General features: G+C 49.7%; 1 protein-coding gene across 2 annotated transcripts; it reads left to right on the top strand.

The window, feature by feature from the left end:
- The first annotated feature begins 59,952 nt into the window (after positions 1–59,952).
- ca12 (carbonic anhydrase XII) lies at positions 59,953–134,750 on the top strand. Of its 2 annotated transcripts, none has more exons than XM_070865220.1 (11): positions 59,953–60,199; positions 64,124–64,144; positions 84,869–85,048; positions 86,179–86,321; positions 96,246–96,341; positions 96,430–96,493; positions 100,715–100,872; positions 107,413–107,536; positions 117,771–117,800; positions 121,234–121,315; positions 131,154–134,750. In XM_070865220.1, exons 1-11 carry the CDS (start codon positions 60,112–60,114, stop codon positions 131,230–131,232), a joined length of 1,065 nt encoding a protein of 354 aa, XP_070721321.1. In that variant the 5' UTR covers positions 59,953–60,111; the 3' UTR covers positions 131,233–134,750. The 2 variants fall into 2 exon arrangements, with proteins under 2 accessions (XP_070721321.1, XP_070721319.1); XM_070865218.1 differs by having other exon boundaries at positions 117,768–117,800.
- Positions 134,751–144,179: the final 9,429 nt, after the last annotated feature.

Below are 144,179 nucleotides of genomic sequence, written 5' to 3'. Positions count from 1 at the left end.
AGATAGAGAGTGAGAGACATACACAGACAGACAGAGAGATAGAGACACTGACAGAGACACACTGGGGGGGGAGGGGGGGGGGCATCCCAGCACACTGTTGGAGGGCTCCCGGTGCTGCAGTCAGTCGGTAAGTAGAACATTTTTTATTTATTGATTTTTAAATTTTTTTTATTTTTTATTAATTTTTTTTGATTGATTTAATGGTTGATTTATTGATGTATTTATCATTTATTATTGATGATGGCTCTTTATTTGTAAAACTGCAGTGTTTGATGTTTGTAAACTTCCCTTTAACCCCCCCCCTATTCCCTATGCCTGATTTGTAACCTACGCCTGATTTTCTAAGTGTAGGCAAGGTTTTTCTGAGCGTACAAAAATCTACACTTACTCCATTCTAAGTTAGTTTGGAGTAAGTTTTCACTGCCTAAACTTTCAAAACGGCATAAGTGGCCGGACACGCCCCCTTTTGAAAAAAAAAATCTGTTCCAAACTGAAACTGTTCTAACTGACTAGAACTGGAGCAAACTAAATGCCGAGAATTGCAATTTCTAAGATACTCCATTCTAAACCAGTTGCTCCAAAAAAACAGGAGCAACTCAGGCCAAAACTTAGCCCCCTGTAGTGGTTGTAGCAGGGTGCTGAGACCCAGTAAGAAGTTACCAAAGTAGTTCAAGAGTCCCAGAAACGACCGCAGCTCCGTCACGTTCTGTGGCCTCGGTGCGTTCTCGATTGCCTCCGTCTTCGCGTTGGTGGGCCTGATGCTGTCCGCCGCAATCCTCCTTCCCAAGAACTCCACTTCAGGTGCCAGGAAAACGCACTTCGAGCATTTTAACCTGAGCCCCACACAGTTGAGTCGACTAAGAACCTCCTCCAGGTTCTGCAGTTACTCGACTGTGTTCTGACATGTGACCAAGATGACGTCCTGGAAGACCACTGTGTGCAGGACCGACTTCAGTAAATTTTCCATGTTTCTCTGGAATATCGCCGCTGCTGATCGGATTCCAAACGGGCATCTGTTATAAACAAAAAGGCCCTTGTGCGTGTTGATGCAGGTGAGAGCCTTTGATGATTCCTCCAGTTCCTGCGTCATGTAGGCTGAAGTCAGATCCAGCTTCGTGAACGTCATTCCTCCCGCCAGCGTTGCAAAGAGGTCGTTGACCTTTGGTAGTGGGTATTGGTTCTGCAGGGAGAAACAATTGATAGTTACTTTGTAATCGCCACAGATTCTGATGGTGCCATCTACCTTGAGAACCGGGACAATAGGATTGGCCCACTCGCTGAACTCGATTGGTGAAATGATGCCCTCTCGTTGCAGCCGGTCTAGATCAATCTCTACCCTTTCTCTCATCATGAACGGTACTGCTCTCGCCTTGTGATGAATGGATCGCGCCCCCGGAATTAGGTGGATCTGCACTTTTGCTCCTTGGAATTTCCCGATGCCTGGTTCGAACAGTGAAGGAAATTTGTTTAAGACCTGGGCACACGAAGTGTCGCCAGCGGGCGATAGCGCTCGGACATCGTCCCAGTTCCAGCGTATCTTCCCCAGCCAGCTCCTGCCGAGCAGTGGGGGACCATCGCCCGGTACCACCCAGAGTGGTAGCTTGTGCACCGCTCCATCGTAGGAGACCTTCATGGTAGCACTGCCGATTACAGGAATCAGTTCTTTCGTGTAAGTTCTTAGTTTCGTGTGAAGTGGAGTTAAGACTGGCCTTGATGCCTTGTTGCACCACAATCTTTCGAAAGTCTTTTTGCCCATGATGGACTGACTCGCGCCCGTGTCCAGTTCCATTGACACTGGGAGTCCAGTTAGTTCAACATTCAGCATTATTGGGGGACAATTCATGCACCCCCGTACCTCTGCCTCCTCTATGTGAGGCTCTGGTTCGTCGTGATCCTCCGTGGATCTGTTCTCCTCTGCAACATGGTGGTTTGCAGGTTTAACAGGCTTAGCAGCTCGTCTGCACACTCATTGGAGGTGTCACATTGTTCCACGGCCCTTACAAATGTACTCTTTGAATCGGCATGAATGGAAACGATGATCACAATCTGTCGAGGAAATTTTAGCTTAAATTAACTCAGCGGAGACTTTCAGAGTCGTGCTTCGAGAGAAAGTTTATTTTTAACGAGATATCTCGGAGAGCCCGCTTAGTCCACACTAAGGCAGAACTCTGACTTTTACAGGAAAACCCGCGCTATATTTATACAGTAAAAAGAGGAGTTTTATCTTCAAATTCCACACATTAACATTAATCATATTACTCCGAGAATACAAAGGTCATCCCGGAAGGCACACATTATCTGTTCTTGCATAGTTTCTCCCTGTCTGTGTCGATAATCAGTTTTAGGAGACTCATGCAAGGAACAGATAATCAGTTTTTGTTTTCTTAAGACAAAGAAGTTTGGGTGTTTTCTCTAGCTCCATTATTTCTACAATATCAGCAAGAAGTGATTTTAACCCTTCCCTTTACCATACTACATAGATCGTTTTCTTCCACACTCCCACAGCATCAGCAAGGTGTTAATGGCCTTGCATTCATCACCCTTGATGGTGGACTCTGAGACATCTGCAGACGTGTAGCTGCAGGTATGTGTGACCTGCCCTATACGTTACGATTCGAAAACAACATCACTTTGTTCACAGTACTTGTAGCAGCCTTTTGTGCTGAGAGATTTGCTTCGTATTGTCACTGGTGGCAATGAACGCCTGGGCTATCGCTATGGTCTTACTCAAGGTTGGGGTCTCTACAGTCAAAAGTTTGCAAAGTATGGTTTTGTGGCCAATGCCAAGTACGAAAAAGTCTCTGATTATGTGCTCCAAATGTCCTTCAAATTCTCAATGTCCTGCAAGGCATCTTAGCTTGGCGACATAACTCGCCACTTCCTGACCTTCAGACCTTTTGTAGATGTAGAACCGGTACCTCGCCATCAGAACGCTTTCCTTCGGGTTCAAATGCTCTCAGACCAGTGTGCACAAATCATTGTATGATTTCTCCATGGGTTTCGCTGGAGTGAGCAGATTCTTCATCAGGCCATATGTTGGTGCCCCACAGACGGTGAGGAGGATCGCTCTATGTTTGGCAGCGCTCTCTTCTACATCTAGCTCATTGGCCACGAAGTATTGGTCGAGTCGCTGCACAAACGTTTCCCAATCATCTCCCTCCGAAAATTTCTCCAGGATGCCCACTGTTTTCTGCATCTTTGGGTTCTCTATCTGTATCTCGTCGCCAGTTGTTATGTATGGAGAAAGAGTCAGACAGAACACTGTGAGCTCAAAGTAACGTGTGACCTTAGTCTTTTATTGCAGGTCTCCAAAGTGCCTCTCCAACCTGTGAAGCCTCCTTAAATACCTGTGCTCCCAAGGGATTATGGGATCCCTTGGGACTCCAGGGGATGAGCCCTCTGGTGGCTGTACAGAGTAAATACAAGTCCACATATATAACAACCCCCGCGCTGCCTAATTCTGCAAATCTTCAGGTCCAATAAATGTAATTAATTATAGCTATCACCTGGTGATTGGTCGAACATTTTACAGGTAACCTGATCAAAGATATTTTGGGAATTATTCTAACAATGTTTTAACATTCTGAAACAAACTCCAAACCCAACGTAGATTTTAATCATTTAAAACAACAGTAAATTTATTTGATTAGGCAAAGGATAACTGCAATTTCTGGAAACCCAAACCCACGACCTCTACCGCCAGAAAGACAAGGGCGGCAGGCGTATGGGAACACCACCACCTCCACGTTCCCCTCCAAGTTACACAGCATCCTGACTTGGAAATATATCGGCTGTTCCTTCATCGTCGCTGAGTCAAAATCCTGGAACTCCCTCTCTAACAGCATTGTGGGAGCACCTTCACCACACGGACTGCAGCGGTTCAAGAAGGCGGCTCACCACCACCTTCTCAAAAGCAATTAGGGATGGGCAATCAATGCCGGCCTTGGCAGTGACGCCCACATCCCAGGAACAATTTTTTTAAAAATCTGAACTAAAATGAGAAAATGCTCACCAGGCCAATCATCAGCCGTGGAGAGAGCACATTAATACTTCATGGTTCCATCTGAACTAAAAGCTGAACAAAGAATCTAAAAGAATCGGATCGAAGGGGAGGTGAAGCACAGATGATGGTTGAATGACGACCAACCAATTGAGAAGGAAAGCAGGAGATGGTTAAATGACTGGGGTGACAGTGGAATCGAGCATTTAAGAGAAGCCGGAGATGTGAGAGAGACACACAGAGCTGATGAACAGGATGCGCTCTTTCAGTGACTGCTCCTGACGGCAGGACAGGGCAATGGACCTTCTGCCCAAAGCTCCTCGGACATGTCAGCAACTATTCCCTTGAGGCCACATCCCTTCAGAGCAGGTGTGCAATGGGCCGTTTGGAGACTTGCCGCTGTGGTTTGTGCACACATTGTAGCTGTGCAAAAGTTGGAGCCCCAGGACAGGAGGCCACCATTTGGCTGATGATGCTAGTGTCTGTGCTCCGAGCTGGGAGCGCCTATGTTAACCGCATCCCCAACACCCTTTCATGCTCTTCACGGATTTACCTCATTCTCCATTCGTTGCCTCCATTGACTTGTCATCAAGTTGGGTCGCCAACTCTGATTGGATGGATTCCTGAAGGTTTCATCACATGACCTCCAATCATCCTGCCCGGTTAAACAGCCTTTCTTCCCATCTTCAATATCTTTATGACCAATAAATGAAAGTTTTCAAAGAAAAACACATTTTTTTCATGTCTTGTAGGGATACAGATGTTACAGTGATTTGTGGGCCTGCCAAACAAAGTCACCCTACTTTACTCTCTATGTTCATCAATCAAAGTTACCATTGATGTTACATTGCACACAGCATTGAAACAGTTTACGCAATACAGCAATACCTGAAACCTTTAAACCAAGCATTTCTGCATCAAGACAGAAGAGTGAACAGCTCCCTCGCGGCTTTTGACGTTGCTTCTTCTTGGTCTTGGGAGTCATACCTCTTGGCGAAGCTTCTTAATGTTCCTGCGGCTGCAGTGCCAGACCTGCCACCAGGTCTGGTTTAATGTTGTGTCTGTTGGTTGAGGCGTAAGCAAAGGTTCGAGGAAGATCCACTCTGTCCAATTCCTCACTCTTGCTAGGCATTAATGATGGACAGTTGGCGGTTTAAAAGAAAAAAAAGATTTGCATTTATATAGTGCCTTTTGCGACCACCAGATGTCCCACAGTGCTTCACAGCCACTGAAGTATTTTTGGAGTGTAGTCACTGTTGTAATGTTGGAAACGCAGCGGCCAATTTGCGCACAGCAAGCTCCCACAAACAACACTCTGATAATGTCCAGATGACATTGATTGAGGGATAAATATTGGTCAGAGCACTGGGGATAACTCCCCTGCTCTTCTTTGAAAAATTGCCATGGGATCTTTTACATCCACCTGAGAGAGCAAACAGGGCTTCAGTGTAATGTATCGTCTGTTATGTATGTAACTATGTAATACTTGCCACCAGATGGCCAGTATAAAAGGTCGGCTGCCATGTTGTTTAGGCACTATGGAGTTGTGATAAAGACTAAGGTCACACTAAGTTTAGCTCACAGTACTCAGCCTCATGGAGTTCTTCTATACATAATAATTGGCGACGAGTAACAGAATACGAATCTTCACGCAACCATGGCTGCTGTTGGAATATTAGAGAGATTCGTAGAGGGTGATGATTGGGAAGCCTTCGCCGAGCGTCTCGACCAGTACTTCATGGTCAACGAGCTGGAAGGAGGCACTAACGTGGCCACGCGCAGGGCGATTCTCCTCACCATGGCCAGATACCGTTTTTACACGCACCATCGCTCCGGGGGCCAGGACGTGGCAGATTATGTCACCGACCTGAGATGCCTCGCGGGACCTTACAATTTTGGAGCTGCGTTGGGGCAAATGCTGCGGGACTTTTTCGTGCTGGGCATCAGCCACGAGGTCATTCTTCGAAAGCTGCTGGCTGCTGAAACCCTAGACCTGAGCAGGGCCATCGCGATCACCCAGGCATGCATGGCCATGGACAATAACACCAAACAGATATCTTCTCAACATCGAAGCTCACCAGCAAGTACTGTGTATAAAATGACGTCACTAGCAGGCCGAACTGCATGTGGCAGGCCCTATACGTCTGCGACTGCAAGACCTGTGATGACTCAGAGTCCGCCATCGGGGGTGAATGTGAATCCATTAGCACCATGTTGGCACTGTGGGGGTAATCATCGGGCCCATCAATGTCGATTCAAGCACTATGTGTGCAAAGGCTGCACAACAATGGGGCACCTCCAGCGAATGTGCAAACGTGCTGCGACACACCACGTGGCAGAGGATGATCGATCCGACGTGGATCACGCAGCACAGGCAACTCAACCCGAGGAAGAAGTGTGGGGAGGGGGGGAAGTCATTCACCAAGTTGGTCCTAACCTCTGGCCACATGACACAGGAGCTGGCTGAATCTTCGAAAAGACTGATGTGCATCAACACACACAAAGGGTTGTTTATATATCACGGGTGCCCTTTCGGGATTCACTCGGCTGCAGCTATTTCTCATAGAAACATGGAGAGTTTGCTGAAATCTGTTGTGTTTCAAGACGACATCCTGATCACTGGTCGTGACACGATCGAACATCTACACAACCTGGAAAAGGTTCTAAGTCGCCTAGACAGAATGGGATTCAGGCTGAATCATCATCTTAATTGCTTTTTTCCCTGATCCTTCTCACTACCGCTTCCGGCAATTAACCTGGAATTACCTCATATAATACATCTTTCACATATAGAATACCAGCTTTTATAAAAGCATGATTAAATAACACCTCTCCTTCAATGTTAATCCACCTGTTCAAAAATAAGGGCTGTTCTAAAAACTCCTCAGCACCTTTGGGCATAAACTGCACACTTTTTAAAAATTGGGCCAAGTGTCTACAACCCCCTTATAAAACTAGGGAGAGGTTTAATCGATTTCAAAAACATATTGTTGTATTCCATATAAAATACCCCCTATCCTCCTACCCCACTTCATTAAAAAAAATGCTGGAAACAATTCTTCCAAAAAATTGTATTTGACTTCTGAAGAAATCTCTTCACCCATTTAATTCTAAAGCATTTTTTCTTCAAATCAATATCTGGGAAATTGAGTCCTCCTTGATTTCACTGTCCAATGATGGTATTGTAAGCAACCAAGGCTGGTTTCCCTTCCCATAAAAACTTTATTATGTATGTAAACCTGTAAATACCATGTCTACCCACCAGAAGGTTTATCCCCTGGAGTCCCAAGGGATCCCACAATCCCTTGGGAGCACCTGTATATAAGGAGGCCTCACAGGCTGGAGAGGCACTCTGAGATCTGTAATAAAGGACTACGGTCACACTTACTTTGAGCTTGCAGTATCTAGTCTGACTCTTTATTCAAGACATAACAACTGGCGATGCGATACAGACGAACCCCACCGCAACAATGCAGAGAATAGTGGGCATCCTGAAGAAATTTTTGGAGGGAGATGATTGGGAAAGCTTTGTAGAGCGACTCGACCAATACTTCGTGGCCAACGAGCTGGAAGGAGAAGCGAATGCTACCAAACAAAGGGCGATTCTCCTCACCATTTGCGGGGCACCAACATATGGCCTCATGAAAAACCTGCTCGCTCCAGCAAAACCCATAGAAAAATAGTACGATAAGCTGTGCACATTGGTTCTGGAGCATCTAAACCCGAAGGAAAGTGTTCTGATGGCGAGGTATCGGTTCTACACGTACAAGAGGTCTGAAGGTCAGGAAGTGGTGAGCTACGTCGCCGAGCTAAGGCGCCTTGCAGGACATTGCGAATTTGAAGGACACTTGGAACACATGCTCAGGGACTTCTTTGTACTTGGCATTGGCCATGAAGTAATACTTCGCAAACTTTTGACTGTAAAGACCCCAACCTTGAGTAAAGCCATAGTGATAGCCCAGGCGTTTATCTCCTAGAGTGACAATACCAAACAAATTTCTCAGCACACTAGTGCTGCTGCAAGTACTGTGAACAAAGTAACGTTGTTTTCGAATCGAAATGTACATGGCAGGACTAACACGCCTGCAGTTGCACATCCGCAGATGACTCAGAGTCCACCATCAAGGGTGGTGAATACAAGGCCATTAACACCTTGTTGGCGCTGTGGGGGTGATCATCTTTTCCATTCATGCCGCTTCAAAGAATATGTTTACAAGGGCTGTGGAACAATGGGACACCTCCTTCATATGTGCAGGCGAGCTGCAAACCCTGCTAATCCTGCAAACCACCATGTTGCAGAGAAGGATAGATACACGGTGGATCACGACGAATTAGGGCCTCAGAGCGAGGAGGCAGAGGTATATGGGGTGAAAACATTTACCACAAAGTGTCCCCCGATAATGCTGAAGGTTGAATTAAATGGACTCCCGGTGTCCATGGAGCTGGACAGGGGTGCAAGCCAGTCCATAATGAGCAAAAAGACTTTCGATAAGTTGTAGTGCAACAAGACTTCAAGGCCGGTCCTAACTCCCATTCGTACCAAACTTAGAACATACACAAAGGAACTGATTCCTGTAATTAGCAGTGCTACCATGAAGGTCTCCTACAATGGAGCGGTGCACGAGTTACCACTCTGGGTGGTACCGGGCGATGACCCCATGCTGTTCGGCAGGAGCTGGCTGGGAAAGATACGCTGGAACTGGGACGATGTCTGAGCACTCTCGTCCGTCAACGACACCTCATGTCCCCAGGTCCTAAACAAGTTCCCCTCGCTGTTCGAACCAGGCATCGGGAAGTTCCAAGGAGCAAAAGTGCAGATCCATTTGATTCCGGGAGCACGGCCCATCCATCACAAGGTGAGAGTGGTTCCTTAAATAATGAGAGGGTGGAGATTGAGCTGGACAGGCTGCAACGAGAGGGCATCATCTCGCCAATCGAATTCAATGAGTAGGCCAGTCCGATTATTCCAGTCCTCAAGGGAGATGACACCGTAAGAATCTGTGGTGATTACAAAGTAACTATTAATCGTTTCTCCCTGCAGGATCAATACCCGCTACCAAAGGCAGACGACCTATTTGCGACGCTGGCGGGAGGGAAAAAGTTCACGAAGTTAGACTTGACTTCGGCCTACATGACGCAGGAGCTGGATGAATCATTGAAAGGTCTCACCTGCATCTATACGCACAAAGGTCTCTTCATTTACAACAGATGCCCGTTTGGGATTCAATCGGCCGTGGCGATATATTTTAGAGGAACATGGAAAGCTTGTTGAAGTCGGTCCCGCGCACCGTGGTCTTCCAGGACGACATCTTAGTTACAGGTCGGGACACCGTCGAGCATTTGCAGAACCTGGAGGAGGTTCTTAGTCGGCTTAATCGTGTAGGGCTCAGGCTAAAACACTCGAAGTGCATTTTCCTGGCGCCTGAAGTGGAGTTCCTGGGGAGAAGAATCGCGGCGGACGGCATCAGGCCCACCGATTCGAAGACGGAGGCAATCAAGAATGCACCGAGACCACAGAATGTGACAGAGCTGCGGTCGTTTCTAGGACTCCTGAACTATTTTGGTAACTTCTTACCGGGTCTTAGCACATTGTTAGAATCCCTGCACTCTTTACTGTGTAAAGGAGATGAATGGTTATGGGGTAAAAGCCAAGAAAATGCCTTTGAGAAAGCTAGGAAGCTGTTATGTTCAAACAAATTGCTTGTGTTGTACGATCCATGTAAGCGTTTGGTACTAGCATGTGATGCGTCGTCGTATGGGGTCCGGTGTGTATTGCAACAAGCTAATGAATTTGGGAAATTGCAATCAGTTGTTTATGCGTCCAGAAGTCTGAGAGGGCCTACAGTATGATCGAAAAAGAAGCGTTAGCGTGTGTTTACAGGGTAAAGAAAATGCATCAATATCTGTTCGGGCTCAAATTTGAATTGGAAACCGACCATAAGCCACTTATATCCCTCTTTTCTGAAAGCAAGGGGAAAAATACGAATGCATCGGTTCGCATCCAGAGAGGGACGCTCACGTTGTCCACATACAACTACGCCATCGACCACAGGCCAGGCACAAAAATCTGCCGATGCTCTCAGTAGGCTGCCATTGCCCACCACAGGGATGGAGATGGCACAGCCTGCAGACTTAGTTATGGTAATGGAAGCATTCGAGAGTGAGCAATTACCTGTTACCGCCCGACAGATTAGAACCTGGATGAGCCAGGACCCCTTACTGTCCTTAGTAAAAAACTGTGTGCTCCACGGGAGTTGGTCTAGTGTCCCATTAGAGATGCAGGAAGAAATAAAGCCGTACCAGCGGCACAGAGATAAAATGTCTATACAGGCAGACTGCCTCCTGTGGGGTAATCAGGTAGTGGTGCCAAAAAAGGGAAGGGATAACTTCATTAGTGATCTTCACAGCACCCACCCAGGCATCGTAATGATCCCACATATGGTGGCCCGGTATCGATGCAGACTTAGAGTCCTGCGTGCACGAATATAATACATGTTCTCAGTTAAGCAATGCACCCAGGGAGGCGCCACTAAGTTTATGGTCCTGGCCCTCCAAACCGTGGTCCAGGGTCCATTCTTGGGAAAAATATTCTTAGTGGTTGTAGAGGCTTACTCCAAGTGGATTGAGTGTGTGATAATGTCGGCAAGCACGTCCGCTGCCACCATTGAAAGCCTACGGGCCATGTTTGCCACGCACGGCCTGCCTGATGTCCTTGTGAGTGACAATGGACCGTGCTTTACCAGTGCCGAGTTCAAGGAGTTCATGACCCGCAATGGGATCAAACATGTCACATCTGCCCCGTTTAAACCAGCGTCCAACGGTCAGGCAGAACGAGCAGTTCAAAGAATCAAGCAGAGCTTGAAAAGGGTAACTGAAGGCTCACTGCAGACTCGCCTATCCCGAGTCCTGCTTAGTTACCGCACAAGACCCCACTCGCTCACTGGGGTCCCTCCTGCTGAACTGCTCATGAAAAAGGCACTTAAGACAAGGCTCTTGTTAGTCCACCCTGATCTACATGAACAGGTAGAGAGCAGGCGGATTCAACAGAATACATATCATGATCGCGCAAATGTGTCACTCGAAATTGAGATAAATGATCCTGTATTTGTGTTGAACTATGGACAAGGTCCAAAGTGGCTTCCTGGCACTGTTTTGACCAAAGAGGGGAGCAGGATGTTTGTGGTCAAACTCTCAAATGGACTCACCTGCAGGAAACACTTGGACCAAACCAAACTCAGGTTTACGGACTATCCAGAACAACCCACAATAGACTCTACCTTTTTTGACTCTCCAACACACACACAAGTGGCAACCGACCCAGCGGTTGACCACGAAGCAGAACCCATCATCTGCAGCAGCTCAGCAAGACTCACCACCCCCAGCAAGGCCAGTTGCGCAGCAGCCCAGTGAGGGCCCAACAAACGACTCACCAAAACCAGCATGAGAGGATCAACCAGGGAAAGGAAGGCCTCAGATCGACTCACATTATAAATACTTACATTATTGACTTTGGAGGGGGGGGGGGGGGGAGTGTTGTTATGTATGTAAACCTGTAAATACCATGTCTAACCACCAGAGGGCTTATCCCCTGGAGTCCCAAGGGATCCCACAATCCCTTGGGAGCACCTGTATATAAGGAAGCCTCAGAGGCTGGAGAGGCACTCTGAGATCTGTAATAAAGGACTACGGTCACACCTTACTTTGAGCTTGCAGTATCTAGCCTGACTCTTTATTCAAGACATAACAAACTTTACACAAGCTTCTCGGGTGGACTTTTCTGCCCACTCAGGAATATCCTCCACCGTCAATAAGTACCATAGTTTAGAAAGCAGGAGAGCTGACAACACTGTCGCTCTTCCTTGTACTTTCAACCACCTTCTTTCCCATCTTCCCAAAATCTTTTTAATTTTCATAACCTTCGGTTCCCAATTTAGTCGATCCACTTTATCCCTATCCTTCTTGCACCCCATATGCACCCCCAAAACTTCTAAAACCTCCACCACCTTAAAAGGGCTTTCCTTCAACCATTCCTTCTTATTCTTTCCCACAACCAGGCATTGGGACGTACTATAATTCACTCTGGCTCCTGAAGCTCTACAATACTCCTCCACTACTCCCATAGCTTTCTTCACTGACTCCCTGTCTCACAATGTTAAGGTCGTGTCATCTGCATATTGGTGTATCACCGACAGCTGCCCGGCACTGGGAACCGCAATCCCGACCACGCCTTGTTCCTTTCGCATCATGTAACCTAAATGGTTCTGCTACCAATGTGTACAACAGGGGACAGGGGACAACCCTGTCTCACTGACCTCTGTACTGGAAAATACTTTGATAAAAAACCATTACATTTAACACAGATTAAAAAATTCCATCCGCTCAATAACATTTTTCACAAAACCAAATGCTTCCAAAACCATCAATAAAAACTCATGAGAGATTACCAAAGGCTGTCCCTTGATCCATCTTGAGCACATAAGCTTCCCTCCCACTCTCTTCCATGAGCTCTATCGCATCTCGGATTGAGACCAGAGTCAGCGATTTCCCGGCCTATGACTCAATAGACTGAGAGGGCGAAACTATCTGCTGCATCACCTCCTTCATACGATTTGTCATAACCCTCGCCAAGATCTTATAATCCACATTTAATAATGTGACGGGCCTCCAATTCCTCAGATCCCTTCTATCCTCTTTATTTTTAAAAGCTAAGCTTAAACTACGTCTCCTCATAGATGGGGCCAGGCTTCCCTCAGTTTTAATCTCCTTAGAAACCTCTAAGACCAATGGACTTAAAATCTCTAAAAATTCTTTATAAAATTCTGCACTTAGTCCATCGGACCCTGGGCTTTCCCCTCTACCCCTCATTCCACTTATTGCTACTTTTATTTCTACTAATTCCACTTCTTTGTCACACATGCTTCTCTCATCCTCCTTTAATAAAAGTACTAACTTTCTCCATCGCCAATTTGGAAATGTCTTCTTTTGTATATAACTCTTAATAAAAGCTACTAGCCGCCTCCATAATCCCCCCACATTCATTAATGATCCTTTCCCCAATCTTCAACTCTCCAATTAATGATAACCTTTGTCGCAACTTATCTTACTCTGGTGCATCTTTCTCCCTCCAATGCATCTTAAGCCTTTGCATGGAGAATGGCCCCCTTGCATTTTTCAGTTTGCAATAATTCCCACTCTTACTTTTAAACCTGCCGCTTAGTCTCGGCTCCCTTAGCCCCTCCATCAATTACTTTACAGATATCTGTAAACCTTCTGTTTATATTCTCTTCTTGACGCCGGTTAGCTATTCTCTTTCTTTCCCATAACGTACCGAAAAAACTTTTACCACATGTTTCAAATTGTCCCACCAAACTCTTTTTTCTTTCAAGAATAAAGGTTCCTTCCGAGCAGTCTTTATTATGCTTAGAATCCCTTCTTCAAAAGCAATTTCTTCCAGGTACTGATTGTTTAAAATCCACACCTCTTATCTCTGCTGTTTCTAATTTTAAGAACCAAAGCCAAGTGGTCACTAAAAAATACTTTTTGATAATAAATCTCCATCACCTCAGAACTTAACCCTTCCCGCATTAACACAAATCTATTCAGCTCTGTTTTAAAACATCACGCACACAACCTCTTCTGGAGAACTCCCTTTTTATGGGGTTCTGATCCCTCCATAGGTCTCTCAAATTTAAATTTGCCATTATTTTTACAATCATCTCTCTGGAGTTATCTCTGGTGGTGCAGGCTCGAAGGGCTGAATGGCCTACTCCTGCACCTATTTTCTCTGTTTCTATGTTTCTATTCTGTAAGGTCGTCCGGACTGAAAGGTCCATCCGAGATAAAAAATACATTAAAATCCTCCACTATACAAGGGCTTTCCACCTCTGCCACGCCTGTGAATAACCACCGAAAAAACTCACCACGCTTGCAATGGTCATTCGGCACATAGATATTAAAGAGATCACAATTCAATTCATCCATTTGTACCTTTAGCTGTAAAAATCTCCCCTCAGTGTCCTTGTCCACCAATGCAACGTTCTCTTTTATGGACAAACTCACTAAAACAGCCACCCCTCTACGGTTATTATTTGCGCAACTTGCAAACACTTCTCCCTTCCAAACCTTCCGAACTCTTTCTAAGATACCCTCATCTCAAAAGATTTTTTGCAGACACAACAGGTCTGTGCCTTTAACACACTGCAACAACTGCTGCAATTTCTTCTCCCCCATCAGTCCGTTCACATTAACTGAGACCAATGTAATCATTGCTCCTAATAAAGGAGGTGTGCCTGATAATCCCCCCGTCATTAAATCTCTGGTCCTTCCCTCCTCTCATGCTCCTTCCCAACTTCCTGGGCAACTCTTGCTTCCTCCTGCAGCCTCTGGCTCTTTTTCACCTCCTGTTTGAACTTTCCCTGCGGTTTCAGCCTCTTCCTTACATTAGGTTTAGGTCGAGGAGCTGCCCCTTCTCCCTCCTTCTGTCCTTCACTAACCTTTTCCTTTCCACGTGATACCCCCCACTCCCTAGTTCCATGCCTCCATCCCTCTCCTCACTCTTGATCTCTTCTGTAATCTCCCATCTGATCCCCATCAGATACAGAATCTCCCTTAGAGAGTCCTCCTGCTATCACGGTTTCTCCAACAGTGCCACTCCCTTCGGCCTCACCTCCACCGCTGACCCTTGCTCCCTGTTTCTTCTCTCTCTGGGACAATGGCGTGTCTCCACCCATCTTGTTACCTTTTGGCGTCTTTGTCTCCCTGCTCCCGTCCTGCTGCCCTTTAAGGCTCCTGCCTCTTGCACCCTCTCCTGGTCTTGCCCCCTCCTGATCCCCAAGATATACAACTCCCAATCTCTCTTTGGAGTACTTACATTTACCCCGCGCCCTGCACCCGCCTCTGCTCCCCCCACGGACACCTGAAGGTGAGCCATATTATGGATCGACTCTGTCCCTGACCCGGGATGCCCTCCGCTGACTTTGCCCTTTTCCACCATACTTGGTGTGTTTTCCACCATCTCCATCCTGTTCTCTGCTCTGCAATTTCCTGCCTCTTGTTGCGCTCTTTCCTCATTCCGTTCGGCGACTGTGTTCTCCGCCTGCTCCGCTCTTCTGGCCACTCCACCCACACCTCCTGCTCCTTCTCCCATCTCCTCGTCACTCAAGGAGCTTCCTTCTACCTCACACTCACAGCGGGTGGGGCCTTTGCAACAAACCCCACAGCTCTCTGCCTTGCAGTTCCGAGCGATGTGTCCAGACTTGCCACAGTTATAACAGGACAGGTCTGGACAGCTTCTTACTAAATGGTCGTGTCCAAGACAGTAATAGCAAACCTTCACCTGGTTATCATGCAGAACCCGGAAGTACTGCACTCCTTCCATTCTCTCCAATTTCATGCTGTAGGGTAATGACTTCACCCCCTCTGGGAACCGCACCTTTACATAACGGGTTCCATCGGCTACCCGCGTCCCAGGATAGTATCTCCTCTTTATTACTGAGCAAAGTTTAATGTCCCACGACTCCAACTTTTTTATCAGCACATCGTCCTCAACATAAACCGGCAGGAATACAGCAAAGACACATCTAAGTACTTCTCAGCAACCTTCAGGCTCAGTAAAAGTCTTTCCACCTCCTCTTGGCCACTGACCGTTACTTTGAACCCAACATTCGGCTTTGGTCGGCAGGCAAAGCAACTTCCCTCACCACAGTTCTCATGTACCGCCCGGATAATATCCCAAGCTCGCATCTCCTTATCCTGGCACTGAACCACCACCATGTTTTCTTTCCCAAACCTCCTGGGGTCCCGGCCCAAATCTTTGGGTCTTTTATTCTCCCTTCTCTCCCCTGATTAAATTCACACTGGGAGCGTTGTCCTCTCAGGGGCCCAGTACTCCAGGCCCCTCAGCAGCATCAGGCTGATGTTTATGGGCCAAAACAGCCCTAAAATGTGGGGAAAAAAACAAACACCCACCACCAACCTGTTACAAACTCACTCCAACTCCGGCAGTAATTTCACTGTAATTTGCATCATTGCCATCACACAGTTACCCTGCTTTATCTATTTTACTTTTTCCAGTCTGATTACGGTTATCACAAAATTCTCCACATGGGTCATTCGTTTTTTCGCCCTCAAAAGGTCCTTCTTCACAATGGCCTTCTGCCCACACCCTCAGGCTGGGTGCTGCTCTATCATTTTCTTCCATTTTATTACATCTGTACCACGTCCGGCCTCTTTCACCATTGGTTATTATCCGACCAGGCTGGGTCCCTCTTTATTTTATTCGGGCCCTTTCCCTCCTGGATGGTCCCCTAGTTTCCCAGCAAGCTCACAAGTTTACTGTAACTACCTACGTGAATATAGTATAAAGGAAATGAACAAATGTGCACTATACAATATGCTAAGCCAGCCTTAATATCCCATCAAGCTCTCTGCCTCTTCCTTCTCCAAGTTCCCACAGCTCTGACCAGTTATAGAAGCAAAATACCACGGATGTTGGAAATGAGAAATAAAGTCAGAAAATGCTGGAAATACTCAGCGGGTCAGGCAGCATCTGTGGAGAGAGAAACAGAGATAACGTTTCAGGTCGCTGAGCTCTAACTTTTTCCAGTTCTGATGTGAGGTCATGAACCTGAAGCGTTGGGGGAGAAATTAGAATCATTTGCACCTGCCATTTGCCGAGCTTTTCCCCCGGGCGCGGCACTGCTAGCGACTCCCGTTAAATTCCGCGGGGGTTTAGCGGCGGCGGTAATCGGTAGCGCCCCGCTCCACTAGCGAGGACGATACCATCACCGTGTGCAGCGCCCCAATTTCGCCTCGGAGCAGAAATTCATAATTGCCCCCAGGAGCTGTGTGGAGCGAGGCCAGCGACAGGTCCAGGGGACGCGGACCGGGCGGGCGACCGCTCGCGAGGCGCGAGTTAAAGGGGAGACAGAGTACGTGTAATTTAAAATCGGCCCGTTGCCTTCTTAAGTGCGGGGTCATGCCACAATGTGGCAGCCCGGCACCCTGTTCCCTGGTGGTCCAGGTTGTGCCCCCCAGAATCTGCAGCTTGGCCTGTCCCTGTAATGAAGGGGAGCGCCCATTCTATGCCCCCAGTGCTTCTACCCCCTTAGCGCCCCACAGAGGAAGCGTTTCTTTGTGCTCCACTTCCCCTTGAGGGCAGTAACCCCAATTTTGCGCGAGGAGCGGAACTTCCGCGCCTGCCGCAGGAACTCACGCCGCGCAGATTTTACCGCCCCCCCAAACGGGCCACGGTGCGATTTCCCAGCCGTTACTTCCATCTCTCTCTCCACGGATTGTGCCTGACATGCTGAGTTTTTCCAGCATTCTCTGTTATTACATAAGAACATAAGAAATAGGAGCAGGAGTAGGCCATAAGGCCCCTCGAGCCTGCTCCGCCATTTAATAAGATCATGGCTGATCCAATCATGGACTCAGCTCCATTTCCCCGCCCGTTCCCCATAACCCCTTATCCGCTTATCGGTTAAGAAACTCTATTTCTGTCTTAAATTTATTCAATGTCCCAGCTTCCACAGCTCTCTGCGGCAGCGAATTCCACAGATCCACAACCCTCTGAGAGAAAAAATGTCTCCTCATCTCAGTTTTAAATGGGTGACCCCTTATTCTAAGATCGTGCCCTCTAGTTCTAGTCTCCCCCATCAGTGGAAACATTCTCTCTACATCCACCTTGTCAAGCCCCCTCATAATCTTATACGTTTCGATAAGATCACCTCTCATTCTTCTGAATTCCAATGAGTAGAGGCCCAACCTACTCAACCTTTCCTCATAAGTCATCTCCGGAATCATCCAAGTGAACCTTCTCTGAACTGTCTCCAAAGCAAGTGTATCCTTTCGTAAATATGGAAACCAAAACTGTACGCAGTATTCCAGGTGTGGCCTCACCAATACCCTGTATAGCTGTAGCAAGACTTCCCTGCTTTTATACTCCATCCCCTTTGCAATAAAGGCCAAGATTCCATTGGCCTTCCTGATCAATTGCTGTACCTGCATACTATCCTTTTGTGTATCATGCAGAAGTACCCCCAGGTCCCGCTGTACTGCAGCACTTTGCAATCTTTCTCCATTTAAATAATAACTTGCTCTTTGATTTTTTTCTGCCAAAGTGCATGACCTCACACTTTCCAACATTATACTCCATCTGCCAAATTTTTTCCCACTCACTTAGCCTGTCTATGTCCTTTTACAGATTTTGTGTGTCGTCCTCACACATTGCTTTTCCTCCCATCTTTGTATCGTCAGCAAACCTGACTATGTTACACTCAGTCCCTTCTTCCAAGTTGTTAATATAGATTGTAAATAGTTGGGGCCCCAACACTCATCCCTGCGGCACCCCACTTGTTAATGATTGCCAACCAGAGAATGAACCATTTATCCTGACTCTCTGTTAGTTAGCCAATCCTCTATCCATTATCCCCAACCCCGTGAACTTTTATCTTGTGCAGTAACCTTTTATGTGGCACCTTGTCAAATGCCTTCTGGAAGTCCAAATACACCACATTCACTGGTTCCCCTTTATCCACCCTGTTCATTACATCCTCAAAGAATTCCAGTAAATTTGTCAAACAAATTTTTATTAGTTCTTATCAGTTGCTTTTGCAGCGATTTCTGCACAGGCTGTCTTTTCAATATATATTCACAGTGTCCCAGTGATTCAAACGTACCGTATTCGAGGGCACGATGTTAACCCTGTTCAACTAGTCAGTCTCCAGGATTTCTCTCCTGGGGTTCTCCCGGGACAATAGTCTTTGATGCTGGAGATCGAGGCCAGTCCTGGAGGGTGGGAAGTTAACCTGAGTCAAAAGGCACTTGTAGCAATATATTTGGAGTTCGCACAAACCTTTTGTTATGTATTAATGCTTGGGGGTCACCAGACACAAGAGGGTGCCGCGGTCGGAGGTCATCGGGCTGTACGCATGTGGCATGTGTGCTTGGTCACCTGTATATCAGCTGGGTGTCTTTGTCAAGCTGGCACTCTTGGGCTGGAATAAAGATGGATCAGGTTGCACCTGATTGAGTTTACAGTAACCAGACTCGAGTCATTACAATTGGTAACGAGGTAATTTAAGAACTTTCGTTTGTTCAACGGGCACGGTTGGAATCCTGGAGAGATTCGTGGAGGGTGAGGATTGGGTGGATTTTGTCGACCGCCTGGATCAGTATTTTGTGACCAACAGCATGGAGGCAGAGGCCTACGCAGTTAAGCACAGGGCAGTTCTCCTCACCGTTTGTGGTCCGAAAATTTACGGCCTCGTGAAGAATCTTCTCTCGCCTGACCGTCTGGCAGAAAAAGAGTAGGTGAATTGTGTACGTTGGTGGGTAATCATCTGAAGCCACAAGAGGGGATCAACATATCACGCAACCGCTTCTACACGCATGTTCATGCTGAGGGCCAGGTTGAGTCAGGATTTGTCGCCAACCTGCGACGCCTGGCTGAGCCGTGTAAGTTCGGGAACATGCTGGAAGACATGCTGCGTGATGTCTTCGTGATAGGCATCAGCCATGATGTGATCCTCAGGAAGCTGTTGGCTGTAGAGATGCTGGATTTGAAAAAGGCCATCGCGACTGCCCAGGCATGCATGACGACGGATGATAATTTGAGGCAGATATCATCGATGAGTCGGAGTTCCATGGCAAGTACTGTAAACAAGATGGCGTCATCTTTGGGCAGAGCTGCTTACGCAAAACCTGTTGCTGCTCAGAGCCCGCCAAATGGTTCGAACAAGATTTCATCCTGTTGGCGTTGTGGGGGCAATCATTGGCCTCATCAGTGTTGGTTTAGACAATACTCATGCAATGGATGTTCGAAAGTGGGGCATCTTCACAGGATGTGTCCACAACGGAGCAAGCGTGGTGCGGCTCACCACGTGGTTGATGAGGACCAGTTCAGTGATGGCCCAGATACACAACCCGAGGAGGAAGTGAATGGACTGTATTCGTTCCTGAGCAAGAGCCAGCCGATAGTCGTTAATGTGAAGCTGAATGGTGTGCCTGTATCAATGGAGCTGGACACGGGTGCGAGCCAGTCGAAAATGAACCAAAGGACATTCGACAAGCTGTGGGACACTAAGGCCGCGAAACCGAAGCTGAGTCCAGTCAATGCCAGGTTGCGTACTTACACTAAGGGACTCATACCGGTGCTCAGCAGTGCAGCAATCGAGGTATCATATGAGGGTGTGGTTCACGAGCTACCATTATGGATCAACCCAGGTAATGGTCCAACGCTGTTCAGCAGGAATTGGCTCCCAGGATGAGGGAGAAGGTTGAAATTGAGCTTGACAGACTCCAGCGTGAAGAGATCATATCACCGGTCGAATTTAATGAGTGGGCCAGTCCCATTGTTCCTGTGTTGAAGAGTCATGGCACTGTCAGGATTTGTGGAGACTACAAGGTTACGGTTAACCTATTTTCGAAACAGGATCAGTATCCGTTACCGAGGACTGATGACCTGATCGCCATGCTAGCTGGTGGAAAGTCGTTCACGAAACTGGATCTGACGTCGGCCTATATGACACAGGAGTTTGTCGACACTTCGAAGAAACTCACCTGCATCAACACCCATAAAGGACTGTTCATCGACAATAGCTGTCCTTTTGGGGATTCGTTCGGCTGCAGCCATATTTCAGAGGAATATGGAGAGTTTACTGAAGTCTGTTCCTAGAATTGTCGTGTTTCAAGATGATATTCTGGTCACAGGTCGCGACACTGCTGAACATCTGAACAATCTTGAAGAAGTCTTACAGCGTCTGGACAAAGTGGGACTCAGGCTGAAATGCTCGAAGTGTGTATTTATGGCACCTGAAGTCGAATTCCTCGGGAGGAAGATTGCTGCTGATGGCATCAGGCCCACTGATTCGAAAACCGAGGGCATCAAAAATGCACCCAGGCCTCAGAATGTGATAGAGCTGCATTTGTTCCTTGGGCTACTCAACCACTTTGGTAATTTCTTACCCAGAGTGAGGACTTTACTAGAGCCACTGCATGTGTTACTAAGAAAAGGCGACAACTGGGTCTGGGGTGCGTCTCAAAATAGAGCCTTTGAGAAAGCCAAGAATCTGCTATGTTCACAAGTTGCTTGTTCATTATGATCCATGTAAGCATCTTGTATTGGCCTGTAATACTTCATCATATGGGGTTGGCTGCGTACTCCAAAAAGCAAATGAATCGGACAAGCTACAACCTGTCGCGTATGCTTTGAGAAGTCTGTCTAAAGCGGAAAGAGCTTACAGTATGGTAGAGAAAGAAGCCTTGGCCTGTGTGTATGGCGTAAAAAATGCACCAGTACCTGTTTGGTCTTCGTTTTGGGCTAGAAACGGATCACAAGCCACTCATTTCATTGTTTGCTGAAAACAAAGGTATTAATACCAATGCATCGTCCCGTATTCAAAGCTGGGTGCTGACATTGTCTGCCTATGCTTATGTCATCCATCATAGACCTGATACTGAGAATTGTGCCGATGCACTGAGTCGTCTGCCCTTGCCCACAACTGAGATGAAGACGCCTCAACCTGCAGATCTATTAGTAATGGATACTTTTGAGAGTGAAGGAGCCCCTGTCACTGCTCAACAAGGACCAGCCATGACACTATTTTATCAGTTGTGAAACGGTGTGTACTCAGTGGTGATTGGTCTGCCATACCTATGGAGATGCGTGAGGAGACCAAATCTTACAACCATCACTAGGATGAGCTGTCCATTCAGTCAGACTGTTTACTGTGGGGTAATCGTGTAATCGTGCCTAAGAAAGGTAGAGAAAAATTTGTACGTGAACTTCATAGCACTCATCCTGGTATTGTCATGATGAAGTCCATTGCTAGGTCTCATGTATGGTGGCCTGGAATTGACTCTGATCTGGAATCATGCGTGCATCAGTGTAATACTTGCATGCAGCCAAGTAAAGTACCAGCGGAATCTCCGCTGAGTCTTTGGTCATGGCCATCCAAACCATGGTCGAGGATCTACATTGATTTTTGCAGGCCCGTTCCTAGGAAAGATGTTTTTTGTCATAGTGGACGCATATTCTGTGGATAGAGTGTGTTATTATGTCATCTAGCATGTCTACAGCTACCATTGAGGGTCTTCGTATCATGTTTGCTACTCATGGTTTGCCTGACATTGTTGTGAGCGACAACGGACCTTGCTTCACAAGTCTTGAGTTCCAGGAGTTCATGAAACTCAATGGCATCAGACATGTGAGATCAGATCCATTCAAGCCTGCTTCTAATGGTCAAGCAGAGCATGCCATTCCAACAATCAAGCAAAGTTTGAAACGTGTAACTCAGGGCTCACTGCAGAGACGGTTGTCATGTATATTGCTCAGTTACAGGTCAATACCTCATACGCTTACTGGGGTTCCTCCTGCTGAACTACTGATGAAGAGAAATCTCAAGACCAAGCTTTCTCTTGTTCATCCTGTTTTGAATGATCGTGTTAAAAACAGACGTCAAAGTCAGCAATGGTGTCATGATCGTGTTGCCGTGTCACGTGACATCTCGGTCAACGATCCGGTTTATGTACTGAACTATGGTCAAGGTCCAAAGTGGATCACCGGCACTGTTACAGCCAAGGAGGTTAACAGAGTGTTTATTGTCGTGCTCAAGAATGGGCAAACATGCAGGAAACATGTTGATCAGATAAAACTGCGGTACACGGATGAACTGGAACCGAGTGAGAAAGATGCAGTCAGTGACCAACCAACCATTGTTCACTCATCAGAAGACTCTGCTGACATTACTGACTCTGAACCTTCAGTCTCTGATGTGGTCATGACCACTCCCATCAGATCGGCTACTCAGCCCTCAGTCACAACGGACTTAGAACGCTCGCCCAGAGCCAAAGTTGAACTGAGACGATCAACTCGTGAGAGGAAAGCCCCAGACCGTCTTAATTTATAAAAAGACTGTTGTTAAGATTTTAAAAGGGGAATGTTATGTATTAATGCTTGAGGGTCACCAGACACCAGAGGGCGCGCGGTCGGAGGTCATCGGGCTGTACGCATGTGGCATGTGTATATAAGCTGTGTGTCTTTGTCAAGCTGGCACTCTTGGGCTGGAATAAAGATGGATCAGGTTGCACCTGAGTGAGTTTACAGTAACCAGACTCTTGAGTCATTACACCTTTGCATGAAAATTCCCTCCAGCCATCCTTTTATGCATTTAGGCATAATCCTAAACTTCAGGCCCCTTGTTACAAAATCACCGAGCAGTGAAAATAACCTTTCATCATTCTCTCTCTCGAACCGGTCCAGGCCTTGGAAGATTGCTGATAAGGTGCTTTCATACCGAGCCAGGCCTAGGCTTGATTTAGCGCTAGACTTCCCACTTGGAGCGCGAAAGCGGATGTTCTTTCAGTGTAAGAGGTGTCGCGGTTGTGTGGGGCGGACTGGTTGGGCTGGCTGCTCTTTGCCTTTCTGCCATTGTTCATAGGTTTATATGTAACCTTCAGGGCTGCTGACCGAGGGCCGTGCGGCTCTTTGTCGGCCGGCGCGGACACGATGGGCCGAAATGGCCTCCTTCTGCGCTGTAACTTCTATGTTTCTATGGGCTAGAGTTGCCTCATTTTTTGCATGCTTAACGGCCACTTAACGCCCATTTTACCGCTGAAATGACGTATAACGCCCAGATATCGCCCATTTTGGCACAAAATGGAAACTGACGGGCATCTTTAGGAAACTTATCGGCGAGCGTTACTTTCACCATGTGCTTAACACCGGGAAAAAATATTACCACTCGCCCACTTTTATTGGGCGGAGTCATCAGAGTGGGCGAAATCAACGCCCATAATATCGGCCAGCGTTAGTTTCCGCACGGAATTAACGCCGAGATTCAATAATACCGCCCGCCCATTTATTTTTGTCGTAAAGACCACATTTGGCGAAACTAACGCCCAGGAGATCGCCCAGCGACACTTTCACCATCTCGCACACATCTCGCCCACAATATCGCTCACCCAAAAAACCGCCCGGAAAAAGTGGAACTGTTCCGAATTAACGCCAGCGGTGTGGCTGTCATTTTTAAAATCACAGTTCGCTGCATTCAAAAGGCTGCTTCAACTTCAGGGGAGTTTGCATTGACTCTGGAGTTTTTCTCAGGTGAAGTGACCATCTCAACAGACATATTTTCAGACTCTGGACTATTGGGGATTTACTCTAGCTGTATTTTAGTGAGGAAATTATTGCTTCTGATCAATCGCTATTATACTTTCATTGCAATGGAGCCAGCCATTTCTCAGCCTGCATCGATTAATACACAGATGCTGCAGAGTGCAGATGGCTCGATGTGTGATGCACATCATTATGTCCCCAATTTAAGACGTGCAAGAATGAGGAGGAGGGCCAGACCATACACACCCCGCACTTACAGGGAACAAGGTTTTACCTTGACGTGTCTGACCACACCTGCCTTTGGAGACTGCGCTTCCACAAGGTGGTGATCAATGAAATATGTGAGCTCATCAGGCCACATATGCAGCCTGCCATCAGGACATCAGTGTCGGTCGAGGTCAAGGTCACCGCGGCACTATCTTTCTACACGTCCGGTTCCTTTCGGGCCTCCGCGGTCGAGATTTCCCCTCTGTCTCACCATGCCACCCATCGCTGCATTAGACAGGTCACGGAGGCCCTGTACGTGAGAAGGATGGACTTTATCAGCTTCCCCATGACCGTGGAGGCTCAGACTGACAGGGCTGGAACATTCTACCGCATTGCTAAGTTCCTCAGGGTGCAGGGAGCAATACAGTGCACTCACATCACCATGCGGCCACCTTCTCAGGACCCAGAGCTTTTTCATAACAGAAAAGGATTTCACTCCCTGAAGGTGCAACTAGTTGTCGACTACAACCAAATCATAATGGCAGTGAATGCCAAATGTCTGGGCAGCTTCGATGAGGCTCACATCCTGCGTGACAGCGCTATCTCTGACATCTTTAAGAGTCAGCCACAAGGACAACGCTGGATGCTTGGTGATAACCGATATGGCCTAGCCACCTGGCTGATGACCCCCCTGCGTGACACCCACACCGAGGCTGAGAAGCGATACAACCAGAGCCACTGAGACACACACAATGTGGTCCAGAAAATAATAACTGTGCTTAATCAGTACTTCAGATTTCTGGACCGCTCAGGAGGGGAGCTATAATACAACCCTGAGCAATTAGCTAAATTCGTGGTCGTGTGCTCCATGCTGCACAACCTGGCTATCATGAGGGGCCTTGAATTGCCAGAAGGGACTGATGGTCCACCTCAGGAGAGAGAGGAAGAGGACGACGAGGGACTGGATGCTGACCTAGGGCCAGGCAATCAGGCTGGCTATGCAACCATGCCCACGCCCCCCTCCAGACCACAGGAAAGGGCCGGTGGTGGCTACATAGCTGCAAGACTCTTACGTGAGGAGCTGATATCTGAACGATTTGCCTGAAAGAACATTGCTGTGAATGACAACGCTGACACACTGCTGTGTGTGTGCAGCTCAGACATCAATGGTGCCCAGCACCTTGGTGCCAGTTAAAGTTTACGTTGATTGAAGTTAAGTTTTATTTAACCCTTTCATGTTAAGGAATCACCAATGTGTAACGGTCCAGCTATCTGAGACAATGCGCAACAAGGTTATGTTCAATAAAAATAATGTTATACCAACATTGGTCTGAAATCATAAGTATCACAGCCAATAACACCCAACCCCCGCCCACACCCCACGTTTTCCACCATTGACATTAATCACATGGTCAACATGTCCAGCAACACAGAATACAAAGGCAAAGCAGGAGCATGGTCCCCTCCCCCCAAACATTGCAACAAATTGCATACACCCAGATGGAGATATAACACAGCCATCACCTGCGGACATGCATCTCACTTTCCTTCCCCCCTCCCCTTCTCCCCACCTCTACCCCTTCCCCTCCTCGCTCCATGGCGCCTGGCCGAGGAGCTCCTCAGGTGGTGCCTCATTGGGGGGATAAAGGCACGGGTACGGGAGCGGGTGGGTACCGAGGGGGCAACATTCTCCGATTCACGTTGCAGGATCTTGGTCCTTGCTCTCATCTGTCGTTCACAGTGGTGGTGGATTGCCACGCTCTGGGACTACTGGGAAGCCTGTTCCAGCGTTCCTGGCTATCGCATCCAGGGCCTCCGCCATTTGCAGAATGTACTCAGTCATGGTGGCCAGCTGTCGGGATATGCCCCCCAATGCTTCGATGAGTTGGTCACCAATGTCTACAGTCCTCCTGGACAACTGTACCATCTCTCCATTCTCATGTAGCGCTCGTGGACCAGACCTGCCGTGTCAACGAGGCCTCCGCGGGGTCGGCGCCGTCCTGGGGATAAATGGGGTGCCCTGTGGCGAGATGCTTGGGCCCGGTACCTCCAGAGTGGAGGTGGGAATGACCGGAGGACCTAGATGGCCTTGGGGTGGAATGGCTTCTGGAGCGTGGCGATGCAGGTTCCTTGAAATCGGCGCTTTCATCCCTGGAGAACAGACCCAGCGGATTGACGGGCGAGAATCGGAGCTCCTCAGCACCAGATACAGGATTGTCCAGAGAGTCCGGCCCCGCACCCCCACCTTCTGGCCTCGTGGTCTTGCCTGGGGCCACGCTGCTGGCTGAGCTGCAAAACACAAATGAGATTATTAGAGGAGAAGGGGGTGCTAGGGTCACAAGGTGAGTCCAGCGCTACACACAGCATATGCACGACAAAAGCACCACCGCTCTCAAAATCATCGCAGACATCACATTTCATGACCATCAACACATTTGCATTGCAATGATTTTCATTAGGCCATCATTATTTCTATGACAATTTTAGAAATCATCTATCATATATGATTGGTTGGATATGAGTTGGTGTGGTATCTATTGACTTTACATCATGCAATGGCGTAAGCTTTACTCACGTGGCATCACTTCAGGGTCTGCAGATGCGTCCATGGCTGTCCGAGAGTGCTTCCCCACAAATGCGAGCACCCGCTCCTCCATCTCAGTGATGTCGTTGGGGACTGGTGGCCCCCCACCCGTTCACCTCTGCACAGACCTCATCGTCGATAGCTTCTTCTGTAAAAGGTGACAGGACGACATGGCATGAGATCATTGCGTGATACCATTGCTAGGTACTGTTACAGAGACTGATACCACACATAACCGACAGATGTAATCATGATTATTATGATTATTCTTTACCTAAAGACGTACACCATGATCGCAGCCTTTGAGTAAAACATTCCCAGTAAAAGTGAAAGACCTCACATCTGCTGATAGTCACTCATGACTGTTACAAATTAAATTCTATAAATATATAAGTACATGTAAATCAATGTAATACGTACTCTTGCGGATCCCACAAGGTCGTTCCATCATTTGCGGCATTGGTTGCTTTCACGCACCTCATTGGTCGCTGACGAGACCACCTCTGCTATCTCGGTCCATATCTTCTGGTAGGCATTTGGAGTGGGCTTCCCGCGCCCTCCCTGTGTCACATCACTCCAGCGTAACTCGACCTCCTGCAGGAGGGAGGCATTTGCCTCGTCTGCGAACCTCCTAGCTCTTTTGCGCCCTCCAATGTGCTCCTCTCTCAGCTCACTGCTCTCGCCAGTGTCAGTCTCCACAGCGTGCTGTGATGCCTCCTCCTCTCCCTCCATTATAGGCCAAATTCGGGCAAATATGTGGCTGGTAACAGCTAATTTTTGTTTCCCTATTTGCTGTAAAGTTCTAAGCTCTCCCTGCTTCCTCCCAAAGCAGCCACACCACACCCACACACGCCTTCAGTCCCTCTCAGCTCCCTCTCTCTCTGTCTCCTCTTATGCGCATGTTATGATGACCCTTGACCTCCAGAATGGCGGGAAGCGAGCATTGCCGTACCGTTGCTAAAGACGGCGACATTTTAATGCAGAAGGTCAGTGAGACATAACACTGCCGCCCATTTCATATCGCTCACAGTAACGCCCAATTTCAAAAATGGAGACTAGGTGCTTTAAGAATGGGCGAAAAGCCAACGATCTGAAAACCCATTTTTACCGCCCACGCCGGAAATAATGCCCAATTTTGGGCGATAAGCACAAAAGTGTAAAATCTAGCCCCAGGTTTCTATGTTCTCGACAGAATAAAATCGTTTCCGCCCGGCGATACTTCTGCGCTCCCTGAAAATTTATCACCCAAATGGAGTGCTATGCAATTTCTAGCCCTGAGTTTCTCCCACCCTGGTCATTTCCCTGGGTCCGGCCCCCATTTCCACTCCCTGAAGGCCAAGGGGCACTGCCTTGAACGTGTATGGTCCACAGCTGGTTTAGCCAATCATTGCCAGATCTGGCAGGACCACATCAAGCACTATTGGGCCCTGCTCTCCACTCCCAAAATTGCTCACTATTCCATTCTGAAATGCAAAGATAACTCCCGGCTTCTTTTCTCCATTACCAACCATCTTCTTAAACCCCTCTCCCTTGCCTCCTCCGTCCTAATCTCCAACAACACATGCAAGCAGCTCAAGGACTTCTCTAACACTAAGATTGAGACCATCCATTCAGCTGCCTCTGAAGGTTCTCTTTGTTCCCCTAGCCCTCTGGGCCAAACTTACGCTGGTTTCCCCCTGCCTGAACCCTAAACTCACAACTTTCTTTAGTTCTTCTCTGAGCTCATCCTGTCCATGAGATTCACCTTCTGCTCTCCTCTCAACCCCATTCCCACCAAACTGCTGACCACCCAACTTCCCTTCCTGGCGCCCCATGTTAGCTGATATTGTTCATGGCTCCTCTCCTCAGGTGCTGATCCCTTCCCCTTCAAATCTGCCGTCATCAACCTCTCCTCAAAACCTACCCCATCGACTCCTCTCTACTTACAAACTTCCGCCCCATCTCCAACCGTCCTTTCATCTCCAAAGTCCGTGAATGTGTTGTCACCTCCCAAATCTGGGCCCATCTTTCCCATGGCTCCAATCAGGTCTCCGCCCCTGGGACAGCACTGAAAGCATCCTTATCAAAGTCACAAATGAAATCCTTTGACTGTTGCAAACTATCCCTCCTCGTTCTTCTCCGCCTGTCCACATGGCTGACCACACCACTATCATATACCGAATCACCAGTGTTATATACCAAATTACCAGTGTTTTATATCGAATCACCAGTGTTATATACAGAATCACCAGTGTTATATACAGTATCACCAGTGTTATATATCGTCTCACCAGTGTTTTATACCGAATCACCAGTGTTATATACAGTATCACCAATGTTATATACCGTCTCACCAGTGTTTTATATCGAATCACCAGTGTTATATACAGTATCACCAGTGTTATATACCGTCTCACCAGTGTTTTATACAGAATCACCAGTGTTATATACAGAATCACCAGTGTTATATACAGTAACACCAGTGTTATATACCGTCTCACTAGTGTTTTATACAGAATCACCAGTGTTATATACAGAATCACCAGTGTTATATACAACACACCAGTGTTATATACAGAATCACCAGTGTTATATACAGAATCACCAGTGTTATATACAACACACCAGTGTTATATACAGAATCACCAGTGTTATATACAGAATCACCAGTGTTATATACAGTATCACCAGTGTTATATACAGAATCACCAGTGTTATATACAGTATCACCAGTGTTATATACAGAATCACCAGTGTTATATACAACACACCAGTGTTATACACAGAATCACCAGTGTTATATACCGAATCAGCGCTGTTATATACAGTATCACCAGTGTTCTATACAGTAACACCAGTGTTATATACAACACACCAGAGGATATCAATCTACTGGTCAGGTGGGCAGAGCAGTGGCAAATGGAATTTAATTCAGAGAAGTGTGAGGTGATGCACTTTGGGAGGGCTAATAAGGAAAGGGTATACACATTAAGCGGTAGGCCACTTAATAATGTAGATGAACGAAGGGACCTTCGTCCACAGAACTCTTTTGGGGGAAACGAAAACATTAAATCGTGGCCCCCCGATCTGGGGGACGCACCAAACATTTACAAGGACCTTTTTTTTTGTTTTTTTGTATTTTTTTTTGTTTGTTTGTCTTTTTTAAAGTTTTTTTTTGGGCACTAAACTCATAGATATATTTTTTTCTACAATTGCCCCCTACAAAAGGGGAGGGGGACACTAAAAACACCGGCAATTAAAACAAATTAAACTTTAAAACATAAAATCAAATTAAAATTTGGTTGCCGGGCGTGATGATGCACTCCAGTCCCTCCGGTGCCCACCTCTCGCGGAAGGCCGCGAGCGTACCGGTGGACACCGCGTGCTCCATCTCCAAGGACACCCTGGCATGGATGTACGTGCGGAAGAGAGGCAGGCAGTCAGGTTGAACGACCCCCTCGACCGCCCGCTGCCTGGACCGGCTGATGGCACCCTTGGCCGTGCACAGGAGCAGTCCTACGAGGAGGCCCTTGGACCTACCCGCTCCCCTCCGCACAGAGTGCCCAAAGATCAGGAGTGTGGGACTGAAGTGCAGCCAGAATTTCAGGAGCAGCCCCTTTAAATAATAAAACAGGGGCTGCAACCTCGTGCATTCAATAAAAACATGGAACACGGACTCTTCCAGACCGCAGAAATTGCAGGCGGCCTGGGAGCCCGTGAACCGGCTTAAAAATTTATTGCACGGCACTGCTCCATGCACCACCCTCCAGGCCAAGTCCCCGATAAATACTGGGAGGACTCCCGCGTGGAGTGCCCTCCATCGTGGACCCCCGCCTCCTCCGGACGGCAAGATGGTACGCCATGGCGTGTCCGGACGGCAGGCGAGGATGGCAAAGTTGAGAGTGTGCAGGAGCAGCCCGTACAGGAAACCCCTCCGCGCGGAACTGAAAGGCACGGAGGGGATTTCCTCGAAGCGGCTCAAGTTGTAATGCGCCGGCTCCCGAGGGAGGTTCCGGGGTTTGGCGCCGATGAGGAATTGCGTCTGGATGGGGGTCAGTTCGGATGGGATCTCCCCACGTGCTTGAGCCTCCTCGATGCACCTAATGGAGTCAGGGCCCAGAGCTGTTTTTAGCGACTCGATGGCATCGGCCGCGCGGCGGACGTTGGCGGAATTTAGGCGCCGCGCCAGCATGTCTGGCGCCATCCAGCCCGCTCCTCCGCCATCGAGCAGGTCCCTGACCCTGGTCACCTCACCAGCCACAGCCCTCTCCTCCGACCGCCACCAAAACCTCGGTCGTGGAGGTACGGATTCCCGAGCAGCGGCTCCTACAGGATAGCCGCCACTCCAGCCGGTGGAGAGCTGCGTTTGGTGGAGACTTTGTTCCAGACCCTGGTGAGTTCCTTGTAAAAGACAGGCAGCTCCTGGAAGGCGGTCCTGACGCCTCCCAAGCTCACAAACAGGAGCTGTGTGTCATAGTTGAGGCCGTGCTGCTGGCGGAAGAAATACGTCGCCAGAGCACGCCACCTGGGAGGGGGCTCGACGTAAAGGTATCTCTGCAGGGTCTGAAGACGGAAAGTCGCGAGCTGGGTGCTGACGCACACCAACGACTGACCGCCCTCCCCAAGCGGGAGACTCAAGACCGCGGCAGAGACCCAGTGCTTCCTGTTGTTCCAGAAGAAGTCCACCATCTTCTTCTGTATCTTGGTGACAAACGCAGGGGGAGGGGTCAAAGTGACCAGCCGGTACCACAACATGGCGGCCACCAGATGGTTTATGAATAGCGCTCGACCCCTGTAGGACAGCACTCGGAGCAGTCCTGTCCAGCGCCCTAGGCGAGCGGTGACCTTGGCCTCCAGCTCTTGCCAATTCGCCGGCCAGGTTTCCCCGTCAGGGCTAAGGTAGACTCCCAGATAGAGGAGATGGGTCGTGCTCCAGGCAAAAGGCCTGAGCTCCTCTGGCAGGGAGTCCACCGGCCACTGACCCACCAGGAGTCCGGAACATTTCTCCCAATTGATCCTGGCAAAGGATGTGGCCGAGTAAATCTCCTGGCACTCACGCATCCTCCACAGGTCAGCGGGATCCTCTACCGCGAGGAGCACGTCATCGGCGTAAGCTGAGAGGACGACCTCCACGCCCGGCCCTTGCAGAGCCAGTCCCGTCAACCTCGTCCACAGGAGGCGCAGGAAAGGCTCCACGCAGATGGCATATAACTGGCCGGACATGGAGCATCCCTGGCGCACCCCTCTTCCAAAGCGAAGGGGCGCCGTCAAGGACCCGTTAACCTTTATCAGACACTCCGCGGCGGCGTACAAAAGTCGGATCCGGGTGACGAAATGCGTCCCGAACCCGAAAGCGCGCAGAGTCCCGAACAGATAGTCATGATCCACCCTGTCGAACGCCTTCTCTTGGTCGAGAGATAGGAAGGCGACCGACAGACCAGCCTCCTGGGAATGATGGATAAGATCCAGGACCAGATGGATGTTATCGTGGATTGTCCGGCCCGGGACCGTGTAGGACTGGTCGGGGTGGATCATGTGGTCCAGCACGGCGCCAAGGCGAGCAGACATCGCCCTGGTGAAGATTTTGTAGTCCGTGCTGAGGAGGGAGACCGGGCGACAGTTCTTAAGGAGGCGGAGATCGCCCTTCTTAGGCAGCAGCACGATGACTGCCCTGCGCCAAGAGAGGGGCATCTCCACGGTCGCCAGACCTTCCCCCAGGACCCGCGCGTAGTCGCCCACCAGGAAGTCCCAGAATGCCCTGTGGAACTCCACGGTCAGCCCGTCCAGCCCCGGGGCTTTTCCCCTCGAGAGCCGGGCGAGGGCGCCGGTCAGCTCCGCCAGGCTTAGCGGAGCTTCCAGATTTTCGGCGCCCTCCGGGCTGACCTTCGGCAGGTCCTCCCACAAAACTCTACGCGCTTCCTCGCTGGACGGCTCCGGAGAGAACAGAGCCCCGTAATATTCACGGGCCCTGTTCTTGACGCCCTCTGGCTCCGAGACGAGAGAGCCGTCGTCGGCCAGCAGCGTCAAGAGCTGCTTACGGACACTCTGTCTTTTTTCCAGCGAGTAGAAGAAGGGGGAGCCGCGGTCCAGATCCCGCAGGAACCGGATCCGTGACCTCACGAACGCGCCTCGGGCCCCGACGAGCTGCAGGTCCTTCAGCGCGGCCTTCTTCGCTTCGTACACCGTCCGCAGGGCCGGGTCCTGGACGACTTGACCGAGATGGGCTTCCAGGTCGAGCACCTCTTTTTCTAGGCGCCCGACCCTGGCCGCCCGCCTCTTGGTCGACCCCCTCGCGTACTCTTGACAGAAGACGCGGACGTGAGCCTTGCCCACGTCCCACCATAGCCTCAAGGAGGGGAAGCCCCCCCGCTTCCTTCTCCAGTCGGACCAGAATCGACGGAACGAGTCCTGGAACCGCACGTCCTCCAGCAGCCGGTTGTTAAAGTGCCAGTACGCGGACCCCGTCCTCGCGCGGAGCGAAGCGAGCTCCGCCCACACCAGGTGGTGGTCCGAACACGGCACCGGCCGCATGGAGGCCGCCGGGACGCAGGAAACGTATGCCCGAGACACGTAAAGGCGGTTGACTCTGGACCATCCTACTCCAGGCCTCACCCAAGTAAAGGCGCTGGAGTCGGGGTGGAGATTTCGCCAGACGTCCACCAAGTCGAAGGACCCGACCAGGTCCCTCAACTTCTCCATCGCCGTCATGCTCTGCGGGGCACCGGAGCGGTCCCTCGCCTCGAGGGTGCAGTTAAAATCCCCCCCGAGGACAATGCAGTCGCCGACGTCGACGGAGCCAAGAAGAGCGGACACCTCTTCAAAGAAGCGCGTTTGCTGCGGGCCGGGCTGAGGGGCGTACACGTTCACGAGATGGAGCGGCACGTCCCCCAGGCAAACCGTGACGTGCAGCAAGCGGCCTGGCACGGGCTCCTCGACCCCCAAGATCTCCGGCTGAAAATGCGGGGCCAACAAGATAGCCACCCCACAAGAAGTGGTAGTGAGGTGGCTCATGCGGACCTCTCCTTGCCATTCCGAGCCACGTGGCTTTGTCTCCCGGAACGGTGTGGGTTTCTTGCAGGAAGCACACCGCATATTTCCCCTCCCGCAGGAGCGGAAAATTGTTAAATCTACGGCGTGCCTCTCTGCCGCCGTTGATGTTGAGGCTGGCTATGGTTATCTTCATGACAAAAGCATAGTGCAACCTCTACCTAACCTATTGTGGGGGGTGAGTGGAGTCGTTTGTTGACCTCCACTCCTTCAGCAGCCCAGCGAGGAACCCTTTGAGCCGGCGCAGCTCAAGGCCTTGCGCCTTTGATAAGGGCCCGCCCGTGGCTATGGTTTTAGCGGCGGCGCGGACGGACGTGACGAGCAGCCCCGGCTCGGACCATCTTTCCAGGGCCAGATGGGCTCTGTTGCGGTGACCCTGGCTCTGGACCAAAAAGTCGCGGAGTGCCTTTGCAGGAATGAGGGGGGACTCAGCGGCGGGCACGAGGAGATCCACCGCCTCACTGGCGATGGACTCGAGATCTTCTCCCTCGTCCCCCACCGACTCCCCGTCCCCCTCCGGGAGGTCGCCGCCAGCAGCCGGCCCGTCGACCGCACGAGGTTTGGCAAACGGCCCGGCCATTCCATCCGGCCCTGGCTCTGCCCCGATCCCACCCCCAGGATCGTCGGCAGAGGAGTCCCCACTGGGCTCTTTTAAAAGTGGTGCTGGGTCAGGAAGCGACAGCGGAAGGGGTTCCCCCTTCGCCCAAGGAACCGGGGAACACGGAGAGACCTGGTCAAAGTAATGTTCCAGGTCCCCCAAGTACCTCAGTACCAAAATAGGGGGCGAGGGTTGGTGTTCTTCTCCCTCCCCGCCGCCACCCCCCGGCCCAGCGGGTACAGATTCATTACAATTGTTAATACTGTGTATTTCTGCCGAGTCGAGCAAGTCCCGGGGGAAGTTGGGTATTGGCTGGGCAGGCTCAGGTTCGGCCTTTTCGGCCCCGCCCGCCTCAGTCCCCGGGACGTTCGACCCGGCGGCTACGCATTCTTCCGCTGGCCCCACGCCCCCCACGACAGGCAGATCTTCCACGCCATCCCCGGGACGCAGAGGCTGGGCAGCCTCGACTGTCTCACCCTCCCCGGGGACAGATTCCTCCCGTCTACGGCGCAGTTTGGGGGCGCTGGTGGGGGACGCGGGACACGCGGCGGGCACCGACTCCTCCGCGGAGGGATGTTGTTCCCCCTCCGCCTCATTGGAGCGGCGCCTCCTTTTGTTCCTGGGGGGGCGCGGAGGCAGGGAGACCTCCATGTCTGCCGAGGCCTCCCGCTCCAACCCCCCTTTTTCTTATCTTGCCCGCCCCCGAGCCCCTCTGCAGTATTGGTCAAGGGCTCGGGCACGGGCTCGGGGCACCCCGCGCTCGCCGGTGACGGGGTTGGGCTGAGCGCGGTGGTCAAACATTCTGGCGCACTGAGGGGACCCGCCTCGAGATGGTTTGCCTTCCTCCGCGCCTTCCTTCCAATCAGACGTTCTCCCTCCCCCCCGCCGGAGGCCGTGAAAACAAAGGCCCCCGACGATGCCCGCGCACCTACGGCTCCCGGCACGCGGATGCTACTAGGGGGAAGGGTGGCGGCGGCATGGCACCGCACGCCGTCCGACGTCCAGAAGACGCGGTAGGCAGTCCCCTCGTGCACCACATTAAAATCTCCCTCCGTCGTCTCCTCCCGCGCCAGCCGGACAAAGAGCTGGCGGCGGAAGGAGAACACGTGGCGCAGGCTGTTCTCCCTGAGGCCAAGCGGTATGGGGTTGATCCCCGACCTTACCTCCCCCAGTTGTTGTAGGTGAGGGAGGAGGATCTCAGCGGGAACAAAGGGCGGGACGTTTGAAATGATGACCCTCTGCACGGTGGCCTCGAGAGGGTCCACCGGCAGGAACGTCCCGCCCACCGTGAGCCCCTTTTCAAGGGCCAGGGACACCGCCCGCTCCGACCCCAGGAACAACACGGCCTTCCCAGACATCTTGGAGGCTGCGACAATGGCCGAGGGGCCGACTACCACAGCCATTCCCCGCACGCACTCCTCGATGCTCATTGTGGGGTGAGTGTAGCTCTTGACCCCGTTTTTCTTAGTAATGAGTCTGAATGGTGGCAGGGCAGCGGGAGGCACAGGAGGCACCGTGGATGTGGACGCCGCCTGCGCATATGTCTTAGCTGGCCCTGCCACCGGCGTGGATGGAGTCGCCATCACGGGGTCCCTTTAAGGGCTACACCCACCCCAGAGTCACAGGCCTTAATGGTCTTTAATTGGCCTCATTTGAATTTATGAGCAGAGGAGCTCTCAATGAGGCACACTTCTCCCCTAGTTGACAATTGGAGAGGGGCCTTGCTCCCTCTGCTCAGTTGTCTTAATTGTTTTTCCAATTAAGGAGGAAAGGAGTTCTCAGAGAGAGAGGGGAGAGACAGAGTGAGTGACAGAGTGAGAGTGCGGAGGGTGGGAAAGAGGGAAGCTGTGAGGGCAGTTCTCCCCTCACAGCGATGGGTGGGTGTTTTTCTGGGGCGCACTCCCTAGATGATGGAAAACAAAGCAAGGCACAGTCTTTTGGGATGGTCTTCGGGTGGGAGGAGAAGATGTCTTCACCTGGGACAGCTGGAGCCACCCAGGCACACACTCCCAACGATGTTTAATAGGGTGATTAGTAAATCTTCAGCCAGGTAGCTCCAGCTATCCCAGGCTAGGCAATGGGGGAGGGGTGCTTCAGTGGTGTGTGGGGCCTAGGTGTAAGCAAGACCCCCCACACACTTCCACACACACACACCCCCCGCGATGTTCCGGGCCTCGAAGAAAATCTTCTTTTCTCCCCCCACCGATACAACAATGTCTTTCGGGGAATGCACCAACACCCACCTGTAGAATGTTGTAGAATCTCCCTCCTTCCACACAGGTTGTTGCTCTTTTCCCCCTCTCTCCAACTCTTTGTAGAAGTAAATAAAGTTGTTGAATTTTTCAGCTCTCCACCTCTCCCTCTGGATGTTGAGTTGTAGTAAGCCAGCCCCCTCCTCCTCTTCCTGGGCTGTTCTCGGGGCTCACTCCAGGCCTTCCAGACAGGAGCTTCAGCAGGGAGTTCCTTCTCTCTCAGCACCACAGCTCCAACTGAATAGGCCACGCCTCCAAACCTCCACCATTGGTCCACAGAACTCTTTTTGTGAAAAAATTAAAACATTAAATCATAAAATGGTGTCCCCCCGATCTGGGGGGTGCACCAAACATTTCCAAGGCCCCATTTTTTTGTGCTTTTTTTTGTTTTTTTTTTGTGGATTTTTTTTGTTTTTTAAAGTTTTTTTTGGGGCACTAAAATCTTATTTTTTCTCCAAGTGCCCCCTATAAAAGGGGAGGGGGACACTAAAAACACTGACAATTAAAACAAATTAAACTTTAAAACATAAAATCAAATTAAAATTTGGTTGCCGGGCGTGACGATGCACTCCAGTCCCTCCGGTGCCCACCTCTCGCGGAAGGCCGCGAGCGTACCGGTGGACACCGCGTGCTCCATCTCCAAGGACACCCTGGCGCGGATGTACGCACGGAAGAGAGGCAGGCAGTCAGGTTGAACGATCCCCTCGACCGCCCGCTGCCTGGACCGGCTGATGGCACCCTTGGCCGTGCCCAGGAGCAGTCCTACGAGGAGGCACTCGGACCTACCCGCTCCCCTCCGCACAGGGTGTCCAAAGATCAGGAGTGTGGGACTGAAGTGCAGCCAGAATTTCAGGAGCAGCCCCTTTAAATAATAAAACAGGGGCTGCAACCTCGTGCATTCAATAAAAACATGGAACACGGACTCTTCCAGACCGCAGAAATTGCAGGCGGCCTGGGAGCCCATGAACCGGCTTAAAACAAATATGATATGATTGGGATTACGGAGACGTGGCTCCAGGATGATCAGGGGTGGGAACTCAACATCCAGGGGTATTCAACATTCAGGAAGGATAGAATAAAAGGAAAAGGAGGTGGGGTAGCATTGCTGGTTAAAGAGGAGATTAATGCAATAGTTAGGAAAGACATTAGCTTGGATGATGTGGAATCTATATGGGTAGAGCTGCAGAACACTAAAGGGCAAAAATCGTTAGTGGGAGTTGTGTACAGACCTCCAAACAGTAGTAGTGATGTTGGGGAGCGCATCAAACAGGAAATTAGGAGTGCATGCAATAAAGGTGCAGCAGTTATAATGGGTGACTTTAATATGCACATAGATTGGGCTAGCCAAACTGGAAGCAATATGGTGGAGGAGGATTTCCTGGAGTGCATAAGGGATGGTTTTCTAGTACAATATGTCGAGGAACCAACTAAGGGGGAGGCCATCTTAGACTGGGTGTTGTGCAATGAGAGAGGATTAATTAGCAATCTCATTGTGCGAGGCCCCTTGGGGAAGAGTGACCATAATATGGTGGAATTCTGCATTAGGATGGAGAATGAAACAGTTAATTCAGAGACCATGGTCCAGAACGTAAATAAGGGTAACTTTGAAGGTATGAGGCATGAATTGGCTAGGATAAATTGGCTAATGATTCTTAAGGGGTTGACTGTGGATGGGCAATGGCAGACATTTAGAGACCGCATGGATGAATTACAACAATTGTACATTCCTGTCTGGCGTAAAAATAAAAAAGGGAAGGTGGCTCAACCGTGGCTATCTAGGGAAATCAGGGATAGTATTAAAGCCAAGGAAGTGGCATACAAATTGGCCAGAAATAGCAGCGACCGTGGGGACTGGGAGAAATTTAGAACTCAGCAGAGGAGGACAAAGGGTTTGATTAGGGCAGGGAAAATGGAGTACGAGAAGAAGCTTGCAGGGAACATTAAGGCGGATTGCAAAAGTTTCTATCGGTATGTAAAGAGAAAAAGGTTAGAAAAGACAAACGTAGGTCCCCTGCAGTCAGAATCAGGGGAAGTCATAACGGGGAACAAAGAAATGGCAGACCAATTGAACAAGTACTTTGGTTCAGTATTCACTAAGGAGGACACAAACAACCTTCCGGATATAAAAGGGGTCAGAGGGTCTAGTAAGGAGGAGGAACTGAGGGAAATCTTTATTAGTCGGGAAATTGTGTTGGGGAAATTGATGGGATTGAAGGCCGATAAATCCCCAGCGCCTGATGGACTGCATCCCAGAGTACTTAAGGAGGTGGCCTTGGAAATAGCGGATGCATTGACAGTCATTTTCCAACATTCCATTGACTCTGGATCAGTTCCTATCGAGTGGAGGGTAGCCAATGTAACCCCATTTTTTAAAAAAGGAGGGAGAGAGAAAGCAGGGATTTATACATCGGTCAGCCTGACCTCAGTGGTGGGTAAAATGATGGAATCAATTATTAAGGATGTCATAGAAGCACACTTGGAAAATGGTGACATGATAGGTCCAAGTCAGCATGGATTTGTGAAAGGGAGATCATGCTTGACAAATCTTCTGGAATTTTTTGAGGATGTTTCCAATAAAGTGGACAAAGGAGTACCAGTTGATGTGGTATATTTGGACTTTCAGAAGGCTTTCGACAAGGTCCCACACAGGAGATTAATGTGCAAAGTTAAAGCACATGGGATTGGGGGTAGTGTGCTGACGTGGATTGAGAACTGGTTGTCAGACAGGGAGCAAAGAGTAGGAGTAAATGGGGACTTTTCAGAATGGCAGGCAGTGACTAGTGGGGTACCGCAGGGTTCTGTGCTGGGGCCCCAGCTGTTTACATTGTACATTAATGATTTAGACGAGGGGATTAAATGTAGTATCTCCAAATTTGCGGATGACACTAAATTGGGTGGCAGTGTGAGCTGTGAGGAGGATGCTATGAGGCTGCAGAGTGACTTGGATAGGTTAGGTGAGTGGGCAAATGCGTGGCAGATGAAGTATAATGTGGATAAATGTGAGGTTATCCACTTTGATGGTAAAAACAGAGAGACAGACTATTATCTGAATGGTGACAGATTAGGAAAAGGGAAGGTGCAACGAGACCTGGGTGTCATGGTACATCAGTCATTGAAGGTTGGCATGCAGGTACAGCAGGCGGTTAAGAAAGCAAATGGCATGTTGGCCTTCATAGCGAGGGGATTTGTGTACAGGGGCAGGGAGGTGTTGCTACAGTTGTACAGGGCCTTGGTGAGGCCACACCTGGAGTATTGTGTACAGTTTTGGTCTCCTAACTTGAGGAAGGACATTCTTGCTATTGAGGGAGTGCAGCGAAGATTCACCAGACTGTTTCCCGGGATGATGGGACTGACCTATCAAGAAAGACTGGATCAACTGGGCTTGTATTCACTGGAGTTCAGAAGAGTGAGAGGGGACCTCATAGAAACGTTCAAAATTCTGACGGGTTTGGACAGGTTGGATGCAGGAAGAATGTTCCCAATGTTGGGGAAGTCCAGAACCAGGGGTCACAGTCTAAGGATAAGGGGTAAGCCATTTAGGACCGAGATAAGGAGAAACTTCTTCACCCAGAGAGTGGTGAACCTGTGGAATTCTCTACCACAGAAAGTAGTTGAGGCCAATTCACTAAATATATTCAAAAGGGAGTTAGATGAAGTCCTTACTACTCGGGGGATCAAGGGGTATGGCATGAAAGCAGGAAGGGGGTACTGAAGTTTCATGTTCAGCCATGAACTCATTGAATGGCGGTGCAGGCTAGAAGGGCCATTTTATGTTTCTATGTTTTTTAAAAATTTATTACACGGGACTGCTCCGTGCACCACCCTCCAGACCAAGTCCCCAATAAATACTGGGAGGACTCCCGCGTAGAGTGTCCTCCATCGGGGACCCCCGCCTCCTCCGGACGGCAAGATGGTACGCCATGGCGTGTTCGGACGGCAGGCGAGGATGGCAAAGTTGAGAGTGTGCAGGAGCAGCCCGTACAGGAAACCCCTCCGCGCGGAACTGAAAGGCACGGAGGGGATTTCCTCGAGGCGGCTCAAGTTGTGAGGCGCCGGCTCCCGAGGGAGGTTCCGGGGTTTGGCGCCGATGAGGAATTCCGTCCTCCTCGATGCACCTAACGGAGTCAGGGCCCAGAGCTGTTTTTAGCGATTCGATGGCATCGGCCGCGCGGCGGACGTTGGTGGAATTTAGGCGCCGCACCAGCGTGTCTGGCGCCATCCAGCCCGCTCCTCCGCCATCGAGCAGGTCCCTGACCCTGGTCACCTCACCAGCCACAGCCCTCTCGTCCGACCGCCACCTAAAACCTCGGTCGTGGAGGTACGGATTCCCGAGCAGCGGCTCCTGCAGGACAGCCGCCACTCCAGCCGGTGGAGAGCTGCGCTTGGTGGAGACTTTGTTCCAGACCCTGGTGAGTTCCTTGTAAAAGACAGGCAGCTCCTGGAAGGCGGTCCTGACGCCTCCCAAGCTCACAAACAGGAGCTGCGTGTCGTAGTTGAGGCCGTGCTGCTGGCGGAAGAAATACGTCGCCAGAGCACGCCACCTGGGAGGGGGCTCGATGTAAAGGTATCTCTGCAGGGTCTGAAGACGGAAAGTCGCGAGCTGGGCGCTGACGCACACCAACGACTGACCGTCCTCCCCAAGCGGGAGACTCAAGACCGCGGCAGAGACCCAGTGCTTCCTGTTGTTCCAGAAGAAGTCCACCTGCTTCTTCTGTATCTTGGTGACAAACGCAGGGGGAGGGGTCAAAGTGACCAGCCGGTACCACAACATGGCGGCCACCAGCTGGTTTATGACTAGCGCTCGACCTCTGTAGGACAGCACTCGGAGCAGTCCTGTCCAGCGCCCTAGGCGAGTGGCGACCTTGGCCTCCAGCTCTTGCCAGTTTGCCGGCCAGGCTTCCTCGTCGGGGCTAAGGTAGACTCCCAGATAGAGGAGATGGGTCGTGCTCCAGGCAAAAGGCCTGAGCTCCTCCGGCAGGGAGTCCACCCGCCACTGACCCACCAGGAGTCCGGAACATTTCTCCCAGTTGATCCTGGCAGAGGATGTGGCCGAGTAAATCTCCTGGCACTCACGCATCCTCCGCAGGTTAGCGGGATCCTCTACCGCGAGGAGCACGTCATCGGCGTAAGCCGAGAGGACGACCTCCACGCCCGGCCCTTGCAGAGCCAGTCCCGTCAACCTCGTCCGCAGAAGGCGCAGGATAGGCTCCATGCAGATGGCATATAACTGGCCGGACATGGGGCATCCCTGGCGCACCCCTCTCCCAAAGCGAAGGGGCGCCATAAAGGACCCGTTAACCTTTATCAGTCACTCCGCGGCGGCGTACAAAAGTCGGATCCGGGCGACGAAATGCGTCCCGAACCCGAAAGCGCGCAGAGTTCCGAATAGATAGTCGTGATCCACCCTGTCGAACGCCTTCTCTTGGTCGAGAGATAGGAAGGCGACCGACAGACCAGCCTCCTGGGAATGATGGATAAGGTCCCGGACCAGATGGATGTTATCGTGGACTGTCCGGCCCGGAACCGTGTAGGACTGGTCGGGGTGGATCATGTGGTCCAGCACGGCGCCAAGGCAAGCAGACATCGCCCTGGCGAAGATTTTGTAGTCCGTGCTGAGGAGGGAGACCGGGCGCCAGTTCTTAAGGAGGCGGAGATCGCCCTTTTTAGGCAGCAGGACGATGCCTGCTCTGTGCCAAGAGAGGGGCATCTCCCCGGTCGCCAGACTTTCCCCCAGGACCCGCGCGTAGTCGCCCCCTAGGACGTACCAGAACGCCCTGTGGAACTCCACGGTCAGCCCGTCCAGCCCCGGGGCTTTTCCCCGCGAGAGCCGGGCGAGGGCGCCGGTCAGCTCCGCCAGGCTTAGCGGAGCTTTCAGATTTTCGGCGCCCTCCGGGCTGACCTTCGGCAGGTCCTCCCGCAAAACTCTGCGCGCTTCCTCGCTGGACGGCTCTGGAGAGAACAGAGCCCCGTAATATTCACGGGCCCTGTTGTTGACGCCCTCCGGATCCGAGACGAGAGAGCCGTCGTCGGCCAGCAGCGTCAAGAGCTGCTTACGGACACTCTGTCTTTTTTCCAGCGAGTAGAAGAAGGGGGAGCCGCGGTCCAGATCCCGCAGGAACCGGATCTGCGACCTCACGAACGCGCCTCGGGACCCGGCGAACTGCAGGTCCTTCAGCGCAGCCTTCTTCGCTTCATACACCATCCGCAGGGCCGGGTCCTGGACGACTTGATCGAGACGGGACTCCAGTTCGAGCACCTCTTTTTCTAGGCGCCCGACTCTGGCCGCCCGCCTCTTGGTCGACCCCCTCGCGTACTCTTGACAGAAGACGCGGACGTGAGCCTTGCCCACGTCTCACCATAGCCTCAAGGAGGGGAAGCCCCCCTGCTTCCTTCTCCAGTCGGCCCAGAGTCGACGGAACGAGTCCTGGAACCGCACGTCCTCCAGCAGCTGGTTGTTAAAATGCCAGTACGCGGACCCCGTCCTCGCGCGGAGCGAAGCGAGCTCCGCCCACACCAGGTGGTATTCCGAACACGGCACCGGTTGCATGGAGGCTGCCGGGACGCAGGAAACGTACGCCCGAGACACGTAAAGGCGGTCAACTCTGGACCATCCTACTCCAGGCCTCACCCAAGTAAAGGCGCTGGAGTCGGGATGGAGATTTCGCCAGACGTCCACCAAGTCGAAGGACCCGACCAGGTCCCTCAACTTCTCCATCGCCGTCATGCTCTGCGGGGCACCGGAGCGGTCCCTCGCCTCGAGGGTGCAGTCGCCAACGTCGACGGAGCCAAGAAGAACGGACACTTCTTCGAAGAAGCGCGTTTGCTGCGGTCCGGGCTGAGGGGCGTACACGTTCACGAGATGGAGCAGCACGTCCCCCAGGTGAACCGTTACGTGCAGCAAGCGGCCTGGCACGGGCTCCTCGACACCCAAGATCTCCGGCTGAAAATGCGGGCCCAGCAAGATGGCCACCCCACAAGAAGTGGTAGTGAGGTGGCTCATGCGGACCTCTCCTTGCCATTCCAGGAGCCACATGGCATCGTCTCCCGGAACGGTGTGGGTTTCTTGCAGGAAGCACACCGCATATTTCCCCTCCCGCAGGAGCGAAAAATTGTTAAATCTACGGTGTGCCTCTCTGCCGCCGTTGATGTTGAGGCTGGCTATGGTTATCTTCATGACAAAAGCATAGTGCAACCTCTACCTTAACCTATTGTGGGGGGGTGAGTGGAGTCTTTTGTTGACCTCCACTCCCTCAGCAACCCAGCGAGGAACCCTTTGAGCCGGTGCAGCTCAAGGCCTTGCGCCTTTGATAAGGGCCCACCCGCGGCCATGGTTTTAGCGGCGGCGCGGATGGACGCGATGATCAGCCCCGGCTCGGACCATCTTTCCAGGGCCAGGTGGGCTCTGTTGCGGTGACCCTGGCTCTGGACCAAAAAGTCCCGGAGTTCCTTTGCAGGAATGAGGGGGGACTCAGCGGCGGGCACGAGGAGATCCACCGCCTCACTGGCGATGGACTCGAGATCTTCTCCCGCGTCCTCCACCGAGTCCCCGTCCTCCCCCGGGAGGTCACCGCTAGCAGCCGGCCCGTCGACCGCACGAGGTACGGCAAATGGCCCGGCCGCTCCATCCGGCCCTGGCTCTGCCCCGATCCCACCCCCAGGATCGTCGACAGAGGAGTCCCCACTGGGCTCTTTTAAAAGTGGTGCTGGGTCAGGAAGCGACAGCGGAAGTGGTTCCCCCTCCGCCCCAGGAACCGGGGAACACGGAGAGACTTGGTCAAAGTAATGTTCCAGGTCCTCCAAGTACCAAAGTAGGGGGCGAGGGTTGTTGTTCTTCCCCCTCCCCGCCGCCACCCCCCGGCCCAGCGTGTACAGAATCGTTAAAATCATTCATTGCCGTTTCTTCCGGGCCGAGCGACACCCGGGGGAAGTTGGTTAATAGCTGGGCGGGCTCAGGTTCGGCCTTTTCGGCCCCGCCCACCTCAGTCCCCGGGACGCTCGACCCGGCGGCAATGCATTCCTCCGCTGGCCCCACGCCCCCCACGACAGGCAGATCTTTTACGCCATCCCCGGGAGGCAGAGGCTGGGCAGCCTCGACTGTCTCACCCTCCCCGGGGACAGACTCTTCGCGCCTACGGTGCAGTTTGGGGGTGCTGGTGGGGGACGCGGGACACACGGCGGGCACCGACTCCTCCGCGGAGGGATATTGTTCCCCCTCCGCCTCATTGGAGCGGCGCCTCCTTTTGTTCCTGGGGGGGCGCGGAGGCAGGGAGACCTCCATGTCTGCCGAGGCCTCCCGCTCCACACCCCCTTTTTCTTTCTTGCCCGCGCTCGAGCCCCTCTGTGATACTGGTCAAGGGCTCGGGCACGGGCTCAGGGCACCCGCGCTCGCCGATGTCAGGGTTGGGCTGAGCGCGGTGTTCAAGCTGTCTGGCGCACTGAGGGGACCCGCCTCGAGATGTTTCGCCTTCCTCCGCGCCTTCCTTCCGATCGGACGCTCTCCCTCCCGCCCGCCGGAGGCCGTGAAAACAAAGGCCCCCGACGATGCCCGCGCAGCCACAGCTCCCGGCACGCGGACGCTACTAGGGGGAGGAGTGGCGGCGGCGCCAGCCTTGGCCGCCTTCGGTGGTTTGGCGGCCTTGGAGGCGGGGCAGTTCTTACGAATGTGCCCCACCTCCCTGCACCGCACGCCGTCCGACGTCCAGAAGACGCGGTAGGCAGTCCCCTCGTGCACCACATTAAAATTGCCCTCCGTCGTCTCCTCCCGCGCCAGCCGGACAAAGAGCTGGCGGCGGAAGGAGAACACGTGGCGCAGGCTGCTCTCCCTGAGGCCGAGCGGTATGGGGTTGATCCCCGACCTTACCTCCCCCAGTTGGTGTAGGTGAGGGAGGAGGAGCTCAGCGGGAACAAAGGGCGGGACGTTAGAAAGGATGATCCTCTGCGCGGTGGCCTCGAGAGGGTCCACCGGCAGGAACATCCCGCCCACCGTGAGCCCCTTTTCAAGGGCCAGGGACACCGCCCGCTCCGACCCCAGGAAGAACACAGCCTTCCCAGACATCTTGGAGGCTGCGACAATGGCCGAGGGGCCGACTACCCCAGCCATCGCCCGCACGCACTCCTCGATGGTCATTGTGGGGTGAGTGTAGCTCTTGACCCCGTGTTTTTTAGTTATCAGTCTGAATGGTGGCAGGGCAGCAGGAGGCGCAGGAGGCGCCGTGGATGTGGACGCCGCCTGCGCTTATGTCCTAGCTGGCCCTGCCACCGGCGTGGATGGGGTCGCCATCACGGGGTCCCTTTAAGGGCTACACCCACCCCAAAGTCACAGGCCTTAATGGTCTTTAATTGGCCTCGTTGGTGTTTTGAGCAGAGGGAGCTCTAAAAGAAGCACACCTCTCCCCTAGTTAACGAATGGGGAGGGCTCTTGCTCCCTCTGCTCAGTTGTCTTCATTGTTTTTACAATTAGGAGGAAAGGGCTCTCAGAGAGAGAGGGGAGAGACAGAGAGAGAAAGAAAGAGTGGGGGGGGGTGGGAAAGAGGGAAGCTGCGAGGGCAGGTCTCCCCTCACAGCGATGGGTGGGTGTTTCTTGGCTGCACTCCCCAGATGGCAAAAAACAGTCTTTGTAGAATGGTCTTCGGGTGGGGGGAGAAGATGTCTTCACCTGGGGTAGCTGGAGCCACCCAGGCACACACTCCCAATGATGTTTAATAGGGTGATTAGTACTACTTCAGCCAGGTAGCTCCAGCTATCCCAGGCTAGGCAATGGGGGAGGGGTGCTTCAGTGGTGTGTGGGGCCTAGCTGTAAGCAAGACCCCAAAACACACTTCCACACACACACACCCGCCGCGATGTTCCGGCCCTCGAAAGGTCTTCTTTCCTCCCCCCACCGATACAACAAAGTCTTTTGGGGAATGCACCAAAACACACCCACCTGTCGAAGATTGTAGAAATGACTCTCCCTCCTTCCACACTGGATGGTGTTTTCTCAGGATGTTTTTCCCCCTCTCTCCAACTCTCTATAGTTGTAATAAGTGATAAATTTTCTGCTCTCCTCTCTCCCTCTGGACGTTGAATGTGTAGTAAGCCAGCCCCTTCCTCCTCTTCCTGGGCTGGTCTCAGGGCTCACTCCAGGCCTTCCAGACAGGAGCTTCAGCAGGGAGTTCCTTCTCTCTCAGCAGCACAGCTCCAACTGAATAGGCCACGCCTCCAAAGCTGCACCATTGGTCCACAGAACTCTTTTTTGGGAGAAAATTAAAACATGAAATCATTAAATCGTGTCCCCCCGATCTGGGGGGCGCACCAACATTTCCAAAGCCCTTCTTTCGTGTTTTTTTTTGTTTTTTTGTTAGTTTTTTTTTGGGCACTAAAATCATATATTTTTTCTCCAAGTGCCCCCTATAAAAGGGGAGGGGGACACTAAAAACACCAGCAATTAAAACAAATTAAACTTTAAAACATAAAATCAAATTAAAATTTGGTTGCCGGGCGTGATGATGCACTCCAGTCCCTCCGGTGCCCACCTCTCGCGGAAGGCCGCGAGCGTACCGGTGGACACCGCGTGCTCCAACTCCAAGGACACCCTGGCGTGGATGTACGCGCGGAAGAGAGGCAGGCAGTCAGGTTGAACGACCCCCTCGATCGCCCGCTGCCTGGACCGGCTGATGGCACCCTTGGCCGTGCCCAGGAGCAGTCCTACGAGGAGGCCCTCGGACCTACCTGCTCCCCTCCGCAAAGGATGCCCAAAGATCAGGAGTGTGGGACTGAAGTGCAGCCAGAATTTCAGGAGCAGCCCCTTTAAATAATAAAACAGGGGCTGCAACCTCGTGCATTCAATAAAAACATGGAACACGGACTCTTCCAGACCGTAGAAATTGCAGGCGGCCTGGGAGCCCGTGAACTGGCTTAAAAATTTATTGCACGGCACTGCTCCGTGCAACACCCTCCAGGCCAAGTCCCCGATAAATACTGGGAGGACTCCCGCATAGAGTGCCCTCCATCGGGGACCCCCGCCTCCTCCGGACGGCAAGATGGTGCGCCATGGCGTGTCCGGACGGCAGGCGAGGTTGGCAAAGTTGAGAGTGTGCAGGAGCAGCCTGTACAGGAAACCCCTCCGCGCGGAACTGAAAGGCACGGAGGGGATTTCCTCGAGGCGGCTCAAGTTGTGAGGCGCCGGCTCCCGAGGTAGGTTCCGTGGTTTGGCGCCGATGAGGAATTCCGTCCGGACGGGGGTCAGTTCGGACGGGATCTCCCCACGTGCTTGAGCCTCCTCGATGCACCTAACGGAGTCAGGGCCCAGAGCTGTTTTTAGCGATCGATGGCATCGGCCCCGCGGCAGGCGTTGGCGGAATTTAGGCGCCGCGCCAGCGTGTCTGGCGCCATCCAGTCCGCTCCTCCGCCATCGAGCAGGTCCCTGACCCTGGTCACCTCACCAGCCACAGCCCTCTCGTCCGACCGCCACAAAAAACCTCGGTCGTGGAGGTACGGATTCCCGAGCAATGGCTCCTGTAGGACAGCCGCCACTCCAGCCGGTGGGGAGCTGCGCTTGGTGGAGACTTTGTTCCAGACCCTGGTGAGTTCCTTGTAAAAGACAGGCAGCTCCTGGAAGGCGGTCCTGATGACCCCCAAGCTCACAAACAGGAACTGCGGGTCGTAGTTGAGGCCATGCTGCTGACGGAAGAAATACGTCGTCAGAGCACGCCACCTAGGAGGGGGCTCGACGTAAAGGTATCTCTGCAGGGTCTGAAGACGGAAAGTCGCGAGCTGGGTGCCGACGCACACCAACGACTGACCGCCCTCCCCAAGCGGGAGACTCAAGACCGCGGCAGAGACCCAGTGCTTCCTGTTGTTCCAGAAGAAGTCCACCAGCTTCTTCTGTATCTTGGTGACAAACGCAGGGGGAGGGGTCAAAGTGACCAGCCGGTACCACAACATGGCGGCCACCAGCTGGTTTATGACTAGCGCTCGACCCCTGTAGGACAGCACTCGGAGCAGTCCTGTCCAGCGCCCTAGGCGAGCGGCGACCTTAGCTTCCAGCTCTTGCCAGTTCGCCAGCCAGGCTTCCTCGTCCGGGCTAAGGTAGACTCCCAGATAGAGGAGATGGGTCGTGCTCCAGGCAAAAGGCCTGAGCTCCTCCGGCAGGGAGTCCACCCGCCACTGACCCACCAGGAGTCCGGAACATTTCTCCCAGTTGATCCTGGCAGAGGATGCGGCCGAGTAAATCTCCTGGCACTCACGCATCCTCCGCAGATCAGCGGGATCCTCTACCGCGAGGAGCACGTCATCGGCGTAAGCCGAGAGGACGACCTCCACGCCCGGCCCTTGCAGAGCCAGTTTGGTCAACCTCGTCCACAGGAGGCGCAGGAAAGGCTCCACGCAGATGGCATATAACTGGCCGGACATGGGGCATCCCTGGCGCACCCCTCTCCTAAAGCGAAGGGGCGCCGTAAAGGACCCGTTAACCTTTATCAGACACTCTGCGGTGGCGTACAAAAGTCGGATCCGGGCGACGAAATGCGTCCCGAACCCGAAAGCGCGCAGAATCCCGAACAGGTAGTCGTGATCCACCCTGTCGAACGCCTTCTCTTGGTCAAGAGATAGGAAGGCGACCGACAGACCAGCCTCCTGGGAATGATGGATGAGGTCCCAGACCAGATGGATATTATCATGGATTGTCCGGCCCGGGACCGTGTAGGACTGGTCGGGGTGGATCATGTGGTCCAGCATGGCGCCAAGGCAAGCAGACATCGCCCTGGCGAAGATATTGTAGTCCGTGCTGAGGAGGGAGACCGGGCGCCAGTTCTTAAGGAGGTGGAGATCGCCCTTCTTAGGCAGCAGGATGATGACTGCCCTGCGCCAAGAGAGGGGCATCTCCCCGGTCACCAGACTTTCCCCCAGGACCCGCGCGTAATCGCCCCCCAGGACGTCCCAGAACGCCCTGTGGAACTCCACGGTCAGCCCGTCCAGCCCCGGGGCTTTTCCCCTCGAGAGCCGGGCGAGGGCGCCGGCCAGCTCCACCAGGCTTAGCGGAGCTTCCAGATTTTCGGCGCCCTCCGGGCTGACCTTCAGCAGGTCCTCCCACAAAACTCTACGCGCTTCCTCGCTGGACGGCTCCGGAGAGAACAGAGCCCCGTAATATTCACGGGCCCTGTTGTTAAAGCCCTCCGGATCCGAGACGAGAGAGCCGTCGTCGGCCAGCAGCGTCAAGAGCTGCTTACGGACACTCTGTCTTTTTTCCAGCGAGTAGAAGAAGGGGGAGCCGCGGTCCAGATCCCGCAGGAACCGGATCCGCGACCTCACGAACGCGCCTCGGGCCCCGACGAGCTGCAGGTCCTTCAGCGCAGCCTTCTTCTCTTCATACACCATCCGCAGGGCCGGGTCCTCGACGACTTGACCGAGACGGGACTCCAGGTCGAGCACCTCTTTTTCTAGGCGCCCGACCCTGGCCGCCCGCATCTTGGTCGACCCCCTCGCGTACTCTTGACAGAAAACGCGGATGTGAGCCTTGCCCACGTCCCACCATAGCCTCAAGGAGGGGAAGCCCCCCTGCTTCCTTCTCCAGTCGGACCAGAATCGACGGAACGAGTCCTGGAACCGCACGTCCTCCAGCAGCTGGTTGTTAAAATGCCAGTACGCGGACCCCGTCCTCGCGCGGAGCGAAGCGAGCTCCGCCCACATCAGGTGGTGGTCCGAACACGGCACCGGCCGCATGGAGGCCGCCGGGACGCAGGAAACGTACGCCCGAGACACGTAAAGGCGGTCGACTCTGGACCATCCTACTCCAGGCCTCACCCAAGTAAAGGCGCTGGAGTCGGGATGGAGATTTCGCCAGACGTCCACCAAGTCGAAGGACCCGACCAGGTCCCTCAACTTCTCCATCGCCGTCATGCTCTGCGGGGCACCGGAGCGGTCCCTCGCCTCGAGGGTGCAGTTAAAATCCCCCCCGAGGACAATGCAGTCGCCGACGTCGACGGAGCCAAGAAGAGCGGACACCTCTTCAAAGAAGCGCGTTTGCTGCGGGCCGGGCTGAGGGGCGTACACGTTCACGAGATGGAGCGGCACGTCCCCCAGGTGAACCGTGACGTGCAGCAAGCGGCCTGGCACGGGCTCCTCGACCCCCAAGATCTCCGGCTGAAAATGCGGGCCCAGCAAGATGGCCACCCCACAAGAAGTGGTAGTGAGGTGGCTCATGCGGACCACTCCTTGCCATTCCAGGAGCCACGTGGCTTCGTCTCCCGGAACGGTGTGGGTTTCTTGCAGGAAGCACACCGCATATTTCCCCTCCCGCAGGAGCGAAAAATTGTTAAATCTACGTCGTGCCTCTCTGCCGCCGTTGATGTTGAGGCTGGCTATGGTTATCTTCATGGCAAAAGCATAGTGCAACCTCTACCTAACCTATTGTGGGGGGGTGAGTGGAGTCGTTTGTTGACCTCCACTCCCTCCGCAGCCCGGCGATGAACCTTTTGAGCCGGCGCAGCTCAAGGCCTTGCGCCTTTGATAAGGGCCCGTCCGCGGCCATGGTTTTAGAGGCGGCGTGGACAGACGCGTCGAGCAGCCCCGGCTCGGACCATCTTTCCCGGGCCAGATGGGCTCAGTTGCGGCGACCCTGTCTCTGGACCAAAAAGTCCCGGAGTTCCTTTGCAGGAATGAGGGGGGACTCAGCGGTGGGCACGAGGAGATCCACCGCCTCACTGGCGATGGACTCGAGATCTTCTCCCTCGTCCCCCACCGAGTCCCAGCAGGAGGCGCAGGAGGCACCGTGGATGTGGACGCCGCCTGCGCATATGTCCTAGCTGGCCCTGACACCGGCGTGGATGGGGTCGCCATCACGGGGTCCCTTTAAGGGCTTCACCCACCCCAAAGTCACAGGCCTTAATGGTCTTTAATTGGCCTCATTGGTGTTTTGAGCAGAGGGAGCTCTAAAAGGGGCACACCTCTCCACTGTTTAACGAACGGGGAGGGGCCTTGCTCCCTCTGCTCAGTTGTCTTAATTGTTTTACAATTGGGAGGAAAGGGCTCTCAGAGAGAGAGGGGAGAGACAGAGAGAGAGAGAGAGAAAGAGAAGGGTGGGGGTGGGAAAGAGGGAAGCTGCGAGGGCAGGTCTCCCCTCACAGCGATGGGTGGGTGTTTCTTGGGGTGCACTCCCCAGATGGCAAAAAACACAGTCTTTGTAGAATGGTCTTCGGGTGGGGGGAGAAGATGTCTTCACCTGGGGTAGCTGGAACCACCCAGGCACACACTCCCAACAATGTTTAATAGGGTGATTAGTACGACTTCAGCCAGGTAGCTCCAGCTATCCTAGGCTAGGCAATGGGGGAGGGGTGCTTCAGTGGTGTGTGGGGCCTAGCTGTAAGCAAGACTCCCACACACACTTCCACACACACACACCCCCTACGATGTTCCGGCCCTCGAGCAAGTCTTCTTTCCTCCCCCCCACCGATACAACAAAGTCTTTTGGGGAATGCACCAAAACACACCCACCTGTCGAAGATTGTAGAAACGACTCTCCCTCCTTCCACACTGGATGGTGTTTCCTCAGGATGTTCTTTTTCCCCTCTCTCCAACTCTCTGTAGTAGCAATAAATGATAAATTTTCTGCTCTCCTCCTCTCCCTCTGGACGTTGAATGTGTAGTAAGCCAGCCCTCTCCTCCTCTTCCTGGGCTGGTCTCCAGGCCTTCCAGGCAGGAGCAAAGCAGGGAGTTCCTTCTCTCTCAGCAGCACAGCTCCAACTGAATAGGCCACGCCTCCAAAGCTCCACCATTGGTCCACAGATTCCCTGAAAGTTAGCAGGCCAGGTGGATAAGGCCGTTAAGAAGGCATGCGGAATGCTTGCCTTTATTGGCCAAGGCATAGAGTATAAGAGCAGGGAGGTTATGCTTGAATTGTATAATACTTTGGTTAGGCCACAGCTGGAGTACTGCGTGCAGTTCTGGTCACCGTATTATAGGAAGGACGTGATTGCACTAGAGAGGATGCAGAGGAGATTTACTAAGATGCTGCCTGGAATGGAGAATCTTAGTTATGAGGACAGATTGGATAGGCTGGGGTTGTTCTCATTGGAACAGAGGAGGTTGAGAGGAGACCTCATTGAGGAGTACAACATATTGAGGGGCCCGGACATAGTGGATAATAAGGGTCTATTTCCATTGGTGGAGGGGGCTATTTCGAGGGGGCATAGTTTTAAGGTGGTTGGTGGAAGGTTTAGAGGGGATTTGAGGGGGGGCTTCTTTACACAGAGGTTTGTGGGGATCTGGAACTCGCTGCCTGGAAGAGTGGTGGATGCAGAAACCCTCACCACTTTTAAGAGATGGTTGGATGGGCACTTAAAGTGCCGTAACCTGCAGGGTTACAGACCTAGAGCTGGTAATTGGGATTAGACTGGATAACCTTTTGTTGGAAGGTGCCGATATAATGGTAAGTACTGCAGGGAATCAAATACGGCCAGGGTGATCTCCTGGACTAGTTTTGATCGCCTGGATCGGAGAGGAATTTTTCCAGATTTTTTCTCCCTAAATTGGCCTGGGTTTTTATCTGGTTTTTGCCTCTCCCAGGAGATCACATGGCTCCGGTTGGGGTGGAGTGTAGATGTTTTTAGTGTAAAGGGTGTTGCAGTGGTGTGGGGCGGACTGGTTGGGCTGGGTGCTCTTTGCCTTTCCGTCATTGTTTATGGGTTTGTATGTAATCTTTAGGACTGCTAACGAAGGGCTGTACGGCTCTTTGTCGGCCGGCGCAGACATGATGGGCCGAAATGGCCTCCTTCTGCGCTGTAAATTTCTATATTTCTATGTTTCTGTGACTCTATATACGGAATCACCTGTGTTATATACATAATCACCAACGTTATATACAGAATCACCGGTGTTATATACAGAATCACCAGTGTTATATACAACACACCAGTGGTTATATACAGAATCACCAGTGTTATATACAGAATCACCAGTGTTATATACAACACACCAGTGTTATATACAGTATCACCAGTATTATATACAGAATCACCAGTATTATATGCAGAATCACCAGTGTTATATACAGAATCACCGGTGTTATATACAGAATCACCAGTGTTATATACAACACACCAGTGTTATATGCAGAATCACCAGTATTATATGCAGAATCACCAGTGTTATATACAGGATCACCAGTGTTATATACAGGATCACATGTTATATACAGTAAAGTGTTATATACAACACACCAGTGTTATATGCAGAATCACCAGTATTATATGCAGAATCACCAGTGTTATATACAGGATCACCAGTGTTATATACAGGATCACATGTTATATACAGTATCACCTGCATTAAATACAGAATCACCAGCATTGTATACAGTATCACCAGTGTTATATACAGTTTCACCAGTGTTATATACAACAAACAACTTTAACATAGTAAAAATGTCCCAAGGCACTTCACTGGAGTGTTATAAGACAAATGTCGGGGCCTCCACGGTGCCCATGGCCACTGCTCACCGCTCCTTTTATGGCCCCAGCCTGCTGCTGATGGTCTCTCGCAGGTCGGGGCCATGTGGGGAGCAGCGAGCGGCGGCCATGGACAGCGTGGTGGCGTACCACGGCAAGGTACAGCGGGAGCTGGTGCAGGAAAGCGACGGCAGCTAAGAGTGATGTCCTCAAGGTCCAGGTCGGTGATTGGATCGTGGGCAGGTACAGCAGGAGTGGTAAGGCTGGGTCAAAGGAGCGGCGAGAGATTGTGGAGAGACATGATCGAGGCCCAGGAGAGACGTGAGTTCAGGGCCAGGGGCCCAGGGGCAGTACGGACCAGCCCACACTGCGATATGTGTGCGCATTAGGTCCGTGCAGCAGAGCTGGTCTCCAGTCATCTTGGTTAATCTTTGCCACTGGACCAAGACCTCGCTCTGTCAAGCCCGTGTGGTGGCTGGTGTGCAACGGCCACCCCACGTTAAAAAAATCCACGCACAGGCATCTTCCACCCTTCAGGATGAAACACCTGTGAACTTGTCCTCTTTTTGGCGTGGAAGCAAGTCATCCTCGTTTCGAGGGACCACCTATGATGATGATGATATACAGTATCACCAGTGTTATATACAGTATCACCAGTGTTATATACAGTATCACCAGCGTTATATACAGTATCACCAGTGTTATATACAGAATGACTAGAGTTATGTCCTGTTTATTTAACACTAAACACAAGTCTGTTTTAGAGCACAGGTTGAATCCCTCTTATCCGGGACTCCCTTATCCAGCACCACCCCTGGTCCGGCACCATTCCCGGCAGGGAGTCGGGTCTGTGTGTGAGAGCGGCGGAAGCAGCTGAAGCATTGAATGTGGGATGGTGATCCAGAGAATCAGTGTCGGCCTCCCCCTCCCTCACCTATCCCCCACATCCGCAGCCCCCGAGAGAGAGAGACAGCCCAACACTCACACAGACAACTGCAGCCATCGAGCGGCATGGCGCCTGCCATTTTGCAGCATTCCAGCGTCGGCAGACCCGACCCAACCAGGTCTCTTAGTGAGGGGTCGGGGAGCAGCGGGAGGTGAGGGGACGGCGGGAGGTGAGGGGTCGGGGAGCAGCAGGAGGTGAGGGGTCGGCGGGTGGTGAGGGGTCGGGGAACAGCGGGAGGTGAGGGGTCGGCGGGAGGTGAGGGGTCGGGGAGCAGCAGGAGGTGAGGGGTCGGCGGGTGGTGAGGGGTCGGGGAACAGCGGGAGGTGAGGGGTCGGCAGGAGGGGAGGGGTCGGGGAGCAGCGAGAGGTAAGGGGTCAACCCGAGGTCACAGCATGGGTGTTGTTGGTGCCCCAGGTCAACAGCTCCACATAAAGCATTTGCTTAGGGAGTCTCGTATATGGCATGTGTACTATGTGGCCTGCCCAGCAAACTGATCGAGTGTGATCAGTGCTTCAATACTGTGGATGTTAGCCTGGTCGAGGACACTGATGTTGGTGCACCTGTCCTCCCAGAGGATTTGCAGGATCTTGCGGAGACATCGTTGGTGATATATCTCCAGCGACTTGAGGTGCCTTCTATACATCATCCATGCCTCAGATCCATACAGGAAGGTGGGTATTACTATAGCCCGGTAGACCATGGAGTTTGGTGGTAGATTTGAGGGCTTGGTCTTCAAACTCTCTTTTCCTCAGACGACCGAAGGCTGCACTGGCGCACTGGAGGCGATGCTGAATCTCCGCATCAATGTCTGCCTTTGTTGATAAGAGGCTCCCGAGATATGGGAAATGGTCCACATTGTCGAGGGCCGTGCCGTGGATCTTGATGATTGGAGGGCAGTGCTGTGCGGCGGTTACAGGCTGGTGGAAGACCTTTGTCTTACGGATGTTAAGCGTAAGGCCCATGCTTTCATATGCCTCAGTGAATACATTGACTATATCCTGGAGTTCAGCCTCAGAATGTGCACAGACGCAGGCGTCGTCCGCATACTGCAGCTCAACAACAGAGGTTGGGGTGATCTTGGACCTGGCCTAGAAGCGGCGTAAGTTGCATTGTTAAACCTTTAATTCCTGAAGGACGCAATGTCCCATTTCATATTCAGAATCACCAGTGTTATATACAGTATCGCTAGTGTTATATACAGAATCACCAGTATTATATACAGTTATATACAGTATCACCAGTGTTATATACAGAATCACCAGTATTATATACAGAATCACCAGTGTTATATACAGAATCACCAGTATTATATACAGAATCACCAGTATTATATACAGTTATATACAGTATCGCTAGTGTTATATACAGAATCACCAGTATTATATACAGTTATATACAGTATCACCAGTGTTATATACAGAATCACCAGTATTATATACAGAATCACCAGTGTTATATACAGAATCACCAGTATTATATACAGAATCACCAGTATTATATACAGTTATATACAGTATCGCTAGTGTTATATACAGAATCACCAGTATTATATACAGTTATATACAGAATCACCAGTGTTATATACAGTTTCACCAGTATTATATAAAGAATCACCAGTATTATATACAGAATCACCAGTGTTATATACAGTTTCACCAGTGTTATTTACAGAATCAGCACTGTAATATACAGCATCATCAGTTGTATAGCTGGGAATTGAATGGTTAGAATTTTCGATTAAAATGTAACAGTTTTCATTCCTTATCTTCACTGTGAGTGAGAGCAAAGACATTCCTCTGGGTCTGCAAACATCATAACTGTTCGGGTGAAATAGAGTTAACTTATAGTAGCATCTGAACAGAAACAGCTCACCTTGATGTAATTGCAGCTGAGTAATGCTTCTTTAAGTGAAAAGACATGTGTGCCGGACCCTTTTCCTTATATCTGTCTGCTCGGAAAACCCTCCATTTCCTGTCTGTCTCATCTCTCTGTCACACTTCAGAAAACAGGATATAGTCACAAAGGAACTCTGCTGGAACACAGAATACCCGAACTGGGGGGGAGTCTGGGGGTACGCATCGCAGGACAGAGCTCAGGGGGGATTATCGGGTGGGCTCTGACACCAGCCAACGCTCCTCTTCACCGGAATTTTCGCCACATCCAGTGCGTCACGCCCAAGCACCCTCTGGACGAACTCATTCAGTGTTTACTTAACAGCAGTTAGACTTTGTAAGCTTTAAGGGATACAAATTTACACTTTAGCAAAGGAAGAATATAGTGACCTGGTATAAAGGTCCTGTCCTTAAAAGATAGTATATCCACTGTGAGAAAATCCACTGAACACTTGCTATTGATATAAAGTTTCGGGGCCCAATTTTAACCCAATCCATCCGGGGGGAATGAGACGAGCTTGTATGGACGCAGGTTTTATTGCCTATTGATGTCAACGAAGACTAAAATTGGATGTGTGTAGAACGGGTGTTCAAATAGGTTGTAATCGGTGTTTAGATTTGTACACTTTTTAATTTGTGTATCTTAAAAATGCAATTAGAAATGAACAAAAGAGCGAGATTGACATTGAATGAGTGGGTGTGTGGGTCTGTGAGTGACTGAACTTCCTTCACGGGTCTGGCAGGCTGTTTACCGGGGACCTCGCTGTATGAAGATACTCGCTACTCTCACTCCTTGGGGCATCTGCCACTTTCACTGAATTCACCAGAAGCCTGACGGGAGGGATAATGCACACTGGGCGAAGCGAAGCTGCCCTGACACACCATGGCTTTCTGTCCTTCACTTTGCCCGTTTCCAGGGACTCTATTACTACCTGCCTTCTCCCCACTGTCTCAGCAAGCCACACATTCCCTGAGTCTCCGGCACTGCTTCCATTCTCCATTCTCTCTCCTGTCACTATCTCTTCAACCATTTCATCGGCTTCGGTTTTCCTGTTAGCCCTTTACAGGTCATTTTATTTCTTCTCCTTTGTGTGTGTATGTGTGTGTGTCTGTATTCTGTGTGTGTGTATTCTGTGTGTGTGTGTGCGTGTGTCTGTATTCTTTGTGTGTATCTGTCTGTGTGTCTGTTTCTGTGTGTGTCTGTATTCTGTGTGTGTATGTATTCTGTGTGTGTGTGTTTGTGTGTCTGTATTCTGTGTGTGTATGCTGTGTGTGTGTGTCTGAATTCTGTGTGTATGCTGTGTGTGTGTGTGACTGTGTGTATGTATGTCTGTGTGTGTGTCTGTATTCTGCGTATGTGTGTGTGTATTCTGTGTGTATGCTGTGTGTGTGTGTGACTGTGTGTATGTGTGTCTGTGTGTGTGTCTGTATTCTGTGTATGTATGTGTCTATTCTGTGTCTGTGTGTGTGTATTCTGTGTGTGTGTGTATATTCTGTGTGTCTACCTCCCCTCCCCCTTTGTCTGTGATTTCTCCCAGTTCTGACTAGCTCTTGAACCATTAACTGTTCTCTCCACAACTTTGGGCACTGGGTAAAACGAGCGAGATTGAATTATTCGCCCAGTGTACAGCACACGCCACCCCTTTCCATCAATGTCGATGGAATGTGAATAACACGCGGTAATTGGATTTGACTCAAAAGTTAACATGACCCCGCTGAGTATTGTAGTTTCTGTGCCCGAGTCTGGAGCTTTCTTACACTGGCGGTTCAGCTGCTTCATCCTGGAAAGTTTGCTGACAGCAGCGGGAGAATCAGTGGCAGTGGGAGTGAAGGCGGCAGTAACACATGGTGGGGTGGGTGGAGGGCAGAGAGAGAGATAGAAAGGGACTGGGAGGGGGGGGGGGGAGAGATAGAAAGGGACTGGGAGGGGGGGGGAGAGAGATAGAAAGGGACTGGAGGGGGGGGGGGAGAGTTAGAAAGGGACTGGGAGGGAGAGAGAGATAGAAAGGGACTGGAGGGTGGGGGGGAGAGATAGAAAGGGACTGGGGGGGGGAGAGATAGAAAGGGACTGGGGGGGAGAGAGAGATAGAAAGGGACTGGGAGGGGGGGGGGAGAGAGATAGAAAGGGACTGGAGGGGGGGGGGGGGAGAGTTAGAAAGGGACTGGGAGGGAGAGAGAGATAGAAAGGGACTGGAGGGTGGGGGGGAGAGATAGAAAGGGACTGGGGGGGGGGGAGAGATAGAAAGGGACTGGGGGGGAGAGAGAGATAGAAAGGGACTGGAGGGGAGAGATAGAAAGGGACTGGGGGGGGGGGGAGAGAGATAGAAAGGGAGTGGAGAGGGAGAGAGTTAGAAAGGGACTGGGGGAGAGGGAGAGAGAGAGATAGAAAGGGACTGGAGGGGGGGGGGTGGGGAGAGGGAGAGAGATAGAAAGGATAGAAAGGGAGTGGAGGGGGAGAGAGATAGAAAGGGACTGGGGGCGGGGGGAGAGAGATGGAAAGGGACTGGGGGGGGAGATAGAAAGGGACTGGGGGGGGAAGAGAGATAGAAAGGGAGTGGAGGGGGAGAGAGTTAGAAAGGGACTGGGGGAGGGGGAGAGAGAGAGAGATAGAAAGGGACTGGAGGGGGGGGGAGATAGAAAGTGACTGGGGGGGTGGGGAGAGGGAGAGAGATAGAAAGGAAAGAAAGGGAGTGGAGGGGGAGAGAGATGGAAAGGGACTGGGGGGAGGGGGGCAGAGAGAGAAATGGATGGAAAGGGACTGGGGGGGCAAGGGGCGGGAGAGGTGCCCTGACCCCAGCATGTCCTGGCCCCTGGGGTAACCCAAGCTCCCAGTCCCCACCACAGACAGAGAGCTGGCGGGCACCAGCGGGGCGGAGCTGCTCTCAAACTTTGCTGAATGAATGAGCAGCTTGTGGGGACCGCTGAACCGGTCGGACGGGGGTTCCGGCAGCTGCGCCCAGCACCGCCCAGTGACGCCGGCTATAAGGAGCCCGGAGCCAGGCAGAGCCGCACTCTCCCGGGCCGGACCGGACCACACACACACCCGGAGCGGAGCCGAACCTTCAGCATGTCACCGGCACGGAGCCGGAGCTCGCCTCTCCCCCTCCTCCTCCTGCTGCTGGGGCTCGGGGGCCGCGTCCTAGCCGGCTCTGGAGGTCAGTGAGGGGGGTCTCCGGGCAGGGTGGGGGGATTGTCCCCGGGGTAGAATGGCTGGGGGTTCACTTACTCAGCTTCATGGTGGGTCATTCACTCCGATTGGGGGCTGCAGTCGCCACAGATTGGGGTGCTGGTGTTGGGGGGGGGGGGGTCAGTTTTAAGATTGGGGGGTCTCCACGCTGACAGAACAGAGCAGGTTTGTGAGACGGAGCACAGCCCCTGGGGCTCCCCATGGGGTCAGGCATTGGGCAGGAGCTGGCCGCTTTCGTCAATAATTTGAGACAAGATCCATCAGGCTCAGGTCTGAGTTAGAGAGCGGGAATCTCCGGCTCCGGGCTTATAAATACAGGGGTTTTCACCGAGCTTGTGGATTCATTATCTAAATGGGCAAAAGGGGTATGGGGCAATGGCCCTATGTGTATTACCCCGGGGTATTTGGACAATGGCTCAGTGTATTACCCCGGGGTATTGGGGAAATGTCCCTGTGTGTATTACCCCGGGGTATTGGGGCAATGGCTCAGTGTATTACCCCGGGGTATTGGGGAAATGTCCCTGTGTGTATTACCCCGGGGTATTTGGACAATGGCTCAGTGTATTACCCCGGGGTATTGGGGAAATGTCCCTGTGTGTATTACCCCGGGGTATTTGGACAATGGCTCAGTGTATTACCCCGGGGTATTGGGGAAATGTCCCTGTGTGTATTACCCCGGGGTATTGGGGCAATGGCTCAGTGTATAGGAAGAGTCCCGTTAATATTGAGGAACTGGAGGTTCTGGGGATGTGTGGCGGTACTGAAGTGGCGATGCACGGTTTGTTGTGAACGGCAGCACGGGCCTCTGATTGTGTTGAGACACTGGCAGTTGCTGTGGGAGGGTTTAAGCTTTAATGGACTCGGATTCCTCTCAGAAGAATTCTGTCCTGGGGCAGAACGATCGGGCCACATCTTGCTGCAGCGGGGAATCTCCTGGTGTGCCCCCTTAGTTAGACTTGTTCTGCACCCGTCCAAACTTGTTGCACCGTAACTTGCTGGAAGTGCGAGCTGCATACGGGCCAACTGGGACCTTCGTGAATGGCATTGTAGCTCCTTAACCAATGAGATTCAAGCATTGGGAAATACCCAGAGGAAGGACAGAGAAGGAAATAGGGTGAATTGGAGTCAAATCACAGAAAGATGCAGCATAGAAAGAGGCCATTCGGCCTATCGAGCCTGTGCTGGCTCTTTGAAAAAGAGCTCTCCAATTAGTCCCACTCCCCTGCTCTTGCCCCGTAGCTCTTTTAAGTATTAATCCAATTCTCTTTTGAAAGTTATTATTGAATCTTCTTCCTCCACCCATTCAAGCAGTGCGTTCCCCACATCCATAACTCGCTGCGTAAAGATAAATTGTTTCCTCATGTCACCTCTGGTTCTTTTGCCAATCAACTTCAATCAGTATCCCCTGGTTACCGACCCTTCTGCCACTGGGAACATGTAATCCTTGTTTATCAAAACCCTTCTTGATTTTCAACAGCTCTATCAAATCTCCTCTTAACCTTCTCTGCTCTGAGGGAACCAACACCAGTTTCTCCAGTCTCACCACATAACTGAAGCCTTTCATGCCTGGTACCATTCTGGTTAATCTCCTCTGCACCCGGTGCTGCCCACAATTGTACACAATACTCCAGATCAGGCCTAACCAGTGTTTTATAAAGGGTTAGCAGAACTTCCTTGCTTTTGAACTCTGTGCCTCTATTTATAAAGCCATGCATCCCATATGCCCTTTTAACAGCCTTTTCAACTTGTCCCGCCACTTTCAAAGACTTGAGTACGTATACCCCCAGGACTCTCTGTTCCTGCTTCAAAGGACTCAATCAAGTTAGTAAAATCTGTGCTGCATTTCATTTATTAACCCATATTTTTCCAAGTGCCAATTAATTTTCTTCCAGACTAATGTCTCTCAAAGTTTCCCCACCACCAAGGTTAAGCTGACTAGTCGGGTTTTGAACAGGAGTGTAACATTTGCAATCCTCCAGTCCTCTGGCACCAGTCCCATATCTAAGAAGGATTGGATCTGGTACAGAAAGAGAGGGAAGGCAAGATTGGATTAAGAGAGAGAGAGAGAACAAAGCAACATAAGAAATAGGAGCAGGAGTTGGCCATTTGGCCCCTTGAGCCTGCTCCGCCATTCAATAAGATCTTGGCTGATCTGATCATGGACTCAGCTCCACTTCCCTGCCCGCTCCCCATAATCCTTTACATCCTTAATGCTCAAAAATCTATCTATCTCCACTTTAAATATATTCAATGACCCAGCCGCCACAGCTCTCTGGAGCAGAGAATTCCACAGATTTACAACTCTCAGAGAAGAAATTTCTCCTCATCTCAGTTTTAAATGGGCAACCCTTATTCTGAGACTGTGTCCCCTAGTTTTTAGTTTCCCCTATGAGTGGAAATATCCTCTCTGCATCCACCTTGTCAAGCCCCCTATAAGTTTCAATAAGATCATCTCTCATTCTTCTGAACTCCAATGTGTATAGGCCCAACCTACTCAACCTATCTTCATAAGTCAACCCTCTCATCTCTGGAATCAACCTAGTATATCTTCTCTGAACAGCCTCCAATGCATGTATATCCTTCCTTAAATACGGAGACCAAAATTGTACGCAGTACTCTAGCTGTAGCCTCACCAATACCCTCTACAGTTGTAGCAGGACTTCTCTGCTTTTATATTCTATCCCCCTTGCAATAAAGGCCAATATTCCATTTGCCTTCCAGATCACTTGTTGTACTTGCATACTAACTTTTTGCTTTCAATTTTTTCTGCCAAATTGGATAACCTCACATTTTTCCACATTATACTTCATCTGTCAAATATTTTCCCACTCACTTCGCCTGTCTATATCCCTTTGTAGATTTTTTGTGTCCTCCTCACAATTTGCTTTCCCACCCATCTTTATAGCATTTGCAAACTTGGCTACATTACACTCGGTCCCTTCATCCAAGTCATTAATGTAGATTGTAAATAGTTGAGGACCCAGCACCGATCCCTGTGGCACCCCACTAGTTACTGTTTGCCAACAGGAAAATGACCCATTTTTCCCGACTCTCTGTTTTCTGTTAGTTAGCCAATCCTCTATCCATGCTAATATATTACCCCCACTCTGTGACTTTTATCTTGTGCAGTAACCTTTTATGTGGCACCTTATTGAATGCCTTCTGGAAGTTCAAATACACCACATCCACTGGTTCCCCTTTATCCACCCTGTTCGTTACATCCTCAAAGAATTCTTGCAAATTTGTCAAACATGATTTCCCTTTCATAAAACCATGCTGACTCTGCTTGATTGAATCATGCTTTTCCAAATGTCCTGCTACTGCTTCCTTAATAATGGACTCCAGCATTTTCCCAATGACAGATGTTAGGCTAACTGGTCTATGGTTTGCTGCTTTCTGTCTGCCTTTAAATGAGAGAGGGAAAAAAGGTCAGAAAGGGAAAGTAAGAAAAAACAGGTAATTTTAAATTTCCAACAATAATTTGCTACCTGCAGGAATGAGATTGACCACTTTAAATTGTTCCCCCTCTGGGCCAGAGAGGATGATTGACATTGCATTAACAATTAACAATTATCATATTGTTCAAAAGGCACTTATGCTGTTAATTACCAGACTTAACTTTTTACATCGAGTTTAATGTGCAAATCTAGCAAGTTCTTAAAAATAACGAGATGCCGTTTGTGCGAAGCAGCATCAATCGCCCATTTATGGGACATTTGTAACTCAGGCGTATCTCTCAATCCCCTGAATCCATTAGCCGATTTTCACACTAATAACGTTGTTAACACATCGGTATTTTTTGATTGTTTGCGTGTATGCGAACCTCATCCTGAATGTGAATATTCAACGTTTCACGATTTGATTTCATTCATGTTTTCATTTTTTTTTACAGCATCCGATTGGAGTTACACTGGTGAGTGCTGCTTGTTTTCTCCAATTAAAGACTGTGTTTCACATCACATTGTCCAGTGGCGCACACGCACCGAACATGGGCTGCTGCTGTACCATACAGTAACAGGCAGGCTGCAGTTAAATGCGAGTGTTGCTTGTATCAAGTGTCTAGCCATCACTTTCACACTCTAATGGTCAAGGGATCAAATAGTCTCGGGTTTGCATTGACACTAATTCTGTGCAGTGTGTATCAGCCAGACTGTGGGGTGAGTTGGAGTAAAACTACCCCACCCTCCACCTCACTTCGGATCTAATCCAGATTGCATTTATATGGCAAAAGCTGAACATTTTCAAAACCAATAAAGTGAACTTGGAGGGCCTTTAAAGAAAGAAAAAGAAAGACATGGATTTATATAGCGTCTTTCACGACCACCAGACGTCTCAAAGTGCTTTACAGTCAATGGAGTACGTTTGGCGTATAGTCACTGTTGTAATGTGGGAAAAGCAGCAGCCAACTTGCGCACAGCAAGCTCCCATAAACAACAATGTAATAATGGCCAGATAATCTGTTTTGGTGATGTTGGTTGAGGGATAAATATTGGCCAAGACAACGGGGATAACTCCACTGCTCTTTGAAATAGTGCCATGGGATCTTTTACGTACGTCCACATGAGAGGGCAGTCGGGGCCTCGGTTTAACGTCTCATCCGAAAGACGGTAGCAACAAAGCCGCAGATTTAACAAATAGAATAAAATCACCAAGTATGCAATTGGCCTGTGGCTGTGTTGATTTCAGAACTGTGCTGCCATGGGATCAAAGTTCAGAAGTCAAATTGCTGGCATTTTATTGCATCCAAAATAAAGATCAGCAACTTTGCCTCATTATTCGTATAAATGCTAGATTTGCATATGATTCATGGTTCAGTTTTAGTCATATTTATTTTACCAGCAGATCTCCTATGGCGTTTCTCGGGGTAGTCAGAAATGCTCTGTTTTATAAGAACCATGTAAGGCACAATGTGCTATGTACTCATGTCTTGATAGGGTAGATCGAAATAAACTATTTCCTCTGGTGGGGGGAGCCCAGAATAAGGGGGGCACAATCTTAAAATGAGAGCCAGGCCGTTCAGAGGTGATGTCAGGAAGCACTTCTTCACACAAAGGATAGTAGGAATCTGGAACTCTCTCCCCCAAAAAGATATTGAGGCTGGGGGTCAATTGAAAATTTAAAAACCGAGATTGAGAGATTTTTTTATTAGGAAAGGGTATTAAAGGTTGCGGAACCAAGGCGAGTCGATGGAGGTAAAATACAGATCAGTCACGATCTCATTGAATGAAGTACTTTTGGAGTGGGAAACGTGGCAGGCAATTTGTGCACAGCAAACTCCCACACACAGCACTGTGATAATGACCAGATAATCTGTTTTAGTGATGATGATTGAGAGATAAATAATTGGCCCCAGGATACCGGGGATAACTCCCCTGCTCCTCTTCAAAATAATGCCATGAGTTATTTTACGTCTACTTAAGAGAGCAGACGTCAGTTTAAGTCTCATCCAAAAGACGGCACTTCTGACAGTGCAGCACTCCCGTCTGCCGTCTCCCATGGCACTATTTTGTAGTGTCAGTCCCTGGAGTGGGACTTTACATGGCGTCAGTGTGCGGTGGAACTGGCTCGTGGCTACGTTACAATATGGGATGTCCATCCTCATTCTCTATTAAAGAGGCCTTCATTAGTTTTTCAAATGGAATCACATTATAAAACCATATTTGCCTTTAACACAGATAATTATCTGTTGCTTTCAAAACTCTCAGTGAGCAGGTTAGTGTGTTTTCAGTGTGGATGATATTTAAAGGTTTATTTCCATTTTCTGGTTGGCATTTGCCCAAAAGTAATGCTTCAGTTGGCCCGATGGGGTATAATGTGCGGGAAACATGGGGCTGGACTCGGGCCATGCAACCATAGCAACACTGGGCACATGGCGATGCAGTCAGTGTTAACATAGAAACATAGAAAATAAGTGCAGGAGTAGGCCATTCGGCCCTTCGAGCCTGCACCACCATTCAATAAGATCATGGCTGATCATTCCCTCAGTACCTCTTTCCTGCTTTCTCTCCATACCCCTTGATCCCTTTAGCCATATGTAACTCGCTCTTGAATATATCCAATGAACTGGCATCAACAACTCTCTGTGGTAGGGAATTCCACAGGTTAACAATGCTCTGAGTGAAGCAGTTTCTCCTCATCTCAGTGCTAAATGGCCCACCCGTTATCCTAAGACTGTGTCTCCTGGTTCTGGACTTCCCCATCATCGGGAACATTCTTCCCGCATCTAACCTGTCCAGTCCCGTTAGAATCTTGTAAGTTTCTATGAGATCCCCTCTCATCCTTCTAAACTCCAGTGTATAAAGGCCCAATTGATCCAGTCTCTCCTCATATGTCAGTCCCGCTATTCTGGGAATCAGTCTGGTGAAACTTCGCTGCACTCCCTCAATAGCAAGAACGTCCTTCCTCAGATTAAGAGACCAAAACGGAACACAATATTCCAGGTGAGGCCTCACCAAGGCCCTGTACAACTGCAGTAAAACCTCCCTGCTCCTATACTCACATCCCCTAGCTATGAAGGCCCACATACCATTTGCCTTCTTCACCGCCTGCTGTACCTGTATGCCAACTTTCAATGACTGATGAACCATGACACCCAGGTCTCGTTGCACCTCCCCCTTTCCTAATCGGCCTCCATTGAGATAATAATCTGCCTTCGTGTTTTTGCCCCCAAAGTGGATAAGCTCACATTTATCCACATTATACTGCATCTGCCATGCATTTGCCCACTCACCTAACCTGTCCAAGTCACCCTGCAGCCTCTTAGCATCCTCCTCACAGCTCACACAGCCACCCAGCTTAGTGTCATCTGCAAACTTGGAGATATTACACCCAATTCCTTCATCTAAATCATTGATGTATATTGTAAAGAGCTGGGGTCCCAGCACTGAGCCCTGCGGCACTCCACTAGTCACTGCCTGCCATTCTGAAAAGGACCCGTTTATCCCAACTCTCTGCTTCCTGCCTGCCAACCAGTTCTCGATCCACGTCAATACATTACCCCCAATACCATGTGCTTTGATTTTGCACACCAATCTCTTGTGTGGGACCTTGTCAAAAGCCTTTTGAAAGTCCAAATACACCACATCCACTGGTTCACCCTTGTCTCCCTTAATCATCAACAACAGCCCAATTCCCCAGGCAGCCTGCAAACAACTCCGTGCAGGGTCCCGCTCGCTGCCTGTGATCCTGTCGCCCATCCCCCTCACCCTCCAGCTCCCACCCCTGAGGTCCCATCGTCCCCACCCTCCAGCTCCCACCCCCGGGGTCCCACTCGCTCCCTGTGGTCCCGTTGCCTTCCCCCACCTCGCCCTCCAGCTCCCACCCCCGGGGTTCCACGGTGGTCCCATCGCCCCCCCCCACCCTCCAGCTCCCACCCCCAGGGTCCCACTGTGGTCCTGTCACCACCCCCTCCTCCTCCCCCTGCCTCCAGTTCCCACCCCCGGGGTCCCACTGTGGTCCCATCACTCCGCCCCCCCTCGCCCTCCAGCTCCCACCCCCGGGGTCCCACTGTGATCCTGTCGCCCCCCCCGCCCTCCAGCTCCCACCCCCGCCCTCCAGCTCCCACCCCCGGGATCCTACTCCCCCTGCGCTCCCCGCTCTCCCCCTGTCCTCCCCGCTCTCCCGTTGCCCTCCAGCTCCCACCCCCGGGATCCTACTCCCCCTGTCCTCCCCACTCCTCCCGCTCTCCCCCTGCCCACCCCTCCCCCGGGATCCTACTCCCCTTGCCCTCCCCCTGCCCTCCACGCCCTCCCCCTGCCCTCCCCGCTCTCCCCCTGCCCTCCCCACTCTCCCTCCGGCCAGTGCCTTCACATGGAAGGCAATTCCCAATGGCACAGTCGGCTTAACACGAGAGGCATAATTCCAGCAATTTACTTGGCGTTTCTGCCTTCAGATAATTACAGACATGTTCTGCTTCTCTCACTTCCCGGACAACTTGCTTTTGTTCTTTCCTCCTGGGAAATGAAGATAATTAGTAGCATCTGAAACTCCGTGAGGAGAAGATGGGTTTTGACATCTACAAATCTCTGTCGTGGTTCAAGTGATTTAAATCTTACTCGTGTGTGATAATGAATACAGGTGGCTGAGAAGGTCGGTTTGCACTTGTGCCAAACAGGAACAACAGAACGTTCTATTCAGGAGCTGACTATAAACTGGCCCCGCCCACGAACTTTGCATACTTTGTTACTTTGCATAAATTATTGGGCCAAAAACTGCCGTCAAAGTAACGGTGAGGCTAACGGCGCTGCCGTTATTTGTGGGTAAATGCCACAGCAACGTCCGGTGAGGGTCAGATCCTCTGGTTAAACGCGGATATCCAAAAGTTGCTGTCCGAGTTGCTCCGCTCGCGGAAACGGCATCTCGCTGCCTGGCTCCGCATTGGCCATCGTTGAATGGTGGGTTGTTGCTGTATTTGCACGGTAGATATGAACTAAACTCACCACAGGAAGTTAAGTCAAGTCTAAATGCCCTTTTAATGACTTGATGATAAGTGTTAATTACTGCATAACCTCTCCGATGCTGAGAATGAACTATTACACGTGTGGAGTCTCATTCCTTCAGGTTTTAATTCTTGGGAGTTTTTATAGAAAGAAAGACTTAGGCCTTTCACGACTGCATTTTACAACTACAAGTACTTTTTGAATCGTAGTCACTGTTGTAATGTGGGAAATGCGGCAGCCAGTTTGCGCACAGCAAGCTCCCACAAACAGCAATGTGATAATGACGAGATAATCTGTTTTAGTGATGTTGATTGAGGGATAAATATTGGCCAGGACACCGGGGATAACTCCCCTGCTCTTCTTCGAAATAGTGCCATGGGATCGTTTACATCCACCTGAGAGAGAGCAGACGGAATCTCGGTTTAACGTCTAAATGTTAAAAGGATTCATTGGTTAATTGCAGAAAAACTATTTCCTCTGGAGAGGGAATTAACAATAAGGGGGCATCATCTCAACATTTGAGCTGGGCTGTTCAGGAAGCATTTTTCACATACAGGGTAGCAGACATCTGGAACTCTCTGTCCCAAAAGGCTGTGGAAGCTGGGGGTCGATTGGAGCTTTGAAGACTGAGATCGATAGATTTGTGTTGGATAAGGGGATCGAGGGACATGGAGCAAATGGAAATGGAGTTCAGGTGCAAATTAGCCCTGGTCTAAGTGAATGGTGGAGCGAGCTTGAAGGGCCCCCTTTTGTGTTTGTATTGTATCAATTACTTTTCTTTTAATTGTGAAATGTTGCTGTGAACTCACTTCTGTCCTATATATGTTTATTAAAGAGAGGCTCCATTTCCTCCATTCCATACAACGCTGTGCTCTGCATACCCCTATGTGGATTGTTAGCAGATGTGCGGACTCCAGAAACAATTCACTATGTCACAGTTAAGATAACTGACTGTCTGAGAGGCTTGTGCGGAGCCCTGACCAACATTCAGGTCAAACTATCTCTCATTGGCAGCAAGGTCAGTTCCAAAACGCTGAGGAGGTTAAATAATGCTCATGATGCTCACAACAATACTTGATCAAAACACATTGAAGGCTTTGTGTAAAACGCTGGTGCTATAAACACTGGTTCCTGCAGGGATTGGCAAGGAGCGAGTCATGCTCCACCCATCGCAAGAATTTGTCGTGAGTTGGCACAACTGTATAAGGCAATATAATTTCCGTATCTCTGTGAAATCCAATTTAGAATTAGCATAATGGTAATGCAATCCAGCCCAACTCTTGGCTTCTTTTGTAGAGGATGTAATGCAAATAAATATTGCCTAATGTTGCAGATGAAATACTCTAGTAAATCGAAACAGATACGAGCAATGGCGGACAGGAACTAACCCACTGCTCCATCCCGCCTGTCCCACACAATGGTGATGCTTTGTGTTTAAAATGATCAACGGACCAACGCACTCCTGGCTGACCTCCCATCTTCCACCCTCCATAAACCTGAGCTCCTCCAAAACTCTGCTGCCCATCTCCTAACTCGCACCATGTACCATTCACCCATTACAAACTGGCTCCCAGTTAGTCAACGCCTCAATTGTAAAATTCTCACCCTTGTTTACACATCCCTCCATGGCCTCGCCCCTTCCTATCATTGTAACTTCCTCCAGCCCTACAACCCACCCAAGATCTCTGTGCTCCCCCAATTCTGCTCTCTTGAGCATCCCTGATATTAATCGCTCCACCATTGGTGGCTGTGCCTTCAGCGACCTGGGTCCCAAGCTCTGGAATTCCCTCCATAAACCTCTCTGCCTCTCTATCTCACTCTCCTAGCTCCTTTAAACCTACTACCTTGTTCAATCTATCCTAATATCTCATGTGGCTCGGTTTCAAGTTTTTGTCTGATCGCTTCTGTGAAGCACTTGGGGACATTTTAGTACATTAAAGGTGCTGTATAAATGAAAGTTGACAGGGTGGCTACAGAGCAACAAATTCATCTTCTGGGGAATCAAGAACGAGGACATAGTCTTAAAATCAGAGCCAGGCCATTTAGGAGTGAAATGAAGAAACACTTTTTCTCACCGAAATCAGGAATTTTCTCCTCAGAAACGGCTGTGGTTGCAGGGGGTGAATCGGAGCTGAGATTGATTGATATATGTTGGGTACGGGTATCAAGGGATACGGAGTTAAATGGAGGTGTGGTACAGATCAGACATGATCTAATTGAATGGTGGAGCAGGCTCGAGGGTCTGAAAGGCCGACTCCTGTTCCTAACGCAGTGTGTACTCACTCCACCTCACCTGGAGCCATGTGATCCGCTGGGAAAAGTAAAAGATCAAGTTTAAAAACCCGGGCCAATTAGGGGGGGAAATCTGGAGAACTCCCCTGCTCTTCTTTGAAAAAAGTGCCATGGGATCTCTTGTGTCCAGCTGAAATGGTAGACGGGGCCTCGGTTTAATGTCTCATCCGAAAGACGGCCCCTCCGATAGTCAGCGCTCCCTCAGCCAATATTTATCCCTCAACTAACACCACCAAAGACAGATTATCTGGTCATTATCCCGTTGCTGTTGGTAGGAGCTTGCTGTGCCTAAATTGGCTCCTGCGTTTGCTACATTAGAACAGTGATGATACTTCAAAAGTGCACCGTTAGCTGTGAAGCGCTTCAGAATGTCCTAAGGCCGTGAAAGGCGCTATAGAAATGCAAGTTCTTCCACTGAGTTTATGGAGCCTCTCATCCTTGGTCCACTGAATGACGAACATCTCCACATGCGCCATTATCCATCTAGAACTCACAGAAACATAGAAACATAGAAAATAGGTGCAGGAGTAGGCCATTCGGCCCTTCGAGCCTGCACCACCATTCAATAAGATCATGGCTGATCATTCACCTCAGTACCCCTTTCCTGCTTTCTCTCCATACCCCTTGATCCCTTTAGCTGTAAGGGCCATATCTAACTCCCTCTTGAATATATCCAATGAACTGGCCTCAACAACTCTCTGCGGTAGGGAATTCCACAGGTTCACAATTCTCTGGGTGAAGAAGTTTCTCCTCATCTCGGTCCTAAATGGCTTACCCCTTATCCCTAGACTGTGTCCCCTGGTTCTGGACTTCCCCAACATCGGGAACATTCTTCCTGCATCTAACCTATCCAGTCCCATCAAAATCTTATACGTTTCTATGAGATCCCCTCTCATCCTTCTAAACTCCAGTGAATACAGGCCCAGTCGATCCAGTCTCTCCTCATATGTCAGTCCTGCCATCCCGGGAATCAGTCTGGTAAGCCTTCGCTGCACTCGCTCAATAGCAAGAACATCCTTCCTCAGATTAGGAGGAGCTGAACACAATATTCCAGAGGCAAATAATCAGAATATAGTCACAAATCATTGCTAGGAAAGGTGACAGTGAGCAGCATTGGCCCGGAACTGGCCCGGTAGGATTTACAAGACGGAGAGGTTTCCAAAAAGGATCCATCAATCCATTATTCTTTCACGCCAATATTAATTTATCGACATGTGACAAATCTATTGAGGGATCAGTCAGGCCAAACAATGGCTCCCCATAATGGAGCCTGTGCTCACTGTGCAATGCTGACCTCCCACTGCTGACAAATTTACAGCGCTTAATCATAACGTTACAACAAGGAAAGAAAGTTTTGACTTGATGTGACTTTCGATTAGCAAAGCTGCTGATGTGATTTTTTTTCGTCCGTCGACATTTTAAAGTCGGAATATTGTCAGATTGCCCACAGCTCAGCTTCCAAGTCTCGCCCGGTGAAAACTCGTACAGCGGGGGAGGGGGCAACTCATGGGGTGGGGGTGGGGGAGACTCGTACAGTGGGGGTGGGGGAGACTCGTACAGCGGGGGGGTGGGGGAGACTCGTACAGCGGGGGGGTGGGGGAGACTCGTACAGCGGGGGGGTGGGGGAGACTCGTACAGCGGGGGGGTGGGGGAGACCATACAGTGGGGGTGGGGGAGACCGTACAGTGGGGGTGGGGGAGACTCGTACAGTGGGGGTGGGAGAGACTCGTGCAGCGGGGGGGTGGGGGAGACCATACAGTGGGGGTGGGGGAGACCGTACAGTGGGGGTGGGAGAGACTCGTGCAGCGGGGGGGTGGGGGAGACCATACAGCGGGGGTGGGGGAGACCGTACAGCGGGGGGGTGGGGGAGACTCGTACAGTGGGGGTGGGGGAGACCGTACAGTGGGGGTGGGGGAGACTCGTACAGCGGGGGTGGGGGAGACTCGTACAGCGGGGGGGGTGGGGGGAGACCGTACAGCGGGGGGGGGGTGGGGGGAGACCGTACAGTGGGGGTGGGGGAGACCGTACAGTGGGGGTGGGGGAGACCATACAGTGGGGGTGGGGGAGACTCGTACAGCGGGGGGGGTGGGGGGAGACCATACAGCGGGGGGGGTGGGGGGAGACCGTACAGTGGGGGTGGGGGTGGGGGAGACCGTACAGTGGGGGTGGGGGAGACCATACAGTGGGGGTGGGGGAGACTCGTACAGCGGGAGTCTCGTACAGCGGGGGAGGGGGAGACCACACACGGTGGGGAGGGGGAGACTGCATACGGTGGGAGCGTGCAGTTGGGGAATTGATCCTTCTCGCCTTCCTCTGCAGTAACTCTGATCAGGAAGACTGACAATGAAGTTCTGGTGAAGGCATCTTGGACAAGAAATAACTTGCATTTCTATAGCGCCTTTGGATGTCCCGAAGCGCTGTCCAGCCAATGATGTACTTTTGTCGCAGGAAATTTGTGCACAGCAAGCTCCCACAGCAGCAATGTGATAATGACCAGATAATTGTATTCTACTGCTGTTGGTTTGGATATAAATATTGTCCAGGACACTGGGGAGAACTCCCCTGCCCTTCTTCAAAATAGTGTCATGGGATCTTTTACGTCCACCTGAGAGAGCAGGCAGGGCCTCGGTTTAAGGTCACATCTGAAAGACGGCCCCTCTGACAGTGCAGCACTCCCTCAGCATTGCCCTGGGAGTGTCAGCCTAGATTTATGAGATAAAGTTCCTGGAATGGGACTTGAACCCACAACCTCCTGACTCAGAGGTGAGAGTGCTACCCACTAAGCCATGACTGCCAAACGGGAAGGAATCAACATTCCAGTGTTAATCTGACTGGATAAGGCCTCGAGGATGAAACCATTTCCCGAGGAGGTGGTTTCCGTGGCAACAGCCACAGGCCTGGGAGCAATCTTGGGTCCTTTCTGATGAGTACTTGTGGTTGCTTTGCCGTAGTTCACTGACAAGTTTTTACATGTAACCCCCACCATTCAATAATTGTTCGAGCATGTTGCAGTTCACTGGAACCAATGCCATGTGTGGAAAACGAAAGGCTTATTGTGTGGTTTTTTAAAACTTCATTCCCGGGATGTGGGTGTCGCTGGCAAGGCCGGCATTTATTGCCCATCCCTAGTTGCCCCTTGAGAAGGTGGTGGTGAGCCGCCTTCTTGAACCGCTGCAGTCCGTGTGGTGAAGGTGCTCCCACAGTGCTGTTAGGGAGGGAGTTCCAGGATTTTGACCCAGCGACGATGAAGGAATGGCGATATATTTCCAAGTCAGGATGGTGTGTAACTTGGAGGGGAACGTGGAGGTGGTGGTGTTCCCATGTGCCTGCTGCCCTTGTCCTTCTAGATGGTAGAGGTCGCGGGTTTGGGAGGTGCTGCCGAAGAAGCCTTGGCGAGTTGCTGCAGTGCATCTTTTGATGGTACACACTGCAGCCACGGTGTGCCGGTGGTGGAGGGAGTGAATGTTGAAGGTGGTGGATGGGGTGTCAATCAAGCAGGCTGCTTTGTCCTGGATGGTGTCGAGCTTCTTGAATGTTGTTGGAGCTGCACTCATCCAGGCAAGTGGAGCGTATTCCATCACACTCCTGACTTGTGCCTTGTAGATGGTGGAAAGGCTTTGGGGAGTCAGGAGGTGAGACACTCGCCGAGAATACCCAGCCTCTGACCTGCTCTTCTTGCCACAGTATTTATGTGGCTGGTCCAGTTAAGTTCCTGGCCAATGGTGACCCTCAGGATGTTGATGGTGGGGGATTTGGCGATGGTAATGCCATTGAATATCAAGGGTCGGTGGTTAGTCTCTCGCTTGTTGGAGATGGTCAGTGCCTGGCACTTAAGTGGCGCGAATGTAACTTGCCACTTATCAGCCCAAGCCTGAATGTTGTTCAGGTCTTGTTGCATCCGGGCACGGACTGCTTCATTTTCTGAGGAGTTGTGAATGTATAGTGCTCAGTTCCAATCATCAGCAAACATCCCCACTTCTGACCTTATGATGGAGGGAAGGTCATTGATGAAGCAGCTGAAGATGGTTGGGCCGAGGACACTGCCCTGAGGAACTCCTGCAGTGATGACCTGGGGCTGATATGATTGACTTCCAACAACCAAAACCATCTTCCTTTGTGCTAGGTATGACTCCAGCCAGTGGAGAGTTTTCCCCCTGATTCTCATTGTCTTCAGTTTTACTAGGGCTGCTTGATACCACACTTGGTCAAATGCAGCCTTGATGTGAAAGGCAGTCACTCTCACCTCACCTGGAATTCAGCTCTTTTGTCCATGTTTGGACCAAGGCTGTAATGAGGTCTGGAGCTGAGTGGTCCTGGCAGAACCCAAACTGAGCATCGGTGAGCAGGTTATTGGTGAGTAAGTGCTGCTTGATAGCACTGTCGACAACACCTTCCATCACTTTGCTGATGATTGAGAGTAGACTGATGGGGTGGTAATTGGCCGGATTGGATTTGTCCTGCTTTTTGTGGACAGGACATACCTGGGCAGTTTTCCACATTGTCAGGTAGATGCCAGTGTTGTAGCTGTACTGGAACAGCTTGGCTAGAGGCACAGCTAGTTCTGGAGCACTAGTCTTCAACATGACAGCTGGGATGTTGTTGGGGCCCTTGGCCTTTGCTATATCTAGTGCATATCACATGGAGTGAATCGAATTGGCTTCTGTGATGATGGGGACCTCGAGGGGGGGCTGATATGGATCATCCACTGGCTGAAGATAGTTGCAAACGCTACAGCCTTGTCTTTTGCACTCACGTGCTGGGCTCCACCATCATTGAGGATGGGGATATTCATGGAGCCCATTAGCTGTTTAATTATCCATCACCATTCCCGACTGGATGTGGCAGGACTGCAGAGCTTTTATCTGATCCATTGATTGTGGGATCGCTTAGCCCTGTCTATAGCATGCTGCTTCTACTGTTTAGCATGCTCCCACTGGCCCCGCTCAGCCCCTGCATGCTCCCCACCCCCTCCCCGTGTCCTGCTCCTCCCTCTCCTGCTCTCCCCGCCCTGCTCCGCTCTATACCATCTCTCCCCTCCCGCTCCGCTCTCCCTCTCCCCCCCCACCCGTGCACTGTTTCACATCCCGCTCCGCTCCTTACCATGGCCCCCTGCACCGCTTCACCCCATTCCCTGCCAGCCTGCACCACTCCATGGTTCCCGAGCTGCTGCCACCGTGGTTCATGTATTCGCTGCATTGCTGTGGTGCAGATGTGGAAAACAAGTCTTGCCGAATAGCCATCATTCACGGATTGAGTAACGCAGCGTGTAATTATGAGTTAATGACATGAAGCAACTTCCAGTGTGTCTGGCTGTCCTGGGGGAACGGGTCCGTGTTTGGAGGAGGATGTTTTCTTTGCTAAGTCGGGTGTTGTGCGTGTGGGCACGTCTGATGCTCAACAAAATCAAACCCAGTGATGAAAGGAGCTAAAGGTGTTTTCACTCGCTAAATGCCGCGAATCGATAGCGAACGTCTACACGGTGCCCAGGTGTAGTCACTGGACAATTCACTGTAAAGGAAAGCATTTTGTCCTTGTACAGGACCTTGGCTCAGCCTCACTTAGACCAGGTTTGGTCTCCTCACACGGTGGGGAATATTGCGGCTTTGGAAAGGATGCAGAGCATGGCCACGGGATTAAGCTGCAGCTTAAAACATCTCCGTTCCCCAGACTGGCCTAGCGAGCTGGGCCTGAGTACTTTAGAGCAGTGTAGGGATGATTTGATTGAGGTTTATCAAATAATGAAGTGACTAGCTTGTATTTACGTGGACCAATCATTTGAACTGAGTAAGTTAGGGAGGATCAGAGGTCATGAAAACAAGTTACGCAAGGGCAAAACTTCTCTCGGAGGGTTGTAAATCTGTGGAATTCATTGCCTTGGAGAGCTGTGCAAGCTGGGACATTGAATAAATTTAAGACAGAGATAGACAGTTTCTTAAATGATAAGGGGTTATGGGGAGCGGGCGGGGAAGTGGACCTGAGTCCATGATCAGATCAGCCATGATCTCATTGAATGGCGGAGCAGGCTCGAGGGGCCGTATTTCCTATTTCTTATGTTCTTCGAACATTGTGCATGGACCTGAGAAATAAGCTGCCAACTCATGCACTGATTCTCTAAATTCCCTCAAGCGAGAGCTGGGGCGTAAAATCACCCCAAACAAGAGGTGGCTATCCTGTCCTGGAATAGTTTCGATCAGCGAAGGAAGTCAGAGAGGAATGTTCCTGATTTTGTCCCTAATTGGCCTGGACTCTGATCTGTTTTTTCGCCTCTCTCTCCGAGCCACTGGCGATACTATTGCGTGTCCACTGCAGCATCTGGTCAGTCACACACCCGTAGCCCACCTCAGCCCACCCAAAGCCCAGAACGGCAAAGCTCCCGATGGCACAGCCAGACCCATGGGGCATCAATGTGGCTGGTTAATTGTACACACCAGTGCCATTGCCAATCCATGGAATCAATCACAGGACTCTTCACAATACCAGCACCATCATCATCATAGGCAGTCCCCCGGAGTCGAGGAAGACTTGCTTCCACGCTAAAAGTGAGTTCTCAGGTGACTGAAGATTCCAATGTGGGACCTAGAGTCTCTGTCACAGATGGGGCAAACGGTGGTTGAAGGAATGGGTGGGTGGGGTGCCTGGATTGTCGTGTGCTCCTTCTGCTGTCGACGCTTGGCTTCAGCATGCTCTAGGCGACGAGATTCGAGGTGCTCAGCGCCCTCCCGGATGCTTTTCCTCCACTTTGAGCAGTCTTGGGTCAGGGATTCCCAGGTGTCGGTGGGGATGTTATATTTTTTCAAGGAGGCTTTGAGGGTGTCCTTGAAGCATTTCCTCTTCCCACCTGGGACTGGTTTTCCATGTCGGAGCTCTGAGTAGAGTGCTTGTTTTGGGAGTCTCGTGTCAGGCATGCGGATGATGTGGCATGCCTGACACGAGAATACTGACGCTGGTGCGCCTATTCTGCCAATGGATCTTGCGGAGGCAGCATTGGTGGTACTTCTCCAGTGTTTTGAGGTGCCCTGCTGTACATGGTCCATGTCTGTTAGCCATATGGGAGGGTGGGTATCACCACTGCTCTGTAGACCAGGAGCTTGGTGCCAGGTTTGAGGTCCTGGTCTTCAAACACTCTCTTCCTCAGGCGACCGAAGGCTGCACTGGCACATCGAAGACGGTGTTGGACGTTGTCATCGATGTCGGCCCTTGTTAGTAGGCTCCCAAGTTATTGAAAATGGCTCACGTTGTCCAAGACCTCGTCGTGGATTTTGATAACCGGGGGGCCTTCGATCAAAAATCTTTTTACGAAAGTAGCTGGTGGTCCCAGAGGAACGTAGACTTGCGCTCCGAGGCCTCCATGTGCAGCCCAGCATAGGGGCCCACGTATTCCAGGAGCGTATGTGCAGCCTGGGTGGGCTGGGCCAACCAATGAAAATGGAGTATCCCCATTCACCGTGATGGTGAGTTCCGCTTGTATGGAGATCTCAATTTCTGTGAACGGGGATCCCCCCAAAAACACAAACATTTAAAATAAATAACCAAAACACTTCATATTTTAAAATTAATTGACATTGAAATTGAATGAAATGTTTTAGATAAAAATGTATTTTAAAAAATCTTTTTAATGTTTTAATAGGGGTAAAAATAAACTTACCTTAAACAGAGTTTTTAATATAAAAATTATTGATAAAATGTTATTTTTCTATCTTTTTAAAATTCTTACGCTGGTAAAAGCAAGCTATACCAGGCGTAAGAGTTTGAAGGACATTCGCTGTGCAGGAGTTGGGCAAATAGCCCAAATCTCCACCCGCAAAGGCCCTTCTCCCAGGGATGCGTGCGATCTGACAAAAGATATTTTGCAAATAGCGGTTATCGGCGTATGCGCCAAGAACCGGCACTTGTGGGGCCTCTTTGGGCACGTGCACACACCATACCCACCCGGAGTTTTTGCGGCCCATTAACTCTGTTTCTTGCTCCACAGATGCTGCCTGAGCGGCTAAGTGTTTCCAGGGTTTTCTGGTTTTATTTCAATGGGCCGGTGGTTGTGATGGCGATCACTTGACAGGGTTGTTGGGGTTAGTGAAGAGCTGGTGTTGATCCTGTGACTGTTGCCGGTATTGATGAAGCTTCACTGGGTTTCTGGCCTGGCGTGTCTGAACCTATTGTCGTAAAGCCCTTTCCAAGAGCAGGAGATGTTGGGTTTTTGCTGACACTCGATTTTCAGTTCGAACATCCACTTGGAAAATAACCAGTGAATGCAGCTTATTGTGTGATATGAACTCTGAACTTTGAACCACCATGCTCTCTTCCTATGACATCTACTCCAGACTACAGCCCAGAGACTCCTTTGTATATAAGATTTAGAAAACTGAAAGGTATTCTAAGTCACAAAGAACGTTTCTTTAAATTCAACATTTTAAAAATAGGAATTTTGTTGTTCGGTTCTGTAATGTGTGCACCTGTGAGGATGCTCACAGATTTGTCGAGCTGTTGAGTTGGGAGTGGCTTAGCCAGTCACGTGATGTTCACAAGACTCAATAAAACCCCAGCCAGTTGGGTTTGGGGGATCCACGATGGGGCAGGTGGTTGTGAGCCCGGTAATGCATCGTGTGATCGTTAAACCTTTGCTAATAAACTAACTAGTTCTTAATAGCAATGTGTTGCTATGAATTATTAAGCAAAGAACCCATGAAACAAATACATTACAGGTTTTAGTTACTAAGTTAGTTAAGTTTAATTAGTTAAGTCTCCTTAACCACTTGCAAAGCTCTGCTCTTGTCTGGAGTCCGCTTGTAATCTTTGCTTGTGTTCCCTTGAGTTTAGGAGATTGAGGTGTGATCTGATCGAGCAGTTTAAAATGTTCAAGGGATTCGATAGGGTAGATAGAGAAACTATTTCCTTCAGAGAGGGAATCCAGAACAAGGGGCTTAAAAGTAGAGCTAGGCTGTTGTGGAGTGAAATCAGGAAGCACTTCTTCACACAAAGGGTGCTGGAAATCTGTGGATGATGGGGGTGGGGGGGTCAATTGAAGCTTTCAAGATTGAGATGGTCAGATTTTTTGGGGTAACAGGATCAAGGGATAGGGAGCAAAGGTGGGTAAATGGGAATGAGGTGCAGATCAACCACGATCTGGTTTAATGGTATATCAGGCTCGAGCGGCTCTATGGCCTCCTCCTGTTCCTGTGCAACAGGCTCGAGGCGCTGAATGGCCTCCTCCTGTTCCTGTGCAACAGGCTGGAGGGGCTGAATGGCCTCCTCCTGTTCCTGTGTAACAGGCTCGAGGGGCTGAATGGCCTCCTCCTGTTCCTGTGTAACAGGCTCGAGGGGCTGAATGGCCTCCTCCTGTTCCTGTGTAACAGGCTCGAGGGGCTGAATGGCCTCCTCTTGTTCCTGTGTAACAGGCTCGAGGGGCTGAATGGCCTCTTCCTGTTCCTGTGTAACAGGCTCGAGGGGCTGAATGGCTCCTCCTGTTCCTGTGTAACAGGCTCGAGGGGCTGATTGGCCTCCTCCTGTTCCTGTGTAACAGGCTCGATGGGCTGAATGGCCTCCTGTTCCTGTGTAACAGGCTCGAGGGGCTGAATGGCCTCCTCCTGTTCCTGTGTAACAGGCTCGAGGGGCTGAATGGCCTCCTCCTGTTCCTGTGTAACAGGCTCGAGGGGCTGAATGGCTCCTCCTGTTCCTGTGTAACAGGCTCGAGGGGCTGAATGGCCTCCTCCTATTCCTGTGTAACAGGCTCGAGGGGCTGAATGGGCCTCCTATTCCTGTGTAACAGGCTCGAGGGGCTGAATGGCCTCCTCCTGTTCCTGTGTAACAGGCTCGAGGGGCTGAATGGCCTCCTCTGTTCCTGTGTAACAGGCTCGAGGGGCTGAATGGCCTCCTCCTGTTCCTGTGTAACAGGCTCGAGGGGCTGAATGGCCTCCTCTTGTTCCTGTGTAACAGGCTCGAGGGGCTGAATGGCCTCTTCCTGTTCCTGTGTAACAGGCTCGAGGGGCTGAATGGCTCCTCCTGTTCCTGTGTAACAGGCTCGAGGGGCTGATTGGCTCCTCCTGTTCCTGTGTAACAGGCTCGAGGGGCTGATTGGCCTCCTCCTGTTCCTGTGTAACAGGCTCGAGGGGCTGAATGGCTCCTCCTGTTCCTGTGTAACAGGCTCAAGGGGCTGAATGGCCTCCTCCTGTTCCTGTGTAACAGGCTCGAGGGGCTGAATGGCCTCCTCCTATTCCTGTGTAACAGGCTCGAGGGGCTGAATGGGCCTCCTATTCCTGTGTAACAGGCTCGAGGGGCTGAATGGCCTCCTCCTGTTCCTGTGTAACAGGCTCGAGGGGCTGATTGGCCTCCTCCTGTTCCTGTGTAACAGGCTCGAGGGGCTGAATGGCCTCCTCCTATTCCTGTGTAACAGGCTCGAGGGGCTGAATGGGCCTCCTATTCCTGTGTAACAGGCTCGAGGGGCTGAATGGCCTCCTCCTGTTCCTGTGTAACAGGCTCGAGGGGCTGAATGGCCTCCTCCTGTTCCTGTGTAACAGGCTCGAGGGGCTGAATGGGCCTCCTGTTCCTGTGTAACAGGCTCGAGGGGCAGAATGGCCTCCTCCTGTTTCTAATGTTATTATGTTGAAGACTTGGGTGATGCAGAAGCTGTTTATTGGGTGCTCTGGTCATTTGAGGGTCAGAAAACCAGTCATCGCACTCGATCCACTGATTCCAAATAACCGATCACACCAAAGATGTGATCCTAAAGATGACTGGGACGGGAAGCCTGGTCTGCGCTCCGCGGGGCGGTATGGGAGACGTAACTCACCACTGCGAGCCAGTATGGGACGAATGCGCGTGGTGATGTCAGTGCGTCCTTCCCCCTTTTCAAGGGGAGAGCTGCTGCGAACTCTGCAGCTGCTTTCCTGGCACCCACAGGGCCATCCGGAGGCGGGGGGGGATGGGGGCACAGTGGCGGTTTTGGCCTGGGCTGTGGTCCGGTACCCAAGAGGGGGTGCTGTGCTGCATGTTGGTGGCCTGGCCGAACCCGCAGAAGGCACTCCCCTTTAAGAGCGGCCAGGGCGCCCCAGACACCACAGCTCTGAGATCCACGAAGCTGTCACTGGCATCGCCATGCGCCAATCTCCCTTCCCGCGGGCGATAAGGTATTGGCGAGCACAGCGATGACATCATTGGCGTGCACGCCCCCGCCAAGGGCGAAAAGTAAGGGACGCAGCACAAATCTGTTTTCGCCCGCGGCATCCCAGGGCCAATTCCGGGCGGGCCGCCACCCGGAGGCACTAACGAGCCTTGCGGTAAGGGGCAATTTCAGCCCCCAAGTCTTTACCAACAATTTAATTATTAACTCTCAGATATTCCCCAACCCTGCACCGATATGTCGTGCCTCTACTCCCGTGCCGCAGAAACTGCCCATGTACTAATCACAAGCTCTGAGCATCCCAGGAGAAGGTTGGAACTAATTGGCAGAGCAAGTCGTTAAATCGAAAAACTTTAATGGGGTTTCAGACAAGGAAATGGGCAATTTCTTGGCAGCTGAACGGACTCAATTATTTGAACATTAGAGAAAGGAGGAGTGGCTGGGTGCGATTCTCATTGTGACTCAGCATGTTCTCTGTTTTATAATGATTGAGGCACTGTACCGTGCATGTATAACACAAATGATTTCCTGTAACATTGCTCACAGACTAAAATAAGAGAGAACCTGATTTTAACCCTGTCTGCCCTTTGGGAATGGGGGCGGCGGCGATCACTGCGTCAGCGCTGCGTTACGCTCGCCGCCATTTTAACGACCGAGTTCTCGGCATCAAGGCTTCTCCCCGTGCACCCAGACCCCGGTAATATTCAAATCATCATCATAGGCAATCCCTCAGAATCGAGGAAGACTTGCTTCCATTCTTAACATGAGTCCTTAGGTGGCTGTAGAGTCCAATACGAGATTCACAGTCTCTGTCACAGGTGGGACAGACGGTGGTGGAAGGAAAGGGAGGGTGGGATAGGTTTGTCGCACACTCTTTCCGCTGCCTGCGCTTGCTTTCTGTCATGTATCCTACATGGTTACTGCTTGTACTATCACAAGGTGTGCCACCAGAGGGCACAGCAGTGGGAGACTTGTAGGTTACCTGTACAGGTGTGCCTGGCCTAATATAAAAGGCAGGCCACCAGGTGTGATCCTCACTCTGGAGTTTACTATAAAGGACTAAGGTCACTACAGTTCAAGTACAACACACTGCCTCATGGAGTCATTTTTAAAGCATCTAAGGACACAACACTTTCTGCATACTCTCGGCGATGAGATCGAGGTGCTCAGCACCCTCCCGGATGCACTTCCTTCACTTAGGGCAGTCTTGGGCCAGGAACTCCCAGGTGTCAGTGGGGATGTTGCACTTTATCAGGGAGGCTTTCAGGGTGTCCTTGTAACGTTTCCGCTGCCCACCTTTGTCTCATTTGCCGTGAAGGAGTTCCAAGTAGAGCGCTTGCTTTGGGAGTCTCATGTCTGGCATGCGAACGATATGGCCCACCCAACGGAGCTGATCGAGTGTGGTCAGTGCTTCGACGCTGGGGATGTTGGCCTGATCGAGGACGCTGATGTTGGTGCTCCCAGGGGATTTTCAGGATCTTGCGGAGACATCGTTGGTGGTATTTCTCCAGTGACTTGAAGTGTCTGCTGGGTCCATGTCTCTGAGCCACACAAAATACCTGCTGGTGGACTGTGCTAACTCCTGCCCACACTTTACATCAGTCCGGCCCCACTGTCATTGCATGTATTTGGCAACAGCAATTTCGCAAAAGGAACAAATGAAGTTAGGTTCTTGACTCTGTTTATTTATTGCATTGGGAGGATTTTCTCAGGTGTAAAAAAATAACTATTCTTTCAAGATGCCAGCCATGATTCAGTGGGTAGCACACTCGCCTCGGGAGTCAGAAGGTGTGATACACAATCCAGGCTGACACTGTTGGTGGTACCATCTTTCGGATGAGATGTTAACTGAGATGTCTGTTAAACTGAGATATTAAAATGAGATGTTTGCCCTCTCCGATAAAAGATCCCACAGCACCATTTTGAAGAAGAGCAGGGGAGCTCTCCCTGGGGTCCTGACCAACATTTATCCTTCAATCAAAACCCCAAATGATTATCTTGTCATTTCTCATTGCTGTTTGTGGGATCTTGCTGTGTGCAAATTGGCTGCACCTTTCCCCACGTTACAATAGTGACTGCAATTCAATTGGTTGTGAACAACAACAGCTTGTATTTACATAGCACCTTTAAAGTAGTAAAACATCTAAGGAGCGAAATCCGACAGAATGTGACACCGATCCACATAAGGAGATTTCAGGACAGGTGACCCAAATTTTAGTCAAAGTTGCTAGTCTAGTTCCAGAACCACGACTCTACTGCACCCAAACTAAGTCAGACATACGGAGGAATCCATTCCCTCTACACAGAAGGGAAAGGGCATTCAGTTGGATTTAGCCCATCATTTACCAAATTTGATTTTTCACTGCCTTGAGCACAGAAAACGATCGTTCTCCGCTACAATTAGTTATCATCAGGGACAGGTACATCCGAAGAGTAATCGAAACATTAGGAAATGTTCCACATAATCCATTGTCACTGATCAGTCTGTGCATGTGAAGTTCCCTGCTTTCCTCTTTTATTGTCTATTATATTCAGCCTATTTGGGAGGCCTTATTTTTTTTCCCTACATTTATTTGGTGAGCCTATGTTCTTTGGTGGGCCTGGGGCTGCCGCCCCAAGGTTAATCCGCCCCACGGTTAATCTGCCCCGCATGCTAACCTCGTAACCACTCCTTGGTACCACAGAATGTGATAAACGCCCTCAAAATCCTAGATCTTAATTCTGCTTAAATGTGCGATCTTGCAGGATGTCAACCAAGCAAGAACAATATAAAGGGATGGTATTTAATTTCCAGGTGCCAATGGAGAGGATCACTGGTCTTCAAGGTACCCATACTGTGGCAATCTGCAGCAGTCTCCCATCGACTTCCACACTGGCATTTTCCACTACAACCCAGCCTTGGAGCCCATCCAGTTGCTAGGCTACAACCTATCGGCCACCGAGACACTGACCTTAACCAATGATGGACACGCAGGTAAGAGCCAATAGCGACGCTTGTTCCCGTGAGCCAATCAGAACCCAGAACTAGAATCTTCAGCAAAATCTACCAATGAAACGAACTGGAAACTGAACCAATCAAATATAACTTTTTCCCTCCGACATTTTTCCCTCAGTCAGCTGACTACACTTGGTTTAAAAAATATATAATTTGTCGCATAACTTAACATAACCTTGATGGGTCGCCCGTTATAAAAGTTGCCTGATTTTCATTGCTGTTCATGCTGGGCAGGTACCCCCCTCGTATCGAGGATGACCCACTTCCACACCACAACACCAGTTTTGCACACATCAGCAAGGTGATAATCTACCCCCAATATCTCGGGGCTACTAGTCTAGTTCCACATCCACGACCACGACCTGTTGTACACAATCTAAGTCAGACATATGGAGGAGTCCATTCTCTTCAGATGATCCTGGTTATAGGGAAACCCAGGTCATCGTGCCCGCTCTCCAACCCCAATGAAATCGGGCATAGGAACAGGAGGAGGCCATTCAGCCCCTCGAGCCTGCTCCGCCATTCAATGAGACTGTGGCTGATCTGCGACCTAACTCCATATACCTGTCTTTGGCTTACACCTTTGGTTAACAGAAATCTATCAATCTCCGATTTAAAATTAACAATTGATCGAGCATCAATTGTCGTTTGCGGAAGAGAGTTCCAAACTTCCACCACCCTTTGTGTTTCCTAATTTCGCTCCTGAACGGCCTGGCTCTAACTTTTAGACTCTGCTTCCTAGTCCTAGAAACCCCAACCAGCGAAAATTGTTTCTATCTGTTCCCCTTAATATTGTGAAAACTTCAAACAGATCACCCCTTAACTTTCTAAGTTCTAGAGAAGACAACCCTAGACATGATTCAAACCTGCTGTCTTCTGCTATAAGGAGTTGGTATCTGACAATGGAACAGTGTTAACATGGAGAAGACGGTTTTCGATCTCGATCAAGGTGTTCTGATCTTTGTTACTGTTCCCCCTGTAAACAAGGTTCTCACCAGCGAGGGTAAATGATTCCCCGGTGATCGATAGGAGCGTTTTATAATGAGACGTCTTTTGAAATCTCCAGGCCGTCACTCCAGGTCTCAGTGATGGTTTGCTGTTTGTTGCAGTGAAAATGACCCTGCCCCCGACCATGCACATCAGCAGCATGCCTCACCGCTACACCGCCGTGCAGCTGCACCTGCACTGGGGCAACGAAAGCGAGGCACTGGGCTCTGAACACACAGTCGGCGGGCAACATTATCCATCTGAGGTAAGGTCGCCCAATCCGGCCTGGGCCTCATCTGCTCTTTTAAAAGCCTTCTAACTGGAACAAAAAACAAGCGCCTGAATTTATATAGTGCCTTTCATTTCCTCAGGATGTTCCCAAAGCGCTTCACAGCCGATTAAAAATCTTTGAAGTGTAGTCACTGCTGTAATAGAGTAGATGAAGCAGCTAGTTTGCGCACAGCAAGCTCCCACAAACAGCAATGCAATAATGACCAGATAATCTGTTCTAATGATGTTGATTGAGGGATAAAAGGAGCGGTGTGGAGGCCCCGGGGAGCAGTGTGGAGGCCACTCCAGGGAGCAGTGCGAGCTGGTGCAGGAGGGCAAAGGAGGCGAAGTGATGTCATCAAGGCCCAGGTCGGTGATTGGAGCGTGGGCAGATAGAACAGGAACAGCGAGAGACTGTGGAGGGATGTGATCGGGGCCCAGGGGCAGCACGGGCCAGCCCACACTGCGATATGTGTGCACCCTAGGTCTGTGCAGCGGAGCAGGTCTCCAGTCATCTTGGTTAACCCTTGCCGCTGGACCTAGACCTAGCTCTGTCAAGCCCGTGTGGTGGCTGGTGTGCAACGGCCATTCCACGTTAAAAAAATCCACACACAGGCATCTTCCACCCTTCAGGATATAGTTGGGGATCTGGAATATTAGGTCCTTCATTGAAACACCTGTGAACTCATCCCTTTTTGGCGTGGAAACAAGTCAGCCTCTTTCGAAGGACCGACTATGACTGACTGGAAAGCAGGATAAATATTGGCCAGGACACCGGGGATAACTCCCCTGCTCTTCTTTGAAATAGTGCCACGGGATCATTTACGTCCACCTGAGAGAGCAGACGGGGCCTCGGTTTAATGTCTCATCTGAAAGACCTCCAACAGTGCAGCACTCCCTCAGCACTGCACTGGAGTGTCAGCCTAGATTTTTGTGCTCAAGCCCCTGGAGTGGGACTTGAACCCACAACCGTCTGACTCAGAGGCGAGGGTGCTGCCCACTGAGCCACGACTGCCATCCCAAGAGGCTGATTCTGGGATGCTGCTCTCTCAACAGGGAGCCGGCACGGGACGTGGAAAGGGCATGGGGTGTCTGTGCTATCCTGTGTCGGGGGTTGTGGCACCAGCCCTTTGTATGTAGACTTTGGGAAGAATACATGTACTGCTCCCCTCTCAACCACACCCTCTCATCTCTGTCTCACATTGAAACTATTTAAGAGCACAGAAAACATGTGCACGACCACATCCTCCTGTGTCAACCATGAATGCAGTGATGCTGGATCATGTGCTCACTTGGTCAGCATTGCAAAGGCAAGCATGGGACTGCACGGTTCCAACACTTCTGCTAAACTGCGGGGTCGCACAGCGGTCTGGGGATCCCACGCAGGCCACTCGCCGGCCTTTACATGGAACAAACTGCACAGGCGCCAATATTTGAGTGGGCCGCACAGCCCATTAAAGGGGCCACACATCGAAACTAGAAACGACAGGGCGTGTCGGCCCCATTAGTGCAACTCACATCGTTAATCACACAGTGATTCCATTAACCACGTGGGAGAGGTGCCTCATCCAGGTGTGCAGGTACACCGGTCCGACAGGACTCCCTGCAGCCACATCCCGATCCTGATCCCACACTCGTTGCACCCCATTCCCGACTGATCCCACTCTCCTTGCACCCCATTCCCGACTGATCCTGATCCCATGCTCCCTGCACCCCATTCCCGACTGATCCTGATCCCACTCTCCCTGCACCCCATTCCCACCTGATCCTGATCACACACTCCCTGCACCCCATTCCCTATTATTCCTGATCCCACTCTCCCTGCACCTTATTCCCACCTGATCCTGATCCTACACTCTCTGCACCCCATTCCCACCTGATCCTGATCCCACATTCCATGCACCCCATTCCCACCTGATCCTGCACTCCATTCCCGATTGATGGTATTCAAGGCTTATCCGGCAAGCTGTATAATCGGGGGTAACACTGTGCGGTAACCTCTGCATTCCCAACAGGCAGCTGGGAGACAGGACCGAGCCCGGCTGTCCCTGGACAATGAGAGCTGGGAGACAGGACGGAGCACAGCTGTTCCTGGACAATGAGAGCTGGGAGACAGAACCAAGCACGGCTGTCCTGGGACAATGAATCAGGGTGGGATTAAACAAACACTGAGCTTTGGAAGTTGCTGTTTGTTACATTGGGTGCTGATTGTTTCTGACAGGTCAGCCATTGCCAGAAGCAGTTTCTTGTTAAATGAATGGAAGCGGATTAGATCTGACTCGTACCGGTTTAAGTAATGAGCTGGCTCACCCAGCCAGAAAGAAACCTCATCCATCAGCAGAATGCTCTCCACTCCCTAGCCCGAAATACCTTTGAGGGCTTCTGGGCTCTTGGTGTGGGTCTGCAGCTCTGGGATGATATGATGGAATTTTATATTGAGTTTGAAAGTGATTTAATTAAATCTGAAACTAGGGTCTTAAATCTAAACAAAGCACACTATGTAGGTATGAGGGGAGAGTTGGCTAAGATAGATTGAGAAACTACATTAAAAGGTATGATGGTAGACAAGCAATGGCTAGCATTTAAAGAATTAATACATAATTTACAACAAACGTTTATTCCTTTAATGCACAAAAACCACACAGGAATGGTGGTCCAACCATGGCTAACGAGAAGTTAAAGATAGTATTAGATCAAAGGAAAAGGTTTATAATGTTGCCAAAAAGAGCACTAAGCCTGAGGATTAGGAGGAATTTAGAATTCCGCAAAGAAGGACCAAGAAATCAATAAAGAAAGGGAAAATAGAATCTGAGAGTAAACTAGCGAGAGACATAAAAACAGACTGTAAAAGCTTTAATAGGTATGTAAAAGAAAGATTAGTAAAAGTAAATGTGGGTCCCTTACAGGCTGGGAGAGGAGGAATTATAATGGGGAATAAGGAAATGGCAGAGAAATTAAACAAATATGTTGTGTCTGTCTTCACGGAAGAAGACGCAAAAAACCTCACGGAAATAGTGGAAACCAAGGGTCTAGCGAGAATGAGGAACTGAAAGTAATTAGTATTAGTAAAAAAAATGGTACTGGAGAAATTAATGGGACTGAAAGCCAATAAATCAACTGGACCTGATGGCTTACATCCTAGGGTTTTGAAAGAGGTGCCTATCGAGATTGTGGATGCATTGGTTGTCATCTAGAATCTATGACATTTTGGAAGAACAGTTCCCGCAGATTGGAAGGGAGCTAATGTAACCCCGCTATTTAAAAAAGGAGGGAAAGAGAAAATGGGGAACTACAGACCAGTTAGCCTGATATCAGTAGTCGGTAAAAAGCTAGAATGTATTATTAAGGACGTGGTAACGGGGCACTTAGAAAATAATAATAAAAGAGAAATCATGTTTGACAAATCTGTTAGAGTTTTTTGAGGTTGTAAATAGCAGGATAAGGGGGAACCAGTGGATGTAGGGTATTTGGATTCTCAGAAGACATTGATTAAGGTGCCATACAAGAGGTTATTAAACAGAATTAGGGCTCATGGGATTGGGATAATATACTAGCATGGATTAAGGATTGGTTAATGGGTAGAAAACAGAGAGTAGGCCTATATTCTCTATCGTTTAGAAGAATGAGAGGTGATCTCATTGAAACATACACAATTCTTACAGGGCTTGTCAGAGTAGATGCAGGAGGATGTTTCCCCTGGCTGGAGAGTCGAGAACCAGGGGTCACAGTCTCAGGATAAGGGGTCGGCCATTTAGGACCGAGATGAGGAGGAATTTCTTCACTCAGAGGGTTGTGAACCTCTGGAACTCTCTACCCCAGAGGGCTGTGGAGGCTCAGTCTTTGAGTATATTCAAGACAGAGATCGATAGATTTTTGGATATTAAGAGAATCGAGGGATATGGGGATCGGGCGGGAAAGTGTTGAGGTAGACTATCGGCTATGATCTCATTGAATGGTGGAGTAGGCTCGAGGGGCCGAATGGCCTACTCCTGCTCCTAATTCTTATGTTCTTAGGCCCTGCACCCAGTGCACCCCCAGCCCTGCGCACCCTTTGACCTGTGCCTGAAACTATTGACCTTATCCCTGTGACCTTTTTGAACTATGAACGCGGTAATTTTGGTTTTACTCTTAATTCTTTAACACAGTAAGGACCAGACTCTCGGGTGCTCACAGTTACACATGCACTGTCAAAAATTCTCACCGTCAGACATGTGCTCTCTCCCCCTCTCTCTCCATTCCCTCTTCCCTTTCTCTCCCTCTCCCTCTCCTTTTTCTCTCCCTCTCCCTCTCCCCTCTCTCTCTATCCCCTCTCTATCCCCAGAGGTGAGTGGGTCCCTGACAAGAAGCTATCAGCCACTGGAAGCGAAGCGAGGGTTGAAAGGCTGGGTGCAGGAAGCAGAGAGTATCGTGTGCACAGACACAGAGAGGTCGAGCAATGTGTGACTGAAGTCTGTGATGGAGGGAGTGAGGTTTGAGGTGGGCATGGAGTATAATGAAAGCAGCTTCCTCCTGGGATGGTTGGGTAATCACTGCCCAAACTGTTCACAGGACAGTGCTGTACTCTGAGTCTCGGGGCCCTCCAGCTCTGTGCTGTCAAATTGTCCTCTTCCGCAATAGAGAGCTACACCACTAATCACCGAGTGATCTTGTAATTTTCAATTTGCTTTATTGGTGCTTTGAAATCCAAGTCTGCATGAAGAGGTTTAAAGCGACACCGGACACTCAGACAGCCAGCTCGGCTCAATGCGTGACATCTGCAGCCTGCCTGTGTTTGGCCACTTCAACCCATCAGCTCACTGAGGCAATGTCAGACACTGATTGCTCAGGGAGCATCTCTAAATTGCACACACAAACTGAGCAGCAGGAACAGCTAGTTCCTTTGGAACAGACTCTAAATCAGGGCTAAATTGGAGCGTCTGTTGCCCTAAGCTCATGTTCCGCTCCGACTGTCTTAGTGATGCTATCTTGATTTATGTAAAACTGAATCTTTGGAATATAAGTAGAGGGCATTTGTATATTAATGCTGTGTGATTGGTTTAGAAAAATGTAGCTCACACCAACTTTCTCATTAAGCTGTGTGGCCACACAGAAGTCTGGAGGTCCCGTGCAGGCTGCTCACCGGATCTTCAATGCATGAAACCACTCGGGTGCAAAAATCTGAATGGCCCGCACAGCCAGTTAAAGGGACTCCGTACCCCCCAAAAAATGAGAGTGAACATTGACCAGCACGGCCTAATATTTAGTCCCGCCGGAATGTATCTGATACATAGCACGCAATTATTCTTTTCCCGGTGTTACTCCCTCAGCACTCTGCTCCCGAACGGTTTGACTCCCTGCTGGAACACACTGCCACCGCAGGCAGGGTCTTGCCCAAGTGGCCGTTATTTCAGACGTGAGCTTTTGGCAGTTTGGCAGTATATTCCACCAGGAGGTAGCGCCTGATATCCACAAGCATGCACTTCCAGCAGGGAAGCAACAAGGAGTGAAAAACATGGCTGACATTCCCCTCCCTAATCCAGCGGAGCTGAGTGAGGACAATTGCAATTGCCCCTACCGCCACAAGAGCCATCAAGAAGCAGCGCCCACTTTAGAAGATCGTTCCTCTCCTTTGTCTTTATTAAGCTGCTTGGATCATCTGCACCCAAAGCATCAGAGGCCTGGTTCCAGGCTCCCACCTCCGCTCCCCCCGCCCCCCCTCCAGTACCAGTTTAGGACTCGATGCTGGTTGGGTGACAAAGAGCCCAAAGATATTCTTTCCCCCTCCTTTCACCAGCTTAACGAATCTGAGCTACTAGAAGGTTGGAGATACTGAGTTTCTTTACTCTGGAGAAGAGACGTCTCGAGGGAGATATTGCCCCGGATTTTGCAATCAGCAGCAAAGGGGAGACACTCACCGCTGACCTCGAAAGCTTCCCTGAGTTTTAGTGGGCTCTGCGTCATTGATTTCCCCTTTTCCAACATGACATTGCATCTGGCGCCATCTATAGTAGATCTATGGCATCCAGCAACAGTGATGCAGACTAGTCCAGCAGACTGAGCAGCCAATCACATTGAGGAAGTGTCACAGACAGCAAACAAGGAAGCAAAAAGCAGGTTTTATCATTCACTTTTTAATAATTTTACAGAAAGCGAAACAAAAGTTGGGGCATAGACATGGGAGTAAGGTAGAATCTTAAATATCATAAACAAACTTAAATGTATTTTTTTATTATTTTAAACATCTTCAGACTTTTTATCATGGAATGGAGGAAATAAGACTCCACAATCTAAGATTAATTTTTCAGGGCCAGAGAGGTAGTTCAGCAGTAATTATGACTTAGTCCATTCTTAAATACTCAGTTACACCTCATACAATAAGGTTTAACTTCATCAAGGGTTTTTACAGCGAGAATAATGTGTAAATAGTTGAAGTCAACGTCAAATCACTGATTCTGTGTTGATTCCATCTGCGAAGCCTGCAACAGCACCCCCTGTGCACTGACAGCAGCTACTCGATTTCCGTGTGTAACTGCACTTGTGTGGACGCCAGAAGTTGCTGTCGGTTTTAATGATGGCATTTCGCCGTCATTGCAACTGTAAATTCTTGCCCATTGTTCAACTATGGACCCTGAGCTGAGCTCCAACCCCATATCCTCTCCATCACAAAGGCCGGCTGCTTGTAGTATCGCATCCTAGCCGCAGAATCATGCAGCACAGAAGGAGGCCATTCGGCCCATCGTGCCTGTGCCGGCTCTTTGAAAGATCTATCCAATTAGTCCCACTCAGTGCTCTTTCCCCGTAGCCCGACAATTTGTTTCCTTTTCGAGTATTTATCCAATTCCCTAGTGAAAGTTACAATTGAATCTCCCTCCACCTCAGGCAGTGCATTCCAGATCATCGCAACTAGCTGCGTAAAAAACCTCTCCTCATCTCTCCTCTGGTTCTGTTGCAAATGATCTTAAATCTGTGTCCTATAGTTACTGACCCACCTGCCAGTGGAAACAGTGTCTCTGTATCTATTCTATCAAAACCTCTCATACGTGTGAGCAAATACTGCCCGTTTCACCTGCCTCAGCCCATCTGCTGCTGAAACCCTCCTCCGTGATGTTGTTACCTCCACACTCGACTATTCCTATGCCCTCCTGGTCGGCCTCCCATCCACCACCCGAAATAATTCTCATTCTTGTGTTCAGATCCCTCCATAGCCTCGCCCCTCACTATCTCTCCAACCTTCTCCAGCCCTACAACCCTCCCAGATCTGAGTTCCACCAACTCTGGCCTTCAGTACATCCCCACTACCTTCAATCCACCCTTGGTGGTCGTGCCTTCGGCTGAATAAGCCCCAAGCTCTGGAATTCCCTCTCCAAAGTTCTCCGCTTCTCTAGCTCTCTCCTCCTTTAAGACGCTCCTTAAAACCTACATCTTTGAACAAGCTTTTGGTCATCTGACGTAATATTTCCTTATGTGGCTCAGTGTCAATTTATATCTGATGATGCTTCTGTGAAGCACCTTGAGACGTTTTCCTATGTTAAGGGCACTCCATAAATGCAAATTGTTTAGGTTATTATTGAAGATTGTGAAGGGATTGACAGTAACATACAGTAGGTTACACAGTCTGCAGTATTTTACAATCAGCATAACCCATTGTGTTATATTCTGTTAGGCTGTGCTCCTTATAGATTCACACTCAACAGGAGCCCAGGGCGAAGAATTAGGCATGAGCGCTGTACAAAATTGACTATAATCTGAAGTGTGTTACATAGAGATTAACTCAGAGCTCAGGGTTATTTTATAACACACAGCAGAGCGTTGATTATCTTGCGTGTAATGTGTCAGCCGTGGCTCAGTGGGTAGTGCTCTCACCTCTGAGTCAGAAGGTTGTAGGTTCAAGTCCCACTCCAGAGATTTGAGCACAAAAATCCTGGCTGACACTCCAGTGCAGTGCAGATGAGACATTAAACTAAGGCCCCATCTGCTCTCTAAAAGATCCCATGGCACTATTTCAAAGAAGAGCAGAGGCAACATCCCCAATGCCCTGGTCAATATTTATCCCTCAATCAACATCACTAAAAAAACAAATGATCTGGTCATTATCCCACCAGATAATGTGCACAAATTGGCTGCCGCGTTTCCTACATTACAACAGTGACTACACTCCAAAAAGTACTCCTGACTGTGAAGCACTTTGGAACATCCCGAGTTTGTGATAGGCACGATATAAACGCAAGTTTTTCTTGTACTGCACTGCAGAGTGTTGGCTATCTCGCACGGAATGAACTGCAGAGTGAAAGGTGTAGGAGGAAGTGCAGCAACACAGATCGAGAAGTTGTTTGATGGGCAGTGAAGAGTTTGGGAAGATTGGTATTGAACAGATCTGGAGAACAGTTAGGCAACATTGTGCCCCAGGGGTCAGTGCTGGGTCTACTTCTGTTCTCGGTGTACTCACATCATTTGGATTTGAGCACCATCTCAAAAATCTCAAAGGTGACGCAAACAGTGAGGAGGACTGTGAAAGACTTCAGGCTGGTTAAGGGGATGGGCAGACAGGGTGAAGATGCAACTTAATGTGGATGAATGCGAGGTGATTCTTTTTGGGAGGAAGAATGAGGAGTGTATACACAATGGGAAGATACTAAAGGATGTGGGTGAACCGAGACACCTAGGGGTTCAAATACAGCTACAACGTCTCAAATCCGGCTGTTCGAAAATCGGAATTGTCTGAAAACCGGACATTTTTGAGAAAATCCCATTTGATATTCAGTAAAATAAAATCCGGAATTACTGTACAAAAACTGGCAGGCGGACTAATTATCAGCTTTGCTGCTATGTTTTAAATGGCGTGCGATTGGTCTAAGTCTTACTGAATGACCCACGACCCGGCCCGACTCGACACCATTAGTACTTTGTCTGTCTCGGTAGCATACGTGCGTTCTTCGGGCGCTCTGGTGTTTTCTTGTCCGAAATCCGGAAAAATCCAAAAACCGGCACGGTCTCGGTCCCGAGTTTGCCAGATTTGAGACCTGTATATAATTCCCTGGAAATGTGTGTGCAGGTAGATAAAGTACTAAAAAAAAAGCCAGTACCATTTTGGGTTTTATAAATAGGGGTATAGAGAACAAGAGTTAAGAAGTAATGATAAATTTATACAAAAGGTTAAGTCACAGAATACTGTGTGCAATCACAGGCCATTGTAGAAAGTACAATGTGGTTCACCAGGATGACGCCAGCGATGGGAAATTATAGTTATAACCAGAGACCTGAGAAACTGGGACAATTTCCACTGAAGCAGAGCAGGCCAAGAGGAGAATGAATTGAGTTTTTTTAAACTAGGCAGGGCTTTGAAAGGATGAAAAGGCTCTTCCCATCTGGCTGGGGACTGAGTGATGATGAGCCATCAATTTAAAATTGTCACTGAGAGTGAGGAGCAGGGTTAGTTGAAATTCTCTATGCAGAGAAGGAATGTCTGTACCATTTTATATAGCACTTTACTTTGGAAAAGCTGTCTAAAATCTTACTTGTTGGATGCTATTGTAAGGAAATACATTTTTCAGCAAAGGATGTATTGAAGTGTTATGGAACCCAATGAATGTATACAAATGAGATTATCAATGTAATGTGTGCACCCGTGAGTGTGCTCACAGATTTGTAGAGCTGTTGCATTGTGAGTGGCTTAGCCAGTCACGTGATGTTCACAAGACTCAATAAAACCCCAGCCAGTTGGGTCTGAGTCATCCACGATGAGGTATGTAGCTGTGAGCCTAGTGGATGAACTGGTAATGTGTAGTGTGATTGTTAAACCTTTGTTAATAAACCAACTAGTTCTTTAATAGCAATGTGTTGCTATGAATTCTTAAGCAACGAACCCATGAAGCAAATACATTACAGTGAGCACGGTAACAGAGTGGTCCAGTGACCTTTCACCTTTACTTTGTCCATTTAGTTACACATTGTTCACTATAACTCTGAGAAGTACAAAGATATTTCCACAGCACAAGACAAGGTCGATGGGCTGGCAGTGCTGGGAATTCTCATCGAGGTATTGATTTTAAACTCTTCAGTATCCATTCATATATTATGCCCAAATGATGGCTACTCCTAAAGCTAACAGTTGTTCTTTGTTTCAGACTGGGTCATTCAATGCTGCTTATGAGCAGATATTCGGTCATTTGAAAGAAATTCAATATAAAGGTAAGGAGAACTGCGATTTGATAAATTGGAATCCCATAAAATGATACTTTGCTTACTTTTCAGTAACATACTCTTGTATAGAGTTTTTAACTCAGCAGCCCAAGGCACGTCACAAACTCAAAAGAAAAGAAAGACTTGCATTTATATAGCACCTTTCACGACCATTGGACATCTCAAAGCACTTTACAGCCAATGAAGTACTTTTGGAGTGTAGTCACTTTTGTAATGTGGGAAACGCGGCAGCCAACTTGCGCACAGCAAGCTCCCACACACAGCAATGTGATAATGACCAGATAATCTGTTTTTGTTATGTTGATTGAGGATAAATATTGCCCCAGGACACCGGGGATAACTCCCCTGCTCTTCTTCGAAATAGTGCCATGGGATCTTTTACATCCACCTGAGAGAGCAAACAGGGCCTCGGTTTTAATGGCACCTCTGACAGTGCAGCTCTCCCTCAGCACTGTACTGGAGTGTCAGCTTAGAGTTATGTGCTCAAGTCCCTGGAGTGGGGCTTGAACCCACGACCTTCTGACTGAGAAGCGAGTGTGCTGCCCACTGAGCCACAACTCACACCTGGCAGGAGCTTGGGAGGAAGGTATTGGGAGGTGGCAGAAGGTATGGATGAGCCAAAATATCCTCCAATTAAACTTTGGGAAGACCAAAGCAATTGCCTTCAGCTCCTGTCACAAACTCCTTCCCCTAGCCACTGACTCCGCCTCCCTCCCTGCCACTGTCTCAGGTTAAACTGCACTGTTCGAAACCTCAGCATGCTATTTGACCCTGAGCTTAAATTCTGACTCTATAATCCTTTCCATCACCAAGACTGTCCACTTCCAGCTCCATAATGTTGTCTCTGTCTCCACCCTTGCCTCAGCCCATCTGCTGCTGAAACCCTCATCCATGCTTTTTCACCCCATCTCAATCTCAGTATCTTCCTCCACCCCTACACCCCTCCCTATCTCTGTAATCTCCTCCAGCCCTACAACCCTCCCAATCTCTGTAACCCTTCCAGCCCTACACCCCTCCCTATCTCTGTAACCTCCTCCAGCCCTACACCCCTCCCTATCTCTGTAACCTCCTCCACCCCTACATCCCTCCCTATCTCTGTAACCTCCTCCAGCCCCACAACCCTCCCTATCTCTGTAACCTCCTCTAGCCCTACACCCCTCCCTATCTCTGTAACCTGCTCCAGCCCTACAACCCTCCAGTACTCTTGCCATCCTCCAAATCTGGCCACTTGTCCATCCCCCCCGCCCCCCCCCCCCCCCCCATTCGCTTCACCCCACCATCACTGGCCATGCCTTCAGCTGCCTAGGCCCTAAGCTCTGGAATTCCCTTCCTAAACCTCAACAACTCGCCGCCTCTCTTCCTATACTACCCTCTTTAAAACTTGTTGACCGGCCCTAATGTCTCCCCTATATCTATGCAAGTTATTGTTGAGAGGGAGTAATTAATAATGTTGGCAAGTGGAGATCTAAGGAAAGGTTGTTGAAAGATTGAAAAGGAGTCAGGAGCAAGGCAGTAGAGCAGGTGGGGAATGTGTTGGACCTTGGGTCATCGGGCGAGAGAAGAGCAGGCCGTTTGCATTACTGATCCGGGAAAAGCAGCAGTGGATACAACGATGGCTCAGGGCTGGAGCTAGAATCCCTGGCCTGTCCGGGCTAGAGCTAGAATCCCTGGCCTGTCCGGGCTAGAGCTGGAATCCCTGGCCTGTCTGGGCTAGAGCTGGAATCCCTGGCCTGTCCGGGCTGGAGCTGGAATCCCTGGCCTGTCCGGGCTAGAGCTAGAATCCCTGGCCTGTCCGGGCTGGAGCTGGAATCCCTGGCCTGTCCGGGCTAGAACTGGAATCCCTGACCTGTCCGGGCTAGAGCTGGAATCCCTGGCCTGTCCGGGCTAGAGCTGGAATCACTGGCCTGTCCGGGCTAGAGCTGGAATCCCTGGCCTGTCCGGGCTAGAGCTGGAATCCCTGGCCTGTCCGGGCTGGAGCTGGAATCCCTGGCCTGTCCGGGCTAGAGCTAGAATCCCTGGCCTGTCCGGGCTAGAGCTAGAATCCCTGGCCTGTCCGGGCTGGAGCTTGAATCCTTGGCCTGTCCGGGCTAGAGCTAGAATCCCTGGCCTGTCCGGGCTAGAGCTAGAATCCCTGGCCTGTCCGGGCTAGAGCTGGAATCCCTGGCCTGTCCGGGCTAGAGCTGGAATCCCTGGCCTGTCCGGGCTAGAGCTAGAATCCCTGGCCTGTCCGGGCTAGAGATGAAATCCCTGGCCTGTCCGGGCTAGAGCTAAAATCCCTGGCCTGTCTGGGCTAGAGCTAGAATCCCTGGCCTGTCCGGGCTAGAGCTTGAATCCTTGGCCTGTCCGGGCTAGAGCTGGAATCCCTGGCCTGTCCGGGCTAGAGCTAAAATCCCTGGCCTGTCTGGGCTAGAGCTAGAATCCCTGGCCTGTCCGGCTAGAGCTTGAATCCTTGGCCTGTCCGGGCTAGAGCTGCAATCCCTGGCCTGTCCGGGCTAGAGCTGGAATCCCTGGCCTGTCCGGGCTAGAGCTGGAATCCCTGGCCTGTCCGGGCTAGAGCTTGAATCCTTGGCCTGTCCGGGCTAGAGCTGGAATCCCTGGCCTGTCCGGGCTAGAGCTTGAATCCTTAGCCTGTCCGGGCTAGAGCTGGAATCCCTGGCCTGTCTGGGCTAGAGCTGGAATCCTTGGCCTGTCCGGGCTAGAGCTGGAATCCCTGGCCTGTTCGAGCTGGAGCTGGAATCCCTGGCCTGTCCGGGCTAGAGCTGGAATCCCTGGCCTGTCCGGGCTAGAGCTGGAATCCCTGGCCTGTCCGGGCTGGAGCTTGAATCCTTGGCCTGTCCGGGCTAGAGCTGGAATCCCTGGCCTGTCCGGGCTCGAGCTAGAATCCTTGGCCTGTCCGGACTAGAGTGATGCCAAGAGACAAGATCAAGGGATGGTGAAAATGGGATCGGAAAAATGGAAGCTATGGAATCAGAGACAGGAGGACAGGGGAGCTCGTGCTGCAGCCAGTGTTGCACAAGCTGTGCTCTGAGCTACAAATACTGAGCCTAAGGCAGAGCTCAGCAAGACTGCAGGTAAGTTACGATGAATGAAACAATTGTAGACAGTCTGGAACATGAGCAGAACAACAATAAAATTACTATTGTAAAAATATAAGATAAATTTAGAGAGGACTATAACTCATCTCAAAGCACTTCACATTCAGTGACTACAGAACAATCTGGTTTTGCAGGTAAACACATTTTTCACACAGCAAAATCCCACAAACAGTTTAATGTTAATTGTTTTTGTGATACTGGTTGAGGGAGGAATGTTGGCCAGGACACCTCCTGCTCTTGGAATAGTGCCGTGGGTTCTTTCACACCAGCACCATCCAAAGGACACAGTCACGGCAACACCGAGCTCCCTCGGTACTGCACTGAAGTGACAACCTCGACTGTCTATCCAAATGGCCTGGGGCATTCAATACTCCAAGTGAGAGTGCTGCAAGTTGAGCCAAGCTAACAAACCGCAGCCAAACCTGGATTACAGGTGTGCCGAGGGAGTGCTGCACTGTCGGAGCTTACATCTTTTGGATGTCATGTTCAATAGTGCAGCATTATTTCAAAGAAGAGCAGGGGAGTTATCCCCGGTGACCTGGCCAATATTTATCCCTCGATCAACATCACTTTAAAAAAAAAACAGGTTATCTGGTCATTATCACATGGCTGTTTGTGGGAGCTTGCTGTGTGCAAATTGGCTGCCACGTTTCCCACATTACAACAGTGACTGCACTTCAAATGAAGTTCGTTGGCTGTAAAGTTGTCTATTTTCCTGTTTATTTCAGCACTTCAGTGTAGATGTGAGCTTCCTGCTCCATCATCAATTCATTCACCCCCGGTTTCCACCCAGCCTTTTCTCCAACCACTATCTGTCCCACCTGTGACAGAGACTTTAATTCCCATATTGGACTGTTCAGTCACCTGAGAACTCACTTTTAGAGTGGAAGCAAGTCTTCCTCGATTTCAAGGAACTGCCTACGATGATGATGGTTTCTGGGACATTGGCAGTTCTGGGTTTCTGACCCACAGGCTCCACGAGCAAGGCTTCGCACTGGCAGTGGGGCCATCCAAAGCTACTCCCCCAAAACTGGTCCCCTGGCTTGTTGTAGTAGTTCCACGCTCAGTTTGCTTGCCAACTGTTCCTGAGAGAGGTCTTCATTGTGTTTTACAGGTGTAGAGATCCACCTCCCTGGTTTCAATATTAATGATTTGCTCCCTCACCGACTGGATGAATACTTCCGCTACAATGGCTCCTTGACCACTCCTCCTTGCTACTCAAGTGTGCTATGGACCGTTTTCAGGTCACCTGTGCAAATTTCCAATGAACAGGTAGGTGCAAGAATGTTCCACAAGGCAATGGTTCATGATTCGGATTTATTTCCACTTTTCTCTCGTAACCCGAATGCACAAGTTGATTTCCGCAGGTCTCCTCTCGCTCCCCTTGACCTTAGTGGGGCCTTACACACAGAGTAATCGGGAGTAACAGCCTGAGCGGGGCCTTACATACAGAGTAATCGGGAGTAACAGCCTGAGTGGGGCCTTACACACAGAGTAATCGGGAGTAGCAGACTGAGAGGGCCTTAGAGTAATCAGGAGTAGCAGACTGAGCAAGGTCTTACACACAGAGTAATCGGGAGTAACAGCCTGAGAGGGGCCTTACACACACAGTAATCGGGAGTAACAGCCTGAGAGGGGCCTTACATACAGAGTAATTGGGAGTAACAGCCTGAGCGGGGCCTTACACACACAGTAATCGGGAGTAACAGCCTGAGAGGGGCCTTACACACAGAGTAATCGGGAGTAACAGCCTGAGCGGGGCACTACACACAGAATAATCGGGAGTAACAGACTGAGTGGGTCTTAGAGTAATCGGGAGTAGTAGACTGAGCAGGGCCTTACACACACAGTAATCGGGAGTAACAGCTTGAGAGAGGCCCTACACATGGAGTAATCGGGAGTAACAGACTGAGCGGGTCTTAGAGTAATCGGGAGTAGCAGACTGAGCAGGGCCTTACACACACATGGAGTAATCGGGAGTAACAACCTGACCGGGGCCTTACACACAGAGTAATCGGGAGTAACAGACTGAGTGGGCCTTAGAGTAATCGGGATTAGCAGACTGAGCGGGGCCTTACACACACAGTAATGGGGAGTAACATCCTGAGTGTGGCCCTATACACAGTGTAATCGGGAGTAACAGCCTGACCGGGGCCTTACACATGGAGTAATTGGGAGTAACAGCCTGAGCGGGGCCTTACACACACAGTAATCGGGAGTAACAGCCTGAGAGGGGCCTTACACACAGAGTAATCGGGAGTAACAGCCTGAGCGGGGCACTACACACAGAATAATCGGGAGTAACAGACTGAGTGGGTCTTAGAGTAATCGGGAGTAGTAGACTGAGCAGGGCCTTACACAGTAATCGGGAGTAACAGCTTGAGAGAGGCCCTACACACGGAGTAATCGGGAGTAACAGACTGAGCGGGTCTTAGAGTAATCGGGAGTAGCAGACTGAGCAGGGCCTTACACACACACGGAGTAATCGGGAGTAACAACCTGACCGGGGCCTTACACACAGAGTAATCGGGAGTAACAGACTGAGTGGGCCTTAGAGTAATCGGGATTAGCAGACTGAGCGGGGCCTTACACACACAGTAATGGGGAGTAACATCCTGAGTGTGGCCCTATACACAGTGTAATCGGGAGTAACAGCCTGACCGGGGCCTTACACATGGAGTAATCGGGAGTAACAGCCTGAGCGGGGCCTTACACACACAGTAATCGGGAGTAACAGCCTGAGAGGGGCCTTACACACAGAGTAATCGGGAGTAACAGCCTGAGCGGGGCACTACACACAGAATAATCGGGAGTAACAGACTGAGTGGGTCTTAGAGTAATCGGGAGTAGTAGACTGAGCAGGGCCTTACACACACAGTAATCGGGAGTAACAGCTTGAGAGAGGCCCTACACATGGAGTAATCGGGAGTAACAGACTGAGCGGGTCTTAGAGTAATCGGGAGTAGCAGACTGAGCAGGGCCTTACACACACACGGAGTAATCGGGAGTAACAACCTGACCGGGGCCTTACACACAGAGTAATTGGGAGTAACAGACTGAGTGGGCCTTAGAGTAATCGGGATTAGCAGACTGAGCGGGGCCTTACACACACAGTAATGGGGAGTAACATCCTGAGTGTGGCCCTATACACAGTGTAATCGGGAGTAACAGCCTGAGCGGGGCCTTACACATGGAGTAATCGGGAGTAACAGCCTGAGCGGGGCCTTACACACACAGTAATCAGGAGTAACAGCCTGAGCGGGGCCTTACACACACAGTAATCGGGAGTAACAGACTGAGCGGGGCCTTACACACACAGTAATGGGGAGTAACATCCTGAGTGTGGCCCTATACACAGTGTAATCGGGAGTAACAGCCTGACCGGGGCCTTACACACAGAGTAATCGGGAGTAACAGACTGAGCGGGGCCTTACACACACAGTAATCGGGAGTAACAGCCTGAACGGGGCCTTACACATGGAGTAATCGGGAGTAACAGCCTGAGCGGGGCCCTATACACAGAGTAATTGGGAGTAACAGACTGACCGGGGCCTTACACACAGAGTAATCGGGAGTAACAGGTGGCAGAGTGAACAATGAGGACAACAAGCCGAGTTGAAGATTGGATGACTGTACTGTCGGCAAAATTCTCCGACCCGTACAGTAGCATAGTGGTTATGTTACTGGACCAGTAATCCAGGATTATTGATTTGGGGACATGAGTTCAAATCCCACCTCAGCTGCTGGGGAATTTAAATTCAGATAATTAAATAAATCTGGAATTTATAGCTAGTATCGGTAATGGTGACCATGAAACTACTGGAATGTCATAAAAACCCATCTGGTTCACTAATGTCCTTTAGGGAGGGAAATCTGCTGCCCTTACCCGGTCTGGCCTATATGTGACTCCAGCCCACAGCAATGTGGTTGACTCTTAACTGCCCTCTGAAATGGCCCAACGAGACACTCAGTTGTATAAGGTGGCTCACCACCACCTCAAGTGCAGTTAGGGATGGACAATAAATACAGGCCTTGCTAGCGAAGCCTACATCTCATGAACAGCTCAACTCTTCTATCGATTTGATTAACACTCTGGCTCACATTTGGTTTTGGTGACTTGTTAATCCATCTGATCAGCTGGGCAAATTGCTTGATATTCAGCTGTAGTTCATTCAAAGGTTGTGTGTAACCAACACTATTAAACATAGACAATGCCCTTCATATTCACAGGATTACATCGGATATATGGCACAGAAACAGGCCATTTGGCCCAACCAGTCCAGGCCGGCGTTTATGCTCCACTCGAGCCTCCTCCTGCCTTTCCCCACCTAAATCTATCAGCATAACCCTCTATTCCCTTCTCCCCCATATGCTTATCTAGCCTCCCCTTAAATGCATCGATACTATTTGCTTCAACCCCTCCCTGTGGCAGCGAGTTCCACATTCTCACCACTCTCTGGGTAAAGAAGTTTCTTCTGAATTCCCCATGGATTTCTGGTGACTATCTTTTATTGATGGCCTCTAGTTATGCTCTTCCCCACAAGTGGAAACATTCTCTTTGTATCCACTCTATCAAAACTTTTCATGATTTTGAAGACTTTTATTAGCTCACCCCTCAGCCTTCTTTCAAGAGAAAAGAGACCCAACCTGTTCATCCTTTCTCGCTATGTAAACATCACAGTTCTGATATCATCCTTCTATATCCTTTTTATAATAAGGCGACCAGAACTGTACACAGTGCTCCGCAAGATCTTGCAAATCCCCTGGGAGGACAGACGCACCAACGTTAGCGTCCTCGACCAGGCCAACATCCCCAGCATTGAAGCACTGACCACACTTGATCAGCTTCGTTAGGCTGGCCACATTGTTCGCATGCCTGACACAAGACTCCCAAAGCAAGCGCTCTACTCGGAACTCCTTAACGGCAAATGAGCCAAAGGTGGGCAGAGGAAACATTACAAGAACACCCTCAAAGCCTCCTTGATGAAGTGCAACATCCCCACTGACACCTGGGAGTCCCTGGCCAAAGACCGCCCTAAGTGGAGGAAGTGCATCCGGGAGGGCGCTGAGCACCTCGAGTCTCATTGCCGAGAGCATGCAGAAAGCAAGCGCAGGCAGCGGAAGGAGTGTGCGGCAAACCAGTCCCATCCTCCCTTACCCTCAATGACTATCTGTCCCACCTGTGACAGGGACTGTGGTTCTAGTATTGGACTGTTCAGCCACCTAAGAACTCATTTTTAGAGTGGAGCAAGTCTTTCTCGATTCCGAGGGACTGCCTATGATGCTGACACATTGCTCCAAGTGCAGTCTAACTGAGGTTCGATACAGGTTGAGCATAGCTTCTCTACTTTTCAATTCTATCCCCCTTGTCAAGATCTCATTTGTCAAGTGACGCAAGTCTATCGAAACCATCAGTGATCCTCGGTATTAGTGCAGTGGACTGAATCACATTCGATGTTCCCAGTCACAGTCTCTGTACTAGGCAACTGAGACAGAATTCCACACTCCTGCCCTCCCAGCACGGAGCCGCCCTTATAGTGAGTGCTGAGTAGGGAAATGGGGCAGCCACGCTGTGATTTTATCTTCTCCCCCATTTAACACAGTAGGCCCAATTTCAAGCCTGGGTCTGCACTGGAAGGGTGGGATCAGAACTACCCGATAATCAAAGCCAAGGGAAGCTTGTTAATCTCCAGCCATTGGGACTCCAGAATCACTGCATTAGCACAAGGATGGTGTATCGGTTACACTTCTCCCTCCTCCCAGGATTACTGTACAGAGACAGACACACAAGCCTCAAATCCTTCAGTGCAAGGGAATTGGATAAATTCATGAAGGGGAAAAAATGGCCGGGGAGGGGGAGAGAGCGGAGGAGTGGGACTGACTGGATTGCTTTGGCGGGGGGTGGGGGGCAGACACAATGGGCCCAAGCGCCCAGTGTGCAATGCTGTTCAGTGATTCTATGAAAAGAACGATTGTCGAAATATTCTCTGTGAGGTTGTTGGAAGATTCTCATTTGTTGCAAAGGTCACCGGGCTGAAGAGGAGACTGAGAGCCTAGTGTTACATCATCCCTTCAACAAGCCCACAAGTACAATCGCTCCTTCCACTCAAAGGTTGGAGGGCTATGTCTCACTGTACAGCGATCCTGCGGGGTCTGCCTGTTATGACCAGGGAGGGTTTCTGCCGAAGATACACCGGCCGAGCGGCAGAACCTTCTTTTGTTGGTCCAGCTCTTGGGGATGGCAAATTCATCCCTTCTCACCATGGCAACCACATGTCATTGGGCCTGAAGTGTCCGATTGAATAATCTAGACACAATGAGGGACTGTTTACAGATCAAGGTGCAAACAAAAGGCTTGGCCCCAGCCCCTCCCGCCCCCACCCCTCACAACACCACCTCCAGCCCCTCCCACTACCTCACCCCCTTCCACCCCACCCCTCCCTACCCCACTCCCCCAGCCCTCCCTCCCACACCTTCTCCCTTTCCTACTCCCTCATCCTCTTCCCCCACCCACTCCCCCCCTCCCTTCCCCAGACCAGACCCTCGGGGGGGAGGGGTGGAGACCAGGCCCCCAGGCCGCCCTCTGGTTAATATCCACATCGTAGAGTCTGGCGGTGAGACTGCCCTCTCGGGATTTGCCGCCTCGCCCTCTCCAACCAGATGTCCTTTTGGGCACCGAATAAAAGCAGAATGAAAGACTCTCCTCTTTCACAGCCTCAGGACATCCCAAAGCGTTTTACAGCCAATTACGTACTGTTTTGGAGTGTAGTCACTGTTGTAATGTGGGAAACGCAGCAGCCAATTTGCGCACAGCAAGCTCCCACACACAGCAATGTGATAGTGACCAGATAATCTGTTTTTGGTGGTGTTGATTGAGCAGGATACTGGGGATAACTTCCCTGCTCCTGTTCAAATAGTGCCATGGGATCTTTTACATCCACCTGAGAGAGCAGATAGTTCAACGAATCATCCGAAAGACAGCACCTCCGACAATGCAGCACTCCCTCAGCACTGCACTGGAGTGTCAGCCTAGATTTGTGCTTGAGTCCCTGGAGTGGGACTTGAGCCCACAACCTTCTGCCTCCGAGGGGAGGGTGCTGCCCACTGAGCTAATCTAGAGAACCAGCAACAGTTTAAAAAAAAAACGGACAACCAAAAATTGTCCCTGATAACAGGGTAGGGATCCTGATACAAGGGCGGATACATTACCATGTGGTGCAAATGATCGGGAATATGTCACACGGTACATTCCTCATTATTTGCACCATGGCGACGCCAGCATGTGACGCAAAATGGAGGTCGAAGGTCAATTGTTCCTGGGAGCCTGAGAGGCCTGCGATATACAGGCTCTGGAGCCTTCGGTCGCTATGGTGATGATATGCCCGGCCCCTGCCAACGAGAAACAGTACTTCTCCTGCTGGGCCCTCTGTGTGCTTGGTCCCCTGCCCCCTCGGACCCTGCCGCCTGAGAGCGCTGGGTGCGAGCGTGGAGGCCGACACCCCCAGCAGCCATCGCTCCCTCAGGCACTGTGCCACCCCTCCTCCTCCCACTCCATCCCCCCCTCCACCCAGCACCAGAGATCCAGGAAAATGAGCCGGGTCATTAGTCTGGGAAGGAAGTTAAGCGGCGAGTCTTGGGAATGATTTAAGTGGAGCAGAAGATAGGACATCAGTCCTCTTGAACATCATCCTCCAGTCTTACTGCTCCCAACAGGCAAGGCTCCCTCCCGCATGCGTCCCACCAGAAGCTTACGGTCAAGGACGGTTTTGGCACAGTGTGTCTGTAACTGGAGCTGTTTTTCTCTGTCGCCAGCTGTTGGAGTTGGAAAAGGACTTGTACTTCTCGCAGGCGGACGAAAATCGCAGGGAGATGGTGAACAATTACAGGCACGTGCAGCAGCTCGGGGAGAGAGAAGTGTTCATCTCGTTCCGTGAAGGTGAGCATTGTTGGACAAACTCTGCACCTCAGGCAACCAATCGAAGGCACTATCAACACATGATCGGGCCAGTGTCGCTGCTGTGTGTGGGAGCTTGCTGTGCACAAATTGTCTGCTGTGTCTCTCTCATTGCAACAGTGACATAAAATGAAGTACGCCATTAGCTGTAAAGTCAGTGTGGTGACTATTGAGTTATTTGAGGAGGTGAATGACGCAATGTGTTTTCCCAAGGGAACATGGTGAGTAATGTCGAAGGGAGGTGGGGAGGAAGGTTGTGGAGGAGCTGGAATCCAATAGGTGACAGATACAAAAGACAGGCACAAGCAGGACTGAGCCAGGGGTCACAGGTCAGATACCCTGATGCAAAGCACTGATATAACGGTGTCACTTTCTTGATTTTTTTCTTAGGTTTAAGATACTTTTTCAAGTGTATTCACTGCTGTAATGTAGGATATGGGTTATAAATAGAGCTGGAGCGCGGGGCTCTGGAACATTGTGGGCGATGGTATGCGAATGAGGGTACGGGGCCCAAAAGAGGTGAGGGCCCAGGGGCAGCATGGGCCAGCCCACACTGCGATGTGTGCGCACTAGGCCCATGCAGCTGAGCAAGTCTCCAGTCGTCCTGGTTAACCCTTGCCACTGGACCAAGACCTAGCTCTGTCAAGCCCGTGTGGTGGCTGGTGTGCAACGGCCACCACACGTTAAAAAAATCCACACACAGGCATCTTCCACCCTTCAATTGGAGTTCAGGACCTGGAACATCGGGTCCTTCATTGAAACATCTGTGAACTCTTGTGGAAGCAAGTCATCCTCGTTTGTGGGAGCGTCAATGATGATAATGATGTAGGATATGCGGCAGTTAATTTGCGCACAGCAAGCTCCTACAAACAGCACTGTGATAATGATCCAGATAATCTTTTTTTAGTAATGTTGGTTGAGGGATAAATATTAACCCCCAGAACACTGGGGAGAACTCAGCTGCTCTTCTTCCAAATAGTCCCGTGGGATCCTATGCGTCCACCCAAGACGGGGCCTCAGTTTAAAGTTTCATCCGAAAGGCAGCACCTCCGACAGTGCGGTGCTCCCTCAGTACTGCCCCTCCGACAGTGCGGCGCTCCCTCAGTACTGCCCCTCCGACAGTGTGGCGCTCCCTCGGTACTGCCCCTCCAACAGTGCAGCGCACTCTCAGTACTGTCCCTCCGACAGTGCGGCGCTCCCTCAGTACTGTCCCTCCGACAGTGCGGCACTCCCTCAGTACTGCCCCTCCGACAGTGCAGCGCACTCTCAGTACTGTCCCTCCGACAGTGCAGCGCACTCTCAGTACTGTCCCTCCGACAGTGCGGCGCTCCCTCAGTACTGTCCCTCCGACAGTGCAGCACCCCCTCAGTACTGCCTTTCCGACAGTGCGGCACTCCCTCAGTACTGCCCCTCCGACAGTGCGGCGCTCCCTCAGTACTACCCCTCCGACAGTGCAGCGCTCCCTCAGTTCTGCACTGGAGTGTCAGCCAAGATTTTGTGGGGCAGGGAGTTGTGTGTTATGAAACTGAATTCATTAAATGTGATAATTTGAGCTTTGCACAAGAAGAGCGACCGTGGAAGCTGCTGGATTATAACAAGCCAACTGGGTGATTAACCTTCCTGAGGGAGGTGAAACCTGTGGGTCTGACCTGCTTTTGGCTCTTGTCCCACAGTGCATGTTGAACCCCTTGAATCTCTCGGCACAATGAGGAAAGGAAGTACCTGTTACCTTCTCAGTATCACCCACACCCACTAAAACTATTCCAGCCCACAGTTTAGGATTATCACTGAATGCAGTCATACAGGAAATTCTGGGGCAAGGGGGAAATCCAAGGTTACATGGCATGCAAATGAGACAACAGAGCATGACTGTGGTTAGTGAGGGAGCCTGTCATTGGAGTTTTTCAAAGATCACTTCCCTTTCTTGTTTCTCTATTCAAAGGGAGATGGTGCCAGTTTCTAAGTATAAGTTTTACAAACTTGTTGTTTGACCTAAAAAACCCATTGCATCACTCGCACACTGAGCTTCACCAACCTCTCCCTCCCAAGTGGCATGGAACTCCATTTAACACCGAGTCCTGTCGGCCTGTTTGTCTGATTCCTCACAGGCCCATTGCAATACCTTGCTCAACGTGCAGTTAAATTCCAGCCGTAGCCCCCACTCCGAGATCCCCACACCGAGACCACGAAGAAAGAAAGCGCTTGCATTTATAGTCCGTCTTTTCACCACCTCGGGACGTCCCAGAGCGCTTTGTAGCCAATCTGCACACAGCAAGATCCCACGAACAGCAGCGGGATGATCAGCTGATCCTATGTTGGCCCCAGGAGAACTTCTTCAAAATTGTGCAGTGGGATCTTTTACGTCCATCTGAGAGAGCAGACAGGGCCTCGGTTTAACATCTCATCTGAAAGACAGCGTACGACAGTGCAGGGCTCCCTCAGTACTGCCACTCTGACAGTGCGGTGCTCCCTCAGTACTGCCCCTCCGACAGTATGGTGCTCCCTCAGTACTGACCCTCCGACAGTGCAGCACTCATAGAAACATAGAAAATAGGTGCAGGAGTAGGCCATTCGGCCCTTCGAGTCTACACCGCCATTCAATGAGTTAATGGCTGAACATGCAACCTCAGTACCCCATTCCTGCTTTCTCGCCTTACTCCTTGATCCCCCTAGTAGTAAGGACTATATCTAACTCCTTTTTAAATATATTTAGTGAATTGACCTCAACAACTTTCTGTGGTAGAGAATTCCACAGGTTCACCACTCTCTGGGTGAAGAAGTTTCTCCTCATCTCAGTCCTAAATGGCTTACCCCTTATCCTTAGACTGTGACCCCTGGTTCTGGACTTCCCCAACATTGGGAACATTCTTCCTGCATCTAACCTGTCTAAACCCGTCAGAATTTTAAACGTTTCTATGAGATCCCCTCTCATCCTTCTGAACTCCAGTGAATACAAGCCCAGTTGACCAAAGTGGATAACCTCACATTTATCCACATTATACGTCATCTGCCATGCATTTGCCCACTCACCTAACCTATCCAAGTCACTCTGCAGCCTCATAGCATCCTCCTCGCAGCTCACACTGCCACCCAACTTAGTGTCATCCGCAAATTTGGAGATACTACATTTAATCCCCTCGTCCAAATCATTAATGTACAATGTAAACAGCTGGGGCCCCAGCACAGAACCTTGCGATACCCCACTAGTCACTGCCTGCCATTCTGAAAAATCCCCATTTACTCCTACTCTTTGCTTCCTGTCTGTCAACCAGTTCTCAATCCATGTCAGCACACTACCCCCAATCCCATGTGCTTTAACTTTGCACATTAATCTCTTGTGTGGGACCTTGTCGAAAGCCTTCTGAAAGTCCAAATATACCACATCAACTGGTTCTCCTTTGTCCACTCTACTGGAAACATCCTCAAAAAATTCCAGAAGATTTGTCAAGCATGATTTCCCTTTCACAAATCCATGCTGACTTGGATCTATCATGTCACCTCTTTCCAAATGCGCTGCTATGACATCCTTAATAATTGATTCCATCATTTTACCCACTACTGATGTCAGGCTGACCGATCTATAATTCCCTGTTTTCTCTCTCCCTTCTTTTTTTAAAAAGTGGGGTTACATTGGCTACCCTCCACTCGATAGGAACTGATCCAGAGTCTATGGAATGTTGGAAAATGACTGTCAATGCATCCGCTATTTCCAAGGCCACCTCCTTAAGTACTCTGGGATACAGTCCATCAGGCACTGGAGATTTATCGGCCTTCAATCCCATCAATTTCCCCAACACAATTTCCCGACTAATAAGGATTTCCCTCGGTTCCTCCTTCTTACTAGACCCTCTGACCCCTTTTATATCCGGAAGGTTGTTTGTGTCCTCCTTAGTGAATACTGAACCAAAGTACTTGTTCAATTGGTCTGCCATTTCTTTGTTCCCCGTTATGACTTCCCCTGATTCTGACTGCAGGGGACCTACGTTTGTCTTTACTAACCTTTTTCTCTTTGCATATCTATAGAAACTTTTGCAGTCCGTCTTAATGTTCCCTGCAAGCTTCCTCTCGTACTCTATTTTCCCTGCCCTAATCAAACCCTTTGTCCTCCTCTGCTGAGTTCTAAATTTCTCCCAGTCCCAGGTTCACTGCTATTTCTGGCCAATTTGTATGCCACTTCCTTGGCTTTAATACTATCCCTGATTTCCCTTGATAGCCACGGTTGAGCCACCTTCCCTTTTTTATTTTTACGCCAGACAGGGATGTATAATTGTCGTAGTTCATCCATGCGGTCTCTAAATGTCTGCCACTGCCCATCCACTGTTAACCCCTTAAGTATCATTCGCCAATCTAGCCTAGCCAATTCACGCCTCATACCTTCAAAGTTACCTTTCTTTAAGTTCTGGACCATGGTCTCTGAATTAACTGTTTCATTCTCCATCCTAATATAGAATTCCACCATATTATGGTCACTCTTCCCCAAGGGGCATCGCACAACGAGATTACTAATTAATCCTCTCTCATTACACAACACCCAGTCTAAGATGATCTCCCCCCTAGTTGGTTCCTCGACATATTGGTCGAGAAAACCATCCCTTATGCACTCCAGGAAATCCTCCTCCACCGTATTGCTTCTAGTTTGGTTAGCCCAATCTATATGCATATTAAAGTCACCCATGATAACTGCTGCACCTTTATTGCATGCACCCCTAATTTCCTGTTTGATGCCCTCCCCAACATCACTACTACTGTTTGAAGGTCTGTACACAACTCCCACTAACGTTTTTTGCCCTTTGGTGTTCTGCAGCTCTACCCATATAGATTCCACATCATCCAAGCTAATGTCCTTCCTAACTAGGATGCATTAATCTCCTCTTTAACCAGCAATGCTACCCCACCTCCTTTTCCTTTTATTCTATCCTTCCTGAATGTTGAATACCCATGGATGTTGAGTACCCAGCCCTAATCATCCTGGAGCCACGTCTCCGTAATCCCAATCACATTATATCCGTTAACATCTATTTGCACAGTTAATTCATCCACCTTATTATGGATACTCCTTGCATTAAGACACAAAGCCTTCAGGCTTGTTTTTTTAACACCCTTTGTCCTTTTAGAATTATGATGTAGTGTCGCCCTTTTTGTTTCTTGCCTTTGTTTACTCAGCCTTCCACTATTGCTTTTTACCTTTCTACCATCTGTTTCTGAAGCCATATTACTTCACCCTATCTCGCTGCATAGGTTCCCATCCCCCTACCATATGAGTTTAAACACTCCCGAACTGCATTAGCAAATGTTACCCCTAGGACATCAGTTCCAGTCCTGCCCAAGTGCAGACCGTCCCTTTTGTACAGGTCCCACTTCCCCCAGAACTGGTTCCAATGTCCCAGGAATTTCAATCCCTCCCTCATGCATCACTGCTCAAGCCATGTATTTATTCTAACTATCCTGCTCCCTTTACTCTGATTAGCATGTGGTACTGGTAGCAATCCAGAGATTACTACCTTTGAGGTCCTACTTTTTAATTTAACTCCGAGCTCCCTAAATTCAGCTTGTAGGACCTCTTCCCGCTTCTTACCTGTATCGTTGGTACCTACATGTACCACGACAACTGGCTATTCACCCTCCCTCGCCAGAATGCTCTGCAGCCGCTCTGAGACATCCTTGACCCTTGCACCAGGGAGGCAACATACCATCCTAGAGTCTCGGTTACGGCCGCAGAAATTCCTATCTATTCCCCTTACAATAGATTCCCCTATCACTATAGCTCTCCCACTCTTTTTCCCACCCTTCTGTGCAGCAGAGCCAGCCACAGTGCCATGAACTTGACTGCTGCTGCCCTCCCCTGATGAGTCATCCTCCTCAACAGTACCCAAAGCGGTGTATCTGTTTTGCAGGGGGATGACCACAGGGGACCCCTGCACTACCTTCCTTGCACTGCTCTTCCTGCTGGTCTTCCATTCCCTAGCTGGCTATGGACCCTTCACATGCGGTAAGACCAACTCTCTACACATGCTACTCACGTCATTCTCAGTACTACCTCTCCGACAGTGCAGCGCTCCCTCAGTACTGCCCCTCCGACAGTGCAGCACTCCCTCAGTACTGCACTGGAGTCACTCAGCCTAGATTTTTTGTGCCCAAGTCCCTGGAGTGGGCCTTGAACCCACAACCTTCTGACTCAGAGGCGAGTGCGCTGCTCACTCAGCCAGGGCTGACACTTTATTTTCACACTTTGCTGACGTTGAGTGTTCAGTTGATATTGGGCCGTTGTGCCTGATTTGTGTGCAGGCTGCGATCTTGCATTGTGCAGGGCCAAGTTTCATGGCCTTCAACTGGCAGGAATGGGGCTACAGCACTCCGGGAATTTACTGGCCCATTCCCATTCCCAATCTGCCTGCCGCCATTTCCAACAGATCGCGGAAATGGATGACCTGAGGGGCCTCCTCTTTCAGATGGCAGTCTGATGTGATCGGGGTTGTACGCCTTTGCTAGGATCCCGATGCAGGTTGCAAACCCAGAAATGTGGGTGGGAAGGCCTTGAAGCTATTCACACATGATGTTGAGAATTAAATCTCTCAGAATATGGTCCATCCATATGAGAATCCCAGCCTGAGATCTAATTAGCCATAATCGGGTTGTCCGCATGCCAGACACGAGGCTCCCAAAGCAAGCGCTCTACTTGGAACTCCTTCACGGCAAACGAGCCAAAGGTGGGCAGCGGAAACGTTACAAGGACACCCTGAAAGCCTCCCTGATAAAGTGCATCATCCCCAATGACACCTGGGAGTCCCTGGCCAAAGACCGCCCTCAGTGGAGGAAGTGCATCCAGGAGGGCACTGAGCACCTCGAGTTTCATCACCGAGAGCATGCAGAAATCAAGCGCTGGCAGCGGAAGGAGCGTACGGCAAACCAGTCCCACCCACCCCTTCCCTCAACGGCTATCTGTCCCACCTGTGACAGGGACTGTGGTTTGTTCAGCCACCTAAGGACTCATTTTAAGAGTGGAAGCAAGTCTTCCTTGATTCCGAGGCTGTGCGGTTGTTTCCCCGGGCTGGAGAGTCTAGAACCAGGGACCACAGTCTCAGGATAAGGGGTCGGCCATTTAGGACTGAGATGAGGAGGAATTTCTTCACTCAGAGGATGGTGAATCTTTGGAATTCTCTGCCCCAGAGGGCTGTGGATGCTGAGTCGTTGAGTATATTCAAGGCTGAGATAGATAGATTTTTGGACTCTAGGAGAATCATGAGATATGGGGATCGAGCGGGAAGGTGGAGTTGAGGTCAACGATCATCCATGATATTGAATGGTGGAGCAGGCTCGAGGGGCCGAATGGCCTACTCCTGCTCCTAATTCGTATGATCTTAAGTAAATCTTGTGGAGAAGATACAATCCATGTTTGACTCTCTAGCCCCATGTTTACAATAATGGGCTAGGCTGGGCTAGGGGCTAGGCTGTGATGATGAGGTTGTGGCAGAGGCTCACGCATATCGGCAGTGCACCATGTCATCCCGCCCAGTTTTACAATGGCCTTCCTTCTCCTTAATTTCAATCCGCTACTCCTACAATGAAAATCTTTGCCCAGAGAGCTTGGCCTTGGACAGGCTTGGCTGGGATCTGTAAACTCCAATGAGGCACTGACAATTTATATTTCTATAGCACCTTTAATGCAGAACAATGTCCTAAGGCACTTCACAGAAGCGTAATCAGGCATAAATAGACGCTGAGCTAATTAAGGAGGGCTCACCAGAGGCTTGATTAAAGAATTGGGTTTTAAAGAAGCTGCTTGAGGAGGAACTGTACATTTGTGCCAGGGGTGAGGTCTTTGGAGACAGTTCCTTGACCATATCCAGGCAGCCAAGGGTCGATTCTTGAGGGACACCAGAGGTAACGGTGCAGAGGCGGGAAGACAAGCCATTGCTGGAGATTCTCTGGCTATGATTGGCTAGGTTAGAGCGGATTGAAGCAAGGGCAGTCACACCCAGCTGGACAATGGAGGAGAGACATTGGAGGAGGATGGAGTGGTCAACCGTGTCAGAGGCTGCAGTCAGGGTAAGAAGAACGAGGAGGGACAGTGCACCACAGACTTGGTCACAGAGGATGTCATTTGTGACTTTGTTAGGGCCATTTCAGCGGCGTGGAAGGGTTGGAAACCTGATTGGACAGGTTCAAATTTGGAGATATGGGAATGGGAATTGGGAGGAAGTAACACGTTCAAGGACGTTGAGGAAGAAAGTGAGGTTGGAGACGCGGTGATAGTTTGCAAGGACAGAGGTGTCAATTGTGGGATTGTGAGGGGGGAGGTTGTGGTGGTGGCAATTTTGCAAGGAGGGGGACAGTACCTGGTCAGCGAACATGGGGGCCAGGAAGAGACGTTGAATGATCAGCAGTTTAGTGAAAATGGGGTCAAGGAGGTAGGTCTCGTGAACAAGACGAACTTGGACAAGGCACTGAGGAGAGATGGGGAGAAACTAAAGAAAGATTCAGGCTCAGGGTGAGGGCATAGAGGAGTCTGGGAGGAGGTTTGGCTTGGTGGGGGATGGCGTAGAGGCAGCTGAATGGATGGACCGAGATGTCCGTGAGCTCTCCGCACTTGCATTTAGAGATAAGTTTGGATGGGTAGAGGGTTTAAGGAGACAGTTAGTCTTAGAACATAAGAACATAAGAAATAGGAGCAGAAGTAGGCCATACAGCCCCTCGAGCCTGCTCCGCCATTTAATACGATCATGGCTGATCCGATCATGGACTCAGGTCCACTTCCCTGCCTGCTCCCCACAACCCCTATTGGTTAAGCAGCTGTCTATCTCTGTCATAAATTTATTCAATGTCCCAGCTTCCACAGCTCTCTGAGGCAGCGAATTCCACAGATTAACAACCCTCTGAGAGAAGAAACTTCTCCTCATCTCAGTTTTAAATGGGCGGCCGGTTATTCTAAGACTATGCCCCCTAATTCTAGTCTCTCCCATCAGTGGAAACATCCTCTCTGCATCCACCTTGTCAAACCCCCTCATAATCTTATATGTTTCGATAAGATCACCTCTCATTCTTCTGAATTCCAATGAGTAGAGGCCCAACCTACTCAATATTTCCTGATAAATCAACCCTCATCTCCGGAATCAACCTCGGGAACCTTCTCTGAACAGCCTCCAAAGCAAGTATATCCTTTTGTAAATATGGAAACCAAAACTGTACGCAGTATTCCAGTGTGGCCTCACCAATACCCGTATAACTGTTGCAAGACTTCCCTGCTTTTATACTCCATCCCCTTTGCAATAAAGGCCAAGATTCCATTGGCCTTCCTGATCTTTTAAACTGTCTCTTTAAACCCTCTGCCCATCCAACCTTAGTAGTGGGCAGCTTTCTGGGAGATTGGAAGGACATTGGGAGGCAGTTGTGAGCCGTGGTAAATGACTGGGGTTAGAGATGCTACCTGGAGGTGGGCACAAGAAGAAGTGGGATTTGAAGGAGGATGTGGGTGCTGAGAGATGTAAAGAAATGATCAGAGATGGCCTTGATGGTGAACAAGGCCATTAGAGTAGAGACACTACGTGAGCTGGTGAGGTCCAGAGAGTGGCTACACCTGGGGTGAATACGAGAGCTGTAGCCCGTTAAAGCTTTACAAATGTTAACTTTTAAAAGACTTGGATTTATATAGCGCCTTTCACGACCATTGGATGTCCCGAAGAGCTATACAGCCAATGACGTACTTTTGGAGTGTAGTCACTGTTGTAATGTGGGAAACGCGGCAGCCAATCTGCGCACAGCAAGCTCCCACACACAGCAATATGATAATGACCAGATAATCGTTTTTTTGTTACATTGATTGAGGGATAAGTATTGGCCAGGACACCGGGGATAACTCCCATTCTTCTTCAAAATAGTGCCACGGGATCTTTTATGTCCATCTGAGAGAGCAGACAGGGCCTCAGTTTAACGTCTCATTCGAAAGACAGTGAGGCGCTCCCTCAGCACTGCACTGGAGTGTCAACCTAGAGTAGGACTTAAATCCACAACTTTCTGACTCCGAGGCGAGAGTGCTGCCCACTGAGCCATGGCTCACTCAGCTGAAAAATATAAAGTGTTACAAAATGTAACAAATATGAAGCATTACAAATATGTTGCTTTATAAAATGTAACAAGTATGAAACAATGCCGATATAAAGTGTTAGAGACAGCATTGTGGGTATTAGTGTTAATGTAACTTTGTGTTTTCTTTCAGAAGCTCTGAATGCCGGCCATAAGCTGACTCTAGGTAACGTGTTTGTGTATGAAAAGTCTGTGATGCTCTGACTGATCACAGTGACATCTAGTCACCTTCCGGCTTTTCTTGCCTCGTGTTCCCTGCTGTGCTATATTCAATGACCCAGTCTCCACAGCTCTCTGCGGCAGAAAATTCGATAGATTTACAACCCTCTGAGAGAAGAAATTTCTCCTCATCTCAGTTTTAAATGGGCGGCCTCTTATTCTGAGACTGTGTCCCCTAGTTTTAGTTTCCCCTATCAGTGGAAACATCCTCTCTGCATCCACCTTGTCGAGCCCCCTCATTATCTTATATGTTTCAATATGATCATCTCTCATTTCTTCTGAACTCCAATGAGTATAGGCTCAACCTATCTTCATAAGTCAACCCCCTCATCCCCAGAATCAACCTAGTGAACCTTCTCTGAACAGCCTTCAATGCAAGTATATCCTTCCTTAAATTTCTAAAACTCACTGGCCAGTATCGCTTCCTCTTTGCCCCTCACATTTCTCATTTCTGCATTTGGTTCTGCTGAGCCTGTGATCTATTGATGTTATTATCTGCATACTTGGTCTGGTAACAAATTTAACATGCATTCTATTTTCCTGTATGATTTAGTGTGTTATTCTATAAAATGTGCGATACAGACAGAATCCTCGACTGCAGAACTGTGCAATTGAAGAATGAATTCCACTCGACAGGGGGTTATTGTCTTCATCATTCAGAACTCTGCACTTTTAGTTAATGTAAGAGAGTGGTCAGTAGGATACAGGTGGCATTCTGACCTCTGACCTCTGACCTCTCCCTGGTGGACTCAAATCCAGCTCTGACTGATGGAATGGAAATATCCTCGTGCCTTACATTTAGAAAGTTAGAGTATTTACAGCACAGAGACAGGCCTTTCAGCCCATCAGGTCCATCCCGCTGTTTATGCTCCACACATGTGTCCCCCCAACCCTCTTCATCTAACCGTACCAACCTAAGCCTCTATTCCTTTCTCCCTCATGTGCTTAAATGCATCGATACTATTCGCCTCAACCACTCCCTGTGGCAGTGAGTTCCACATTCTCACCACCCTCTGGGTAAAGAAGTTTATCCTGAATTCCCCATTGGATTTATTACTGACTATCATATTTATGGTCCCTAGTTCTGGTCTCCCCCCACAACTGGAAACATCCTCTCTATGTGTACTCTATCAAACCCCTTCAGAATCTTAAAGACCTCTATCAGGTCACCCCTCAGCCTTCTCTTTTCTAGAGAAAGAGCCCCAGCCTGTTCAATCTTGTGGCTGTAAAGAAATGGAAGATGTCTGTGTGTGAGTTCTTGTAACGTGGGGTGGCCGTTGCACACCTGCTACCACACGGGCTTTAGCTGAGCAAGGTCTTGGTCCAGTGGCAAGGTAGTCTGAGATGACTGGAGACCAGGCACTGCTGTATGAGCCCAGTTGCTTCCGGTGAGATGCGGGCCGTAAGCTCGGCACTGAGGAGCGCCCTTCGGTGAGATGGTATGGCTGTAAAGGTGAAATGAATGGCAAGAAAGACGCATAGTTACAAAGAGGCATGGCTCTGATCTAGACCGACACAAAGAGGGTATCATTCTCACAGGGGGCATGCCACTGGCAAATGCCCATCTTGTGAAGGAGCAGGTGAATTATTAGGGGCCCCAAGGGGCACTGCTGAGGTTTAACCAGCAAACACCCTGCAGCGTACCAGCACCGAACTCTGGCGAGCTTTCCTGCTCCCTGCCCAGTTGGTGATGGGTAATCCTGGTGTTGGGACTAGGGCAGCGAGGTTGCTGGCTTGTCACACGCTGCCCTCTGTAGGTCCCGCCGCCACACGGTAGGCCATGTTAGTATTTAGCCGCTGGGACAGCAGCTGCTGGAAGACGTTACTCGGAGGCCGCGTGTTGAAACGCACACTCACATAATCCAGGGTCAGTGCCCGCTCTGATGGGCCACAGAGGCAAGCCCCAACTGCCAACTGTACGGTGTGTGCCAGTGCTGTAGATGATGGCAAGGAGTTGTGCTGCTCACCATATATTCAGGGCTGTGATTGATAGATTGTTTGGCTCTAGGGGAATCGAAGGATATGGAGATCGGGCGGGAAAGTGGAGTTGAGGTCGATGATCAGCCGTGATCTCATTGAATGGCGGAGCAGGCTCGAGAGGCCGTTTGGCCTGCTCCTGCTCCTAATTCTTAATATTCTTATGTTCTTATCTGCCATTCCTGAGAATCTCTTGCTACCTGCGAGATGTCAAAGGCTGTATGTCAGTTTTCTGGAATCAGAACTTTACAGACCATTCAGGCCATCTTTGACAGTGTGACGACTATCTGACAGAACCCTCCATTAGATCCCATTTCCTGTGCTGTATTTGGCCCGTCATGTATCACCTCCATAGAAACATAGAAAATAGGTGCAGGAGTGGGCCATTCAGCCCTTCGAGCCTGCACCACCATTCAATATGATCATGGCTGATCATGCAACTTCAGTACCCCATTCCTGCTTTCTCTCCATACCCCTTGATCCCTTTAGCCATAAGGGCCACATCTAACCCCCTTTTGAATATATCTAACGAACTGGCCTCAACAACTTTGTGGTGGAGAATTCCACAGGTTCACCACTCTCTGAGTGAAGAAGTTTCTCCTCATCTCGTTACTAAATGGCTTACCCCTTATCCTTAGACTGTGGCCCCTAGTTCTGGACATCCCCAACATCGGGAACATTCTTCCTGTATCTAACCTGTCCACTCCCGTCAGAATTTTATATGTTTTTATGAGATCCCCTCTCATTCTTCTAAATTCCAGTGAGTATAAGCCTGGTCGATCCAGTCTTTCTTCATATGTCAGTCCTGTTAGCCCGGGAATCAGTCTGGTGAACCTTCGTTGCACTCCCTCAATAGCAAGAATGTCCTTCCTCAGATTAGGAGACCAAAACTGTACACAATATTCAAGGTGTGACCTCACCAAGGCCCTGTACTACTGCATTAAGACCTTCCCTGCTTCTATACTCAAATCCTCTTGCTATGAAAGCCAACATGTCATTTGCCTTCTTCAGTCCTATGAGGAGGCCCTCGGACCTGCCCGCTCCCCTCCGCACAGAATGTCCAAAGATCAGGAGCGTGAGACTGAAGTGCAGTCAAAATTTGAGGAGCAGCCCCTTCAAAAATTGGAAGGGGGCTGCAACCTCGCACATTCAATTAAAAATGTAGAACACGGAAGGAGGGGAGGGGAGGTTTCCAGATGCTTTGGCCTCACCTGTAGAACTATAACCTCGTGGGATTTGGAGGCCCCCTCTCCCACCCCCCATTGAACACTGGGAGAAATTCAGAATCCCATCACCCACTATAACTAACATTAACAAATGTGCTTAGAGTGAAGCGATGGGTAATATAGTTGCGAGCAGCCCAAGTGTCGGTCAGTGTTAAACGTGATCTTTTTTCTGTGCAGGGGTAATCCTCACTGTTGCTTTGGGCTGTGTGCTCGCTGTCATGGTCGCTTTAGCTTTGAGCTGCTTCTTCCTAAGGAAAAGGTAAGAGTTCAACTCTCGGCCTTTGAGTGTTCCGATTGAATCCATGGCACCCTCCCTGTTCACCGGGAACACTTCTCTCAGGAACTCATTCATTCCTCCTACTACTGTAACAACACCAACTTCAATTTATAAAGCGCTTTTTAGTGTAGTAAAACATCCCAAGGTGCTTCACAGGAGTGTAATCAGACAGAAATTAACACCAAGCCACATAAAGCGATATTGGGACAGGTTGGTCAAAGAGGTAGATTTAAAAAACAACAACTTGTATTTATATAGCACCTTTAACGTAGCTAAATGTCCCAAGGCACTTCACAGAAGTATTATGAGACAAAAAATTTGACACAGAATGCAGAAGGAGAAATTAGTGGCGGTGACCAAAAGCTTGGTCAAAGTTATGTTTTAAGGAGCGTCTTGAAGGAGGAAAGAGGTAGAGAGGCGGAGAGGTTTAGGGAGGGAGTTCCAGAGCTTGGGGCCCAGGCAACAGAAGGCACGGCCACCGATGGTTGAGTGACTTTAATCAGGGATGCTCAAGAGGGCAGAATTAGAGGGGCATCGACATCTCTGGAGAGGCTGGAGGAGATTACAGAGATAGGGAGGGGTGAGGCCATGGAGGGATTTGTAAACATAGGATTTTGAAAGCGAGGTGTTGCTTAACCCCCAATGTAGGTCAGCGAGCACAGGGGTGATGGGTGAACAGGACTTGATGCAGGTTATGCTCCTTATACCCAATTTCAGATCATCTGTGTTTATTGAGGATAATAGGGACAACACTGACCCCTGGCGGACAATACTTTTCACATCTCTTTAGTCTGAAAAACACCCAGTTACCCCAACGTTGTCCTTTAACCAACGTTCTATCAATGGTCACTTTAATACCGTGTGCCTTAGTTTATCACCTAGCCTCGTGCATGGCACTTTATCAAATGCCTTTTGAAAATCCATCCACTTCATTTCCTTTATCAATACACTCCGTTACATCCTCGAGGAACTCCATTAAACCTGTCAGACACGACTTGTCCCATAATGCCTGTCCTTAAACAACCCATGTCTATCTGAGTATTCATTTTATTGCTACAATGATCGCTGGCTCCAGGGTGCCGTTCCACGGCCGTTCATCATCTTCCATCATCTCACCCAAGCGGCCATTCTGCTGCGATTGAGCACGGCAGACCCACTGTGGACTAGCTGACCTTTATTGGACCACCCATCAGCAGGGTCAGTGGTCCTTTGTAACCGCTTGATTCGGCCAATCCAGCACACTCCTGGCCGGCCTCCCATCATCCACCCGCCATAAACATGAGCTCATCCGAAACTCTGCTGCCTGTAACCTAACTCAGACCAAGTCCCGCTCACCATCTCCCCTATGCGCGCTGACCTACACTGGCTCTTGGTCCAGCAATGCCTTGATTTTAAAATCCCTCCATGGCCTTGCCTCTCCCTATCTCTGTAATCTCCTCCAGCCCCCTGAGATTTCTGCACTCTTCCAATTCAGACTTCTTGAGCATCCCTGATTATAATCGCTCCACTATCGGTGGCCGTGCCCTCTGTTGTCGAGGCCCCAAGCTCTGGAACTCCCTCCCTAAACCTCTCCGTGTCTCTATCTCTCTTTCCTCCTTTTTGATGCTCCTTAAAATCTACTACCTGTCCTTATCTCCTTGTGTAGCTCAGTGTCAAATTTTGCTTGGTAACGCTCCTGTGAAGCGCTTTGGGACCTTTCACTATGTTAAAGGCGCTATATAAATACAAGTTGCTGTTGTTGTGATCAGGAGCCGGAACCCTGGCTGATCCCTTTCTCTCTGAGCCACCCCACAAACTAAACTCCCCGAGCCAGTTTAACAGGCTGCCATCAGACTCTGACAGAGTGAAGAATGCAGCAATAACATCCGGTAACCTTTAGCCCCTTCACCTGCTGCTCCGTTTGGAGATGCAATTACAACGAAGAAAAGCTGGAGGTGCCTTGGAGAGGGTGCAGAGGAGATTTACTGGAATGGTACCAGGAATTCCGGACTCCCGTCACATGGAGAAGCTGGAGTTGTTCTCCTTAGAGCAGAGAGGGTTGAGGGGAGATTTAATAGAGGCGTTCAAAATTATGTGATAGAGTAGATGGGGAGAATCTGTTTCCACTGGTGCGGGGGGTCGGTAAAGCAGAGGACACAGATTCAAGTTACTTAGCAAAAGATAGAGGAGAGATGAGGAGAATATTATTTTACTCAGTGAGTTAAGATGATCTGGAATGCACCTATTGAGAGGGTGTGGAAGCTGATTCAATAACAACTTTCAAAAGGATCAATACATGAAAGTAAACATTTTGCAGTGCTTTGGGGAAAGAGCAGGGGAGTGAGACGAATTGTCTCGCTCTTTCAAAGAGCCGACACAGGCACGATGGGCCGAAATGCCTCCTTCTGTGCTGTAAAATTCTTTGATTCTAAAATGAAAGAATAAATGTTCTCAATGCAAGCTCCATGCACTGGGTTTCTCCCGGTGGGTGGGGGGGGCATGTGCCCGATTCCCGATTGGTGCTCCCGACACAGGAAGTTCTGTGATGGGAAAGTGCATTTTACTAGCCATAGCCGTGAGCACGTTGATGGTGGCCGTGGTGGTAGATGAGCTGAGGCAGAGGAAGGGCCTACATACTGCTGAAGGGTCGAGCGCTCTCGCCAGGCTTGGAGCTGATGAGGTTCCCACAACATTGCTGCCCTTGTCCTTCTCGGTGGTGAGGTGGCAGGGCAGGGAGGTGCTTTGCAGTAAGCGTGTTCCCTTTTAGCAGTGCGGCCTTTAGACCATACACAAAGCGGTGTGTTATAAGGAGGGTGTTAAAGGAGGAGAAGAAGGTGGAGGAGAGGGGTTTAAGGGAGGACTTCCAGAGAGGACCTAGGCCAGCGTTGGATTCTGGGAATGTTCTGTGATCAACCTGTTTTCATCCACAGAGAACCCAGCAGCTGCCTCGGTTGTGTGCCATGAGAGGTGTGGAGAGGGGACAGTGCCTCTCCCTGCACATGGGGGTTACACTGCATGTTTCCTGCTTTAAAGGAGCTATAGAAGTACACATAGAAACATAGAAAATAGGTACAGGAGCAGGCCATTCAGCCCTTCTAGCCTGCACCGCCATTCAATGAGTTCATGGCTGAACATGAAACTTCAGTACCCCATTCCTGCTTTCTCGCCATACCCCTTGATCCCCCGAGTAGTAAGGACTTCATCTAACTCCCTTTTGAATATATTTAGTGAATTGGCCTCAACTACTTTCTGTGGTAGAGAATTCCACAGGTTCATCACTCTCTGGGTGAAGAAGTTTCTCCGCATCTCGGTCCTAAATGGCTTACCCCTTATCCTTAGACTGTGACCCCTGGTTCTGGACTTCCCCAACATCGGGAACATTCTTCCTGCATCTAACCTGTCTAAACCCGTCAGAATTTTAAACGTTTCTATGAGGTCCTCTCTCATTCTTCTGAACTCCAGTGAATACAAGCCCAGTTGATCCAGTCTTTCTTGATAGGTCAGTCCCACCATCCCGGGAATCAGTCTGGTGAATCTTCGCTGCACTCCCTCAATAGCAAGAATGTCCTTCCTCGAGTTAGGAGACCAAAACTGTACACAATACTCCAGGTGTGGCCTCACCAAGGCCCTGTACAACTGTAGCAACACCTCCCTGCCCCTGTACTCAAATCCCCTCGCTATGAAGGCCAACATGCCATTTGCTTTCTTAACCGCCTGCTGTATCTGCATGCCAACCTTCAATGACTGATGTACCATGACACCCAAGTCTCGTTGCACCTTCTCTTTTCCTAATCTGTCACCATTCAGATAATAGTCTGTCTCTCTGTTTTTACCACCAAAGTGGATAACCTCACATTTATCCACATTATACTTCATCTGCCATGCATTTGCCCACTCACCTAACCTATCCAAGTCACTCTGCAGCCTCATAGCATCCTCCTCGCAGCTCACACTGCCACCCAACTTAGTGTCATCCGCAAATTTGGAGATACGACATTTAATCCCCTCGTCTAAATCATTAATGTACAATGTTAACAGCTGGGGCCCCAGCACAGAACCTTGCGGTACCCCACTAGTCACTGCCTGCCATTCTGAAAAGTACCCATTTACTCCTACTCTTTGCTTCCTGCCTGACAACCAGTTCTCAATCCACGTCAGCACATTACCCCCAATCCCATATGCTTTAACTTTGCACATTAATCTCTTGTGTGGGACCTTGTCGAAAGCCTTCTGAAAGTCCAAATATACCACATCAACTGGTTCTCCTTTGTCCACTTTACTGGAAACATCCTCAAAAAATTCCAGAAGATTTGTCAAGCATGATTTCCCTTTCACAAATCCATGCTGACTTGGACCTATCATGTCACCATTTTCCAAATGCGCTGCTATGACATCCTTAATAATTGATTCCATCATTTTACCCACTACCGAGGTCAGGCTGACTGGTCTATAATTCCCTGTTTTCTCTCTCCCTCCTTTTTTAAAAAGTGGGGTTACATTGGCTACCCTCCACTCGATAGGAACTGATCCAGAGTCAATGGAATGTTGGAAAATGACTGTCAATGCATCCGCTATTTCCAAGGCCACCTCCTTAAGTACTCTGGGATACAGTCCATCAGGCCCTGGAGATTTATCGGCCTTCAATCCCATCAATTTCCCCAACACAATTTCCCGACTAATAAAGATTTCCCTCAGTTCCTCCTCCTTACTAGACCCTCTGACCCCTTTTATATCCGGAAGGTTGTTTGTATCCTCCTTAGTGAATACTGAACCAAAGTACTTGTTCAATTGGTCTGCCATTTCTTTGTTCCCCGTTATGACTTCCCCTGATTCTGACTGCAGGGGACCTACGTTTGTCTTTTCTAACCTTTTTCTCTTTACATACCGATAGAAACTTTTGTAATCCGCCTTAATGTTCCCTGCAAGCTTTTTCTCGTACTCCATTTTCCCTGCCCTAATCAAACCCTTTGAGTTCTAAATTTCTCCCAGTCCCCAAGATCGCTGCTATTTCTGGCCAATTTGTATGCCACTTCCTTGGCTTTAATACTATCCCTGATTTCCCTAGATAGCCACGGTTGAGACACCTTTCCTTTTTTATTTTTACGCCAGACAGGAATGTACAATTGTTGTAATTTATCCATGCGGTCTCTAAATGTCTGCCATTGCCCATCCACAGTCAACCCCTTAAGTATCATTCGCCAATCTATCCTAGCCAATTCACGCCACATACCTTCAAAGTTACCCTTCTTTAAGTTCTGGACAATGGTCTCTGAATTAACTGTATCATTCTCCATCCTAATGCAGAATTCCACCATATTATGGTCACTCTTCCCCAAGGGGCCTCGCACAATGAGATTGCTAATTAGTCCTCTCTCATTACACAACACCCAGTGTTGGGGAAATTGATGGGATTGAAGGCCGATAAATCCCCAGGGCCTGATGGACTGCATCCCAGAGTACTTAAGGAGGTGGCCTTGGAAATAGTGGATGCGTTGACAGTCATTTTCCAACATTCCATTGACTCTGGATCAGTTCCTATGGAGTGGAGGGTAGCCAATGTAACCCCACTTTTTAAAAAAGGAGGGAGAGAGAAAACAGGGAATTATAGACCGGTCAGCCTGACATCGGTAGTGGGTAAAATGATGGAATCAATTATTAAGGATGTCATAGCAGTGCATTTGGAAAGAGGTGACATGATAGGTCCAAGTCAGGTGGATTTGTGAAAGGGAAATCATGCTTGACAAATCTTCTGGAATTTTTTGAGGATGTTTCCAGTAGAGTGGATAAGGGAGAACCAGTTGATGTGGTATATTTGGACTTTCAGAAGGCGTTCGACAAGGTCCCACACAAGAGATTGATGTGCAAAGTTAGAGCACATGGGATTGGGGGTAGTGTACTGACATGGATTGAGAACTGGTTGTCAGACAGGAAGCAAAGAGTAGCAAAGAGTAGGAGTAAATGGGTACTTTTCAGAATGGCAGGCAGTGACTAGTGGGGTACCGCAAGGTTCTGTGCTGGGGCCCCAGCTGTTTACACTGTACATTAATGATTTAGATGAGGGGATTAAATGTAGTATCTCCAAATTTGTGGATGACACTAAGTTGGGTGGCAGTGTGAGCTGCGAGGAGGATGCTGTGAGGCTGCAGAGCGACTTGGATAGGTTAGGTGAGTGGGCAAATGCATGGCAGATGAAGTATAATGTGGATAAATGTGAGGTTATCCACTTTGGTGGTAAAAACAGAGAGACAGACTATTATCTGAATGGTGACAGATTAGGAAAAGGGGAGGTGCAAAGAGACCTGGGTGTCATGGTACATCAGTCATTGAAGGTTGGCATGCAGGTGCAGCAGGCGGTTAAGAAAGCAAATGGCATGTTGGCCTTCATAGCAAGGGGATTTGAGTACAGGGGCAGGGAGGTGTTGCTACAGTTGTACAGGGCATTGGTGAGGCCACACCTGGAGTATTGTGTACAGTTTTGGTCTCCTAACCTGAGGAAGGACATTCTTGCTATTGAGGGAGTGCAGCGAAGGTTCACCAGACTGATTCCCGGGATGGCGGGACTGACCTATCAAGAAAGACTGGATCAACTGGGCTTGTATTCACTGGAGCTCAGAAGAATGAGAGGGGACCTCATAGAAACATTTAAAATTCTGACGGGGTTAGACAGGTTAGATGCAGGAAGAAGGTTCCCAATGTTGGGGAAGTCCAGAACCAGAGGTCACAGTCTAAGGATAAGGGGTAAGCCATTTAGGACCGAGATGCGGAGGAACTTCTTCACCCAGAGAGTGGTGAACCTGTGGAATTCTCTACCACAGAAAGTTGTTGAGGCCAATTCACTAAATATATTCAAAAAGGAGTTAGATGAGGTCCTTACTACTAGGGGGATCAAGGGGTATGGCGAGAAAGCAGGAATGGGGTACTGAAGTTGAATGTTCAGCCATGAACTCATTGAATGGCGGTGCAGGCTGGAAGGGCCGAATGGCCTACTCCTGCACCTATTTTCTATGTTTCTAAGATGGCCTCCCCCCTAGTTGGTTCCTCGACATATTGGTCTAGAAAACCATCCCTTATGCACTCCAGGAAATCCTCCTCCACCGTATTGCTTCCAGTTTGGCTAGCCCAATCTATGTGCTTATTAAAGTCACCCATTGCATGCACCCCTAATTTCCTGTCTGATGCCCTCCACAACATCACTACTACTGTTTGGAGGTCTGTACACAACTCCCACTAATGTTTTTTGCCCTTTGGTGTTCTGCAGCTCTACCCATATAGATTCCACATCATCCAAGCTAATGTCTTTCCTAACTATTGCATTAATCTCCTCTTTAACCAGCAATGCTACCCCACCTCCTTTTCCTTTTATTCTATCCTTCCTGAATGTTGAATACCCCTGGATGTTGAGTTCCCAGCCCTGAAAATCCTGGAGCCACGTCTCCGTAATCCCAATCACATCATATTTGTTAACATCTATGTGCACAGTTAATTCATCCACCTTATTGCGGATACTCCTTGCATTAAGACACAAAGCCTTTAGGCTTGTTTTTTTAACACCCTTTGTCCTTTTTGAATTATGCTGTACAGTGGCCCTTTTTGTTCTTTGCCTTGGGTTTCTCTGCCCTCCACTTTTCCTCATCTCCTTTCTGTCTTTTGCTTTTGTCTCCTTTTTGTCTCCCTCTGTCTCCCTGCATTGGTTCCCATCCCCCTGCCATATTAGTTTAACTCCTCCCCAACAGCACTAGCAAACACTCCCCCTCGGACATTGGTTCCGGTCCTGCCCAGGTGCAGACCGTCCGGTTTGTACTGGTCCCACCTCCCCCAGAACCGGTTCCAATGCCCCAGTAATTTGAATCCCTCCCTGCTGCACCACTGCTCAAGCCACGTATTCATCTGCGCTATCCTGCGATTCCTACTCTGACTAGCACGTGGCACTGGTAGCAATCCCGAGATTACTACCTTTAAGGTCCTACTTTTTAATTTAGCTCCTAGCTCCTTAAATTCGTTTCGTAGGACCTCATCCCTTTTTTTACCTATGTCGTTGGTACCAATGTGCACCACGACAACTAGCTGTTCTCCCTCCCATTTCAGAATGTCCTGCACCCGCTCCGAGACATCCTTGACCCTTGCATCAGGGAGGCAACATACCATCCTGGAGTCTCGGTTGCGGCCGCAGAAACGCCTATCTATTCCCCTCACCATTGAATCCCCTATCACTATCGCGCTCCCACTCTTTTTCCTGCCCTCCTGTGCAGCAGAGCCAGCCATGGTGCCATGAACTTGGCTGCTGCTGCCCTCCCCTGATGAGTCATCCCCCCAACAGTACTCAAAGCGGTGTATCTGTTTTGCAGGGGGATGACCACAGGGGACACCTGCACTACTTTCCTTGCACTGCTCTTCCTGCTGGTCTTCCATTCCCTATCTGGCTGTGGACCCTTCTCCTGCGGTAAGACCAACTCGCTACACGTGCTACTCACGTCATTCTCAGCATCGTGGATGCTCCAGAGTGAATCCACCCTCAGCTCCAATTCCGCGGACCGTCAGGAGCTCGAGGCGGATACACTTCTCACACACGTAGTCCTCTGGGACACCGGAAGTGTCCCTGAGTTCTCACATGGTACAGGAGGAGCATATCACGTGACCGAGCTCTCCTGCCATGCCTTAACCCTTAGATACCCTTAAATTGGTAATAACAATGTTGCAGTTCACTTACTGATATAAAAAAGAAAAAGAAAAGCTACTCACCAATCACTTACCCCATTGGCTGTGACGTCACCTTTTGATTCCTTTCTACTTCTTTTTTGCTTTCTCTCCCGCTGGGCCTTTTATAGGCCGCTCCGACACTGCTCCTGCCTCTCGCCAACTGCCGCTGGCTCTCGAGCTCCCGCTGGGCCTTTTATAGGCCGCTCCCGCCTCTCACCAACTGCCGCATAGTTGTAGTTAATGATCAGCAGCGTCAATCAGAGTGGCGAGGTCAGAGGGCATTAGGGTCAGTGGGCAATAGGATCAATCAGAGAGCAGTCGGGTCAGAGAGCAGTAGGGTCAGAGGGCAGCAGGGTTAATCAGGGTGGCAGGGTCAAAGGGCAGTAGGGTCAATCAGAGGGCAGCAGGGTCAGAGGGTGGCAGGGTCAGAGGGCAGCAGAGTTAATCAGGGCGGCAGGGTCAGAGGGCAACAGGGTGAAAGGGCAGTTGGGTCAATCAGAGTGGCAGGATCAGAGGGCAGTAGAGTCAATCAGAGGGCGGCAGGGTCGGTCAGAGGGCAGCAGAGTCAATCTGAGTGGCAGGGTCAGAGGGCGGCAGGATCAGAGGGCAGCAGGGTCAATCAGAGGGCGACAGGGTCCGAGGGCAGCAGGGTCAGAGAGAGATCTTAACCTAGGTTCATGCCATGCTTGTAAGACCCTACAAGCAATGTGTGTAAATCTTAACCTCCGGTTAAACGCCCAGTTCCACAGTCCCTTCACCAGGCAGTGTTTGTACACCAGCTGCAAGCAGTACTGTGCAGCCATGCTTCAAGATGACCAAATTACAAGGCAGTGCCATTGACAGGTGTGTTGTGCTGCGTGTCGAGGTTTCCCAGCCCGGACCCTCCCTCCTCCTGAAATCATAACTCTTCAGCCCAGCTCCTGCCGTGTATTACTGAGAAGGATTGATTACTCTTCATTCTTCCAATGATGGCCATCCTTCAAACGATACAACCCTCTGACCACCCTCAAGTCTTGCTGTGCTTCCATTAATGGTGGGATGGGATTGATGCCTTCGCCCTTAACCATTGCGTGGGGCTTGCTGCCCCTGGGCTGCGTTTCTACCTCCCCAGTTCCAAATTGTGAATCTTTTCTTGTTTTTGCAGAGCTGATAAAACGACTGAGAACAGAGGGGTTATTTACAAACCCACAGCCAGCAAAGAAGATGGGCTCTCCCAGGCATGAGGCTCGAAGTTGATGAAATATAATGTGGAAATAGTTTAGAGAGGTGCTTAGTACAGATGCCCGAAGATGTAGCACCAGCTAGGGGGCCGGTGCCATTTGTTTCAACCTTTGACCTTTGCTGAGCGCTGGTCCTAACCGTCGCTGAAGAATATCCAAATGTTATGTTTTAATGACAATTTTTCTTTTAAATTCCAACATTTGTAAACCGCATTCATACAAGCCATGCATTCATGTTCTTCGTGATACGAAAGGAAACATATCTGGAGATCGGAGCAAGTCTGTGATTAAATTCAGGGGCTTTCTATAACATTAGTGATGGAACTACACTCAAGGATCCAGCAGCTAGCCCTGGATATTACTCCCAAATCCATTGAGTTTAAGAACATAAGAAATAGGAGCAGGAGTCGGCCATTTGGCCCCTCGAGCCTGCTCCGCCATTCAATAAGATGATGGCTGATCTGATCTTGGACTCAGCTTCACTTCCCAGCCCGCTCCCCATAACCCTTGACTCCCTAATCATTCAAAAATCTGTCTATCTCCACCTTAAAATATATTCAATGACCCAGCCTCCACAGCTCTTTGGGGCAGAGAATTCCACAGTTTCACAACCTGCTGAGAGGAATAATTCCTCCTCATTTCTGGTTTAAATGGGCGACCCTTGGGGAAACATCCTATCTGCATCTACCCTGTCAAGCCCCCTCAAAGTATTATACATTTCAATCAGATCACCTCTCTGTCTTCTAAACTACAATGAGTATAGGCCCAACCTGCTCAACCTCTCTTCATAAGACAAACTCTTCGCCTCAGGGATCAACCTCGTGAACCTTCTCTGAACTGAAAGCTTAATTTGTTTCATCGAATTAAGATGATCCGCCCCAGACTCCTTTGGCTCCTAGTCAGAGAGACCAGGGGAGTTTGAGGCCCCACTCCTGCTTTGTGCGGGGCCAGGAAATCCCAACCAGCTCAGTGCCAGCATCATTGTCATTGGCCTCAGTGCCAAGAAATCAACCAGGTCCCAAATCAGCAGGCGAAGCGGGAATTCTTAACTCTGGATGTATTCCAGGAGATTACATCACATGACCTTCAACCTCCCATTGGTGGCCCAAAAGGTCCACCCTCGCGACAGCCCGCCCCTCTCACTAGGAGAGAATCTTCCGTTACCTGATTGACAGCCAAGAACCATCCAATCAAACAGCCTTCTCTCTCTCTTCCCCGCCCCCTCCCCCATCCAATACTTACTCTAACTAATAAAAGTTATAAGGGTTTGAAGAAAATGAAAACTCCAAGCTATTTATTGCCCCGATGATGTTTCTCCCGGGTTTTGGTCTCAGCAGTGTCGTGGAGATTAATTTTCAGTTCCTGGTGACCCCAGGCCGATCCTGGAGGGATGGCTACGGCAACATTGCAAAGGGTAGGTGGGGACTGAGCCCCTTAAACCATGGCAGGGACTCGACACCATCATCCCAGCGCAGGTCCTTCCAGGGGCCTCTGTGCATTTAGTTATTGGAGTTCGGGTTCCTGGCTCAGCATCTAGAGTGGGTTTTTTAAAGTCCACCTTTGGCGAGAAGATTTCCCCGCCTCTTTCTCTCTGCCCCTGGACCACTCACTCCACAGTGCCCTCCTGCATCGCACAAACCAGCCACTGGGAGGGGCACTGGAGCACCGCGGTGACAATCGCTCCCTCCCGTTCCCCCCCCCCCAACTCCCCACAGCAACCTGGCAGGGAGTGAGGGTCTCGGGGTTCAATCCCATCCCCCTCCCCCCCCAACCACAGACAGGTGGCGCCCAGCATCGCGCTGTCTAACTGTTGCTGGGGAATGAGCCACTGCTTGTGGTCCAGCCGGTGAGCAGACTGATGGAGTTTATGGATAAAGTCCCACCTGTGACAGATTGTAGATACTGCATTGGTCGCACCTTAGAGCCCATTTTAGTGTGGAGATGTCATCCTTGACTCCAGGGGACTACCTAAGAAGAAGAAGAGTTGCCAGTGAATTGTCCCGACGTCTATTTTGATGAAGATAGTGTGATAATTATCTCAAAAACTATTTCCGACTTCATGCTCCTGGCTGGGAGGCTGGTGGGCACGTGTCGGAAAGTCCACCGCAGATCCTCTCCGCCTGTCACACACAGTCGTGTTTCCCCTGCTTCACAATACGTACACTCCCCACCCTCAGAGCCATAGGGTCTCCTGCCACAGGCGCGAAAGCATGCCAATTAGGAGGGGAAATTCCTCTCCCATCCCCTCAAACGACCTAAACTACTCCCAGGCGATCACACTGGCTCTGATTTACATTACAGAATACCCACCACTTGTTCGAGGTAATCTGCACCCCAGCCAGAAACAGATCCAGCTCTCGCTTGAATTAATTCAGTGAATCAGCGTTCATCGCACGAGCTGTCCTATATTTAGGGTCCATCGCACGAGCTGTCCTGTATTTAGGGTCCATCGCACGAGCTGTCCTGTATTTAGGGTCCATCGCACGAGCTGTCCTGTATTTAGGGTCCATCGCACGAGCTGTCCTATATTTAGGGTCCATCGCACGAGCTGTCCTGTATTTAGGGTCCATCGCACGAGCTGTCCTGTATTTAGGGTCCATCGCACGAGCTGTCCTGTATTTAGGGTCCCCCCCACCCCACCCCTAACTGATTTAGTAGTAAACACAATTTAGTTCTTTCATTATTTTCAATCAAATCACCCCTAAGTTTCCCCGTTTGCTTTAGCCCCCCTTTTTTTTTATTGGAACTACATCAGTCTCCTTCCAGTTTAAGGGAACAGTTCCTGACCCCACTGAGGTATTAAAGACACGGGCAAGGGGCTCACGCAACACCTGTTCCATCTCTTATGGACCCTCGAAGGGATATATCATCTGCACTGGCAGCCCGATCTACTCCAAGGTTCCTCATTCTATCTAAAACAATAGCCTCATGGATTTTAATATTAACAATGTTACATAAGAAATAGGAACAGGAGTCGGCTATTTGGCCCCTCGAGCCTGCTCCGCCATTCAATAAGATCATGGCTGGTCTGATCTTGGCCTCAGCTCCACTTCCTCGTCTGCTCCCCATAACCCTTTACTCCCTTATCGCTCAAAAATCTGTCCATCTCCGCCTTAAATATATTCAATGACGCAGCCTCCACAGCTCTCTGGGGCAGAGAATTCCATAGATTTACAACCCTGGTGATGTTACTGTTAATATCGCCACTTAATGCTGTCAGTTGAGCTCCAGTTGGGTTTAGTTCACAAGTAAAGCAAAGTATTTGTTCAGTTTCCCCGCCGTACCCTGAGAGTCCAATCTGACCTGTCCCTGAGCATCTTTCAATGGCCCAATATGCTCTGATAGACCTCTGACTCTTCACAGAACAGAAAGACCTCTACCCATTCCGATCACCAATCTCCACAATCCTCTTTTCCATTCACTTTTTAGCAACTTTAGTTTACTTCAACTGTTCCCTGAACTTGTTCTTTGTTTTGTTGTGTATTATGTACTTTTTAATTTATAAAACCATTTTTTGTTTACATCTTATTTGTTGTTGTACTTGTCAACCACCTTGGGTCTGCTGACCGCACTCCCTTCTCTGGATTTTAGAGACATTCATAGTTTTATTTCACTCTTTAAGAACGTTCTGTTGATATTCCTCATGGGATTTGTCTTCACCCAATCCGGTCAGGAAAATGTACACCATGGTACCCGGATTTTTGACACATGCCCCCCTCGATACACCGTGTTAAAAATGACTCCTTTTAGAGGGTGGAGGTGCTGGTCAGCAAAGATGGTTATTATTAGGTGTCTCTGTTAATGTAAATGGTAATGGTGGTGAGCTGGGTGTTATTGCTGTCCAGATGCTGTGATATCGGATGCAGGTAGAGGGACTTCCTGCCGCTGCTTTCTGACTGGCTGTAATGGAACCAAAATTCAAAACTCATAGATGTATTTAAGGGGAAACTATATACGTACATGAGAGGGAAAGGAATAGAAGGATGTGTTGATAGGGTGAGATGGAGAGGGGTGAGAGGAGGCTGGTGGGAAGCATAAACACCGGCACGGACCTGTAGGGCTGAATGACCTGTTTCTGATCTGTACTTTCTATGCAAGACCCAGAGGGGGGAAAATGTGCCCCCTTAGCACCTCCCATTAGTGCCAGCAGATGGCGATAATGGGGCACTGGAGCAATATCCCCGGGGTGAGGCAGATCCAGCGCAGCCAGTTACAGTTATCGTCGGGAGCATCACACCAGGTGGATAAATGTGAGGTTATCCACTTTGGAGACAAAAACAGGAAGGCAGAATATTGTCTGAATGGCGACAGATTAGGAAAAGGGGAAGTGCAACGAGACCTGGGTGTCATGGTATGTCAGTCATTGAAAGTTGGCATGCAGGTACAGCAGGTGATGAAGAAGGCAAATAGTGAGAGGATTTGAGTATAGGAGCAGGGAGGTCTTACTGCAGTTGTACAGGGCCTTGGTGAGGCCTCACCTGGAGTATTGTGTACAGTTTTGGTCTCCTAATCTGAGTAAGGACATTCTTGCTATTGAGGGAGTGCAGCGAAGGTTCACCAGACTGATTCACGGGATGGCAGGACTGACATATGAAGAGAGACTGGATCGACTGGGCCTGTATTCACTGGAGTTTAGAAGAATGAGAGGGGATCTCATAGAAACATATAAAATTCTGACGGGACTGGACAGGTTAGAGGCAGAAAGAATTTTCCCGATACTGGGCAAGTCAGAACCAGGGGTCACAGTCTAAGGATAAGGGGTAAGCCATTTAGGACCGAGATGAGGAGAAACTTCTTGATTCAGAGAGTTGTTAACCTGTGGAATTCTCTACCACAGAAAGTTGTTGCGACCAGTTCGTTAGATATATTCAAGAGGGAGTTAGATATGGCCCTTATGGCTAAAAGGATCAAGGGGTATGGAGAGAAAGCAGGAAAGGGGTACTGAGGTGAATGATCAGCCATGATCATATTGAATGGTGGTGCAGGCTCGAGGGGACGAATGGCCTCCTCCTGAACCTATTTTCTATGTTTCTATGGATCGTGACGTCAGTGATTGCGCAATGCTCACTGACCGTCCGATCTGCGAAATTGATTGTCACCACCTACCTGAGTCCCTGGAGGAAACAGCGACAGGGAGAGCTGGCGAGCAGCAGCAGGAAGCCTACTCCAACGACTTTATTTGAAGGGATCATCAGTAATGCATCACAACTGTCAGGTTAGTGCAGTTTCAGTGGTTTCTTGTCAGTTTCACATAGTCCAATAGTTCCATTCAGTAATTTCAAGGTTCTTTTGTATCAGCAGTGTTGTGGCAACTAAAAACTAGCTACATTTATTCTTCAGAGAATCAAACTGCTACACTTGGTTACATTAATGGGACTATACTGGCAGTCAGCCTCGCTCTCCAGGATCAAAGGTGGAGGGAGTGCAGGTAGCGAGAGAGACTGCAACATGTTGCCAGAGGGAGAGAGGAGGGCCATCAGGGCCTCCAAGTGTATTCCGAGAGCACTTTTCCGACCTCCAATCAAGCGAGGAGCAGTGTATTAGAAGGCTCTGCTTCACCAAGGAGGTGGTCACAGAACTCTGCTGTCTCGTGTAGCCAGACCTCCAGCCTCAGATCAGGGCGACCACGACCCTCAGTGACAGTCAAGGTCACCATCGCACTCAATTTCTTCACCAGCAGATCCTTCCAGTCTGCAACAGGAAACATAGCTAACATCTCGCAGTTCGCCGTCTATCTCTGGAGCCGGGAGGTCACAGACGCTCTCTACTGTAGCAGAAGGGACTACATTTTCTTCCCCGTCACCAGAGGGTGCATGTGGCTTTGTCAGGATAGCTGACGAGGAGGAAGAGGAGGAAGAGGAGCGAGGGAGGAGGCAGCCACTCAATCGGCCTTCCGTAAGGGTAGTCTGTGACCGTTTCATTAGACTGCAGTTTGAATGAATGAAACCCCAGATCCCCGTTGCTCACCACATCCCCATCATTCCATCCCTGTTACAGGCCGCATCACAGCTCAAAGCTGAAATGTGACACACCACAAAAAAATCCAAATTGAATTCATACATTTATCAAAAATCAGTGAACACATATTTACAACAAAAATATTAATTATTCACCCTTGTGCAATCCCTTAGTGCCTCTTGTGACTGTGCCTTTGCCTACCCTAGTGCTCCTGTTGGCCCAGTGACTGCAGCGGGGCTGGTGGAAAGCTGCTGACTGTCCATGCAATCCTTCAGATGAGCTTTTGCAGGACGCCCTCGACCAGCTCTGGGCCTTGTCGAAATCTCGACCTCAGAAAAGAATGACTCCGACACTTACAGCTCCGATGGAAGTTTCTCTTTTAATTTACTTGCTCGCAAGGGGTAGGTTTCACTCAGTCAAGGGCTAAATGAACACCTCCGCAATGGTACAGCTTCACAAGATATTTATACAGTAAAACCCAAGTTCTGGCCTCTCCCTGTGTATTGCTCTGTCTCACAGTCAGTGAATACAGATAAAGAGTTAATTACTATATCCTGGTCCTGACAGGGTGTCGAGATATTTCCTTTTGTCAGGGTTATCAGAAAGCCAAACGGCCATTACTCCATGAGTCATAGGTAATGGGCTATCACCTGTCTTGTATTGTGTCAGGATTATCCAATTTCCTGGTCAGTTTACCTGTTTGCTTCAAATGGATGAGGTCTCGGAAAGAGATAATGGCTAGAAGATAAGGGTGGGGTGACATGGAACTCCTGTAGTGTAGACAATAGGAGAGCACCATGGGGGGGTTACTTGTCTCAGCATGACTTGTCTCCTAACTGTCTGATAACCATCAGCCATCTAACAGCAGGTTTGGCTGTTTATACAAGCTGGCTGCTAAAATGCAGAAAGTTCTGGAAGGGCCAGGACTCCATTTTAATCAAAAGGCACACAAATACCGTATGGTATCAGCTTAGATAAAAATACATTTCCACATTCCCCCATTTTGTCCTTCACAAGGACAACTCAATCCATTCTGATCTTGTACAGTCTCTCCATTTCCATTTCTTTAGTTTCATTACTCACTAGGCATATTATACCTTCGGGATTTCTTATTCTGGGAGTAATGCTTAGGAAGGGAGGCTGATGGTTATTATCATCATTGGGCTGGTACCATCCCTGGAAGGCTGTGAGTTTATACCCTGCCGACCTCCATTCTGTTTGCTCCTTCGTTTCTGGCCCCTTAGTTAGTTTTGTCCTATTTTGCACTGTCAACCATTCTACCATTTCTGATTCGTTAAAGGGGACAGATCTCAGGGGAATACCCCCCCTGGAGTGGACAGGTACATGGGAACATATCCAACAACTCGACAAGTTTCTTTCTTGAGCATACCTATGACTCAGTGCCATAAATACGTTTACATGCAATTCCCTTCGGTGGTGGGTCTGTACCCCTGGTGTAATCAATAATGTGCAGTAAAACCCTGTCAAGCCCAGCACCATCAGTCCCCATAGTCCATACAGTTCCTTATTCAGTCTTCCTTTTTCTGTTCCTCTGATTCCTTCGTCCCTTCCTCCTGGTCGGGTGCCCGTTTGCAATGGGATGCGTGGATCCATGTTGGTCTTTCCTTTACCTTGATTGCAGTATTGGTCGCCAGCAAGACCTGGTATGGTCCTTCGAATCTTGGCTGTAGACTGCTTTTCCTTTTAAAAATCTTGATGTAAACGAATTCCCCTGGCTCCAGGTTATGACACTTCCCTTCCGCTGGCTTGACTTGGGCTTCCTTTACCTGTGAATGAAAGCTGGAAATACATTTGGTTAGTGCAATACAATAATTCAACATATTTTCCTCCATTTTGTGGATGTCCATCTGTTTTGCAGTAAATGGTGCTGTAAAAGGTAGTCGTTGGGGACGTCCCATAACTATCTCATGTGGTGACAGGCCTGTTGTTCTGTTGGTTGCAGATCGCATTACCATCAAAGCTAAGGGCAGCAGTTCTGTCCATTTCAGTCCAGTGTCATTGCATAGTTTTGCCAGCTTATTTTTAAGCATTCCATTATATCTTTCAACAAGTCCAGCTGATTGTGGATGATAACTGCAATGAAAACGTTGATTAATCTGCAAAGCTCTTATAACAGTTCTCGTGAAATGTGACCCGTTAGCACTAGAAAGCTTAGCAGGGATTCCGAAGCGCGGTACAATTTCTTTTAACAAACATTTAGCAACAGTAGTGGCATCGGCCTTTTTACATGGAAAGGCTTCAATCCATCTAGAGAACACATCTACAATAACTAATACATACTTGAATCCCATACACATAGGTAATTCAATAAAATCCATTTGTAAATGTACAAAAGGCCCGACTGGATTTGGGTGGGAGGCAGATTCTACTTTTTCCGTCTTACCCGGATTCATTGTCTGACAGGTAACACAATTTTCACAGATTTGTTTTGCAATTGCCGAAATACCTGGTGCATACCAAGTTGCCAAAATATAATCTGCCAATCCCCCTTTGCCTGCATGTGTGAATGTATGAACACATCGGGCAATCCATGGAAGTAAGGATCTAGGGGCCACCACGCAGCCGTCGTGGTGAACCCATATTCCTTCTGGATTTTTATAACATTGATCCTTCGTCCAGGTCACCACCTCCTCCGTACTGGCCTGTGTCTGAAAGGCCAGCACGTCATTAATAGTGGGTGGTGGGTCTGTCTCCTCCTCCGTACTGGCCTGTGTCTGAAAGGCCAGCACATCATTAATAGTGGGTGGTGTGTCTGTCTCCACCTCCGTACTGGCCTGTGTCTGAAAGGCCAGCACATCATTAATAGTGGGTGGTGTGTCTGTCTCCTCCTCCGTACTGGCCTGTGTCTGAAAGGCCAGCACGTCATTAATAGTGGGTGGCGGGTCTGAGCAATTATCTTTCCTTAGTGGGAACAATGACACCTGCATCCCCCCTTTCGACAGAGCTGCTGACTTAGCTGCATTATCAGCTCTGGCATTCCCAAGTGCCACCTCATTCGACTGGCCTGTATGTGCTTGGCATTTGATAATGGCAAGTTTCAAGGGGCATTGAATGGCTCGCAGGAGATTTTCCACTTGTTCTGCATTTTTGATAGGGGTTCCTGAAGAAGTCAGGTACCCGCGAATCTTCCAAATTTGTCCATAGTCATGTGATACCCCAAAAGCATACCTGGAGTCAGTGTAGATATTAACTGTTTGTCCTTCAGCCAGAATACAGGCTCGAGTTAACGCAAACAATTCGGCTTGTTGGGCTGAAAAGGAGTCTGGAAGAGAGGCTGTTTCGACAACATTAAACTGGGTTACAATTGCATAAGCCGCTCTAGGTTGGCCCCTATCATTTCGTAAGGCTGATCCGTCAACATAGTACACTAGATCAGGGTTACACATTGGTACATCTGTTAGATTGATATGTGGTTTAGTCACTAATTCGGTTACCATTTCACATGAATGGGGTTCGCCGTCGTCTTCCGTGGGGAGTAGAGTGGCTGGATTTAAGGTAGTGCATCTTTTGATGACAAGGTTCGGATTTGATAACAGTTCGACCTCGTATTTAGTGGTTCTTGCGGAGGTTAGGTGTTGGGTGGCACATTTAGTAAGTAAAATCTCGACAGAGTGTGGGATATATAAAATGGTCTGATGATTTAGAGTTATTGTCTGAGCCTGTTGCATAGCATAATAAGCTGCTGCCAACAAAGGAAGACATCCTGGTAGTCCGTGTGCCACTGGGTCTACTGAAATATGCTTCCGGTCGCTGCCTGTCCCCATGTAACTGAGTCAAAACAGATTGTGCAAAACCCGACTTGTGATGCACAAATAAGTTGAATAGCTTAGTGTAATCTGGTAATCCCAAGGCTGGTGCTGAAGTGAGGGACTGCTTAAGGTTCTGGAAAGCATTCCGGGATACTTCATTCCACATCCTTTAAGCATTGTGAGAATATAGTAGATTCATTCACAGCTCGTAGGTCATGGACAAACCTCCATTTGTGTGGGCTTCTGAACTGGACAAATCTGTGTGTTACACGGACTTCTCATTTATGCTTATAGTGATTCACAGATCACAGAATGTAAAGTACTTGTTTTCTAATCTTATTAAAAGGCTTCCAAACCCAAGATTTTTCCAATACACCCAAAATGTTGATCAAGAGATCACCTGAAATATCTCAAAATCCCAATTCAACTATTGTACTGTCACTCTTTATCAAAAAAAATCCTCTTACTGAGCTAGAAGCTTTTGTACCAAGAATTTACACCAAGGACAATGAGAGTGTACTCCCCCAGCCTGCACCTCGAGAGACCCACAAAGGCTTTTTAAAAAAAAAAGCATTACAACTTTTAACCACCGGGACCATGTCTCAACAAACCCATCCTTTGTGCATTTCCTAGCTCCGTAACCTCTCATCCGAATAAATCCACACCTGCGCTTCTAACTTAAAATGTCTTAAACTTCCCACATACAGGACAACACTATGAAGGGTTAAAAAACTTCACTTTGTTTGAAAAAGTGGGTGGAGCTAAAACAAACAGGCAGCTCCACAACTTTTCCAAACAGGTTTCCAGACACAAGGAAAAAAGACAGAAGCACTCTCATTCAAAGACAAGACATTCACGCACTCTCATTGAAAGACAAGACATTCACAAGTCTCTCTCCATTCAATAAAGCTTTTTCTTTTGCTAGCTTCATTTTTTTTTTTGAATCCATAAGTCACTATCAGGTTCTCTTTTTTTTTTACATTTGATTTACTTCCTCTGTTAATTTTACATGGGCTTGAAGAATCGGAACCCAGGCCTTTTCTATTACTTTCCTTTTTTTTTACCTGGATCTCTGTTTATAAGACATTCCTCTAGACAAGTTGTTCTCTCTAAATTAAATGAACCATCGGGTGGAAATGGCCTGTTTTCACCCTTAGTCCACTTTACTGGTTTTTGTTTCTTTGGTCAATTGAAGACTGACCACAATTCTGGAGCATGACATAGGCTGGTGTGCCTTTTGTGGTGTTTTAACTTGCTCCGGCACCCATTCTGGATGATTAAGATTTTCCCACAGTTTCTGATCTCACAATACTTTCGGCCAACCGAGTTCTCTACGCCCACTTCTCCTGGCCGTTACGTGGCCTGAAAAGGCTCTTAATTCGGGCTCAGTCTGGGTGTGTGAGATATGTTGGCACGAACCAATCGTAGTTGATCAATCAGTTACTGTTTCTTTTCTTAATCAATCCTTGTGTTTTTTTTTTCCGAATCACAATATTCCCTAGTGACTCTTCCCGTTTCTCTAATGGCAATGACTCACAAAGGTATTGCACCCAACAGTAATACAAGGACAACAAACAATATTCCCGTGAGTACACAAATCATAACCTCTAAACAAATTCTCAGTCTGCGTTGTACGCCACTACAGACCGAGTCCTTAACTTATCCTAATAACAGCTGATAAAACTTAAGGTTCCGTACCCAAACTCTTTGATCGATTGCGCTCTTTTTTTTTTAATAGTCTTATCACATAAGAACCCCTTCCGAATTAAAAAGAATAAAAATCTTATCACATAAGAACCTTCGATCGATTAGCGCTTTCTTTTTTCTTTTCTTTTAATAGTCTTATCACATAAGAACCCCTTCCGAATTAAAAACAATAAAAATCTTATCACATAAGAACCTGGAACCCTTTTCGATCGACTAGCGCTCCCTTACCTACTGAAACATTCCCCGGGCTGTCTCGAGGTTTTTTCCAGAACCTGTTCTCTTCTGCTGGCGAGCTGAGAAAGAAATGGTTATAAAAAAAATACCTTTAACTTTTAAATGCCGAGTCTTGTAGATGCAGTACCTCAGCTGTGGACAACAGATTACATCTGCGATTCAACAGTGAAGAAACCTCTTGTGAGCAAAGGCTCACCTTGTTTGGCCACCGAAGCCTTTCACTGGAGAGGCACTATGCCTGTATCCGTTTTACTCACAGGACAGAGAGTATGCATCTCGGTGGAACCTCCAATAACTGTCGAAATCTCGACCTCAGAAAAGAATGACTCCGACACTTACAGCTCCGATGGAAGTTTCTCTTTTAATTTACTTGCTCGCAAGGGGTAGGTTTCACTCAGTCAAGGGCCATATGAAACCTCCGCAATGGTACAGCTTCACAAGATATTTATACAGTAAAACCCAAGTTCTGGCCTCTCCCTGTGTATTGCTCTGTCTCACAGTCAGTGAATACAGATAAAGAGTTAATTACTATATCCTGGTCCTGACAGGGTGTCGAGATATTTCCTTTTGTCAGGGTTATCAGAAAGCCAAACGGCCATTACTCCATGAGTCATAGGTAATGGGCTATCACCTGTCTTGTATTGTGTCAGGATTATCCAATTTCCTGGTCAGTTTACCTGTTTGCTTCAAATGGATGAGGTCTCGGAAAGAGATAATGGCTAGAAGATAAGGGTGGGGTGACATGGAACTCCTGTAGTGTAGACAATAGGAGAGCACCATGGGGGGGTTACTTGTCTCAGCATGACTTGTCTCCTAACTGTCTGATAACCATCAGCCATCTAACAGCAGGTTTGGCTGTTTATACAAGCTGGCTGCTAAAATGCAGAAAGTTCTGGAAGGGCCAGGACTCCATTTTAATCAAAAGGCACACAAATACCGTATGGTATCAGCTTAGATAAAAATACATTTCCACATTCCCGTCACCCTTGTGCAATCCCTTAGTGCCTCTTGTGACTGTGCCTTTGCCTACCCTAGTGCTCCTGTTGGCCCAGTGACTGCAGCGGGGCTGGTGGAAAGCTGCTGACTGTCCATGCAATCCTTCAGATGAGCTTTTGCAGGACGCCCTCGACCAGCTCTGGGCTGTAGACTGCACCACCTCAGGCTGGGCGGCGGCAGTCTGGGCTGGCTGAGTGACAGACAGCGACAAGGGCAATGGTGGAGTGGCTGTGGTGGGAGCAGGAATGCTGAGAGAGGACAGCAGATTCCTGCTCCACTGACCCA

The sequence above is a fragment of the Pristiophorus japonicus genome, chromosome 21 (assembly GCF_044704955.1).
Source record: "Pristiophorus japonicus isolate sPriJap1 chromosome 21, sPriJap1.hap1, whole genome shotgun sequence".
Classification (NCBI taxonomy): domain Eukaryota; kingdom Metazoa; phylum Chordata; class Chondrichthyes; family Pristiophoridae; genus Pristiophorus; species Pristiophorus japonicus.
The sequence above is the reverse complement of the archived record's forward strand: the minus strand, read 5'-3'. Positions and strand labels throughout refer to the sequence as shown.

What these genes read in the sequence shown, in the direction of transcription:
- ca12 (XM_070865218.1), top strand. Translation starts at nt 60,112, where the DNA reads ATGTCACCGGCACGGAGCCGGAGCTCGCCTCTCCCCCTCCTCCTCCTG. An exon ending in ATCCGATTGGAGTTACACTG is followed by an intron (nt 64,145 to 84,868) that starts GTGAGTGCTGCT and finishes TTTAATTTCCAG; the next exon opens with GTGCCAATGGAGAGGATCAC. An exon ending in GAAAGAAATTCAATATAAAG is followed by an intron (nt 96,494 to 100,714) that starts GTAAGGAGAACT and finishes TGTGTTTTACAG; the next exon opens with GTGTAGAGATCCACCTCCCT.